Source organism: Erinaceus europaeus, chromosome 13, assembly GCF_950295315.1.
Source record: "Erinaceus europaeus chromosome 13, mEriEur2.1, whole genome shotgun sequence".
NCBI classification, from domain to species: domain Eukaryota; kingdom Metazoa; phylum Chordata; class Mammalia; order Eulipotyphla; family Erinaceidae; genus Erinaceus; species Erinaceus europaeus.
In genome coordinates, this window is record NC_080174.1 from 62,719,109 (window position 1) to 62,854,635 (window position 135,527).

At 49.5% G+C, this 135,527-nt stretch overlaps 1 protein-coding gene and 1 long non-coding RNA gene across 9 annotated transcripts; one reads left to right on the forward strand and one right to left on the reverse strand.

Moving 5' to 3' along the window:
- Nucleotides 1-18,168: 18,168 nt before the first annotated feature.
- On the reverse strand, nucleotides 18,169-121,474 carry PTPRF (protein tyrosine phosphatase receptor type F). Of its 8 annotated transcripts, XM_060206051.1 has the most exons (35): nucleotides 121,238-121,474; nucleotides 111,744-111,823; nucleotides 104,086-104,221; nucleotides 93,243-93,388; nucleotides 92,956-93,097; nucleotides 76,757-76,945; nucleotides 67,081-67,191; nucleotides 57,064-57,333; nucleotides 54,111-54,692; nucleotides 53,770-53,906; nucleotides 53,179-53,323; nucleotides 48,145-48,450; nucleotides 47,396-47,589; nucleotides 44,257-44,283; nucleotides 42,841-42,958; nucleotides 42,180-42,758; nucleotides 41,457-41,554; nucleotides 41,054-41,307; nucleotides 40,882-40,975; nucleotides 40,135-40,359; nucleotides 39,435-39,589; nucleotides 36,180-36,295; nucleotides 29,419-29,451; nucleotides 28,528-28,625; nucleotides 23,858-23,981; nucleotides 23,311-23,486; nucleotides 22,546-22,665; nucleotides 22,119-22,273; nucleotides 21,749-22,034; nucleotides 21,478-21,656; nucleotides 21,158-21,284; nucleotides 20,820-20,945; nucleotides 20,403-20,557; nucleotides 20,186-20,321; nucleotides 18,169-19,835 (listed from the first exon to the last, which is right to left on the reverse strand). In XM_060206051.1, exons 3-35 carry the CDS (start codon nucleotides 104,174-104,176, stop codon nucleotides 19,767-19,769), a joined length of 5,763 nt encoding a protein of 1,920 aa, XP_060062034.1. In that variant the 5' UTR covers nucleotides 104,177-104,221; nucleotides 111,744-111,823; nucleotides 121,238-121,474; the 3' UTR covers nucleotides 18,169-19,766. The 8 variants fall into 8 exon arrangements, with proteins under 8 accessions (XP_060062034.1, XP_060062035.1, XP_060062036.1 ...); XM_060206052.1 differs by lacking the exon at nucleotides 44,257-44,283; XM_060206053.1 differs by lacking the exon at nucleotides 29,419-29,451 and having other exon boundaries at nucleotides 121,238-121,473.
- On the forward strand, nucleotides 67,664-71,197 carry LOC132542875 (uncharacterized). The gene is made up of 3 exons (XR_009553845.1): nucleotides 67,664-67,969; nucleotides 69,166-69,277; nucleotides 71,063-71,197. It is a non-coding gene; the product is annotated as an uncharacterized LOC132542875 (long non-coding RNA).
- Nucleotides 121,475-135,527: the final 14,053 nt, after the last annotated feature.

Sequence of the window (135,527 nt, forward strand, 5' to 3'; positions counted from 1 at the left end):
GATGAGTTTGATCCCCAGCACTGCATATTCTAGTAATGTTCTAACTCTAGCTCATTTTTTTTTTATTTCTTTATTGGGGAATTAGTGTTTTACATTCAACAGTAAATACAATGGTTTGTACATGCATAACATTTCCCAGTTTTCCATATAATAATACAACCCCCACTAGGTCCTCTGTCATCCTTCTTGGATCTGTATTCTCCCCACCCACCCACCCCACAGTCTTTTACTTTGGTGCGATACGCCAATTCCAGTTCAGGTTCTACTTGTGTTTTCTTTTCTGATCTTGTTTTTCAACTTCAGCCTGAGAGTGAGATCATCCCATATTCATCCTTCTGTTTCTGACTTATTTCACTTAACATGAATTTTTCAAGGTCCGCCCAAGATCGGCTGAAAACGGTGAAGTCACCATTTTTCATAGCTGAGTAGTATTCCATTGTATATATATACCAGAACTTGCTCAGCCTCTCACCTGATGTTGGACACCTGGGTTGCTTCCAGGTTTTGGCTATTACAAATTGTGCTGCCGAGAACATATGTGTACACAGATCTTTTTGGATGGATGTGTTGGGTTCCTTAGGATATATCTCCAGGAGAGGAATTGCAGGATCATAAGGTAGGTCCATTTCTAGCCTTCTGAGAGTTCTCCAGACTGTTCTCCACAGAGGTATGCTGGATTCCCACCAGCAGTGTACGAGGGTCCCTTTGACCCCACAACCTTTCCAGCATTTGCTGCTGTTACCTTATCTGATGTATGACATTCTCACAGGAGTGAAGTGATATCTCATTGTTGTCTTTATTTGCATTTCTCTGACAATCAGAGACTTGGAAATTTTTTTCATGTGTTTCTTGGCCTTTTGGATCTCTTCTGTGGTGAATATTCTGTCCATGTCCTCCCCCCATTTTTGGATGGGGTTGTTTTCTTATTGTGGAGATTTGTAAGTTCTTTATATATTTTGGTTATTAGCTTCTTATCTGATGTATGGCATGTAAAGATCTTCTCCCATTCTGTGAGGGGTCTCTTGGCTTGGGTAGTTGTTTCTTTTTCTGTGCAGAAGTTTTTTAATGTTATGTAGTCCCATAGGTTTATATTTGCCTTAGTCTTCTTTATAATTGGATTCGTTTCATTGAAGATGTCTTTAAAATTTATGCAGAAAAGAGTTTTGCCAATATTTTCCTCTAAGTATCTGCTAGTTTGTGGTCTAACATCCAAGTCCTTGATCCACTTGGATACTCTTGTATTTGGTGGTTCAGTTTCATTCTTCTGCATGTTTCAACCCATTTTTCCCAACACCATTAGTTGAAGAGACTCTGCTTTCCCCATTTAATAGTCTGGGCACCTTGGTCAAAGATTAGACGTCCATATGTGTGGGGGTTTACTTCTGGGCTCTCAATTCTATTCCACTGTTCAGTATGTCTACTTATGTTCCAGTACCAAGCAGTTTTGATGACAATGCCCTATAATACAATTTGAGATCAGGGAGTGTGATGCCTACGGTTCTGTTCTTTTTTCTCAAGGTTGTTTTGGCAATTCTAGGTCTTTTCTGGTTCCAGATAAACATTTGTAGCATTTGTTCTACTCTCCTAAAAAATGTGGTTGGGATCTTGATGGGGATAGCATTAAATTTGTATATGGCTCTGGGTAGTATATTCATTTTGATGATGTTAATTCTTCAAACCCATGAACATGGAATATCCACTTTTTTTTTTTTTGTCTTTTTCAATTTCCTTTAGTAGTGACTCATAATTTTCAATATACAATTCTTTCACTTCTTTGGTTAGGTTTATTTCTAGATATTTGATTGTTTTTGTTGCTATAGTAAAAGGAATTAATTTCTGGATTTCAATTTCTTCTTAGTGTTTGCATAGAGGAATGCCACTGACTTTTGAATGTTAATTTTGTAGCCCAACACCTTACTGTATTGCCTGATATCCAAAAGCTTCTTGCTAGATTCCTTAGGCTTTTCTATGTATACTATGATGTCATCTGCAAATAGGGAGAGTCTGACTTCTTCTCTTCCAATCTGTATGCCTTTAATTCCTTGCTCCTGCCTGATTGCTATGACAAGAACTTCCAACACTATGCTGAACAGTAATGGTGATAGTGGGTAGCCCTGTCTAGTACCTGATCTGAGGGGAAATGCTTCCAGTTTTCCACCATTGAGTATGATGTTGGCTGTAGGTTTGCTATATACAGACTCCACTATCTTCAGGAATTTTCCATCTATTCCCAGTTTTTGTAGTGTTTTGATCATAAAGGGATGTTGTATTTTGTCAAAGTCTTTCTCTGCATCTATTGATATGACCATGTGGTTTTTGGTTTTGCTTTTGTTGATGTGGTGGATCATGTTGATTCATTTACGTATATAAAACCAACCTTGCACGCCTAGGATAAACCCCACTTGGTCATGATGAACAATCTTTTTAATAGACTGCTATATCCTGTTGGCTAGAGTTTTGTTCAATATTTTCGCATCTATGTTCATCAGAGATATTGGTCTGTAGTTTTCTTTTTTGGTTGTGTCCCTGTCTGCTTTTGGTATCAGAGTAATGCAGGCTTCATAGAAGCTGACAGGGAGTATTCCAGTGTCTTCAACCTTCTGGAAGACTTTTATTTATTTATTTTTAAATATTTATTTTATTTATTTATTCCCTTTTGTTGCCCTTGTTGTTCTATTGTTGTAGTTATTACTGTTGTTGTCGTTGTTGGATAGGACAGAGAGAAATGGAGAGAGGAGGGGAAAACAGAGAGGAGGAGAGAAAGATAGACACCTGCAGACCTGCTTCACCGCCTGTGAAGTGACTCCCCTGCAGGTGAGGAGCCGGGGTTCAAACCAGGATCCTTATGCCGGTCCTTGTGCTTTGCGCCACCTGCGCTTAACCCGCTGCGCTACAACCCAACTCCCTCTGGAAGACTTTTAAAAGTAGAGGTATTAGTTCTTCTTTGAAGGTTTTGTAGAATTCATTTATAGAACCATCCGGTCCAGGACTTTTATTTTTGGGGAGATTTTTGATAACTGTTTCAATTTCACTAGCTGTGACGGGCCTGTTCATGTTTTCTACTTCCTCTTTACTTAGTTTTGGAAGTTGGCAGGTATCTAGGAAATCGAACATTTCTTCCAGGTTCTCTTGCTTGGCATATAGTTGTTCATAGAAGCCTCACATGATATGCTGAATTTCTGTGGTGTCTGTTGTGATATCTCCTTTCATTTGCTATCCAATTTATTTGGGTCTTTCCCCCTTTTTGTTTTGTGAGTCTGTCTAAAGGTTTGTGGATTTTGTTCACTCTTTTGAAGAATCAACATTTACTTTCGTTGATCTTTTGTATGGTTTTCTTATTTTCAATGTTATTGATTTCTGCCTTAACTTTAGTGATTTCTGTTCTTCTGGTTGCTTTAGGGTTCCTTTGTTCTTCTTCTTCTAGGTCTTTAAGATATATAATCAGGCTGTTTGTGCTTTTTCTTGTTTCCTAATGTGTGCTTATATAGCTATGAACTTCCCTTTCAGTACTGCCTTAGCTGTGTCCCAAATATTTTCAGCTTGTGTCTTCATTTTCACTGACGTCTCGAAACATTTCGATTTCTTCCTTTATTTCTTATTTGACCCAGAAGTTGTTAAGAAGTGTACTGTTAAGATCCCACATTTCGGGACTATTACTAATCTTTTGTTGATTGTTAAGTTTTAGTTTCATTCCACTGTGGTCTGAGAAAATTCTTGGGATGATTTCAGTGCTCTTGAATTGGCTGATGCTGTCTTTGTGGCCTAACATATGGTCTATCCTTGAGAATGACCCATGTGGATTTGAGTAAAATGTGTATTCCAGTTTCTTGGGATGAATGACTCTGAAAATGTCCAATAGTTCTAGTTTATCTATCTCTTCATTTAGCTCCCTTATGTCTTTATTGATTTTCTGCCTGGATGATCTGTCAAGTTGAGACAGTGGGGTGTTGAGGTCCCCTACTATGATTGTGTTGCTGTTAATATATTATTGTAGCTCTTTCAGTATAGACATTTGATGTATTTAGCTGGCTTCTCATTGGGTGCATAGATGTTAATAATTGTTAAGTCCTCTTGATTGACTGATTCTCTGAGCATTAAGTAGTGTCCATTCCTATCTTTTTTTAATCTTATCTATTTTAAAGTCTATCGTGTCAGATATGAGAATAGCTGTTCCTGCCCTTTTTTGTGGGCCATTGGCTTGTATGACAGTTTTCCATCCTTTCACTTTGAGTCTGTGTTTGTCTTGTTGAGTTAGGTGGATTTCCTGTAGATAGCATATTGTTGGGTTATATTTTCTGATCCATCTTCCTACTCTGTGTCTTTTTATAGGTGAATTCAGGCCATTGACATTTATTGATATCAAAGATTGAAGATATTTTAACGCCATTCTTGTAGAGGTTTAGAGTGTTCTGATATATGTCCTATTTATGGTGGTCTGATTGTTTATAAAAGACCTTTCAGAACTTCTTTCAGGGCAGGCTTGGTGATAGTTGATTCCTTCAACTGTTGCTTGTCTGAGAAGGTTTTGATGCCTCCATCTAGTCTGAATGACAGTCTAGCAGGATACAGCAGTCTTGGCTGAAAGCCTTTCTCATTGAGCACTCGATAGCTATCTTGCCATTCTCTTCTGGCCTGTAGTGTTTGTGTGGAGAAGTCTGCTGCTAATCTTATGAGTTTTCCTCTGTAGGTGACTCTTTGTTTTTCTCTTGCAGCCTTCAGGATCCTTTCTTTATCCTTATTCCTTTCCATTCTAAGTATGATGTGTCTTGGTGTCTTTAAGTCTGGGTTAATTCTGTATGGGACCCTCTGGGCTTCTTGAATCTTTATGTCTTTGATGTTGTCTAGACTAGAGAAGTTTTCAGCTACTATGGCCTGAATAATGCTTTCTTCCTCTCCCTCTCTTTCTTCCTCTGGTAAGCCAATAATGTGTATGTTGTTTCTTTTGAAGTCATCCCATAGGACTCTGTTGTTGTTTTCAGCATTTCTTAATCTCTTTTTGAGATCTCTTACTTCTTTTTTAGTTGTCTCTAATTTGTCCTCGATCTTGCTAATTCTGTCTTCAGCCTCATTGATTCTATTCTCTCTCCTCTCTACTGTTTTCTGGAGTTCATCTATTTTGTTTCCCTGTTCTGATACTGTTTTAGCTTGTTCAGCTAGTTGTGTTCTTAGCTGAGCTATTTCAGCTTTCAGCTCTCTAATAACATTGAGATAATTAGTGTTTTCTTCCAGAGTTGCATTTGTTGTTCCTGTATTTCTGATTACAATTCTTTCAAACTCTTTACTCACTCCTGTGATTATTTCCTTAGCTAGTGTTTGGATGTTGAACTCATTATTTTCTGCTTCACCCTTTGGGGTGCTTTTAGCTTGACTCTTGTCCTGGTTCATTTCTCCAATATTTCTTCTTGTTGATTTAACCATTTTATATATTATTAGTTCCCTCTCTCAGTACTTTTCAAATTACTGATCACTATTGCCTGGATTGACTTGTGTCTAAGTAAGTTAATTAAAGGGTTCACAGTGGTGGAAGTTGACAGTTGTTTCAATAGTATTTCAGTCCCTGTTTTTGAGATCAGTGGCTTAAAGGCCTCTTTTGTGCTTTTTCTTCCCTGTAGGCTATGGGAGCCTGAGGGATTTTTTAAAAAATTTTATTTATTTTCTCTTTTGTTGCCATTGTTGTCTTTTTATTGTTGTTGTAGTTATTATTGTTGTTGTTATTGATGTGGTTGTTATTGGATAGGACAGAGAGAAATGGAGAGAGGAGGGGAAGACAGAGGGGGGAGAGAAAGATAGACACCTGCAGACCTGCTTCACCGCCTGTGAAGCGACTTCCCTGCAGGTGGGGAGCCGGGGGCTGCAACCCGGATCCTTATGCCGGTCCTTGTGCTTTGCGCCACCTGCGCTTAACCCACTGCACTACCGCCCGACTCCCCGAGCCTGAGGGATTCTATACTATAGTAAGCTTCTTAGCTTAATCACTGACTCCTGACCAAGAGATAAAGCGGGGTGTGGCAGAGATAATCCAGTAGTTATGCAAAGAGACTTTCACAGACCCACTACTATGCCACTGAGGTATAGGTCTTCTCTTGAGTTTCCTGGTTAGATCTCTGTCCCCTGGTGTCCCTCCCTGCTGCGGCTCCAAATTCTGAGTGCAGTAGCAATGGAGACTCATAATTGTACTTGGTGGGTCTCTGGAGAGTGGTCTTCTCCCTTCAGCTGTCCCCTTGTTGGTGGAACAGACTGGAGGTGGTGTCTCTGATAAACTACCAGACTGTTACCAGCCACTTAATCTCTCCCTAGGCTCCTCTCTGTCCACCAGCCACCCGTGTTTGCACTCACCGGTGATTTGGTGGGTTCCTGAAGTCATTCTAGTCCTGTCTTGCTTTGGTCCCAGGTGGTCTCCTTTGGTATTGAAGGGACTAGACTGCAGTAACTCCATGATAGGCTCCAAAAACTTCAGAAATAGAATAGGCCTCAGTTTCTTGAAAAACAAGTCCCAGAATTAAGGGTGGTTACCGGAAGCTAGAGCAGTTACTAGAAACTAGAGCAATTACTGGAAACTATAGCAATTACTGGGAACTAGAGCACTTACTAGAAGCTAGAGCAGTTACTGGAAACTTAACCCAGGCCATGTGTATCACAAGGGTGACCACAAAGCCCAAGTGCCATGCTAAGCTTCCCCGTATAAGCCCTGTAGCACTGGGGGTCGAGGTTAGCATGAGGAGCAGCTGAGTCTGTGTCCGTGATGGTCCCAACCCTAGCCTGGCTAGCAATAAAGATTCCTTTGCATTTGCGTACCTAAAACTGTCTCTTGGTGATCTTTGCATGACCATCCTGGTTCAACATTTGGGAGCTTGCCTGGGATAAGTCCCCTAGGACTACCAAGACAGGGGGAAGGAGTCTTATCAGAATCTGTTTGTTTCTGTAAGTCCACTACTTCTTGTTGGAAAATACCTTGGTGGACATGCTGTATGATCTCTGACAGGGGCAGTGTGGAAGACGTTCCCTCTCCCCATCTGGATCCCTCCAGACGGTGGATACTGTTTGGAATACGGGATCGTGGAAACCTGAGGTACCCCTCAGGGCCTGTATTTACTGCGTTCTCTGGATGCATCTGTTGGTCGACCTCTGGTAGGATCTGTTATAGTGCACTTGTCTGTTCTCTTGTTTGTCTGTGTCTGTATGTCCCCATTTACTTTCATTTTGCAGAAATGGGCCAAACGGTGACCAACCCTTTGGACCTGGTTACCTCAGAGCGACGGGACCAGATTTGGTACCTGCCTGGGATCACTTAGTTGAGGTTTGTCTTTGTCTTTTGGTGTTGTCTCTTTGTAAGCATGTGGACACATCTTTCTTTATGTCCTGTGTTGGCCTCGGTTTGCCTTAGTTTGCAATGGGTACGGTCAGAACCAAAACTTAAACCTTTATGACCACCCATTGGAGCTGAATTTCCTTGTTGTTTGTTACCTTAGTCTTCTTTGCTTAGGGTTTGGTATCTGTTACTCCCCCCCAAGTCAACAGGCTCCTGGTCATTTTAGGTTTCCTCTTTGGAGTACCTGCTTCCTAGTATACCTGTTTGTTAAAAAGGCCTTCTAAAATTATATAAAGATATGACAATTCTAGTCATTGGGTTATCAATTTTAGTGAACTCCTAATTTGGTTTTGTGTACGTCTTGCTGGCCACAAATGAACGACTGCAGCTGTGACACCCCTTCAATCGTCAGTTTCTCCTGGAGGGTCTCAAAGGGGCAACAAAATGCCCCACAAATCCTAAGGTGAGCAAGGTTGCGCAGGGGCCCGCAGAGAGCCCCTCAGCTTTACTAGAATGCCTCATGGAGGCTTGCTGAGGCTTGCTGTAGATACATCCCAATTAACTGGGAAGCCTCAGAAAATAGAATGGCACTGAATTTGGCCTTTTGTTGCTCAAATTCACCCCAGATATTAAAAGAAACTTGGGGCAGTTCCCAGAGGAAACGAAAAGACAGAAAGATTAGGCTAAGGGTAGGGAAAGATCAGTGATTTTACTGCAAAGAGAAAGGACACTGGAAGAAAGACTATTTTTATCAACAAGCCACTTAGACTACTTGTAGATGAACTTAAAGGCATAAGCCAGAGAATGTTGACCCAAAAACTTGAGCCATGGCACAGATCCATTGCCTATTTGTCAAATATTGGACCCAGTGGCTGCTGGATGGCCAAACATGCCTAAGGACAATAGCACCTGTAGCACAGCTGGTAAGCAAAGCAGACAAGCTATCACTGGGGCAAATCGAATGCCCACCTAATCCACTACCAAGTTCTGTTCCTAGACCAGCCATGAGTGAAGTTCACCAGAGTCACCACCAGCCTGAACCCTGCCACCCTGATGTCAGAGACAGATCCTGAGGCTTCCCCCCAAAAGCATGACTGCCAAGAGGTATGCCTTAACTATGGCAAGTGCAAGAGCCAAGCAGTGTTCTAGTAAAAACAAAATAAACAAAAACAAAGCTGAACTATATTAATGTATTTTATCACTGTGTGCATGTATATTCACTTTACCTATTTTTTGTAAAAAAAAACAAAACACTTTTAAATATTTATTTTCTCTTTTGTTGCCCTTGTTTTTTGTTGTTATTGATGTCGTCATTGATTGGACAGAGAGAAATGGGGAGAGGATTGGGGAAGACAGAGAGGAGAAAGATAGATACCTGCAGACCTGCTACACCGCTTGTGAAATGTTTGCATAACCACTATGCTATCTATCCTGCCCTTACCTATTTTTTAAAATAGCCTAAGGACATTTATTTATTATTGTATACAAACAGAAAGGAAGAGAGAGCAACTCCTACAGCCTTGCTTCACCACTTGTGAAACTTTCCCCCTGCAGGTAGGGACCAGGTACACCATGGCCTGGTGCCTCTTTATTCTATTCTTTTTTCTTTAAAAAAAACACACATGAGGAGTCAGGCGGTAGCACAGCGGGTTAAGTGCACATGGAGTGATGTACAAGGACCAGCGGACGGATCCCGGTTCGACCGGCTCCCCACCCACAGGGGAGTTGCTTCACAGGCGGTGAAGCAGGTCTGCAGGTGTCTGTCTTTCTCTCCCCGTCTTCCCCTCCTCTCTCCATTTCTCTCTGTCCTATCCAACAACAATGACATCAATAACAACAACAATAACTACAACAATAAAACAAGGGCAACAAAAGGGAAAACAAAAAGATATTTAAAATACACACATTTTTAACCTTTTTTTTTGCCTTCAGGTTTATTGCTTAGACTCAGTGACTGCACTTATGAATCCACTGTTCCTTGCGGCCATCTTTTTTCCATTGTTGTTTCTGTTATTGTTGGTTAGGAGAGAAATTGATCTCTCAATTTAGGGGAAGTCAGAGAGGGGGAGAGAAAGAAACCTGCAGACCTGCTCCACCCCTTGTTAAGTGACCCCCCTACAAGTGGGGAGCCAGAGGCTTGAACTGGGATCCCTTCGCTGATTCTTGCGCTTCACACCACATACACTTAACCTGGTATGCTATAGCCCAGCTCACCCACATTTTAACTTAAAAAAAAATTCCCACAGCTCCCATATTTTTTTTAATGAAAAAACTATATTGTTGGAGCCAGATAGTAGTGCACATGTTACAATGTGCAATTAATCAGTTCAAGCCCTCAGTTCTCACCTGCAGGGGGAAAGCTTCACAAATGGTGAAGCAGAGCTGCAGGTATCTCTCCCTCTCTCTCCCTACTGCCCCCTTCCCTCTCAATTTCTGGCTGTCTTTATCAAATAAATAAATAAAGGGGGCTAGGCGGTGGCGCACACATTACAGTGAGCAAGGACCCACGTTCAAGCCCCTGGTCCCCACCTGCAGAGGGAAAACTTCACAAGTGGTGAAGCAGGGCTGCAGGTGTCTCTCTGTTTCTCTTCCTCTCCCTCCCCTATCAATTTCTATCTCCATCCAATAATAATAAAAAAGATAATAAATTATTTTTTAAAAAAAGCTATATTGTCTTTGGGAGACGGGAAGGTAGGGACACAGAATTTTGGTGGCGGGTGTGAAATTATATATTGTAATATTAAAACATTGTAACTCAATCACAAATAAAAAAAGAATAAAAAAGGAAAAAGAAAAAGCTGGAAGAGGGTACAGCATAGTGATTATACAAAAAGACTATCATGCTTGAGGCTCTACTTCCCAAGTTACAAAAAAAAAAAAAGCACCCAACTCCACAACTTTTTGGGTGTATACTCTTCTTTCTTCTTTTTAGTGTTTATTTATTTATGATAAGGAAGAGGGAGAAGGATAGAAAGAGAACCAGAGCATCACTCTGACACATGTGATGCCAGAGATGTAACCCTGGACTTTTTTTTTAAATTTCACATTTTTTATTATCTTTATTTATTGGGTAGAGACAGCAAGAAATGGAGAGGGACTAGGAAGATAGAGAGGGAGAGACAGACACCTGCAGCATTGCCTTACCACTTTCCTTCTGCAGATAGGGACTGGGGATTTGAACCCAGGTCCTTTCACATTGTAACATGTGCATTCAACTAGGCAAGCCACCACCCAGCCCTGAACTCAGTACTTAATGGTTGAGAGTTCAATGCTTTATCCACTGTGCCAACCTCCTGGGCCTCAGGGTATATTTTCACTTACATACATACATACACATATTTTCTCCATGCATTTGTTTCTAGCTTTAGGAAGTGTGGGAAGAGCTGTGGAATCAGGCAGACTTGGGATGATAACCACATTCCAGTTAAGAGTGTTCCATACCCTTAGTTTAGCTTTCCTCAATTTTGTAAAATGGTAACATAGAGATTAGCAAAGAGCCTTTCACACTTGAGCCACCAAAGGTTGCAGGTTTAATTCCTAGCACTACCATAAACCAGAGCTGAGTAGTGCTCTGATAAAACAAACAAACCCAAAAAGCATTCTTTTTTGTTTTGTTTTTTACTATAGCACTGCTCGGCTCTGGCTTATGGGGATTGAACCTGGGACTTTGGAGCCTCAGGCATGAAAGCCTCTTTGCATAACCATTATGCTATCAACCCCTCACCCCTCCTGAAAGCATTAAATTTTTTTTTTATTATTTTCCTTTTTGTTGACCTTGTTTTTCATGGTTATTCTCATTATTATTGATGTCATCGTTGTTAGGTAGGACAGAGAGAAATGGAGAGAGGAGGGGAAGACAGAGAGGGGGAGAGAAAGATAAACATCTGCAGACCTGCTTCACTGCTTGTGAAGCGACTCCCCTGCAGGTGGGGAGCCGGGGGCTCAAACTGGAATCCTTACGCTGGTCCTTGGACTTTGCGCCATGTGCGCTTATCCCGTTGTGCTACCGCCCGACCCCTCCTTTTTTTTTTTATCTTTATTTATTTATTGGATAGAGACAGCCAGAAATTGAGAGGGAAGAGAGGATTAGGAAGAGAGACAGAGACACCTGCAGCAGTGCTTCACCACTCATGAAGCTTTCCCCCTATAGGTGGGGACCAAGGACTTGAACCTGGGTCCTTGCACATTGTAACGTGCACTCAACCAGGTACACCACCATCTAGCCCCTCATGAAAGCATTCTTTCTGCATGTTCTTCAAGTCAAAAACCAGGGGTACTCTCATTGGGTCGACAGCAAGCTCTTGGTTCAGCCTATAAGACATGATTCATGCCTGGCCACGTGATTTCAGTCAAAGCCTACCCAGGGGCAGGGGAGATAGTATAATGCTAATGTAAACAGACTCTCATGCCTGAGGCTTCCAAGTCCTAGGTTTAATCCCCTACACCACCATAAGCAAGAGCTGAGTAGTGCTCTTTAAGGAAAAAACAGAACAACAAAAAAATCACCACCAGTAGCCTTGCAGATGTCCCAATTTCCACTTTTTCTTCTTGCTCAGTGTCACCCATGACCTCAAGCTCATTCTTCCCATGGCCTTTGCTCCAGTTGCTGCCTTTGCCTTGTTCACTTTGAAGATATTTAGGCAAAATCCCTCATCAGCTTTAAGTCTTTCCTTAAACCCTATACTTTTAACCAGGAGTCTCCAAATGCTTGACTCTGATATTCTAATTTCTCCCTTCACCATTGTTTTCTAACAAACTTTATACATTCATTATTATTTTACCAAAACACTGCTCAGCTCTGGCTGATGATGTTGCAGGGGATTGAGTCTCAGGCTTGAGTCTGTTTGCATAACCATTATGTTGTTTTCCCCACCCTGCATTTACTGTTTTCTGTTGGTATGTTTCATATTGGTTTGCTCCCCTTCCCCCCGACATCTGAGAGAATTGGTTTGGCCCTTGCTAGTTTCACGCCCCCCTTTCTCCCCGCCCCCTATGCTAAGGACCCGCAAAGTCCCAGAAGCAGTGGCGGAGGGAGAACAATGGGGAAGCACATGGTGTGGTGATGCCCCCGAACTTTAACAACAGTTTTCCATATGCATCATGTTTCATCCCACTAGAGTATAAGCATCCCAGGGCAGGAGTCTGTACAGTTCACTCATATAACTAGCATACAGAAATGCTCATTAAGTATTTGCTAAATATAGATACCTATTTTTCTCAGTAGAATGGGCATAGCAGGGACTGAGGGAGGTAGCAAAAGATTTTTTAAAATATTTATTTTCCCTTTTGTTGCCCTTGTTTTTTATTGTTGTTGTACTTATTGTTATTATTGATGTCATCATTGTTGGATAGGACAGAGAGAAATGGAGAGAGGATGGGAAGAGAGGGGGGAGAGAAAGACATCTGCAGACCTGCTTCACCACCTGTGAAGTGACTCCCCTGCAGGTGGGGAGCCGGGGGCTGGAACCAGGATCCTTACACCGGTCCTTGTGCTTTGCACCACCTGCACTTAACCTGCTGTGCAACCACCCGACTCCCAGCAAGATATCCTATGCCTTAGTCTTGGCAGAGTCTCTTGTCTGTACACAGTAATAAGCACCCTCGCTGGAGATGGGGAGACAGCATAGTGGCTATACAGAAGACTTTCAGACCTAATGGTCCGAGAGGTGGCACAGTGAATAAAGTATTGGACTCTCAAGCATGAGGTTTGTCCCCAGCAGCACATGTACCAGAATGATGGTCTAGTTCTTTCTGCTTTTTTTTCTTTAAGATAGTTAAAGAGACCACAGCACTGAAACCTCCTTTAATGAAGTGGGGGATGGGCTTGAACCTGGGTTGTGCACATGGCAGACACTATCCAAGTGAGCTATTATGCCAGCCCACTTTCTTCTCTCAATAATAAAGTCTTTAAAAAAAAGTGGGGGGGCCGGGGGGCCAGGTGGTGGGAAAGCTTCACAAGTGAAGCAGTGCTGCAGGTGTCTGTCAGTCTCCCTCTCTCCACTCAATTTCTCTGTCCTATCCAAAAACTAAAAAGAAAAATAGGGTGGTGGCACACTTGGTTGAGCGCACATGTAACAATGCACAAGGACCCAGGTTCAAGCCCCAGGTCCCCACCTGCAGAGGGAAAGCTTTGTGAGTGGTGAAGCAGTGTTGCAGGTGCCGGGTCTTTCTCCTGCCCTATCTCACCCTCCCCTCTCAATTTCTGGCTGTCTCAACCCAGTAAAGATAATATAACCCTGGAGGCAAAAATAAAACACACACACACACACACAAACACAGGGTGGTGGCAGGTGTCGTAGATAGCATAATAGTTATGCAACAGACTCTTATGCCAGAGACTCCAAAGTTCTATGTTTAATTCCCTACACAACCGTAAGCCAGAGCTGATTGGTGCTCTAGTTTAAAAAAAAAAAAAGAAAGAAAAAAACATTGCTTGTGAAGCTTCCCCCCTGCAGGTGTGGACTAGGGGCTTGAACCTGGATCCTTGTGTACTGTAATTTGTGCTAGCAGGTGGACCACCACCAGGAGGCAATAATAAAGATCATGGGCCAGTGAAATAACTCACATGGATAGTGTGCTTAGTGTCATACTTTGCTATATGTATGACTCAGGTTCAAGCCCAGCCCTGCATTGTATTGAAGGAAATTTAGGTGTTGTGGTATCCTAGAAGCAATTATTCACATTTATTATTAACTTATTTATAAGAAAGAACCAGAGCATCATTCTGGTACACTTGCTACCCTCATGCTTCAGAGTTTAATGCTTTATTCATTGTGCCACCTCCCAGACTGCAGCAGTGTTTCTTTCACCCTACCTATCTTAAAAAGAAAAAAAAAAAAAGCAGCAGTAGCAGCAACACCCAGGCTGCTGTACTGAGTGTACTGACTAGACAGAGCTGGGGTGGGTGGGTGGACAGGTAGACATGTAAATGGAATGGTAGAAGTTCAGGAGGGATAGGCTGGGTTCAAAGAGAAGGAGTGTGTGGCCCGGGAGGTGGACATTGGATAAAGCACTGCCTTTTTAATTTATTTTTAATATTTATTCCTTTTTGTTGCCCTTGTTTTATTGTTGTAGTTATTATTGTTGTTATTGCTGTCATCGTTGTTGGGTAGGACAGAGAGAAATGGAGAGAGGAGGGGAAGACAGAGAGGGGGAGAGAAAGATATATATACACCTGCAGACCTGCTTCATCTCTTGTGAAGCAACCTCCCTGCAGGTGGGGAGCCGGGGGCTCAAACTGGGATCCTTACTCCAGTCTTTGCACTTTGCACCACCTGTGCTTAACCCACTGTGCTACTGCCCGACTCCCTATTTATTTTACTTTTGTCTCTAGGGTTATCACTGGGGCTCGGTGCCTGCACTACGAATCCACTTCTCCTGGAGGCTATTTTTACCTCATTATTTTTGTTGCCCTTTTCATTATTGTTGCCATTGATGATGTTGTCATTGGATAGGACAGAGAAATCGAGAGAGGAGGGGAAGACAGAGAGGGGAAGAGAAAGACAGACACTTGCAGACCTGTTTGTGAAGTGACCCCCTGCAGGTGGGGAGCCAGAGGCTCTAAATGGGATCCCTATGCCTATCCTTGCACTTCTTGCCATGCTGCGCTACCAACCAACCCCCACCCCCTTTTTAAGATTTTATTTATTTAGTCATGAGAAAGATAGAAAGAGCCAGACATCACTTTGGAACATGTACAGCTGGGGATTGAACTTGGGATTTCATGCTTCATGCTTTATACACTTTGCCTCCTCCTGGACCACTGGACTTTTTTTTTTGCCTCCAGGGTTATTGCTGGGGCTCAGTGCCAGCACTATGAATACACTACTCCTGGTGGCCTTCCCCCCATTTTATTGGATAGGACAGAGAGAAACTGAGAGGGGAGGGAGAGAGGTAGAGCAGGAGAAAGACACCTGCAGATCTGCTTCGTTGCTTATGAAGCATCTTCTCTGCAGGTGGGGAGCTGGGGGCTCGAACCTGGATCTTTGCACAAGTTCTTGTGCTTAGTACTATGTGCACTTAACCAGGTGGCGCCCCTGCCCAAGAACTGGACTCTCAAGCATGAGACTCTGAGCTCAATCCCTGGCAGCAGGTGATATCTGGTTCTTCTATTTTTCTCATTTAATAAATAAAATCTTAAAACCCACACACACACAGAGCAAGAGTAGCAGTGGAAATACAGAAAAATCAAACATGTGCACCATATAGATAGGGTCTGATGGCCAATTGAAAGATGGGGATAAGGTGCTATGCACTTCATGTGGCACTGCAGGAGTGGGTTTGGAGGTGGGGAGTGAAGTATGGTCTAGTGGAGGGGCTGACAGGTTGAGCCAGGAGTGGAGCAGACATAACTAGGCATGGATTTTCCTGTCCTATGGCCTCAGACCCCCCCCCTTTTTTTTTTTTGATTAGAAGGTTCGGTAGAGAACCAGAGCATCACTCTGGCACATATGTTGTGATGGACCAAACTCATGACCCTGTTTGAGGGTCTAACACTGTGCCATTTCCCAGGCTGTGGTCTCAGAAAACTCAACCCATGAGCCTCAGCCACATTTTCTGTTGAGTAGAGACAAGTGGGTAGGAAGGGGCTGCTCAGCTGGACTGTCCTGATGAGTGACCGTACCAAGAGAACAGAGAAATCTGCTCAGTGTTCTTTCCTCTAGTGACAAGCTGATACCACTCATTTGAAAATGTTTAATTGTTCATTCTTTTAATTTGCAAATCATTATTTATTTAAATTTAACAGTGGCTAGAGAGTCAGATGTGGAAGCACAAGGTCTCAAGCTTGGTCACTGACATAACATGTGCCACACTGATATGGTTCTTTCTCTCATGTCAGTAAGTAAATAAACTGTTCATAATCAAAGTTAATATGCTGATGGTATTACTTTTTTATTTTTGTTTGTTTGTTTGTTTAGCTTCACCATTCCATACTGACTTACTCTGACAGAGACAGAAAGAGACCACAGCATTGAAGCTTCCTTCAGTGTGGTGGGGGTTGGGGTGGAACATGGGTTATGCCCAAGACAAAGCAGAACACCATTCAAGTGAGCTGTCTTGCCAGTCTTGGTGGTGTCATTTTCCTGAACAAATAACAAGTCAGATATCAAACAAAATGATGGTGAAATCAAGAAGAGCCCTGCTCCCAACACTGGAGTGTGGTGAAGGCTGTGAATCAGTGGCACAGAGGCACCGCACCTACTGGGACAGTCCTTTCACAACCAACTCAAACTTCCGCCCATCTTTTCCTTCCTGCTTTGACATGCTGTTTCTCTCAGACTTCCACACATTTCCATGCTCGTGTTCCATGCTACCAGGTCTTTGCTATGTAAGTTGCACTCCCTTTCTGAATAGCCTTTCCAGAGTTAGCCATGACTTACTGTATGAACCACCTAGAATTCAGCTGTGTCACCTCCTCCAGAAGCCTTTCCCTGACTGTACCTTAGATTCACATGCCTCCTCAGTGTGGCCACATAACATTTTTTTTTTTTTTAGACACCAGAGCACTGCTCAGCCTTGGCTCATGGTGGTGCTGGAGATTGAACCTGGAACCTTGGATCTTCATACATGGAAAGAATGGTTTTGCATAACCATTGTGCTACCTCTCTAATCCTCAACAAATGACCAAGTAATTACCAGCCTGGCAACCACTGATCTAATGTATCTTTGGTTCTGTGTCCACAGAAGCTTCCTGACTTGACAACTCGATAGATTGTCTGATCATCATATGAGAGTGGGGGGGGGGGGCTTAGTGAGTGGAGGTTGCTGTGTGTCTAGGGACCAGATGGCCACCTATCTCTGGGTCCTGTGTCCATCCTGCAAGAATCACAAGAGTTCTCACTAACTAGATCCCATCCTGTTACAGAGGTTCATGGTCACAATGCCACTCCTCTCCACAGGGAAAGAGGCGGTGGCAGAGGTAACAGGAGAAGTGGAATGTGGCTGCTAAAGGGGGGAGCCCCAGCCACTCTCAAAGGATGATTCAGAACAACTTCAGGGTGAGGACAGGCAAGGAGCCAGGGTGCCCCCAACTTAGCTGAGCCCCATGCAGAGAATTTTTTTCATTTTTTGAAAAATTATCTTTATTTATTGGACAGAGATGGGCAGGGGTAGATAGCATAATGGTTATGCAAAGAGACTCTCACACCCACGTTCAATCCCCTGCACCACCATAAACTGGTGATCAGTGCTCTGGTTAAAAAAAGTGAGGGCCAGGTGGTGGCTCACCTGGTTAAGCACGCACAATACGGTGCTTAAGGATCTGGGTTCAAGCCTGTGGTCCCCACTTGCAGGGGGAAGTTTCTTAAGTGGTGAAGCAGTGCTGCAGGTGTCTTTCTGTCTCTCTTCTTGTCTATCTCCTCTCCCCTTCTCAATTTCTGTCTCTGTGCAATAATACATAAAGATCAAAAATTTAAAAAAAAGTGACAGAAAGTGAGAGGGAAGGGTAAGCTAGAAAGAGAAACCTGCACAGGTGGGGGTAGATAGCATAATGGCTATGCAAACAGATTCCTATGCCTGAGGCTCTGAAGTTCCAGTTCAATCCCCTGCACCACCATAAGAGACACCTGCAGTATTGCTTCATCACCCACAAAGCTTTCCTCCTGCAGGTGGGGACTATGGGCTTGAACACAGGTCCTTACACATTGTACACATTGTAACATGTGCACTCAACCAGGTGTACCACCACCCAGTGCCCTAGAGAGCTCTTTACATTCACTGGTAGCTCCTCCTTTCTGCAGCCATGCCAGGAGCCTGTCTTGTCAGAAATACTCAGGCCAGTCTTACCATCTCCTTAGGAGAGGAACTCTCCAGAGCCTATCTCTAGATGCTGACTTAACAGAGCTGAGACAGAGGCCTGGTTTTTGTAAGAAATCTGATTATTCAAATTTATTTCCATCAAGAATTTATGCAATGATGCTGTAGTTCTCTTAACAAATAGAAAACAGACTGTGTACAATAGTGAACTCTACAGCACTAGCATCCACAAGGTAAAAATGAATGTTTCATCCAACATTACCAACCCTGGATTGTTGATCTTGACTGAGCCTAGCTAGATCTGGGGACACTTGCTTTACGCCCCCTCAGCTAAAACAGCTATGCACCCTTCCCCGCCCTCACTTAACTACCTAGATAGTGCTGCCCAGAGGAAGAGGCCCTCTCCCTGCCCCTCAGCAAGCCGAGATAATAAGGATTATAGTACCATTGAAAGAAGTCCAGTAGTCTTGCCACATTGGTTCAAGAGGGCATCTTGAAGGAGTGGAAAAAGAGTGCTTTCCAGGGGCTTTAACAACATCTGCAAACTGGGGAGAGGAATTATCTGGCTCCTGTGCTGAGGACAGACATGTGCTACCAGGCCCACTGGCCTGGACCTAAAGGGCAGGCTGTGCCCCTGCTTGGCCCTGAGGTGTGCAGGGCGTGGCACACACCCTGACCTGTGCCAGTGATCTTGGCCATGTGGCCAGACCCATTGCCTACTAACACCACACCAAGCTGCAGTGCTGGGGGCAGGGAAGAGGCTCTGTGGGTCTAGAGCCAGCTTGAGAGCTCCCTGGGGAACCCCAGGCACTCAGAGTCACCACCCCTCTCAGAATTGGAAGCAGAGGCTGGGGGATGACTTGACTTGTCTCTCTTTTTTTTGTCTTTGCTTCTTTTTTTTTTTTTTCTTTTTTCTTTTAACCTTTGCAAACACGATGGTGATGAGGAATGCCTTGCTAGGCTTCCCAGACACGTCTGTGGGATGAGTGTTTCCTATCTCCTCCCCGCCCACCACTGTCTGTGGGGCCTAAAAAAAGGCTCTTAGAGACAACAAAACAAAACTTGGAAAAAAAAAATCGAGTTTCCCTGCATTTGGCTGAAACAGGAGCTTGTCTGAAGGGCTGGGAATGCAGCCGGATCAGAGATTCCTCTGCCTGGGGCCAGGCCCTAACTCCACACTTGCAGGAGGAAGGCATGTTCTGTCCTTCAGCAGTAAAAGTCATACAAAAAGAGGATCCAAAGTGAACTCAAAAAAGAAAACAAAATAAACCCCTCCAGGGAACCCCCCCACCCAGGCCCATTCTGCAGTTAGATTTGCAAAAGGAAAGATCAGAGAGAAGAGGTTAGAACCCCTCAATCTACCCCACCTAATGTATAAAAAAGGAGATGTTGCCCCATTCCCACCCTATGAGAAGATGCATGAGAAAACGGCAGCGGGACAGACAGCCATGTGGGCTGGGATGGGCCTGTGAACAGAGACAGGTCCTGGGGCCTACTGGCCAGCCCACCCCATCACCCAGGGGTGTTCTGGGTTCTCCGTTTGGCGTGGTGATGTTCCTGAAACGGTGTGATCCCAGTGGGCTGTGCTTTGCCAGCGACAGCATCCGTGCAGGAGGGCTGGACGATGGTCGGTATGGCTCAGAGGAGCTGAGTCCCCTCCGGAGGCCCTGGGTGGGGGCATCGGAGGAGAGAGGGGCGGTAGTTACGTTGCATAGTGGTCGAAGCTGCCGAGGTACTCCAGGGCTGCACGGTAGCACAGCTGGTATTGGTCCTGACAGGATAGGGGTCTGGTCAGCGTGGGTAATGCCACTGGATATTCCTCCCCTCCCCTCCCCTCCCCATACCAGGTGTGAGGCTGATAGCTAAAAGCATGTGGTGGACCTGTACCATTGCCAGAGACTGTCCACACACACCGAAAGAGCTCCTGGAGGCTCTTATCTCTCCCTTCCCTGTTGCCCTTGATCTCCCTGCCCTCTCTCCCGCAGCAAGCTACTGGACTGTGCACTCCATGAGAACTGCTATGTCCAGCACCAGCCAGAACAGCCAAACACACAACCAGTGGCCAGTGCAGGGATGCTGAATGAGGACCTGGTGCTTACATGGAACCACTAGCTTGCATACCTCTGTCTGCACCATGGCAGGGCGCTGTGTGCGCAGGGTCTTTACAGTCTGGAACATGTCCACGACGCCCTCATAGCGCATCCGCTCCAGGACGATGCTCAGTGTGATGAACACGCCAGTGCGGCCCACACCAGCACTGCTCAGGGACAGTGTTGGGTCAGGAGTCTGGTTCACCCAGTCCACCAGCCCCGTGTCCCCCATCAGCCCCTAATCTTACCTGCAATGCACTGTGATGGGTCCATCTTGCCCAAACTGCTCCTTGGTCTTGTGCACTTGCCCGATGAAATCGATGAACCCCTCGCCCGTCTTGGGGACACCCTGCTCTGGCCAGTCTGTGAACTGGAACTGTCGAATTGTCCTCGACTGCCCATCCTGGGAGAAGCAAACAGGGGTGGGTGGATGACAAAATTTGGGCTTAGTCATCAGCTTGTGGCCCTCCCCAGGCCAGGTGATACAGTAACAATGGCAAGCACTTATACAGTTGTTGGACCTAAGGACACCTTGAGAGATGTGTTTGTAGCCCCCACCCCTTTCACCCCCAAATTCTTGCCCCATGAGCAGGCAGTCATGTCCTGTGTGCTCAGGTGATGTCACAGACATATTTCCAGACACACAGTCTGCTGTCCACACTCACCCGGGCGTCCGTGACTTTGAATTCACGCAGGATATACTGGGGCATGTTGTACTCAGCCATTGGGTCAACAACAAAGTACTGGTAGCGAGCAGAGCGTTCTGCTGGCCAGTACTGGTGGCACTTCTCCTGTGGACAAAGGACCCAGCCCAAACTGTGAGGTGGGGAGGAAGAGGGGAAGAGAAGCCCCTGATGTCAAGAGGATTCTGGGGCAGGATGCGTCAGCTAGTGCCAATGGGGGTCTGAGGTCACACTGAAGGGAGGTTGGGAGTGAAAGGAGGAATGGAGGGGTGGCTGGTGTGCTCCCAGAAGGGTCCTGGGGTGGGGTCTGGTGGGCTTACCCTGCCCATCTCCCGAAGTCTGGTCAGCATGACGATGATGGTGGAGTTGTGCTCCCAGAGCATGCGCCAGAAGTCCTCCGTGCTCTCTGCCAGAGGCCCCTGTGTGGCTATGTAGGCCTTCTGTTGTCTGCGATGGACATAAGACTGGACATGCCGGAGGTGCCGCTGACCCCCAAATCTTCCCTATATCCCTCAGGGTCTCTCTCTCTCAGGCCACCCCTCCTCCAGGAAGCCCACTTGGGCCTTCTGGCCTGGCCCTACTTAGGTGTGCCTAAGCAAGCAGGCGCAGGTCTAGGTTCCCATAGGTGTGGTGGGCTGACCTGTAGCCATCCAGGAAGCTGGCATTGATGTAGTCGGAACCTTCCACGCCTCGGATGGGCTGCAGACACACACGGGTCAACTCATAGGGCATGATGTTCACCAGGCGATTCTTGAACTTGTTACAGGGCAGGTTGGCACTGATGAAACGGGAGGTGTGTGCCTTGGAGCTGGCCAGCAACTGGTGAGACGGAGGGACCAGTGAGGATAGTGTGTGTTCATGTGGGGTTATTCCCTAGGACCTAGTCAAGCAGGCTCTGCCCTGAGCCTCACCTTGAACTCGAGCTCCATGGCGGTCACACTCTCCCCGGGAGGCACTTGGCCCAGCTTCTGGATGTGGGCGTAGAGGTTGCGGGCGGGCACCTCCGTGTGTCCACATGTGGCAGCTTCCAGCAGCGCCTCGTGGATGAACACGTACTGGTCCTCCGTCTGCACCATGTAGTTGCGCTGTGACCGCATGCACGTCACATGGCCGTAGATGTCCACTGTCTTCTCGTGCTTCATCCGCTCCAGCATGGCATCAATGACGATAAAGCATCCCGTGCGGCCCACACCCGCGCTGCAGGATGCAGGTTCAGCCAGGGGCAAAGGCCCACCCACCTCCTCCCACCCTACACCTGTGGGTGGTACCACACTTCCTCACCTGCAGTGCACCACCATGGGCCCTGCATCAAGTGGGTTGCAGGCCTTGACTCGCCGCAAGAAGGCCAGGATGGGGGTCGGGTACTCGGGAACTCCGTGGTCTGGCCAAGCCATGAACTGGAACTGACGCAGCTCCCGCTTCTCACTAGAGCCACTCTGAAGGGCAGTGGGGACAGATGGTGGAACCTGGAGCTGGCTTGCTACTGACCAGCCACTGAAGCCAGGCCCATAGCCAACATGACTCAGAAGTCAGGTGGGGCGGCCAGGGGGAGCTTCCTGTTCATCACACCTGAACCACTGGCTGTCAGAGGAGGCTCAAATGCCCCATGCCACTGTCCCCCACCACTTGCCTGACCCCAGGGTACTTAACTCAGGCCACCTTCTTTAGAGGGCCCAGGGGCAGCACAAGCACTAGGGCTGAGCCATACCTTGTGGAGCGCAAAGGTTCGCACAGTATATGTAGCCAGCTCCACCGTGTCCAGCAGGGTCACCTGAATGAGGCCATAGGTCTCCGTGCCACGGGGTGGCCAGTACTGATCACACTTCACCTGCAGAAGGACAAGGAAGGTGGGATGCATGAGGGTGTTTGATCAAGTCTACTGGTCTGCAGAGGCCCCAGCCCCAGCTTTCAGATCCCCCGTGTCCTCTCCCATGGACTGTTTCAGGTTTCTCTGATCTGTTCCTCCTGGCTAGAGGAATCAGGGCTGTAATTGAAAATTATTTATTCATGACTGGATTTCACCAGGCACATTTTCTGCCAAATTTACCCATTTACGTTTATGCGCCGTTTTCAAGCTCTGTAAATTTTACGTTCCAGTCAATGCTTTGCAGTGCAAAAGCAGAGAGCAGCAGCTCTTTCCACTAATTAACTTAGGAGATGTGTTAATGCCCCAGGAACGCTCCAGCATCTGGGGAACATGTGAACATCCCAGGAAAACATTAACATTCCTGGAAAATGACAGCATCTGGTACAACATATTACCATCCCAGGAACCTACTCATATCTGGGGAGCAAGCTACACCCTGGGAACATGTGGCAGTTGGGGAACACAATTACATACCAGGAAAACAACAGCACTTGGTGAAGCCCTTGAGGAACTTTGTTCCCACAGGGACAAAGAGAGACACCTTGAGTCATCTGGTGGCTGAGCAGCTCCCAGCCCCACCACCTGGCAGGGCCTCCAGAGTCTTACCCGAGACTTCTCCTCCAGCCGTGTCATCATGACCACAGTAGCTGTGCGCTGCTCCCACACCATCCGCCAGAAGTCGCCCATGGTCTCAGGCAGTGGGCCCTGTGTGGCAATGTAGGCGTTTTGCTTCCGGTAGCCATCGATGTAGTTGGCATTGATGTAGTCACTCCCTGGGACACCTATTAGTAAGAGCGGGCATGGGAAAGCTTTGTCTTTTGTTGCTGGGACTTGGCTTCAAGTTGACTTTATATTTATTGGGTTTTTTTTCCTTCAGAGGAAGAGGGGGACCACACCAGAATACTGAACTTTCTCCCAGTACAGTGGGGGATGGGCTTAAACCTGGGCCGCGTGCATGGCAAAGCAGACTCACTATCCAGGTGAGTTATCTTGTAGGCCCATGGGAAAGTTCTATCCCAGAGTCCACAGGCCAGCCTGTCATATACCCTGTTGCACTCCTGCGACTCTAGGCTCTTAGATGAAATGTCACTCCAGCCTCCGTCAGCAAGAAGGAGAGAAAAGGGATGGGAGGGGGCTCCCACCCTTGACTCACCATCGATGGAGGTGAGGATGACTCGAGAGTGGTCATAGGCGATGACGTTTGCGTAGCGGTTCTTGGGCTTGTTCACCTCCAGGTTTGAATTTTCCCATGTGAATTGCTGTCCAGGATCAATGGACTGCAGAGAAGAGAGAGGCTGGTGAAGTGGTGTAAAGGCTATGGTCAACCTACTGCCCCACTACACTTGGCCTTCCAGGTGGTGCTCACATCCACAGCCACAGCCATTCCCTTTAGTCCATGATGTCCTGCTAGCTGCTGTCAGTGAGCCTCTGCTCCCCTAGTCATGGAACTCAGAGGCTGCCTCATCACTTGTCATCAAGAACATGGACCAGACTCCAAGACCCTGTGGTTCCAGATAAAGTGGGTACAAGGAAACATGCCCTCAAACCTTGTACCCAAGCATTGAGAGGAACATAGAACAAAATGGAGTTGATTAGTCAGCTCTCAACATTGAAGGCTCTGGGCACCTGATGCATCTCTTTTTCCAGCTCTCCTCCCACCTCTCTGGGTGTTTCTCTGTCTCCACCTGTCCTTCCTGCAGGCAGAATGCAGTGCTCTTCTAAAGGACCTTCCCAGGTCCTCTTCACTGGGCAACCTTTACTTCTCTTTTGCTACCAGGATCTTAGATGTGCCTACTGGGGATGCTCAAGACTGCAGCCCAGATTCTCCCTGGCTGATCAGAATAGCCAGCAACCTCATGGATCCTTTAGATACTTCCCTCTGAAATCTTTTTTATTTTATTTTATTTATTTATTCCCTTTTGTTGCCCTTGTTGTTTTATTGTTGTAGTTATTATTGTTGTTGTCGTCGTTGTTGGATAGGACAGAGAGAAATGGAGAGAGGAGGGGAAGACAGAGAGGAGGAGAGAAAGATAGACACCTGCAGACCTGCTTCACCGCCTGTGAAGCGACTCCCCTGCAGGTGGGGAGCCGGGGTTCAAACCGGGATCCTTATGACGGTCCTTGTGCTTTGCGCCACCTGCGCTTAACCCGCTGTGCTACAGCCCGACTCCTGCCCTCTGAAATCTTATCAAATCCCTCTGGTCCTCTTATCCATCCCATCAGTCACCACCTGGCTACCCCAATTCATACTCAGCATCTTCCTGCCTCTCCACTTTTGCCCTGTTCAGTCCACTGTCCTCCAGCCAGACAATCCTCATGAAATGAAGATCTGACCCTTTTTTTTTTTTTTTTTTTTTTTAATAAACCAGAGTACTGTTCAGCTCTGGTTTATGGTGGATGCTGGGGAATTGAACCTGAACATGGGACTTCAAAGCCTCAGAAAGTCTTTTGCATAGCCATTATTCTGCCTGCCCTGCCCGACTATTATTATTATTTTTTAAGATTTCTGGGAATTGGGTGGTAGTGCAGTGGGTTAAATGCACATGGTGCGAAGTGCAAGGGCAGGCATAAGGATACCAGTTCGAGCCCCCAGATCCCCACCTGCAGGGGAGTCACTTCACAGACGGTGAAGCAGGTCTGCAGGTATCTATCTTTCTCTCCCCGTCATCCCCATCTCTCTCTGTCCTACCTAACAATAATGACATCAATAACAACAATAAAAAAACAGGGCAACAAAAGGGAAAATATATATATGAACTTCTTCTTAAAAATTTTTAATATTTATTTTCCCTTTTGCTATCCTTGTTTTTTATTGTTGTAGTTATTGTTGTTACTGATGTCATTGTTGTTGGATAGGACAGAGAGAAATGGAGAGAGGAGGGGAATACAGAGAGGGGGAGAGAAAGACACCTGCAGACCTGCTTCACTGCCTGTGAAGTGACTCCCCTGCAGGAGGGAAGCCGGGGACTAGAACCGGGATCCTTACGCCTCCTTGTGCTTTGCACCACTTGCGCTTAGCCCACTGTGCTTCTGCCCGACTCCCGCCCCTGACTATTATTTACTGCTTAATTCATGATTCCTTGCTGCCTTCTCTAATAATTCTAAGAGCTGAGCCTGAGAATTTACAGTATGCTTGACAATGCTCTAAGCACTCTGCATGTACCCCCTCATCGAATCCTCCTATGAGACAGGTTCTATTATTATCCTCCTGTTACAGATGGATATGATCCAAAGTTCTGTGCATCACACAGCGTCCTCCACATTTTGGTGCCAGCTCATCATCTCCATAGGACAGCGGCACAGCTACCGTGAGACCCCCCAGCTCACCCAGCCTGCCATCTCTGCACACTGCCATCTCTAATACTGGGGGCACGCTCTCCTACTCAGTGTTGATTACCTGTCTGCACTTGACTGAGCATCCTGAGGGCTTTTTGTCTCTATATCCCCAGCATCTGGCACAGGATCTGGTACATGATTGCTCAACAAATGCATAATGACTGACTGACCACCAATTAAAAGTAACACTGATGGGTTTCTGGCTGAGGGAGAGGCCTTGGGTGGTGTGAGCAAGCCACCTGGAGGGTGGGCTTTTAAAGCAAGTGCAGACTAGAGAAATGGACAGAGCTGGAAAGGGAAAGCCAAGGCTGAAGGACAGGGAGGCAGTCCCACTGGAAGGAAGGGAGATATGGGGCCTGGAACTGGACAAATAAGGGCAAAAGGGCATGGAAGGTCTTCTGCCAGACACAAAGTGGAAGGCAGGAAGCCCAGTTCATGTCTTGTGTAAAGCAGGGTCCCACTGGGCATTCAGGTAGAAGCAGTCAGTCTGCTCTCCCATGAGCAGACAGGCTCATAAATTTACCTGCCAAGCTCAATTTCCTTTGTGGAAACCTGGCCCACTGCCATTGCAAGGGGAATGCATCCCGGTACCCCAGTCTACTGGACATCTGGCTAGGAAGGGGATTGAGTCAGCCCATCAATCATCTACCCATCATTGAATAAAGGTGAGTTCTGGGTCAGCCTTGTACTGGGAATTGGGGAAACAGTTAAGGGCTGAGACATAGCCACACCTCATCTCTGAGAGGAGGTGGAGCTTTTCATAATCACTTCTCCAACAAAGGCCCTCCCCAGCTGGGTGTCCTGGAAGCCCACAGACCCCAGGCCAAGGAACAATTCTGAATTCTAAATTCCAATAGGGAGGGGTCAAAGCAAGAGTGGAGTGAGTATTTACAGAGTCCTGAGCAGGAGGCCCCGTGCAGTTTGAGCTGCAAGTCTGAGCCCCTGTGTCCTCTTAGCCCCAACTCTATGATCTTTACTATTGAGAACACAGGTGTGAGCATGTGCATATTGAGGGCACAATCTGTCCAGCAAGTCTGGACCTGAATCTTGGCTCTACTACTCATCATCTGTGTTGGCCCAAGCAAGTCACTTTCTCTCCAAGATTGTTTCCTCATCTGTAAGATGGGGTAACAGTAGTACCCATAGGTATAGGAAGACTGCACCATTTTTAGTACACTAGAACTTTTTTAATACCTTAAAATTTTACATGATTTATTTCATGAATTCCAGAGAGGGGGGGTTATCAGAGCAGCACTCTGGCATATATGGTACCAGTGATTGAACGCAGGGCCTCATGCTTACACATTTTCATGCCTGAGGTCCTTTCATCCCAAAGGTCCTAGGTTTAATTCCCAGCACCACCAAAAGCCAGAGATAAATAGTGCTCTGGTAAAACAAACAAACAACAATAATAATAAAATGGCCTGGGAGGCTGCCCAGTGTATAAAGTGTTGGACTCCAAAGTATGAAGTCCTAGGCTTGATCCCTGACACTGCAGGTGGCAGTGATACTTTGGTTCCTCTCTGTCTCCCACAAACAAACAAACAATAAACAAATCTTAAAAACCAAATCTATATCTCATGTGAAATACACACACACACACACACACACACACACACACACACACACACACACACAATTTTTATTTATTAGAGAGATAGGAGAGAAAAAGAACCAGAGCATCACTCTGGTACAAATGCTGCTGGGAATTGAACTCAAGGACCTCATGCTTAAAAATCAAATAACAGTTCCTATTCCACAGGGCTGTGAGGAGGGCTGAATGAGATGATAAGTTATGAAGTGCCTGGTCCGGCACTGGCTTGTGCTGAGGTCCTGATAAATGCTAGCTTTTTTTTTTTCTTGTAAATATTTTTATTTATTATTGGATAGAGACAGAAATTGAGAAACGAAGGAGGACAGAGTGGGAGAGAGACAGACACCTGCAGGCCTACTTTACCACTCATCATGTTTGCCTCCTACAGGTGGGGCCCAGTGGCTTGAACCTGGGTCCTTCTTGTGCACTGTAATGTGAGAGCTTAAACAGGTGCACCATTAATGTAAACTATTCTTCCTGAACTGTGCCTCTTACCTGCAGTTGCTAGTATTTGGGTGTACGTCTGCCCTAGTCAGGTCCAGCCCGTGAGTTTTCTTCTCCATTTATTTATCTATTTATCTGATAGAGACAGAGAGAAATTGAGAGGAAAGGGGGAAATAGAGAGACAGAGAGACACCTGCAGCCATGCTTCACCACCTGTGAAACTTTCCCCCCTGCAGGTGGGGATCAGGGGTTTGAACCTGGATTCTTGTGTACTGTAATGCATGTGCTTAACCAGATGCGCTAGCGCCTGGCCCCTGCCCCTAAGTTTTCCACATATCCTGCTGACTTCTCTGCTTCTGTCATGGTGCAGCCTGTAGGCCTCTCCACCCTGCTGGATCCTGCGGATCCTGAGGCAGGGCAGCAGCTGGCAGGGGCTTGGCCTGTCTTACCTCATACTCCTGGGAGAACTTGAGGCCATCGTTGGCTTTGAGGCGCTCGATGTTGTCTGCTAGGTCAGTGATGGGGATGGGCGGGTGGTCGCGCATACCTGGGGAAGGTGGGGAACATGCAGGCCGTTAGTGTGAGCCTTGGATGGGGAAGGGGAGGCAGTCCCAATGCATGTATGTGCACATGTGAACATGTGTGACCCATGGAGCACTTGGCACTGGTGGCATGGAGACAGCGGCACATGCAGTGATGGCGATGGCGGAGCACACAGCTGTGAAGGGTGGGCGAGGACAACACGTACGCTGTGAGCATATGTGAGCGTGTGTGTGGGACAGGGCGCTGAGTGGGGGACACCAGGGTTCCCCTGGTATGTTCCTGAAGTTGGGTGAGAAGCATCCACCCTCCCAGGCTGGGGTGAGCTGGCAGGACTGGGCTAGGGGATTCCTCAACCTCCGGGCCCTGCCCATGGACAGCCCTGCTGCCCCTCACTGGCGCCAGTCCCCAAACGAGAACCAGTGACATCACTGCCCCAGCACCGAGCATGTGGATGGAGTGGTCACAAAGTCTGGGCATGGCAGAGTGAAGTGGAAGATCTTGGAGAGAGGCAGAAATGAGGAGGAGGGAGATAAGGAGACAGAGGAGGCACCCAGAAAGGTATCTGCCTGAGACAGGAGGCAGAGACAGCAGGGGACCAACGTGGGGTTGGGTGAAGTGGGGGTGGGGAACTGGAGAAAGAAGCTGGGGAGGAGCCTGGAGAAGGGAAAAGATGAGACAGAAGGGGAGAGAAAAGAAGACATGGGAAGGAAGAACTCAGGAAGGGAGGGAGGGGATGAATAGGGCGAGAAAAAGAAAGACACAGAAGCCCCCAGACATGGGAACTAGGAAAAACTAACTTGAGATATTCGGGCAACTGGGGGCACTGGAACCTGCAGAGAAAAAACAAAAGAGAGCAGGGCAAGAGAAGAAAGCCTGTTAACTTTTAATTGAGGGAGGGTGGTGACGTGATGAAGGGGCTGAACAGTTTTGGGAGGGAGTGGGAGAAGGGTACAGTGAGGGCCCTGGACCAGTTCAGGTCCCACCTGTGCCCCCAACTCCCCAGCCCAGAGCTGTATGCTCCTAACCCTGGAGCCTTTTGGGGGTGGTGGGGGTTGTTATATAAAAAAAAAAGATTTATTTACGTGGCCCAGGAGGTAGTACAGTAATAGAGCTTTGGATTTATAAGCATGAAGTTTTGAATTCAATCCCTGGCAGTCATGTTCTGCTTTTCACTCCTCCTCATGAAATGAATGAATCTTAAAAAAAATTATCTATGGGGAGTCAGGCGGTAGCGCAGTGGGTTAAGCGCCCATGGCGCAAAGTGCAAGGACCAGCGTAAGAATCCCGGTTTGAGCCCCTGGCTCCCCACTTGCAGGAGGTCACTTCACAAGTGGTGAAGCAGGTCTGCAGGTGTCTTTCTCTCCTCCTCTCTCCATTTCTCTCTGTCCTATCCAACAACAACAGCTATGACAACAATAACAACTACAACAAGCACAACAACAAGGGCAACAAAATGGGAAAAAATAGCCTCCAGGAGCAGTGGATTCGTAGTGCAGGCACTGAGCCCCAGCAATAACCGTGGAGGGGAAAAAAATTATTTATAAGGGTGGGGTACAGGATAATGGTAATGCAAAGAGACCCTCATTCCTGAGGCTCTAAAGTCCCAGGTTCAATCCCCCACACCGCCATAAACCAGAGCTGAGCAGTGCTCTGGTTAAAAAAAAAAAAAAAAAATCTATGAAAAAAAAAAAATCATCTATGGTGGGCTGGGAAGATAGCATAATGACTATGCAAAAGATTTTGAAGCCTAAGGCTCTGAGGTCCCTGGTTCAATCCCTAGCACCACAATAAGCCTGTGCAGTGCTGTGGTCTCTCTGTATATCTTTCTGTATCTCTTTAATTAAAAAATAAATAAAATATGAAAAAAAATCTATGGGGACAGGAGATGTTGCCATCAGTAGAGTGCACATGTTACAATGCACAAGGACCCAGGTTAAGTCCCTGGGTCCCCTCTAGGAGGGGGGAAGCAGAGCTGCAGGTGTCTTTCTCCTCAATCCTTCCTCCCCTCTCTATTTCTGTCTCTATAAAATCAATAAAGAGGGGCCAGGCAGTGGTGCACCTGGCTAAGCACACATAGTATACTATACGCAAGCCTGTGCGCTCCCCACCTGTAGAGGGATGGCTTCACAAGTTGTACAGCTTGTCTGCAGGTGTCTTTCTCTCTCTACCTCTCTATTTCCCCATCCCTCTCAATTTCTCCATCTGGTTTAAGGAAAAGAAAAAAAAAAAAAAAAAGGCTGCCAGAAGCAGTAGATTCATAGTACCAGTACTGAATTCCAGCAATAAGCCTGGAGATAAAAAAATATATCATAGTGGTCTGGGAGGTGGCCAGAAGCACATGTGCCAGAGTGATGTCTGGTTCTTTCTCTCTCCTCCTATCTTTCTCATAAATAAATAAATCTTTTAAAAAAATATATAATAATACTAAATAAATAATCACCTATTTATGACACACAGAGAGATTCAGAGTATCACTCTGACACATGTATTGCTGGGGATTGAACCTGGGACCTCATGCTAGAGAGTCTAACTCTTGGAGGCAGGCAGTGGCGCACTTGGTTAAGTACACATATGACAATGCACAAGGACTCAGGTTCAAGCCTCTGATCTCCACCTGCATGGGGAAAGCTTCATGAGTGGTGAAGCAGGGCTGCAGGTGTCTCTCTGTCTCTTTACTTCTCTCTTTCCCTCCCCCCTAAACTTTTCTCTGTCTCTATCCAATAATAAATAAATTAGTTAAAAAGAGAAGGGGGGGGGAGGGCTGCCTTTTATGACTGAAGTTTGTATCTAAACCAACTCTCAGTCTCGCTGGCATCCAAATCTAACCTTGGATATTTTGAGATTATGTGGTAGAAGAAAAGAGAGAAATGACGCATGGCTGGCAAGAATTGAAGGGTCAGTCTGCACGAGGACATGCAGATGACGATGTGTTCTTTCAGATTTTCTGTGGGTTGGCAAGATTTTCAGAATTAAAAACTGATGTATGAAGAAAAAAAAGTTTACCAAACTGGGAAAAAAAAAAAAAAAGGCAGAAGAAACTCTCTGGCAGAAAGAGAGCTGCCAACCCAGCAGCTCTCTTCAGTCACTCTCATCTTTGCTTAGCCTGGTACTTCAATGCTCTTTTTGCGCTATCTGACACCAGTAAAGACCTCCTGTTCTTTGTCCCTCCTTTGGCCCCTCAGCACAAGGCCTTGGTTTGTCCCCTGGACTCTCATCTCAGATGCTCAGCACCCTTCCTGTAGAGCCTGCCTAGAGGCTTGGATTTTCCTCATGACTTTGCTCCAGCCCTTCTCACCTTGGAGCAAAGAGGACTCCAACAACTGTTTCCTGACTACTAACTTTACCACCTCCTCTCTTCTCAGAGAGAAGACTCCTCTGTCTTACTCTGGAGCCCAGCCTTCCTGTCCCATTTCCACTTCTGCACCTCAAATATCCCCTGACCACAGTCCATAACTAATTTCTCTTTTGTCAAAATTTATGTCATTAGAGGGAAGCTGAGCATTACACTGACATGTGGTGCTGGGTTCTAAGCCTGGGGTCTTACGCATCAAAGTCCTGTATTATAGCCGCTAAGCCACCTCTTAGGCAATTACAATTTCAATTGTGGAAAAAAGAAAATTCCATACCTGATCTCTAACCCAGGAGAGGTTGTGAGCACACCCTGGCCTTGGGAAGGGTTTTCTCTAGTGCTTGTTCTACACTCACTGCTCTACCCTACCCACTGAACTGCTATGGCCCAGGGCTCAGGTGTACTTTCTTTCCTCCCTTCCTATTTTATTTATGTTTATTGGACAGAGGCAGAGAAATATTGAGAGGGAAGTAGGAGATAGGGAGGGAGAAAGAGCGACACCTGTAACACTGCTCCACCACTTGTGAAGCTTTCTACCTGCAGGTGGGGGCCAGGGGCTTGAACTTGGATCTCTGTGCATGGTAACATGTATGCTCTATCAAATGAGCCACTGCCTGGCCCCACACTATACATTTTTTTTCTTTTTTCTTCCTTTAATATTTTAAAATTTTATTTTAATGAGGGGGAGAATAAGATACACAGTGAAACCAGAGTACTGTTCAGCTCTGGTTTATGGTGGTGCTGGGGATTGAACCTGGGACCTCAAAGCCTCAGGCATAACCATTACTATTTCTGCAGCTCTACATTTTCTTTTTTTATTATCTTTTTATTTATTTATTTATTAGATAGAGACAGTCAGAAATCAAGAGGGAATGGGAAGACAGAGAGGGTGAGAGACAGAGAGACACCTGCAGCCCTGCTCTACCACTTGTGAAGCTTTCCTCCTGTAGGTGGGGGATGGGGGCTTGAACCTGGGTCCTTGTGCACTGTAACATATGCACTCAACCAGATGCGCCACCACCTGGCCCCCAGCTCTACATTTTCTAAAGTGTCTTCCCCCTGGGTCTTCTGCTACTCAACTCACCAAATCCCCACATGCAGTCTCCCTACTCCTCAGTTTCAGCACATCACCACATTTAGGCTGTGTCTCTAAAATGAAATCACTCATTGATTTACTTGTTCTCATAAAACAGGGTGAGAAAGAAAGATAGCATTACAGAGTTCAGCTCTGGCATATGGTGGTGCCAGTGATTGAATCTGGAAACCCCCAGGTCTCAAGCATGCAACTCAGACATGCTAGCACTGGCAAAAGTCTCCTCAGCTCTGGCTGTTCACTCATTTAAATTTTTTTTTTTTTAATTCTTTCTGTTGTTACCAAGGCTTCACAAACTCCAAGCCAACTTTTTCAGAGAGAGACAGAAAAAGAAAGACATCACAACACTGAAGTTCCCTCAAGTGTGGTGGGGGCTGGGCTCAAGCCTGGCTGGTAGGCATGGTAAAGTAAGTGCACTGTCTAGGCACACTTATTTTATTTTTTCATTTTTAAATTAAATTAATTCATTCACTGGATATAGACAAGAAATCAAGAGTGAAGCTTTCCCTCTGCACTGGGGACTGAGGGCTTGAACCCAGGTTCTTGCACATGATAACATGTGCACTCAATCAGGTGTGCCACTGCTTGGCTCTATTAGCTAGCAACCCCCCCGCCCCTTTTACCTTTTCACGGGAGAGAATCAGAGCATCACTCTGATACATGGGATGTTAGAGACTGAACTCAGGGCATCTTGCTTTAGAGTCCAAAGCTCCATCTATTGTGCCACCTCCCAGACTCCCTAGGTAAGCTATATTCTTGGCCTTCTTTCTTTTCTTTTTGGTGGCAAAGGGACCTTGCACATACATAGTTCCATGGCTCTTGGGCTGATATTTCCATTCTTTAAACATTTCAGATAATGAGAGAGAGAAACTTTGATATCATTCTACCATTTGTGTAGCTTCCCCTTGTCCATGGTAAGGTATGCATTATATTGACTGAGCCACCTTCTAATCCTAGCATCTCTCTCTCTTGACTGGTCCTCTGTTCCATGGTCCCCTTCTCCAATGTGTCTTCTACACTGTAGTCATGGTGATCATGGCAAAGCTCAGCTCTGACCATGCTGCTCACTATTGACAACCCATCATGCCTCCCTGGTCCCTGCAAGGTATAGTCTAAACCCCAGAACCTGGTGCTCAGGTTTTCTGGGACTGGGCCTCTGCCTAACCCTCCAGTCTCCTCTCAGGCTCTTTACAACTCTGACTCCAGTGCTGCAGAACAGACAACTCTCTTGGCAGCAACTGTGTCTGCTATTTCCACCCAAGGGAGCTCATCCACACCCACCCTTTGCTGACTAATGCCCAGAGGGCAAAGTATCACTTCTCAGGAGGTTGCTCTTCCTCCCAGGCTCCAGCATCCTAGAGCACTGGTGCATCACAGCCTTGACTATGCAAGAGTACAACAGTATACTATGCTGTCTGACTTGCTTGTGTGCAAACCACATCCCCATGATACATGCCCTGAGAACTCAATCACCGTGTATGAGGAAGCCCAGGCCACATAATGGGGTCTTGTGCAGTTGTCATGGCTGACTCTTAGCATTATCCACCAGACACCTAAATTCAGGGCTTGGCAAGCCTTTCCTATAAAATGTTAGTGTGCTTGTGATACAGGAAGTGGTGCAGTGGATAAAGCATTAGATCAGTCATGAGGTCCTGAGTTAAATACCTGGCAGCACATGTATCAGAGTGATGTCTGGTTCTTTCCCTCTCTCCTCCTATCATTTCTCATAAATAAATAAATAAATAAATAAATAAATAAATAAAGTCTTAATGTTAGAGTGCTGGGGAGACAGCATAGTGGTTATGTAATACAGTCCTATGCCTAAGGCTCTTAAGTTCCAGGTTCAATCCCTAGCACCACTGTAAGCCAGAGCTGCGCAGTACTTTGGTCTCTTTATCTATCTCTTAAATTAAAATAAATAAATAATTGAAAAATTCAGTTAGTATGTTCCTCTGTGTGGATCTATGGTCGCTATCGCATCTACTTCACCCTGCCTTTGGAGCATGAAAGTAGTCACAGCCAGTACATAAATGAATGGGCATGGCTGTGTTCCAATAAAACTTTATTCGCAAAACAGGTGGTGGGCCGTGTTTGGCTACAGGCCATAGTTTGCTCACCCATGGTTTAAATGAATCTAACTCCCAGCCTTCAAGTCTTCCGGCTGAGGGCCCAGACATTCTGGAAATAGAGACAAGCTGTTCCTGCTGTGCTCCTGTCTGAATTCCTAGCTCACAGAAGCTGTTAGAGATAATACATTGATTATTATTGTTTTAAGCCACTCAGTTTTGGGGTAATTTAATATCCAGTAATAAGGAACTTGCATACACACGACCCTCTGTGAGTTTGTGCTGGTTCCTGTATTCCTTCAGCTGACCGTGGGTTTGTTTGGTGGACATGTAGCAGGAACTCAGACTATGCACAACACGAGGGATGGCAAGGAACAGATGAAGCCACTGCCACAGAACTCAGATTGTCACTCCAGCCTAGACTGAAGGTGTCACAACTGAGGAAGCAAGGGCACCATGGCAGCTGAGGAGAGACCCCACACCTATGTGGGGGTTCACACTGGGAGGCTTAGCCCAGGGGAGAAGGTCTGAGACGAAGAGTGATGGGTCACAGGGGAGGAGTAACATTTTAAGTGCAAGGAACAGTCACAGAGCCACATAAGAGTGACTGGGGAAGGCTGGATAGACACCAAGTCCTTAGCTGGCCCCTGTGCTCACACTGTCCACATGGGGTCTGCTTCTAGAGAGGGTCAGATGCAGGCACTCCACACACACACACCACCATATGAATGTCCACTGGAGTCTTTCCCATTAACATGCCCTCTTCCCGTGTGGAGGGTTTAGAGTGCAGGCACAGACCTTTCTATCCTGGGTCTGGGCTGTGGAGGGTTTCGAGCCCATATCCGAAGCCTTGGTAAAAAACAAGGCAAAGGCCTAAGCAGCAGGACATATAGGACACCCTTCCTTCTAACCCTGGGGAGCCTCTCCAGTTGTCTGCAGCCACTTTGACAAGGTGCATGGGGAACAAGGAGATAGCATAAGGGAAGGTTGGAAACAGGAAACGGGCTGCTTGGGCTGGGCTTGGAGCAAGAAGACTACTCAGCACCCTACCTGGGGTCTGGTAGTTGAGCCTCCGCATCTCCACTGGGTCAGAGGAGTGGGCCAGCAAAGAGTCCTTCAGGCCAATCGACTGCTCATCCTTGGATGACGGGGAGTGGGTCCTTTTCCTGTAGATGCAGAAGACAGCTGGTGAGAACTCAAGGTCCGGGTAGAGGACAGAGACACATGGCAAGGTTGGCTGCCAGAGCCCTGTCCCTTTGGAGCTCATTCCAACCCACCCACCCATCCCTGGCCCATCTGGGTTGGGGGGGTTATATTTGAACGCAGGGGAGCCAGGATTAGAGTAGCTTCAATATGAGATAATACCGGGGGAAGAGATAGCAGGAGTGGGGAGTCAACAGAGGGCAGGTGCAGCAAGGGAGGAAGGGGAGGCAGAGGCTGTTGGCTCCTTCAGATCAAGAGCAGCAGGTCATCACCGGTCAGTGGCTGCTGTCCCCCAGGTCACCACAGCAGAGGCAGCAGGAACCACCAGGAATCAACATGCAAATGACACGAGACACACAAACAGCAGGGGGAGCAAGGCCCTAGCTGCCTGGTTCTCAGTGTCTCAGCGTAAATGTGCAGAACAGCAGGGCAGGGACAGGGAATGTGTGGTCCTAGCTGGACAGAGTCCTCCCTCAATGGTCTCAGCTCCCATGTCTACAAGGACAGGGTCAGAGACAGACTATAGGGTTCAGGAGTTGACAAGTCTCCAGGGTTTGATTTGGCTCAGTGGTGTATGTGTGCATGTGAAGGAAGAAGTGGTGTGAGTGTACACAAGTGTGTAGCAGCACACAATCTCCCCACTGTTCTGCTCTTTGCATGGAGGTAAGACTCTGTCTCTTGCAGCATTTATGTAATCCCAGAGGACCAGCAACCTGGTAGATGGCTCTGATGAGCTCAGGGTTAGTTCCTGTACGGAGAAGCATTGGAAGTCAGCACTGTGCCTAAGCCCTGGAGCAGGGGCACATCCTGAGCAGGATGCAAATCGAGCAAGTGGTAGAGCCTGCCCTGGAGCCTGCTGAGCTGACCAGATAGCCACAGGCCAGGAACGTTCCAGTCGAAGCATTACCCCTCCCTGCTGAGCCCCGATATGCAAAGGGAGAAGTGAAGGGGGGGTGTGTGAAGAGAGAAGGAAGGACTCCTACCTTTCTTGTTTACTAGATCCCAACAGACAGGCAAGGACAGAAGAAAGGAATGATCATATTTCTATGAAGCACACACTGTGGGGCCTATCTATGGCAGCCACGTGGCATTCAGAGAGGGCTTATCCCTCTGGACAAACACCAGAACTCAGATCAGTGTGTGAGGAAGCATGAGGGATACTCTTTGGGTTCCCCACCCTCAGGTCTACAGGCCTGGACCAGGAGAGCCTGTCCCTATTGTCTTGGGAGGTAGGAGCTAATCAGGAAGCACTGGGCCTGGGTCTAAAGTCAAGTGCAAGGAAGAGAGCAAAGGAACTTGTATGCAGGGACATGTTCAACATACAGACCACACACATTCACTGACAAACCTGTAAACTCAGCCTGGGGCCAGGTGCTGGCAACAGAGATCTGTCAATGTTCCCAGGTAAGCCTCTGAAGTAGATGGTGGGCAGGGAGGGGACATGGAGGGACAGTGAGAGCCTCACACGGGTACCAGAGTTTGGAAAGTCTTGGAGAATGAGCAGAGAGTTGCCAGGTGAGAGGGACAATTGTAGGTCAGAGGGGACACCATTAGAACCAGTCAGGGGACTTTACCAGTTCACTGTGACAATGTCAGGCTTTTTCTTGGGAACTGCTAAAAAGTGTGTGTGTATGCATATATATATGTATCTGAAATTATGTAATTATGTAAATCATTACTTTACCATATATATTCTTTTATTTTTAACATTAATGGCTATATAGAGATAAATTGAGAGGGGAAGGGAAGGCAGAGTGGGAAAAAGACAGAGAGACACCTGCAGCCCTGCTTCACTACTTGTGAAGCTTTTCCCCTGCTGGTGGGGACCAGGGACTTGAACCTGGTTCCTTGTGCATTGTGATGTGTGCACTTAACCAGGTATACCACCCAGCTCCTCATATATTCTTTCTTACCAGAACATTGTTCAGCTCTAGGTTATGGTGGTACTGGGGACTGAACTTGGGACACTGGTTATATTATGCTGTCTCCTCAGATTATAAACTTATTTATTTATGAGAAAGATAGGAGGATGAGAGAGAAAGAACCAGATTTCACTCTGGTACATGTGCTGCTGTGGATTGAACTCAGGACCTCATGCTTGAGAGTCCAGTGCTTTGTCCACTATGGCACCTTTTGGACCACTGCCACTAAAAAGTGTTTTTTTTTTTTTTTTTCTTTAACTAATTAATTTATTTATTTGAAAGATAGGAGGAGAAGGAGAAAGAACCAGGCATCATTTTGGTACATGTACTACCGGGAATTGAACTCGAGACCTCATGCTTAAGAGTCCAGTGCTTTAGCCACTCTGCCATCTCCCAGACCACAACACTAAAAAGTCTTAACCAAGGTTGACAATGTTAAATTTTACAAAAGTCTTTCAGGCAGGAAGGTGGATGGGGCAGAAAGGCGCCAGAAGTGTCTGCAAGCACTCAAGAGAAAGGACTGACACGTAGTATGTGCCAGGTTCCAATCATGCCTGCACATGCACTGTCTTGTGGGGAGCCCTCAGGAAGTGATACTGTGACATTTAGAATAGAAGCTGGGGAGACTGAGTAGAATGACAGGGAGAAGGGTAAAGAGGATGCTAATTTCCAGCTGGTTACTCAGTGGATGGGCTGTTCCTTTGTGATGGGACTATAGGTAAAGAAGGGTGCAGGGAAGACTTGAGTCACTGTGCCTGGAAGAGCTGTGATCACTGCAGGTGCTCAATAAATGTTCTGCAAACGTGTCTGTGGACAGGCAGCTGGGCTGGAGCTCTTTAGGTCTTGGCAGGGAGATCATTTAAGAATGAGGACGAAGTGTTGAAGGGAGGGGACCAGGAAAGCGTGGTGTCCTGAAGCACAGACAGATGTGCTCACACAACACAGAGACAGACATACCCGGGGATACATGCTGTTTGCAACACTCTGCCTCCCTACCCAGGTCAACACACACACACACACACACACACACACACACACACACGTTTCTCTTCCTGGCATCCCTGAGTCAAGGAACTTGGTGCAGGCCTGTGCTGCTGCCTGTACTGTGTGCACCTGACCCAGGGGTGAGGCCTAAGCAGAAGGGCAGGTGGCTAACCCGAAGCCAGAGTGCAACACTCACCTCTTGAACAGGAGGATGGCGATGACAATGAGGATGATGAGGATAACTGCCAGGACGGGGCCTGTCACCCATAGCATCTCAGGCTCTTCCTGCTGCTGGGCTGGTGTCACCTGGACCACAATCTCATTGGAGTAGGGACTGGAGGCATAACGTTTCTGTGGCCGGTGGAGGAACAGTATTAAGTTTTAATCTTTTTTTTTTTTTTAAAACCAGATTATTCATCAGTTCTGTCTTATGTTGGTATAAGGGATTATACCTGGGTCTTCTCAGGTATAATACTGCCCAGCCTCAGAGCCTCAGGCATGAGAGGTTTTTTTCTTTTTCTTTTCTTTTTTTTTTTTTTTTTTTGCATACCCATTATGCTGTTCTCCCCACCCAGAATTGAGTTTTAGTAAGAGACACCTGACTTCTGTCCATCAAACCTGGGGAAAGGGCTCTGAGGCTGGGCAGTATAAGGCTGACCTGATTCCCCAGATCCTAAGAAGTTGATCTGAGTCTCACTAGGCTCAGCTGATATGACACCCAAAGGTGGAGTGGGTCTGGTTTTCTGGATCCGATGGAATTGGGGTCCCTGATGCAGCAGGTATTGACCCTTCTGGGCCTGCTCCAAGCTTGTACTCTCATGATGCTTGAGTGGCCTAGTCCTGGGTCAGGTCAGGGGCCCCAGGGTGCTGAATGAGCCCAGGTGACTCAGGCAGACCTGGTCCACAGGTTCCTTCAGGGAAGCGAGCACGAAACACTGGTAGCTCAGGTCTGGAGACAGAGGCCGGTTGTAGAAGCCCCGGTAGTTCTGCTTGTCTCCCAAGGTGAAGGTCTCAGGGAGCTCGTCCATTTGTGCAGCCACATACGGCTTCAACTTCTCTGCCTCCCGCCGCCGCCGGCGTCGTCTCTTCTGCTCCCCGCCCTGCTCGATGGCCTCTAGCAACTGATGGAGCAAACACTGGAGTCAGGTACGGCCCTGGGCCATCAGTCCCCTGGCCTGACGTTCTCTGTAAGGGTTCTGAGTTCAGCCTGGTCCTCAAGCCAATGTGAATAAAGCTGGACACCAAATAAGGGAGTGCTAGTCTTCCTGCCAAGTCAGTAAGACAGGTCCCTTTGAGCAACCTGCCCTCCACTCACAAAGGACTGGTCCCACAGCACTAGAAGAGGACGTGGGATATCCTGAATGCCCTGGGGGCTCCATTTCAGCTCCTCTGAGATCGCCACTCTCTCAGGACTCTAAAAGCCCATAGACTCTGACTCTCTAACCCACTCAGCTTCTTCCCACCCCAGGGAACCTCAGCAGACCCCCCCAGGGGATTCTCTGTTAAGTCTTGCAAGCATTTCCTGAACATTCCCTGGAGGCCAGTCCAGGTCCCAGCCTCCAGAGAGGGGACAGGCTGCCAGCCAGAGCTGGAGAGTGTGATTAAAAACAGGGCCACAGCTAGACCATCCCCTCCCCGGATACCTCATCCAGCTCCAGCTCCTCGGGCGTGTTCCAGCGAGGTGCCAGCATGCTCCCACCCACTCGGTCGATGGGCACCACCACAATGTAGAACCACCTAGGTGGGCAGATCGAGTGTCAGGATGCCATAGCCTGTGCTCAGCCCACCCAACACCTCAGACCCGTAGTCACCCACCTTATGAGCGAGGGCTCCTGCACTCGGGGCATGGAGAGGGTGAAACGGCCATCCTCGATGTAGTCTGAGGCAGGGAGGGGCTTGTGTGGCAGGAGGTCGGGGGACGTGCGGATGGACACAAGGTGCTGCAGCCCCCCAGCGCTGCTGCCTCGGTTCATCAGCACGAATGAATACTCTGTGTTAGGCTGCAGGTCCGAGATCAGCTTCCGCATTGAGTGCCCGTCCACCTCCACACTCTGCCCATTGTATAGGATCTATGGGGGTGAGGGTAGGGCGACAGAGCTCTGGGTGAGACTCATTACTGCAGCTTTGGGCACTCATGTGCAGAACAGGCCTAGAGTGACGGTAGGTGGCAGCTGAATGTCTGAGGTGGGCTATGCTGGCCTGACCCTCCCTCACGCACCTTGAAAGGTACAGCTGACTTATAGGAGTCAGGGACTTCCCAGCTGAGCAGCACAGACGTCTTCATTGCAGCAGCCACACGGAAATTCTTGGCAAACACTGCACAACACAAAGAGGGGTGAGTTAGGGGCAGTCATTTAACTGGATTGGCAGGGTGGGAAAGGTTCACTTTAACCCACCCAGGTACAGGGGCTTTGGGGGAGGCTGCAGGACAAGACACCCCATTCCCTGCCTCAATGCCTTTACCATGAGCACTGTGTGGGGGCAGGTGCCCTGGGCCAGACTTTCTGGAAGTGCTTGGGTAAAGGCTGGAGTGAAACACACCAAGTGAGAGTGACCAGAGGTCAGTGGGAGCTGGCCAGGAGGAGCAGGTAGCCGCGCAACAAGAGCATGGTAGCCAGAGCATGTTCACCTGAGGTCAGTGGGTCATGGCCCCGGTAGGTTAGTGGTGAGTGCACAAGAAAAGTGACGCAGCTGAGAGATCAGTGGGTCAAGGTCGAGAGAGATTGGAGGTCACAGCAGAGGTCAGCAGATCGAAAACAGCAGAAGTTATTTAGAGGATATGACACCAAGAAGGTGGCGCCCATTCGCTAGAGGTTAGTCATCATGGTCACAAGAGATGGGGAGGTCACACACCAGAGGCTGGTGGGTCACAGATGCCAGAGGTCAGTGAGTCAAGAGAGAGTAGAGGTCCCTGGCAAAGCCATATGCCTGCAGCACACACCTTGCTCCATAGGCATGGTCCGGGATTGGATGCTGGGGCTGAGTGGGCCAGCGCCCTTGCCAGTGTGAGCACGAACTTTGATGTCATATGTGGTATCCGGCACAAGACCAGAGAGCGTGAGGTGGGTGTCAGCAGTGACGTTTTGAAGGTCTTGCTGGCTGTTAATGTCACGGTACACCACAGTGTAGTTGGTGATGCGGCCGTTTCTCTCCGCCAGCACTGGGGGATCCCAGGTCAGCTCCATGGTGGAGGTAGTCATCACTGTCACACACAGGTTTTGGGGAAAACCACTGGGTGTGTCCTCAGGGGTTGTGATCTCCTTCTCAAACTCCTCCCCGGGGCCTGCCCGGTTCTTGGCGGCCAGCCGGAAGATGTAGGTGGCCCCCTTGTGCAGGCCTGTGACGGTGAAATGCTGGTCGTCCTTGCCAAAGTCTATGGTGGTGGGCTGTGCTTCGTCAGTCCGGCGGTACTGCAGCCGGTAGCCCAGCAGCTCGCCGGGCAGCTCCTTAGGTGGGTGCCACTGCAGCAGGGCAGTGTTCATGGCCGTGGTGCTGACCATCATGGTAGGTCGGCCTGGGACTGAACAACCACTCGTGGGGCTCTGGAGTCAGCTGCCCTGCTTGTGCCCCCTCCCGCAGCTCTGCCCCTGTCCCTGACTCACCTGCCCCCGTTGTAGTAACAATCCTGGGCTTGCTCCGGGCACCGTCCCCTTTGGTGGTGTAGGCGGCCACGGTAACAGAGTAGGTAGTCTCTGGGGTCAGGCCACTGATGGTGGTTTCCTGGCAGGGGGAGGAGGGATCCATTCCCATCACAGGGAAACAAAGAGAGGCCCGACCATGCCAGCCAGCTAAGGGCCTCAGGCAGAGGGGAGACCTCAGCACACACAGAGCCCAAGGTCCTGGGAGAGGGGCTCTGCAAGGCTGGCAGGTGGGGTGTGTGCCAGGGGAACCCCACCCACGTCAGGAGCTGCCAGCCTGGGGCAGACAGCTCCCTTTCAGATGAGAACAAAGAGCCGCACTGTTCCTTTAGTCCATTGTACTGTGAATGACACCTCCGAGGTCTATGCACACACGCAGGGCAGAGAGCCTGGCACGCACGCAGCATCGCACATGGCTGTTGGCACGCCCATGCACGCAGTCTGCAGCTCCTCCTGCCTGAGCAGGTGGACAGCTGCCTGCAGATACGAATGCACACACATGCACACCCACAGAGCAAGATGAAAGGGTGGTGGGCAAGGTGCCACCTTGCAGGACCAGATCAGGACCCCATCTGACTCCCATCTAGATACTGGCTCTAACAACACCTTATGCCCTGTGATACCTCCTGAGAGCGGAGAGAAAAGACAGGGAACTCCTGCCACAGGAAAAAGATCTCCCTATTGACCCCCGTGATCCCTCACTCAGCCAAGTCAGTGTTCCCCTGCCTTGACAGGCCCTGCCCGTATACCCATCTCCAGCCAAGGCATTGTTTCTGGACATGCGCAAGAAACACCACAGGAGGCCAAGCCACACCACACAGAGGGAAGAGTGGGGAGTAGAGAGAGGACCCCAGTACAGTGGGGACAGAGCTGTCACCACCAACCCTGGTGCCCCTCTAGCTCTGAGCCTCGGGTGGGAGCCATGGCAGCCAACACCAGCCTCTCACAGGCCCCTCCTGCTCCAGCTGGAGGGTCTCCCAGGGCTGGGGCTCTAGAACCATCCATGTTGGGACCCGGCTCCCCAGACTCCCCTCCCAGCCTGGGCCTTGAAGCAGGTGATTTGTCACTCTAGGAATCAATAAGGCCTAACGATCAGGATCGGATTTAACTCCATCCCTGTCTGGCCAGAGCAGGGGCCAGGCCCTGGTCGATCATGAACATTGGACTCAAACTGCTGCTCGACAGGCGAGAGGGAAGGATTAGAGAAAGTGCCAATCGCTGCTCAGCTCGGTGCTAGAGCCTGAACACCAATTTTCTCGGGATGTGGTTGGTGCCCTGTGGATCCTGGCGGCTCAGGCTGGGAGGAATGGCGGGGAGAGGGAGTGTCCCACGAGCCCAGCCTGACCCAGGCTTTGCCCCGCTTGCACACCTGTTACTTACATAGTCCTCGGACTCCTCTGGTCGCCACTGAGAGCGGGGGGAGGGAGAGAAAGGGAGACAGGAGGTGAAGGACTCTGACCTAGAGGGGGCCTGGGCTGGGGCAGGTAGGTGGAAGGTGTGGGTCTCTGCAGAGCCCATGGGGACAGCACTCCAGGCCCATCTTCAATCATCCAGTCCCTGCCTCACCAGTCCAACTGTTGAGTGTAGGGTTGAAGGAGACAGGGAGAGCTGGAAGGCAGACTGAGCAGGGGAGAGGTCACCAGGATGCAGGGGATTAGAGAGTGTCTTGTGGAAGGAAGGTGTGGATGGGGCTAAACAGTTTAGCAGAGGAGAGGAAAGACATTGATAAAGTAGGTTTATGTCTTGGCTTGTTTGGGGGCAATCTCAGCCTATACCTGCCATGGTCTATTTTCCTCTCTCAAAAGTACCTCTGTTGTGACCACTGATTATACAGCTAGACTGTGGGGCTGGGGACAGATGGCTAGGAGGGCAGGCTGGCCAGTGAGTGAGATGATGAAGGTTTTGAAGGACAAGTTCAGAGCCTGGGCCAACTCCACAAGCATTTAGTACACTTTGCTGGAGGTGCCCAAGAATCAAAGGAGGAAGACATGCTTTTGGGTTGAAAATGTTGCTAAGCTTTGGATATCTTTTTTGGGGTGTGTTAGTTGAATGAATAAATTAGTAGTGGTAGTGGGGCTCCATTCTGTGGCCCTGCAGCTTGGAGGCATAGGGGCTGACTCTGTCTAGCACAGTATAGGGAAATGGTCTGTGAAATTTTCAGACTAGAAGCACTATTAAGATCCTCTGTCCCACCCCCCTTTTATGTGTTGGTCTGCCTACATCCAGGGTCCTAGTTCCCCTTGTTTGTGGGGAATGTCTTTGTAATCAAGATGGGACAAGCTGTAGAAGGTGGTCAGACACAGGTCTTTGCTGGCCACAGTCACTTTCAATGGGTGGCTGGGTCCACTTCTGCTTTTGGTCCCGTCTATGGGACCTGTCTAAGCCAGGCCAAGCACGGAGGTGCCGGGGTAGAGTGAGAGAGAAGAAAAAGGCAAAGGCAAAAGGGGGGGGGGGGTAAAATAACAAGAGAACACAAGGTGGAAGGAAGCAGAGGGAGAAGAGAATCAGACTGACAAAACAATCAGTGAAATTTAAAGAGAAATGAGAAAACAAAAGCCATGGAAAAGGGGGAAAGGATGTGGTGAGCTGGAGGTATATGTGAAAGGAGGTGGGTTTGGCCATGTACTTTGGGGAAGCATGTGCCTCATTCTCTCAGAGCTGACGGGGCCCTGGGCTGAGCAGATGGTGCTGTGGAAAGAGAGGCTTCGATGTCCTTGACAGGATGCTCAGGGGATATCTGGGCCCTGTGGCCTAACTGGGGACCAGGTCCCATCTGCTCTCTTACTGGCTTGGCCGGCCTGTCCTCTTCAGTTGGTTCCCCAGGAGTCTGTGTTATAATATCCCCCATCACAAGATGTCCAAGGCCAAGGGGACAATAATGTCCCTCACCTCATGGTCCTTACCTCTTCAAACTATCTGGGACCCGAAGGGGGCATCCAAAGTGGTCTCTCTGGAAACTCACTGGCTGCAGCTGTGTGGCTAGCACCCCAGGATGGGAGGGGCAGAAGGGAGCCCATTCCAGGCATGTTTCTGGGTGGGTGTGACAGCTGAGGCTCCAGGAAGAGCCTTTGACCTGCCCCAGGAATGCAGATGGGTGCACACTGCACCCCACCAGCCCCTGATTTTGTCAGAGCTGAACAGGCTGAGGGAAGGAAGAGGGACACCCTTTGGCCAGAAAAGAATCTTACTTCAATGGGCTGAGCCCAGCCAGAGGCATGAAGTGTGTGGGTGAATCCACTGCTAATCATAGCGTGAGCTCTCACCCAGTCAGGTAGGTGGGGAAAGCTGGGGTGGGTGGCAGGGGGTGTGTGCATGTGAGTTCCATTCCCTAAAGCTGGCTCAGTATTATCTTTCTGCATTCCCTCCACCCCACCTTCAACCAGGCCCTATTTGGATGGGGAGAGCTTTAGAGCAGACCTTACTTGGTGTTCTGACTCTTCTACAGTGTATTCTGAATGAGAACTGGCAATAACATTTACAACACGTTTTTCTCATATACTTGCTTTCTTCTTCTTTTAATATTTATTTATTTATTCCCTTTTGTTGCCCTTGTTGTTTTATTGTTGTAGTTATTACTGTTGTTATTGATGTCGTCGCTGTTGGATAGGACAGAGAGAAATGGAGGGGGGGAAGACAGAGAGGGGGAGAGAAAGATAGATACCTGCAGACCTGTTTCACCACCTGTGAAGCGACTCCCCTGCAGGTGGGGAGCCGGGGGCTCGAACTGGGATCCTTACTCTGGTCCTTGCGCTTTGCGCCACGTGTGCTTAACCCGCTGCGCTACTGCCTGACCCCCAATACACTTGCTTTCTTATCCAAGCTCAGTTATCTACTTCTTGGGAAATTCTGAACCAACTAAGTAACTTTCTAGTATCCTAGGTTCTTTACCTGAACAGCAAACTAATGATCAGAGCACCCCCAAGAACCTTTCTCTAAGTTTGGGGGGGCAGATTCCCAGCCCCTGAGAACAGAAGTTCTCAGAGAGGGAGATGTCAAGCAGGGTGGCAGGCCCAAACCTTGAGAACAAAAATTAGGGCCTGAACCACCCTTCTTGGGGGCCAGGTGCAGAGCAGCACCCCAGTTCGGTTATTAACAGAAATGTGCAGTGGCCACAAGCCACAAAGAGGGAGACTCTAGCCCAGGAGGGCTCTTTCTGCCTATGACTATGGGAGGACTGGCTGTCTAACCCAGTACTGTGGACTGAGAAGGCACATCCTAAAAGCCTAGGAGGAGATCTGGAGGGGGCTGAAGCTTGGGCAACGGTGACAATGGAGGTCTGGGTGAGAGGTGACTTCTGGGATGAGACTGCTTCCACAGCATAAGGAGCTGGCGGAGTCTGGGGTAACACAGAGCCTGGGCAAGAGGGGGATATTTCTGGCACCCAGCCTTCACCTCTTACTCTCTGTTTTCTACATCCTGGTGCAATAGCCCTACTAAGGGCAGATAGAAGAGGGAAGCAAACTCAGGAGAGGATGAATGTGCTGACCCCACCCCCTCCCACCCCAAATTGTCTGCATACCTGGGCCTCAGACAGCATAACATCCTGGATGATGGGTGGGCCTCGGGGCTCACCATTTTCTAGCCGCACATAGGTGACCTGGTAGCCTCGGATCTGGCCATGCTGCTTGCTGGGGACGGGCAGCTTCCAGGAGACGTGCACTGCAGTGGAGTTCAGGGGTTCTACCTCTACCTTCCGTGGTGGTCCACTGGGCACTGGGGACCGGCAAGAGAAGGAAGTCAGGTCTGATGGAAGCATCCTGGCTCAGGTGGGCACAACATACTCCAGGGCCTTGCCTTTGTATCCTGACTTCCCAGGAAAGGTCCTTTTGGACCTCAGACTGATCCTGGTGATGAATGGGGCAGGGGGAGGGGCAGGGAGGAGTCCTGCTGGCATAGGGAGGCAAGTGGAGTGGAATTCCAGGCCTTTGATCATTCCAAACTGAGTACAACCTGTCCCACTGGGTCCCCTTGACATGCTAATGTCAATCCAGAGTGGTCTTGTTGATTCTAAGAGTCTGCCTCTTGCACCAGCCTTCTCAGTCTAGGCTTTTCAAATCTTAGGTGGAGCTATTTTTCACACCTTAGGCTGGTAAGGAAAGTTACAGATGTTAGCAGGCAGGTGTCACTCCCACCATATCATACCTCAGCTATGTTTCCCAGTCTCTGTCATTAAGCTTGTACCAGAAAAAGTTTTTCTGGGGCCACGAGAGGCAAGGCCCCAAGGTATGAGGTGAGAGGTATCCCTTCCCAGCTTCCTTGGCTGCCTACCGTCTTCATCGGTGCGCACCAGCACCGGGTTGCTCTCAGGGCCGGGCCCCACGTCCGTGTGTGCCCGCACCCATACCCGGTACTCCGTCCACTTCTCCAGGCCCACCAGGTCCCAGCTGGAGTGCTCTCGGCTGATGCTGTCCACCACATGCCGCCCGCGGTCCTCGCCGTCCACCGCCTCGTAGGCCACCGAGTACTGGGTGATCACGCCGTTTTGGCTGTCAGCCGGCGGCGGGACCCAACTTACCCGGATGGTGGTGGAGCCCGTGCTCACACAGGTCACCTTCTGGGGAGGGGCGGAGGGGGCTGGGGAAGACAAATGGGGGGAAGCAGGCAGATGGAGGGTGGGGGTCACAGGCATGGCAACACATCACAGAGGATGGGAAACTCACCCAGGTAGGCTACTCCCTAAGTGCAGAATGGACACCCTGGGGCCCCTCCAGGCAGCTTGCTGCCAATGCTACCAGACAGCCTGGCTCCTTCTGGACCTCAGGTTCTTGTCACATACAAAAGATCCACATGCATGCACACACATACACACACTTGCACACAGTGTCTACCATATGCATATGGTGTCTTTCACACATATGGGGCTGTAACTCATCGCCTCACACACACATATGCTGTCTCACACAATGACACATGGCATCAGATATACACAAGCACGGGCCCCTGCCTTCCCGCTCACACACACAAGCACATGCAGAGGGTCCCTCCAGCTGCTGTGCCCACAGGTCTTCCCTGCGGCTGCTGTAGTGCAAAGCTATCTGAACAGGGAGCCAGAGGCTGGAGGCTTGTGGCCCCTGCAGTAGTTAGAAAACTGCCTGAAGGGGTAAGGAGGTGTTAACACTTGTTAAGACTTGGGTTCAAACCCCCAGTCCCCACCTGCAGGGGAGAAGTTTCAAGAGTCATGAAGCAGTGCTACAGGTGTCTCGTTTTCTCTCCTTATCCTCTCAATTTATTTTTATCTCTACCCAATAGAGAAAGAGAAAGAAAAGAAGAAAGGGAGGGAGGGGAGAGAGAGAGAGAGTGAGAAAGAGTGTAAGAAAGGAAGGTGGTTTGAGCCCCAGGCTCTCCAACTGAGGGGGGTCGCTTCAGGTCTTCAGGTGTTGTCTATCTTTCTCTCCCCCTCCTCTCTCAATTTCCCTCTGTCCTATCCAACAACAACAATGAGGAAAAAAAATAGCTGATAGGAGCAGTGGATTCGTAGTGCAGGCACCCAGCCCCAGGAAGGAATGGGGCAGGGAGGAAGAGAAAATGCCTAACAGGTGTTTTCATAGAGTGGGTTCCCAGGACAACAAGAAGCAGGTCAGTGCCCCACTTGATCCCCATGACATTTTGGGAACCCAGGACGTCTTTACCTTAAGTGCTGCCAATACCCCATGTACAAGTGATCAAGTGACTTCAGCATCCCCTTTCACCCACTGGCTAGAGTCCCTCACGGCAAGGCTTTTTCTTCCAGGGCACTGCTGTGGTCATATCCAGGATACTGCCATTCTCAGGAATGACCCTGTCTACCAAACCACAGCCACTGCACCCTGAGGGAACCTCTGTCTACTGACCTCCTATCTCCACAGTCCCTTATCATCAGTGTTGGCACCAAGGCCCATCATGCGCATTCTGTGCTCCAGCCTGGCCACACTAGCTCTGGGTGGTGGCATACCTGGTTAAGTGCACAAGGACCCAGGTTCAGTCCCCACCTGCAGGGAGAAAGCTTCACAAGTGGTGAAACAGTGCTGCCAGTTACCCCACTCCCAGCTCCCCTTCTCTCTCAACTTCTTTGTCCCTATCCAAATAAATAAAAATATTTAGGGGGAAAAAACCTAATTCCCTGCCTTTTCCAGGTGGCACTGGGACAAAATGGTATCTTCCTTACTTCTTCTTCTTTTTTTTTAAAGATAGAGACAGGTATAGACAGAAAGTGACAGAGACCACAGGACCACAGCACCAAAGCTTCCTTCAATGCAGTGGGTACTGGGCTCTAACCTTTGCACATGGCAAAGCAGCACACTACCCAAGTGAGATATTTCACCGGCCTGCAGGTTGGCATCCTGTGAGCACATTTCCTGTGGCCTCATCTGCATCTCATGCTGCTCTTTGCCAGGTTCACTATCCCACCTGGCACAGAGTAATTTAGACTACCGGCATGTTCCTCAAACCCTTATAGCCTACCATCTCTCTTTATATCTACACACAACCCTGTCTCCTACTCTGTAAACTACTCCCCAAACAGCTCCCTGTTTCCTAATACAGCCTACCTCCTCTTCCATCACCTGTGCCCTACCCTGTTCCTTACTTACTGAACCTCCAATGATTCACCCTTCCATTCCCTTTTTGAATTTTCATTTAAGTATTTAGACAGGGGGACACCAGCAGCATTGCTTCAGCACTCTTGAAGCTTTCCCCCTGCAGGTCGGGACTGGGGGCCTTAACCCAGGTCCTTGTGTATGGTTACGTTTGCTAAAGCCAGATGTGCCACCACCTGGTCCCCCTTTCCCCTATTCTTTACATCTATCTATGGACTCATCTCTAATAGCATAATATGTTCCAAGATTTCCCCATCTTAAAAGATAAGATCCTGGGGGTTGGGCAGTAGCATAGCAGGTTAAAAGCTCATGGTGCGGAGCGCAAGGACCGGTGTAAGGATCCCGGTTCCAGCCCCTGGATCCCCACCTGCAGGGGGGTCACTTCACGAGTAGTGAAGCAGGTCTGCAAGGTGTCTTCCTCTCCCCCTCTGTGTCTTCCCCTTCTCTCTCCATTTCTCTCTGTCCTATCCAACAGCAACAACAATAATAACCACAACAATGATAAAACAACAAGGGCAACAAAAGGGGAAAAAAAAAGTCTACAGGAGCAGTGGATTCATGGTACAGGTACCGAGCCCCAGCAATAACCCAGGAGGCAAAAAAAAAAATTTGTCCTGTGCCACATAACCCCCTCCTGGCTAAATATCCCATATCTGAACTATGTATTTTTCTTCCTTAGCTCCCACACTCACCTACAGAGCCCGGACTGGCTTCAGCCCTCATGTCACCTCTTGCTGGATCCACTCCACCATGTCACTAGTTCCCTTATATCTTTCTGTCTCTGACGACTCAGCAGCAGGACTAACTAACTGAATCTCTCTTCTAGTTTCCAAGGATACTCCCCTCTCCTGGACCACCTACATCTCTTTCTAGTTTTTTGTTTTTGCCCAATCCAGGGCTTCTCTGCTCTGGGATGACTTTTTCAGATATAGACACACAGAAGCAGGCAAGAAACCACAGCACTTAAGTTTTCTTCAATGTAGTGGGGTTGTACCTGAACCTGTGTCGAGTTCATGGAAAAATAGTACACTGCCCAACCTTTGCTCACTCAGTTTCTTTCACCTCCAGTCCATGTTTCCTATAGCCTGCCAAACATCACCGAAGCACCATATGGTATCTTGGCATGGGTGCCTGCAGTCAGGTGTGCTCTTTGTACCCGCTTTTGTCTGTTTTCTACCTTAGGGAATGGTACTGCTCTCCTCCCAGGTTTATACAGCAGATACACTTCCCCCTTCCTCAGTCCCCCACAACAAATCAATCACCCAGTTGCAGCTAGTCGGCAACCCAGCAGGTCCTCAACTCCAACACCACTGCTCCATCTCAGCTGCCATTTTTCACCTAGGATACTGCAAAGCTTCCTAGCTGGTGCCCAGCTGTCCCATATCCATTCTCACAGGGCAGGCAGTCAGCCCTCCCACTTGTCCCCAGGTCTGAGGCCCTGACTGCTGTGTTCTGGCATCTGTTCCAGCCACACTGGCCTGCTGCTGCCCCTAACCACGGCCAAAGTACCTTCTTAGCTCCAGGATTTCCACACCTAAGACCTCTGTGTCATCCTCCCAGAACCTCAGACCTGATGAGGTTCCTATCTCCCTCATCTCTACTGTTTGCCTCCTCTACAGCGCTCCACACAAATGTAATCAAACATTCATTTGGATAATTGCAAGTTTAACATCTGCCTGCCCAACTAGGTAGTAGGCTCCCCACAGGCATGGGCCACATTGGGGTCCAGCAAGAGACAGCAGATGCTTGTAAAATGATTACCAATGTCAGGGTACACATGGCCTCCTGAAATCACTGGCACATTTGTACACAACCCCATGCCACAGACCCTGCAGCATTTAAGGTCATGATGTCATCAGGGCCACAGTGCTGCAACCCAGCCAGCCATATACCCACAGTTCTGAATCACACAAAACCTCATACACTATGAGGGTTGACTGACTACACTGTTGGTGGTTCCAGGATGGTGATCAGGAGCTGTAGAGACCACAAAATGGGTCACAACACATGTGCATACACGGTCAAACACACACTTGTGGCACCAGAGTCTCCTACTTGTATTTACACACACACACACACACGCACACGCACACGCACACGCACACGCACACACACACACACACAAATAAGCTGTCACCCAAATGATCTTTTAGGTGGTTACATAGACAACTGGCCATATTTGATCATTTGGTTTCATCCTCACAGACAAGTTCCTATGTGCACTTGGCCCAGTGTGATCACATGTCTCACTAGTACTTCTAGTGTGGGTGGGGCATGAGACAGGGAACATGGAGGAATGGGGGAGATGAGACATGGAAATATAGGGAAGGAGGGCACCTATCAAAGCAGGTCTGGGACACGGTGAGCGTGGTGATTCCTCCACTGAGGAGGACCCAGTCAACTAGCGTGACCAGTGCAGACAGAGGTAGGGGAAGGAGATGAGTCATGACACAGAACTTACCTGCTGGGGGGGGAGGGTGCTGGGGAGGGGACAAGGCAGGAGCCAGGCAGGGAGAAGCAAAGGCTACCTGGACGCAGACTAGAGGGCACTTACCTGTCCCTCTCTTGGGGTCCAGGCCCAGAAGACAGAGTCCAGACCATAGTCCAATCCAGGGCCCAGGAAACCTCACCACCCACCTGACTGAGGGGAAGTGTGTGTGCATGTGTGCGTGTGTATGTCTATGTCCTAGCCCAACTGTGGCAGGCAGTGGCCTCGGGAGACACTTACTGGACTGTGCTGTTCGGGCTTCAATGGTGGGGGTGAAGACACCCACCCCCAAGTCGGAACGGGCGGCCAGCTGGAAGCGGTACAGCGTGTCAGGCTTCAGATCTTCTAGAGTGTAGGAGGAGGTAGGGTCGAAGGTCACCTTGTGCTGGAAGAGCAGGGAGCATTCACTGACTGCTCTGACCTCAAAGGTCACTCAGGCTATTCCCCATCATGAGCCACGGCTGATCCCTTGCACCCTGTGTGGCTCCAGGGCTGGCTCCATGCCACATGGCTATACAGGGGTTCCCAGTCTGGCAAATGACATGGTCACTTCCAGACACACATGCCACTGAATGCCTGGGTCACATGGCCCCAGAGAGAACTTCAGAGTTCTTCCAGTGCCATTAGAGTCACAGAACCAAGGAGACCCAAGGACAGACCTAGAGACTTTGTCCCTGGCCAGGCATGACAAAGACACATAGAGGCCACGTGAGCCACAAAATCCTACAGAGAACCCAAAAGTGTAGACTCCACAGTCTGCCCAGTGAGCCCATCCATCACAAACCCTTAGGGACCAGGAGGGTCTCCTGTCTGTCTCTGTCAAGGGCTCACCTGCTGGTCTTCATCCTCTGCCGCCCAATACACCAGTTCATACTTGACAATCCGTTCCTGCGGTGGCAGCAGCCACGAGAGCTGGATCCTGGTGTCTGATTCTGCCTCAGCTTGGAAGTCTGCTGGCTGGGCAGGCACTGCAAAGTCCCCCAACATCAGATGCTGTCAGGCCCGCCAACAGCCCTGACCCGCGCAGCCCATCCAGCATTCCAAGTGTCTGTGGATGATGGGACCATCACCTCATTTTCCCACAGCCTTTGAGCCCACGGCCAGAGGAGGTGCCTGCATAGCCCTGTCTCTCCACCCAATGGGCAACACAGCCCCGCCCAACCAGTACCTACCTCCTTGCTGTGTCTTGACCTGGATGGTGGGGCTGGGCGGGCCATCTCCCACAGCAGTGAAGGCCAGCACGCGTAGGCTGTAGGTGATGCCAGGCAGCAGACTGCCCACAGTGGTGAGGAGGCCCGCGTCTGTGTTGTGCTTGTGCCAGGCACTTAGGGGACGGCGGGAGTCAGGAGTGTAGTAGACGCGGTAGCCACGCACCAGACCATTGGGCTCCTCCGGTGGCTCCCACTGCACCAGCATGGTGCTGGCACTCAGCATGCGGGCCTGCACGCGGCGCGGCGGGCTGGAGGGTGCTTGCTCCCCCGTGCGGGCCCGCACCACATCACTGGGGGACCCTCTCCCAATGCTGTTCACCGCCAGCACTCGAAAGGTGTATTCGGAGAAGGGACTGAGGCCACCGATGCTGTAGCGGGTGGTGGCCACGCCATCCACCTCCTGGAAGGGGCCATCTGTGCCTGCTGCCCGGTACTGGATGCCATAGTAGGACATGGGCTCAGAGTTCCCAGAGTCCCAGGTCAGGGTGACACTGGTGGCAGTCGTCTCTGTCACCACAAGGTCAACTGGAGGCTTTGGTAGGGCTAGAGACACAGAGGGAGGCTCAGGGCCACTGAAAGTCATGGCTCTAGGAAGCCTCCCTTCCCTACAGTCATCCACCTACAGCCTGCCTTGCAGAGTGGCTTGGAAACCTGTGAGCTCTGAGGGACCCCAGTAGGTGGTAATCTAGCCTTTTACTACCCACAGGAACAGCCAATGCCTGCCACCATCAGTTCTGGGACACAGAAGATCCTTACATCAATCTACCAAGCAGACTAAGGATGTGACCCAGTCTCACACAGGGATCCTGTAAAGATCTGCCTCTGGAGCTCAGGGTCTCATCTGCTAGTGGCAATGTGTAATGAGCGGGAGAAGGGGAAGTGCAAGAGGAGGATGTCTCTGCAGTGATAGGAGCAGGGGAGATAGCATAATGGTTATACAAATGGCTTTCGTGCCTGAGGCTCTGAGGTGCCAGGTTCAACCTCAGGCACCACCATAAGCCAGAGCTGAGTAGTACTCTGGCAATAATAATAATAATAATAATATTTTAAAATTAAAAAAAGAAAAATAAGGAATGATGGAATCTCATATACCCAGTAACTTGGCTCAAACAGAAGGCATGTCCCAAATCCATTCAACAAATAATTATCTAGTGCTTACCAAGCACGAGGTACTTATGCTAGGGCTTAGGACATGATAGCATAGTCGATCCCTGCTCTCATAGGCAGTAGAATGAGAAAGAAGAATTAATGAGCTCACGAATGTGACTCTGGTACATGTGAGGAGAGCAGAGACAGAAAGGAAACAGGGACTCTGCTCAGATAATATGATCAGAGCTGAAGCCCAGAGAGTGAGGTGGGGCCAGCAGCATGGAGGGCTAGTGAGGAGTACCAGGCTGGGGAAGGGAGGGAGAGAAAGGTGCAGAGGAACTTTAACCTGAGAGCAGTAGAAAGTCACTGGAAGGTGCTCCACCCTTTCTAAAAAAGGAGAAAAATGACCACTTGAGGGTCAGAGAGGGAGGCAGCTTGGAGGTAGTGCTCATGCCTTGCACTACATATAATAAAGCAGTGCTCTAGCCTTCCTCTCTCATTAAAAATAAAAACCACTCAAGGTGCAGAATGGAAGGAGAAATCAAAGAGAGGGAGAGAAGAATCAGGGAGCCCAGGGGTCTGCTACATAAGCATGCCTGTCCCAGGGGTCGGAGGGAAGAAGTCACTTCCTTCGTTTCTCTCTCATCACATTCTCCTTGTCAGAGATGGTAACCTCAGAGTCTACTGCTAAGTAGTGGCTTAAGGGTGTGTGCGTGTGCAGGTAAATTGTGGGATCAATTCACCTGATTCATGTCACTATCCTGTCATTGACCTCTGTGTAGTTCTGGGCCTCCATTCCCTCACTTGTGACATGGGAATAATAAAAAAGACAGCATCTATCTCCTAGGGTACACGTATCCTGGTAATCTGTGCTCACTAACGTGATGGATATCCCCCAGGAACTCAGTACATCTTAGCTATAGTTACTAAGACTGAATCCTGGGGCTAGGATATAGTCCACCTACTAGACCACAACCTTGTGTATTAGGTTCTATATTCGAGCCCCACCACTATGTGGGGGCACTAGGAGAGCTACATGGATCGTGTAGTGTTGATGTGAAGTCTCTCCTTTCTCTCCCCTTCTTTCTCAAAGAAATAAAGAATGAAGGCTGGGTGGTAGCTCACCAGTAGGGCACACCCACTAGACTTTGTTCAACCCCTAGTCTCTGCTTGCAGAGAGGAACTTTCACAATTGGTGGAGCAGGGCTACATGTGTCTCTGCTTCTCACCACACCAACCCCATTTCTGTTCCTCACTTTTTCTCAGGGGGAAAAAAAAAGCCAATGAGAGGGGTGAATTCATGCACCAAGCCCCAGTGATAAACCTGGTGGGGGGAAAATGAAAGAAAATATTGGGCCCAGGCAGAAATGTTGCTCAGTGGTGGGTTCATGCACTTACAAAGGCCTTGGGCTACTTCCTCAAATGCTGCATTAAAAAAATGCTGTGACAGGGCCAGGTGGTGGTGCACCTGGTTAAGATCACATACTACAGTGCACAAGGACCCGGGTTCAAGGCCCTGGCCCCCATCTGCAGGGAGAAAGCTTCATGAATGGTGAAGCTGTGCTGCAGGTGTCTGTCTGTCTGTCTGTCTCTCTCTCTTTCTCCCTCCTTTCTCAATTTCTCTCAGTCTCTATCAAATAATACATAAATAAAATTTCAAAAATGCTGTGACTGAACAAACCCCACCCATCATCACTGAGAACTGGGAGGGCCCCAGATCAAGGGCACCTAGGAAAGAGCAATGATCCCTTGACCTCACCTGTCCCAGAGCAGCCACACCATGGTTGCCCTTTACAAGAGCACAGGGCAAGCCAGTGGCACTCACCTTTGACAGTGACCTGGGCTGTGGCCTCGATCATGCCCAATGAGGAGATGGCCACACAGGTATAGTTGGCGGAGCGGACCACGTTGCTGAGCTCCAGAACATTTCGGCCCACTGGCATCTCATCTTCCTTGGTGAGCTCTTCGGCCCCCATCATCCACTTCACATAGGGCATGGGTGCACCCACTGCCACGCATGTCAGGTTCACGCTGCCGCCTGGCATCACCTCCTGGTTGCTGGGAGGGATGGAGAAACGAGGAGCCACACGACGCACTGCGGGAGGAGGGAGAGAGGTACTCACAGGCCGGGCAGGACACACATGAGGATGGAAGGGCAGGGGCCCTTCATCCAGGAGGCCCTCTTGTCATAGCCAAACCCACCTCAGAGACAGGAGGGGAAGAGTCCCTGGGCCCTGGTCTGGCTCACCACCTCCACCCAACTCTCAGGCTAGAAGAAACCCCTAACCCCATACTCAGGGATTCTTTGGAGTGACAGCAATTCTACAACCAAGTCCCCATCTTATAGCTTAGAAACTGAGGCCCAGCCAAGTTCTATTGGCCCAGGACCAAGCAGAAACTCAGTGGGAGATCCAGGGCCCCATCCCAGATCACCCTTCAGTGTTGCCTCTACTTATCCTGACAGGCCCCCTCCCGCCCCCACCTCTGGGGGCTCCAGGGACGGATTCCAGGCTCCCTATGTGGAGGGTCCCCAGGGCATAGCTGGGGCAGGGCAGAGGGCCCATCCAGGAGCCATACGCCCACCTTCTCAGGAGTCAACTTCTCCAGGCCAGGACTGGAGGGAAGAGCCTGGCCACCTGCCTGAACCTCAGCCAAGCCCAAAGCACAGTCTGGGAACCCAAGAAGAGGGGCTGTGCCCCAGGTGGGGCTGGGCAAGGTGAGGGGGCCAGGATGGGCCAGGGACATGGTCCTCGGGCAGGATGGGCATGACGATGGCAGTAACATGATGAGGGCGCCGGACAGACGGCTTTCTGAGGCAGTGAACAAGGCTCTTGAGGTGGGAGTGTGGCTGTGCCTGGTCATGACTTCTGGTCATGGGCTCCCAGGGTCAGAAGCTGTTCTGAGCTTCTGGGTCCACGGTGCACCCTGGCAGCCCTTCCCCAGATTGGCAAGCTTGGCACATGTGTTTGGAACATGCGGGGAGGGGAAATTGGTGGCAAGACCTGGCAGTGGGTAGGCATGCTGGACATGCAGATGGGTCATGCAGCTGCTGGTCAGAGGCTGGGGTGCATCCTGAACAGCCCCCGCCCCACCCCAGACAGGATTGGAGAAGGCAGGCAGCAAGGGTAAGTGATCAGAGGGCACTATCATGAGAATATGTCACTGAGGACCCTTGACAGGGAACCTGGGCATGCAGAGAACCCATGAGGCCACAAGAGAAACACTTCTACAATAGTCCAGACTCTGCTGACTGCACAGTCACCCTGTCCAACCTCTGACCTCACTGCACAGGGGTCAAAGCTGCAGCCCAGAGAGCAGACATCTGGCAGATCATCAGATCCTGCCACATACTGCCTCAAGTGTCCTTACTCACTTCTTTCCCAACACAGGCAATGGCCATGGCTGAAGTCTGAGCTGCTACCGCTTTTCCCTGGGTTGCTGCAGTGGGTTCCTCCTACATCCTTGTTTTTGGGACTCTCAGATCTGACCATCTATGAACAGCTGGTACACTCATGCTACTGCCCTGTTCAAACTGCATGACTCCCGATGACTCCTCAGTCCAGACCATAGGAGCTAGCTTACTTCAGCCCCTACATCAACTCTGTCCTCAGCCCTCACCCAGAGGCCACCACATAGAAACCAAGCCGGCATCTCATCATAGGTTGCATCTCTGCATTGTGCCTTCTAGAATGAGCACTCCTATCTTCTTTAGGAGAATCACTTCTCCCCAGGCTCTTGGTACATGAGGCATGTGACCCATAGGAGAGAGCCTTTGTATGTTTGTAAATAAAAAAGTGACTCCTTCTGTAGTATAGCATCTAATGCTGGAGGGACAGGAGAACACCTTCCAAAAACACAAAACAATCTGCTGGAAGACCAGGTCAAAGCATAAGAGTGGAGCTCAGAGAGAAAGACAAACAACTGATCAAACTGCTCAAACACCTGGATCCAGTCCTGCCTGATACTATCTTCATTTTTTTGGTTAGGTAAGATAAGAGTTCTCTTGTTTTCCTAAAGGTGTTATCAGTGAGATCCATGTCATCTGTCCTAAGGTGGGAAGTCTCTTCTGAGTAATGAGACATGGTTTAGTGTGACAGGGGAAGTCTCGACAAAGAGTCACTTCAGAGCACTCCCCAGACGGCAGAGGGGTGAGATCGGGAGGCATGAGTAGAAGTGCTAGCCAGCTTGGTGGTACTGGCAATCCCTGGACTCTGGAGCTGGGCCTGGAGGGTGGGCAATGAGGAGGAGAGTACAGATCAGGTCCAGACCTGCCAGTTAAGGGAGGAGTTCAGCAGAGGCCTGGATGTGGCAGAGGCACAGAGGAGCAGCCTTCACTAACCAAGCCTTTCCTGCCAGCTACTGCCCCATCACTTCCTCTTTCACAGCCACCAAAAACAGATTTGGGGAAGGGAAATCACTTTTTAAAAATATTTATTTATTTATTCCCTTTTGTTGCCCTTGTTTTACTGTTGTAGTTATTATTATTGTTGTTGTTGATGTCGTCATTGTTGGATAGGACAGAGAGAAATGGAGAGAGGAGGGGAAGACAGAGGGAGAGAGAAAGATAGACACCTGCAGACCTACTTCACCACCTGTGAAGCGACTCCCCTGCAGGTGGGGAGCCGGGGGCTTGAACCGGGATCCTTGCGCTTGGCACCATGTGTACTTAACCCGCTGTGCTACCGCCCGACTCCCCTGGGAAATCACTTTTAACCAAGCGCTATGTGCTAAAGGTTTCCACACTGAAGATACTATCACCTCCCAATTATAGGCAAGGGAAGTGACTGAAGACTGATATTTCAAGTGACATGCCTGAGTTTATATACATATAAGGTGAGAATCTGTGTGATGAAAGGTACATGTCCCTTTGAGACCTGGATGACAGGACGGACACACACACACACACACACACACACACACACACACACACACACACCTGAGACTGCTGACTTCTGGGCTAGCCAAGGCTGGAAGGAGTTGTTCTCTGGGAAGACTAGTGGGACCTGGAGAGCCTATACCAGTGCAGAGATCAAGGCAGCAACTAAACTCTGATCAGCACTGAAATCTCAGGACCTCATCAGGTCCCTGGACTGCAGAACAAATAGCCCCAGGAAAGGAAGTAGGTCCTTGGCCAACAAACCTCAGGTCACATCCTTAGAGGGCTAGTAACCTGACTGGGAGTTGGGGAGATAGTTTAATGGTTATGCAAAAAGCCTCCCATACCTGAGGTTCTGAATTTCCAGGTTCAGTTCTCCACACCACCATAAGCCAGAGCTAAGCAGTGGCTCTGGTTAAAGAAAGAAAGAAAGAAAGAGAAGAGGGAGGGGGAAAAAGAAGCAACCATGACTGGACTTTATCTCTAACAATAGTCCTTGGAGGACGGGTTGTGGAAGTATTCTCTGTCAGGAAGACAGAGAACAATCTTCACCCCACCCTGACACCCACCCCCAGATGCAGATAGAAGGGAGAACACTGGGACAAGACTTAGGAGAGTTTGAGGTGACTCCTGGGGTCATTCCTATCCCCAGGCAAAGCTTTAAGTCCAGAAGCTCCTGGATGCCACCGACAAGGAGTCCTGATGTGTGGTTTCCTGAAGCTCAAACACATCTTCCTGGAACTGCCAAGTTACTCAGGGTGTGTCTTACTGAGAAGGGTGGGGGCTCTGACAGGCTAGAGACAACCTCCTGAGGAGTCAGTGAGGGTGAAGCCCTGCATGCTGGACCTACTCAGACAACAGCCCCCATCCCACCAGATGGTGTCTCCCTACAGCAGCCCCACCGCTACCCCTCCCGCTGCCAGAGACAGGGTCTCCAAAAGGGGCAGGGCGAGTCTATCGACAGAAGCAACAGCAGGGAAGGGAAAACCAGAGCTAGGAGAAATGCACTTAGGGCCTAATCTTGAGCTCCAACAATGCCAGTCTATTACGGTTCCCTGTGCATCCTTAGAGTTGACATTTTATAGACAATTTCCAAAACAGGGCCCTGCCATTTCTGGATTATATTTCAGCTGTAACTTTTAAGTCTAATTATTTGCGCTGACAACCCCTATAATAGGGCGGTGCGGCGCCCGGAGGCATCAGCATTCAGTGGAGTGACAGCCTAATCGCAGGGGGAGGCAGCCCCGCAATCTGCATCCACTCGCAGAAATGAAAATAACACAACATTAAGGAGGGGACAAAGGGGGCAGGATCCACTGTATCAAGATAAAATAACTCTTTAATAAATAACCTTGTGGCTGCGGCAGAGCAGTAATTAAATGCCGGCATGCTCGGCACACAGTTTTAAGTAAAGCTAGAAAAATGTAAGATGTAATTATCAGCACCAAACAAATTACCAGCCCAGCAAATCCCCCCCGGAATATTTAGGAACTCATTTCTGCCTTCCCGTTAAATATTTGTGTACGTGCTTATTTTTGGTGGGACTACAGAAGGGGAGCAGAAGGGAAGAGGAGCCAGAAGAGTGGGGGAAGGGGTGTAAAGGGAGGCGGCTGTGGGCTGGGCTATGTCTGCTGATGATGGCTTTCTGAACACCCAGAAGATCTGCCTGATCAGCAAAACAGTGTAACTGAAATGCCCCAGAGCTCAGGAGTGCATCTGGATGACCGCTCAGGGCTGATATCTGAGCCCAGAGGGTGGCTCTCCTCCCCAGTGGCTCCCCCTAACTCTCTCTCCTTTGTGGAGGAAACTCAAGTTACCCAATATGATGCAGAAGGGATGAGGTGATCCAAATTGGCTTCCTAATGCTCAGGCCAAAGGCCTATGGACAAGTGAGTCTCTGACCCCTCAGACCATGGGACACAAGAATGACCACAGGGCCCTGTTGCTGACCCAAAGACTGGGGGGAAGGGTCTGTGTCTGGGGGAAGGGGAAGCTGAAACTGGAGCCCCTTGTAGGGGCTGATGCATTATGCTTAAGGGGAGTCTAGAACACCCTTCCAGTCTGGCACTGGGCAGGGGCTTGTGGGGTTCCCTGTGGGAATCACTAAGTCACAGCTGGCCAGTCAAGGATGATTCCTTGGGTGTAAATGCATAGTACCCCAACACAAGACTTAGGAAATGTTAGCTGGTGGGGCAGGCAGATAAACCCCATTTGCAAACCGATGGGAGCAGGCAGAGGGGACTCTGAAGAGGAGGTCTGGGAAGGACAAGTTGGAAGATCATCCCTGAGTGGGGAGAATATAAGAGGCTTCCCCAGTAAGCCACCCACTCTGGGCCATGGACACCAACGCTACAAGGCAGACTGGGGCTACATGTCCTGCTGAGCCTTGGTGGGGTCATTAGGGAGAGGGCAGGTCCTTTTGTCCTATGCTGTGGGATCTTGAGGGGTGACATCAGTCAGCCTGTTCCTTTCACTTTTCTAGAGGTTCCAGCTGAGCTCAGGTGACACAGATTTTAGCTCAGTGTGTATGTGTGTGTGGTGGGGGGTGGAGGTGGTGGCAGGAAGCCCCATGTCTATGTATAAGGCACTACAGCACCCATAGGACCCCAACTATTCCTTGAGTTCCACTTGGAACAGACAACTGGCCTGGCCTGGGCACAAAGGTGGGGTGTGGTTTCATGCCATGCACCATGCGTGCCTGAACACCCAGCAGGGGAGCCCAGCTGAAGGAAGACATGCAGACAATGTGGTACATCAGAGACCCAAGCAGCAGAAACATGCAGGGCAGAGGGACCTGCCCATCCGCCCTTGGTCCTGCCCGCCTGCTAGCCCAAACATCAGAAAGCAGAGTCCAGCTGGCGATTGGCGGGCAGGCCTGGCTGGAGCAAGCTCAAGGGAGCTAACTAAGCCCACTGGTCCCTACTAATGGGAGTAGCCCACCGACAGGCGGACTGTAGATGGATAAGAAGTGAAAAGGACCAACCTTCTCGCTGATCTGAGAGATGAGAATTTGGGTTGATGGCAGAGTGCGATGAGGATGAGGAGGGAATAAAAAAAAGACAGAAACACAGAGAGAGTAAAACAGGCCAACCTTCATCTGCCCACACAGCACGGAAACGAGACAAGACAGTCTTGTGCCCTGTGCACACATACATGCACACAGGTGCTCTCGGACCACACCTCTCACAAAAGACTCAGGACTCATGGAGGACACGGTGGACAGGGCTGGGGCCCACCAAAGGGTGTTGGGGTGTTAAGGGCAGGACAGGGAGGGGTAGAAGAGAGGCACAGACAGGACCCCGTGCCTCGCACGCTCACTCCGTAGCTTAGACGAACCCAGAGAATTGGGCTCTGGGGTCCCGGCCCACCCAACCCACAAACCCGCCAATGCACACAGGCCACTAGAGCCCTGCCACCTTGATGCCCCATGCTGCACATCACACCACAGAGTGAGGAGCCTGTCTGGCTGCCTGTGGAGAGAGAGGTGTAAGGGCTGTCTCTTAGCTGTGGCTCAGTGGCCAGCTCCCTGCAGAGAAAGGGGAAGACGGGGCTGGCAGGCCATGTTCTGCAGAGGGTGTGGCCCCGCCCTGCCTGGCCTCTGGCTGCTGAAGGAGAGAGACACTGTGGATGGAAAGAGAGAGTGAGTCACTCAAAGAGGGAGGCTGGTCCATCCAGCATGCCTGGGCCTGCTAGACTGTGGGTGGAGCTGCAGGCAACTGTGAGCAAAGTCAGCCTAAGTGGATGACACCTCCCCCAATAGTGCTATCCCAATTGTCGGCAGCTCCTGGCTGCCCAGCACTTCCTATGTGTCTGGTGCTGTGCCTGGGGCTCTAGAAGCACCACCTTATTACACACACCTGCAGGGAGACAGTGGGGGCCCTGAGTCTGGTGGGGAGAGAAGGGATATGAGGGAAACCCTAAGGAAAACTCAAGGAAGAGATTCAGTCTTGGGCCCAGTGGACACAGAAAGGAAAAGAGCCAAAGGGACACGCATGCCAACAGAGGCCCTCTCTCCAGAGTGTGTTTTCTGCTGGGGGAGGAAGGTTTCCTAGGGTGACACTGGGTGAGGTCTGGAGGCCATTTAGGTTGTCATGATGGAGGTATTAGTGGCATCTGACAGGTCAGGGATACTCCTAACTGTCCTGTAGTGCATGGACAGCCTTGTACAAATAAGAATTGCTTGGCGTCAAATGTCAGACATGCAGGGTTTCAGTAGCCCAGGGGGCCCTCCCACCAACCTGTAGGGTCACAGGAACCTTCTCCGGAAGGAAGGCTCAAAGATGCTCTGCTGGGAGGCAGTGCACAGAGGCTAGCAGGCTAGCAGGTGTCTCTGTGGATGGCCGATCCACAAACAGTGCTCAGGATAGAGCTGGGGGTCAGCAGAGCAGAGTTTACCCAAGGAGTTAGGGACTTTCCCAAGACTGAGACTGGGGTAGAGTGGGGACACCAAAAGGCAAGGGTCCTAGGAGCAGAACTCTCTAAGTGGCTACACACTGTCAGTAGGGCAGGGCGTGAGGCTACTTTGGCAATTTGCTATTGGCAAAGCAGGGTAGGTACAGGTTTAGGTGGGGGCTGGGGCTGGTCCTGAGGACAGAGAGGATAGACACAAGGTCCACAGGAATGTGTGTATGACATAAAGTGAGAGAGAAAACACAAGGCAGGTTGGAACATTCTATTTTAGGGTCCCTGGCAAGTGGGGACAGAACTAACAAAAATCTCCTGTTCCCTGGTGAAAAAGATTGTGGGAATAGAACCAGGAAGGTCATTTAGATGAGGCAGGGGGCACAACACACCCACTAGCACACTAGACTACATGCCTGAGGCTCTGAGGTCCCAGGTTCAAGCCTTGGTACCACCAAACACAAGCTGAGCAATGCTCTGGTCTCTTTCCATCAGTCTCTCATAAAAAACAAACAGTAACAATGTGAAATCAACAACAAAAATAAATTGAAGAATTTTACAAATATTTGGAAATTTAAAAAAATTATTTTATTTATTTATTTATTATTGGATAGAGACAGAGAGAAATTGAGAAGGGAGGAGGAGACAGAGAGGGAAAGAGGCAGAGAAACACCTGCAGCCCTACTTCACCACTCCTGAAGCTTCCCCCCTGTAGATGGGAAAAGGGCTTGAACCCGGGTCTTTGAGCACTATAATGTGTGCGCTTACCAGATGAAATATGTGGAAATTAAAGTGCATTTTTTTCCCAAATTGTTACAGAGAAAAAAATAATTAAGAATAAATAAATAAACCTTTACTTTAGATGGGGGTGAGGATGGGCCACAGCAGGAGCCAGTCAGGGGCCCTCCTGAGCCTATGGTGTTTGGAAAATGGAGATACCATATACAGTGACGTTCCAAGGGGTTAGAGGTAAAAGCCTGCTTAAGACCCAATCTGTCAGCCACAGGAGCTGAGCTCAGCTCATCTCTAGTGAGATTCACTGCACTACCTCAGGAGAGAATCACAACAGTTATTAACAGTGACTTTGGAGACCACTGCCCATCCAGAGGAGCAGGTGGTGGCGCACCTAGCTAAGTGCACACATTACAGTGCACAAGGACCCAGGGTCAAGCCTCTGGTCCCCACCTGCAGGGTGAAAGTGTCGCAAATGGTGAAGCAAGGCTGCAGGCATCTCTCTGTCTCTCTCTTCTATCTTCCCTGCCCCTCTCAATTTCATTGTCTTTATCCAACAGTAAATAAAAACATTAAAAAAGAAAAGGGGGTGGGGTGGGTGGAGACACTCCAGCATAGAACTTCCTCTAATATGGTGGGGACCAGACTCAAACCTGGGTTGTACACAAGGACACACTCCCAGTTTCAAAGAAGTAGCATCCACTGTCTGAAGCACAACTTGTTCATCATCAAGTATGCTGGGCTGTCAGCATGAGGCCTCTCAAGGACTGGTGTCTTGACACAGAGCAGCCCCTCAGTAAGTGTATGGCTGATGGGTGAATTCTCTCTACCTTGTTTGAGAAACCAAATCTGAACATGTGGTCTGTAGAAGAGGACAGGCCACTATCAGAGCCTGGCCCCATGCTTTGCTCTGGGTGGACAGGCAGATGGCACCCCTTCGTGAAGCTGCACTAAGTACTTGGTGTGATGAATCATCGCTGCAAGGAAGCTGCATCCACTTTCCCTTACAAATCCCCAGAGAGGAGACAGTTTCCTTTTTAATGACACCCATCTGTGCATGAGAGCTAAGTGAGGAGTTGGTGAGAGGCAGAGGGACTCTCAGGACCCTCCAGGCACTGGGCCCCTCAGACTTGGCCTGATTTTATGAACAGGAGGTCAGCTTTGGTTGCCCTTGGGCTGTGGGCAAACAGTAGAAACTGAACACCCCAACACACTCTCCAAGCCCTTTCAGTTTCAGACCAGGACATGTGAAATGCACAATCCACTTATTACCAGCAAGGATCAGGCAGATGCTCATCTGTGGAGGCTAACAATCTGCTGACCCTCTCCACAGGGGTCCTGGCAGGTGACAGGACACAGCTGGCTCCTCCTCCAAGAAGGCTTATCTAGAAGGCTGATGTAGCTGGCCTAGGTGATTCCTGAGGCCTGATCCAGAGTGGTCCTGTAGCCCCCTCTGCATGGCTGGGCAGGGCCTAGTGGCATGTGTCAGGCAGATGGTGCGTGTACACAAAAACACGTGAGCCCAAACACACACGTACACCTGGACAAGTCTGCTAGAAAGCGCTAGACTCCTGTGGGGCTCAGGACCCACACGGCAGGACCTACAAGAGATACAAATGCTCCAAGAGTGGCAGCTTCCCAAAGGGCCTGCAGGGAAGAAAGGCAAAGAAGGCAGTATTGGATATGAGGAGCTTCCCCAATGGGAGCTGCCGCCGCCACCACAACCATGACTGCTGCAGAGAGACTGCAAAAGAGAGACTGGGTCCAAGCAGCTTGCCCGGTGGGGGCAGTGTGCCTCCAGAGAGACATGGCCGGGCATGGCTGAGTCCTTACCTCGCACATACAGGTTGGCAGGGGCTGAGTAGCGTGTGCCTGCAGAGTTGGTCGCCACACACTCGTACTTGCCTTGGTCTGATTCCTCACTGCTCTCAATCTGCAAGGCACCTGGCGGAGACAGAGATCGAGGTCAGGCCTGGGATGTGGGGATAAGATGGCTGTCGGTCAGGCAGTGCAAACATCAGGATGATGCCCCTATGCCAGCTCTGCTGCTGATGACTCTTGAGGAGCCCTAGCCAGAACTCATACTCCGGAGGAGAAAGGATCTCACCCGTTCCCACTGTCCAGCTGGGCCTCTCAGCTTTCCCAGGTTCTCTACCCACTGACCCCTCAACTCCATTGAGTCCACCATGGCCAGCACAGGAGCCTGTCTGCCAGTGATAATCCCACCAGTGCTCCTGGCCCTTGCATTCATCAGGCAGCATGGAGACAGGGCTGGGAGGAGCCTGCAGATGTGCCACAGGCCTAGGCTTCACAAGCACAGACCTGTTCCCATCCAAGGAGAGCCTGAGTGCTGCCACTCATCAGAACCTCACAGGAAGGAAGGGGGCTTGCTCAGAAGGCCAGGTGCCCATCAGCCTCCACTCATTTCACCCATCCTCCCCGCCCACCCCACCCCCACCCTGCTGACCCCACCCATTCCGGCTCCTCTCTCCAGCCTGGCCCAGCTAAAGTGCTTCGACCCACCACGGCTCCTGCATAATTCAGGAGGCTAATGGAGGCTGCAGATCCCACTCGGAGCATCGCGCTGAGGGGCTGCTCTGGCCGCAGACGGACAGACAGGAGCCAGGACTGAGGTGGGGGCACCTGAAAAGGACCCTCACGGAAGGTAGAGGAAATCTGGGCTTAGGACCAGTCTAGGCAGTTTCAGGTGGTGGAGCCCTAGGTAGGTGGGGATAGGGAGTGAGGGGGAGGGGAGGTGAAACCACTTAACTTGCCCTCCACCCCAACCCCCAATCTGGCAATAAACATTTAGAAAAACTGCTTATGAGAGCACACTGGGCAAGCTGTCTGTGACTGTAACACCCCGAGGCACAGGCAACACCCCCTTCCCTGGAACAAGCCGACAGACAATCACACCCACACAGGACGGTCCAACAGACAGTAAATAACCCCACAGCATACAGCCTGATGGGAAATCGCCTCCTGCACACAACAGCCAAAGTGACCCTAACAGCCCACTGACTGCATGGGACAGGAATAACAGGAAGTTTCAAGCCACATCTTATCTTGGGGGCCAGGTCACAAGGGAGGTTCGCACAGGGGTCTAAGATAGAGCCCCTGCACCACAGGACACACCCTTTCCACCACTCAGACCTGGGACGGGGGGCCATGAACACCTGGGAGTCTGGAGGCCTGAGATGGGAAAAGGAGAATGTCCAGGTCCCAAGGGCCAGAAGCTGGCTGCTCTGTAGTCCCGGTCTCAGCCATCCCCACTGGGCATCACGAAGTGTGAGGGCCCTGGACACATGCAGAATCTCATCTCTTGTGAGAACAGCCCTGACAGGTACCCAACAGGCCATGTTCATGGGATGGATGGACACTGTTACAGAAAATGCTCATTCAAACAGGTTGGAATCAGCCTTAGGGGTGAGGTGAGACCCAGTGGTGAGATGCCTGCTCAGGAAGGCACCAGGGGAGCCAACACAGACACTGAGCATATTTGCACACAGGAACTCCCTCCACCCAATCCAGAATCAACACCAAGACCCAAGGGTAGTCGGGGCGTGAAGATTCCATACAGACTGAGAGGAGTCTTGTCTTCAGGGAGTGAAGGACAGGATGTCCCACAGGGAAGTAAGCTCCTTGTAACCCCATTTCTACTCCAAGATCACCATGACTAAACTCTGAGCGTCTACAGGTGTCCAAGGACACTGACAGAGGTGGGGGAGAAGAGATGCAAATAAAACAGAAGTGTTAAACAAGGTGCCTGCTCTGTGCCAGACACTGCCCTGATCCTTGTTCTTGCCTTTGGTCCTCAGGACCCCAAGAGGTGGAGTCCTGATCCCAATCTAAAAAGCAGGAATCAGACTTCCAGGAGATGAATTTACGATATATATACATTACGCATTTTTTTTGAAGGTCACACAGGTGGAAAATCACACTTGAACCTGGCTCTTGGAGTCCAGGGCCTGGTATCTGAACTCTCCAGCTGCAGGGCTCTGTTGTATGAAAGCTGCTGGGGACCAAACAGGTGAGCTAGTTACATAGGACCTTGTTTATTTCTCTTTTGCCATCCTGGCTTCTACACTAAAGTTGTAACTGAATGTTCTCAGTGTGTGCTGGGATGAGGGGGTTATGGGATGATCTTCATTCTTCCTACAGAGTCAAAATGTTAAAGGGAAGTCAAGTTGTAATTGAGGATCTCAAGAGGAAAAGCAAAGTTTGGGCATGCTTTTCCTAGTCCATGCAAAGAATTTTGTCTGTCTGATGTCAGTCTTGGGGACAAAGCCTGGCTCCAACCAAGGAGCCCTTGGGTCCACTCTGTGAGGCTGGCCTAGGCAGGCATGGCTGGCTGTCCTCTAAGTGGGACTCATCTTAAGCACCTCCACAATCTAGACTGGCAATGGATGAGTCCACAAGAGGGAATGACTGAGAGTGAATGTCTGTAGTGGCTGGTGGTGTTGAAGGGGCTGGAGCTGGAGATGAGGCTGAACAAGTCAGGATGGGGATGGGGGAGGTGACGGACTGGACGGGATGGAGTGGTGGTGACAGCAGTGGTGTGGTGAGATGTACGGACAGCATTCTTACCTCTGATTGGTGAACCACCTGGCGAGGTAATTTGAATGCAAATAAGATCAGAGAGAAGCATTAGTACAAAAGGAAGGAAAGCCACACACAAACAAAAAGCCAAGTCAGAAAAATTAAAACACTGAGAAAGGGCCTTAGATACAGACAAACTGAGGCCTAACTGTGGGTGAAGTTGTGTCTCCCGGGTCACTGGCACAGCTCTGAGGAGGTGGGGTGGGGGCCGGCAGGTTTGAGGGTGCCAGAAATCTGGAGGTGAGTCAAGACTCCTACAAGACCCTGTTGGCTAAAGCCAATGAAGGGGAAAGGTGAAGGAAAGATAGCAACCCCACCCAAATTCCACAGGTAAGATTTCAAAACAGCACTTACCAAAACAAACTTAAGTGTTTAACAGATAGAAGAAAGGGCTAGAGGGAGGAGGCTTGCCACAGGTTTATCACCAAAGCAGGTCTCCTAACAAATAAGCCAGCTCTATGAAGCCCCTCCCCCCCAACACCACCCTGAAGAGCCCCCTCATCCCTGCTGAAAATCAAGTGACTATTAAGCTCACCCCATTCCCCAACCTGACTAGGGAGAGCCAGAGACAAGTGCCCACTTCTAGCCAGTTTAGTGCCTTGTAAGCCTAGAAATCAGCAGTGGGAGTGCCAAGATGCTCCCCTGCCAAATGCAGGCTTTCATAGGGCCTGAACAGGCGCCCTCCCCAACAGGTGCCTCCTCTGAGCTTGTGCTTGGGCCCTCTCTTTTACCACTGCCTCATTCAGAGGAGTGGCACCTGTGGGAGGGCCCAGCTCCTGTGCTGTGCTGCTCAGCCTGCTCCCTCAGTCCACCACCAGGGGAGGGAAGTGTGCCAAGGGACAAACACGGATCACCTGACAACACGTGCCTAGGAGGAACAATCCGTTGGTTCGTATGAGTGAGCAAACAGAGGTTGAGGAACTTGCTATAAGTCCAAGGTCACATACTTGGGGGTGAGGCGGCAGGAGCTGATCAGGTGTGTCTGGCTCGTGGTCTTCCTGTGAAATGAGGCTGCCTCCTCACATGCAGAGGCTGCAGAGAAGTCAGGGACAGCTCTTGGGGTGCAGGCTGTGTGTGAAGGGTGCAGAGATTGTCAGGGAACCACTGCAGTGATCTTCCCAGTGTGGTTGTGGAGCTCCTTTTCTGGGGCCCCACAAGGGCAAGAAACTATTTCTTTAACGCCAAGAAATCTCTGGCTGCTCTTTGACTCCCTCAGGAATGCACCTCAAGAGTTTTCCAGAGGCTCCATGATGTGTGATATCGCAATTGGTGGAAGGCAGAGGCAGCTACAAGGATCCAGCTGTCTTCTATTAAGCCCCAAATTAAAGAGATTTGTAAAAGCATAAAACAATGCTGTTCTCCTCGCTGAGTATCTTCCTTTTAGAAAATACAATCATTTTTCATTGAAAAGTGTTATTTACGTGAATGCGTAACTGGCTTCTTAATTATTTTAAAGTGGATTAATAAATATTTAAAGTGACTCCATTTTAATACCTACTATGGTAAGTACTGACAGTTATAACCCACTCCAATAAAAGCTCTTTGAGGCCCTTGGATATTTACAATCAGTGGTCCTGGTATCAGAGAGACAACAACCACTGACCTATCCTACAAGATGGGCCTGACCTGGGAGGAGGTGGCAGGACAGATGGAACCCTTAGCTTCTGGCCTCAGTTCTTCCAAAACCCAACCTGCTATGTGATGAGTCCCTTACATCTCTCAGTTATGATCCACTAAATTGAAAGAAAGAGGGATTCTTCCCTTTCACAGGATAAGATGGGACACTGAGCATCCCTGGGATTGTGCTCACGCCCAGAGAAATGCCAGTGTGCTCGGGTCACAGGGATAATCTTGGCTGTGTCCTGACAACATGCTGTCCAGGCCAGTCTGGCTGATGGAAGGTAGAGCCCAGTAGACAGGCTCCTCCAGCCAGAGCTGGGAGACAACTGGAAGAGAGGATGTGTGTGTTGGGGGTGGGGGGTGGGTGCAGGCCTACAGGCTGACTCCAGAGACTGCGAAGCCCTTCTCCCTGGGTCCCACAAACCAAGGCCAGTGAATCATCTCTGCTGCACTACTTTCCAAGGCCCTAGTCTTGGTTCAGGTGTCATGGGTGGGTGGTGGAAAGAGGCCAGCCTCTGGATGGTCACATGGGTAAAGGTTGTCTTCTACGGTGATGGTGGTGTGTGTGTTGGTTGCGTGATTGTGTTTCCACTCCCCTTGAGCTTGTCTCCATTCTTTTTGCATCCAGCCTGGGTCAAGTCTTAAATTCTCCAAGAGGCTCATGCCACTTGTGTGAGCACAGTTCACACTTGGGTGGTGCACAGTGACTGCTGCCCTTCCATGCAGCTCCTGTGCCTGAGCCACCTACACTGAGAAGCACTGGAGTCTAGCAGGCTCACCAAATCCTAGATTCACATATAACATATGCAGCCCAAGAGATTAAACACCCAACCTCTGTGATTTCATGGGGAAACCCCCAGCCCAGATCTTCATGTGTGACCCCAGGTACTCCCTTAACTCAGCTGTAAAGTGGGCAAGATAATCACAGCCTGTCCTACTTCACTGGGCTGCAGGAGAATTGCCTGCAACAAAAGGCAGGAAAGCACTTTGTAAATGGCCAGTGATGCGTAAACTGCGAAGGTCCCTGTAAACAGACGAGTGCTTGGGGGCCTGATTCCACTGCATGAAGAGATGACCCTGTAAAACATGCCAGGATCAGCTCCAGGATCCTTTGAAATGGTAGCAGGGTAGGGCAGCAGCTATAAGGGCCCAGGGTTAGGGATTAGGGTCAGGCAACATGAGGGAGAGAGTGCCTCTGTCACTGCAGAGATGGGATGCTGAGGATCTGCAGGTCTCAACTGGTCCCCTCCCTAGAGCAGGGTTCTAAGCACACAACCCTCAGGTCACGTTTCTACTAATAGGAAAGGTCAAACAAGGATGTCTTCCTTGGACTTGGGAGGCAGGAGGCGTGGAGTTTAGTTTATAGGAACTGAAGTCACAGCCATAAAAGCATTTATCAGCAAGGTTTCAGAGATAACCGTGTCTCACAGTTGGGCTTGTGCAGGTCACTCAGGACACACTGCAGATGGCAGTCAGCACCAGGCTGTCCCATCAGTGTCCCTTCAAGGAGCGCCCAGCTTAAGTTTGCAGAACTGGGTGGTGGCAATGGAAAGTGGGTTGAGTCCTGAAGGAGTAGACCAGGGGGAAGGGGTCAGAGTGCTTAAATAAGAGTCCTAGTCACAGGGCCCTTATGCTGGGCAGCAAATGGAAGATCAGACAGATACAGTCTCATTTAACCCTTACTGCAACTCCTTAAAGATGGCTGAAGCTCAAAAAAGGGCAAATAGCTTAGCAGAGGTCAGAGCCCATAAATGGTGTGGCCAAAAACCAGACAAGAAAAAGCTGAGGACACAAGCTGGGGAAGATGAAAAAGTGGTTTATGTGACATGGTTAAGAGCATGCACTTGGGGTCAGGAGACAGCCTGTCTGGTAAAGTGCACACTAAACCTGGGTTTGAGCCCCCAGAATAGCATGGGAGCACCACACATGGCACTAAGGAAAGCTCCATGAATGGGAGTGGTGCAGTGGTATCTTTTCTCTGTCTCTCTGAATCTTAAAAGGGGGCAGAGGATGGTCCATGGGCTGACAAGATAGTTCATCTGGGGGCTGGGGAGGGAGGCAGCATAATGGTTATGCAGAAGACTATTTTTTGGATGTAGACAAAGAGAAATTGAGAGGGATGGGAGAGATAGGGAGAGACATCTATAGCACTGCTTTCTCCCTACAGCTGGGGACTGGGGCTTGAGCCCACTCAAGTGCATACTATATAGTGTATGTTCTCAACCAGGTGGGCCACCATTCATTCCCACTGCAAGACACTAATGTTTGAGGTTCTGAGGTCCTAGGCTCAATCCCCAGCACCACAAGCCAGAGCTGAACAGTGCTCTGGTAAGTTACGTCTCTCTGCTTCTCTCTGTATCTCATTTAAGTGAAAGAAATAAGATTAAAAAAAAAAAGATAGCTCATTGGGGGCTGGGTGGTGGTACATCTGGTTAAGTGCTCACATTACAGTGTACAAGGACCCACGTTTGAGCCCCTGGCCCCCACCTGCAGGAGGAAAGCTTCACAAGTGGTGAAGCAAGGCTGCATGTGTCTCTCTCCTCTACCCCCCTCCCCTCTCAATTTCTGACTGTCTCTATCCAATAAAGATGATAATAAAAATAATTTTTTAAAAAAAAATTTTTAAAAGATAGCTTATAGGAGTCAGGCCATAGTGCAGTGGGTTAAGCACCGGTGGCGCAAAGCACAAGGACCAGCGCAAGGATCCCGGTTCGAGACCCCAGCTCCCCACCTGTGCAGGGGAGTCACTTCACAAGCGGTGAAGCAACTCTGCAGGTGTCTTTCTCTCCCCCTCTCTTGTCTTCCCCTCCTCTCTCCATTTCTCTCTGTCCTATCCAACAACAATGACATCAATAACAACTACAACAATAAAACAGCAAGGGCAACAAAAGGGAATAAATAAATAAATATTAAAAAAAAAAAGATAGCTCATCTGGATAGTGTGCCTACTTTATCAGGTGCACAGATCAGATTTGAGCCCAGGTCCCCATATCACTGGATCATGGCATCTCTCCCTGTCTCTGTCTGAAAAAGTTGGCCCAGAAGCTCCAGTAATGATGAAAAAAAAAATTAAAAAGCGCATGTACCTGACCACAGAAGTAGTGAGATAGATGCCACTGAGGTTGCTCAAAGCACACAGGATACAAGCAAAGAACTCTGCCAGTGCTGAAGTAGAGGCTCAAGAGGGAGGCCTGGAGGCAGGGAGGGCTGTGCCTGCTGAGCTGGGGCAAGCTGACATAGTAAGAGAAAAGGAAGGGGACCTGCTTGAGCAATACTGAGTGATCAAGAGTATCTGGTGGCTACTTTTTTATTTTTTATCACCACCAGAGTTATTGCAGGGGCTTAGTGCCAACACTACAAATCTGCTGCTCCCAGTGGCCTCTTCCTTTCTTTCTTTTGTATTTGACAAGACAGAAAGAAACAGAGAGTGAAGAGGGAGATACAGAGGGAGAAAGATAAGACACCTGCAGACCTACATCACCATTTGTGAAGCACCCCCTCTGTAGGTGGGGAGCAAGGGCTCAAACTCAGGTCCTTGTGCATGATAACGTGTGTGCTACTGCTTGGGCCCCTACAGTGGCTTATTAGAATAGGTCTCAGTGTGCTCTAGGTTTTAGGGGGACAACCACACACAGAGAGGGTAGCAGGAGAAGGGTATGGCTGTCTAGGAAGAAGGCTACAGTTCATCAAGGTTGGGGTGATACCCAGAAGGCAGGGAGACTTTTAGTTTCTGTCTCAGGCATGGAGTAGGTATAGGAGGCTGTCGACAAAGGTGAGCAGGTCTGGGGAAAGGTGCTATCCATGGGGCAAGGGAGGGAGCTCTGGGGAACCTAGGCTGGAGGAATGAGCAGGAAGAGGAGGCTGCAGGGAAGCCAGGGAGCTGGAGGACGAGTGACTAGTCAACGAGGGTGGGGTGTCAATTGCAGTTTGGAGAACCAGGAGGCAGAGTAGCATCCAGTGAAGTGATGGGAGCGAGCCAGCACACAGAACAGTGAATGGGCCACACAGGGCTTGGCACAAAGCACGTGCCATATAAATACTTGATGAGTGAACGCGCCAGGCAGTGAGCCTTCCCAGAACTGCCACCTTGGACAGGCAGTGCCGACCTGGGGTGGAGGCCAGGCCTGTGGGGAAGACCATCTGGCTGCTGGGGGAGCCTGCCTGGGGGGCTGTGGAGAATCGCAGAGGAGAACCACGGAGGCTGCCGGGCGGTGGCCACCAATGCTGCCGGACAGTTTCCTGCTTTGATTATGGCTGTTTTAATTAACTGCAGTACAGCTGCCTCCATCTTGTTGAGTTTTAATTAAATTAAATGAGCTAACACTTCGTAGGCTGTTTCAGGCAGCTGTGGTTGGGGCCAAAATCATGCCCCTGCTGGGCGGCTCATCTCTCTCTCCTCCCCTGGGCACCACACAGACATCCAATGAAGGGGGCTGGCACCCCGGGGAGTCACAGGGACACCACTGAAGCCTGCAGAGTCATGTCCTCCTTCCTGACATCACAACTGATGGGCAGCAGGGGTTCCAGGTGGTGTTGCCCACCGCACCTGAGCCCACCACCCCACAGCTAGCGAGCAGGAGGGCTTCTGGATCACAGTCTCCCCATCCACTCAGGTCAGACTGATTCTGAGCCTCTTCTCCTGCCTGCTCCATTCCCACAAAAATGGAATGGAGTCAATTATCTTGGCGGGAGTCTCTCAGGTAGATCGATCAACAGGGCGACACATCTCGCCTAGTCACAACAGCATCCTTATTCCTGGGGCTCCAAACTAAGTGGCCTGAGATATCTGGAGGAGACAGGTGGCTCTGGTGGCCGAGGTACAGCCCCCCAGCTCCCAGTTGTGGATGCCCAGCCTTTTGAAGCCCCCAATGAGTCAGGCCTTTGTTCCTGGCCAAGTCTTGCTCTTTGGAGAGGCAGCAGCCAGGGCCTCTCTGTAGCCAGGCTGCTGGGAGTCAAGGAGTGGAAGCCTTCCATAGAGCATATGGCAGAATCCAACACCATGCTGGGCATAGCACCCATGCTGCAAGGAGCAGGGTTGGACACTGATGATCCAGGAAGGTGAAAGATTCGCCGATGACTTAGCCTCTGCTGTCAAGCTCTCTTCTTGGACACAGTAGGCAAACAGTAAGGTCTGGTCCATCCACCAGATGCCCTCTGCTCAACCCTGGAGAATCAGCCCTAGGCTGAGGCCGCAGTGGCCCTGGGCCCAGGAAAAGCATGCTGTGTTGGCTTCTGGCCAGACGCCTGTCCTCAAGTCTGTGCGACCCCTCGACCCTTGCCCTCTGCTCACCTGAACGCAGCTGTTTGATGCGCCCGCTGCTTGTGGCAGGGTCCACAGGGAGAAAGTCCTTGAACCAGGAGATCTCAGGGTCTGGATTCCCACCTGCTGCACACAGCATGGTGGCTGTGCGCGCCTTTTCCACCACTTTCAGCTGAGGCCCCATGTCAATGGAGGGGAAGCCAGGGGGCAGCTGTTCTTCTGCAGAAAAGAGCAAATGCACACATTAGGGCTGGCACTGCCTGTCTGCTGAAGCCCTTGGTGGCAGTTTCCCCAGCCTCCCAGGCAGGCTGGGACCTCAACATTTTTCTCTCCCCAGCCCTCCTGTCTAAGATGCCTGACTTGAGGGGAGGAAGCAGACCCTGAGTCCCACTGTCCCGGCCTGACCCTTTGCAGAGATAAGAGGGGGCTGCAATGGAGCCCACCCTGCACAGTCAGGAGTTTCCAGGCTTGAAAAGCAATGCCTCAGACTAAACACGTCAGCACTTAGCGTTCTGGGTCCTGAGAAAGACGAAGATTGATTCTCTGCTGGCCACAGCAGAAAGCGCTGCATGAGGACTAGGCTGCAGGGGACCACGGCTCACACAGCTGCATCAGCAGCCACAGAGCAGCACCCCCCCTCCCCGTCCCCGGTCCCCGCTCCAGTCTGCACACACATTGTCCCTCTACTGTTGCTGGAGCCTTCCTCTTGTTGTTACGCAGGCTGTGGTTGACTCTGGATAACTCCTGCCCTATCAGCAACTCACCTTCGACCCCTTGCTCTGACCCTAAGCCAGTCTCTATTGCAGCCTTGATCCTAACCCTCCTTTCACTTGTTGCTGACAGTGGGACCCTGCCTGAGCACACAGGCACTAAGAAGATTTTAAAAAAAGATGTTATGACATCAATAACAACAATACTAACCACCACAATAAAACAACAAGGGCAACAAAAGGGAATAAATAAATAAATATTAAAAAAAAAAGATGCTTCACAAAACTTCTATATGGATGCCTAAGTTGATGAGAGGAGAGCAACTGTTCCCTGGCTGTCTTCTCCCAGCCTGCCAGTGGCTGGCAGCTATGGAGTCACTCTCACAGGAGCAACAGGAATAGACATCAGGAGAACACACCCCCTACTCCTGATGAACATCGACCTCTGTGTCATCCTTGTTGGGGCTGGAGCAGCAGGGAGCAAGGTGCCCACTTTCTACCCTTGGAATCACAGAGGACTAGAAACATAGGTTCTGGATTAATGCAGTCTAGGCGGTGGGATGGGGGAGGGAGTCAGGAGACAAACTCCTGTGTTCACTAATTAGCTCTGTGCGTGCAGTACTAATCTTGTTTGTGTCTATTTGCAGCTGTATACAGGGTTCAAATATCCACCATTACAAGGACTATATTGGATCATACATGTAGAATCAGAGACCAGTGACTATTATCTGAGGTTACTGCTAAAGAGCAAGGACTGTGCCAGCTGAGGCATAAGTACCAAAGCAGTGTGTGCAATGAATGGCACTTGGCAGCGTCTCTCCAACAATGTGGTGCTGTGCATGCCCAGGGAGAGAAACACTCCCATATAGACAAATTGAGAAATAAGTGGGAGACAAGAGGAAGAGAGAAAGAGACACCTGCAGCACTACTTCACTGTTTGAGGAGCTTCCCCCCTTCAGGTGGGGACCAGGGGCTTGAACCTGGGTCCTTTAACACCTGGTAAACTGCACTCAACCAGGTGCTGCACCACCTAGGCCCTAGGATGGGGTCCTTTATTAGTTTTCTGCCAAGGAAGTTGAACTCCACAACCTGGCAAGAGACCAGAATGTTCAGCCTGCAAGCCCGGCCCAAATGGGCATGTGGGAACATGAACTGACGCTGGGCTCCCGTGTCAGAATAAAGGCAAGAGGCATCCTCTGCAGGCAAGAAAAGTAAAGGCTGGTAGAACTAGTCCTCCTTAGAGACTTCCAGAGTCAGAGGAGGATGGGGGTGTAGGGGTGTGTGGAGGGTGGGAAGGCAGTAGGAGCCCAACAGGAGAGACATCCCTCTATTTGCTGCCAGATCCCAGGGAGACTCTGCCAAGGTCCCAAGTGCCAGAGGCATCCTAAGGGAACCACAGGCTGGTGAGGAGAAGAGGAGTGTCTCAGGCTAGGCAGGAGGAGGACTCCTAGCACAGTCTTGCCTGGCCTCGCCTCCCCTTGCCTCCCTAGGATCTCCTGGTAGCTGGCCACACCCCCCATCCTATAAATTCCAGACATGAACCCAGCCATTCCCTTAGTTGTAAATATGATCCCACAGCATCCTGAGATTTAGCTCTGGTTTTTAAAAGGAAAATGACAAGCAGTGATAACAAAAAAGGAGGATGGAAGTGAAGCATAAGTCAGGATGCATAAAGCAAGGAAACGACTTGCTGTGGCCCTGTGGCCAGTCACTTGTGTCATAGCCAGGCCCAGGACTCCCATCGGTCCTGGTAGCTGGGAGAAACTGCAAAAAGCATCCTAGCCAACTAGGAGACTTGTCTAGTTCTTTCCAGACTCCCATCTTACCTGCCCAGGCCTCCTGAATGATAAAGAATGGGGAAGAGCCACCAGAATCAGGGCCCAGGAGTCAGTTGGCCCCCATCTCTATCTAGCAAGTTACTGCAGGGAGAGGGGGAAGTGCAAACATCTGCAGCCCCATATCCTGGGAATCTACTCTGCATTCCTAACACGGGGAAGGTCTTGGGATTTATGCCAAATTAAGGACAATTAATTTTCCTCCCTCAATTATCACACCCTCAATGGCTCCAACCTTGGCTCGGATCATCCCTCAGGCACCGCTGCCAGAGCCTGGAACTGGCATGTGTGAGGAGCTATCCGTAAAACAGTGGGACCCAACAGCCAGCTCCTCATGCCAACGAGGCTTCCAGTACCCCTCTAGGAGGGAAGCGTGTCTCACAGGAGGACTCCAGCCCCTCAGGGGTAACCCACTGCTGTCCCTTCCTTCTGTGCTCACCCCAGCCCCCCCCCCCCATCACATTCAAACATAGCCAAGGATGACAGCCATTCAGGGATGCCCACTGTGTCTGGCTAGGCTGAGCCCCGGGCTTGCTGGTGTCAAGTGACCTTCCCACAGACTGGCACTGGTCTCCCTGTCAGTGGCCCTGCAAGCCCCGCAGCAGCTGAGTCCAATGTAGCTTGACCACTCGGGCCCAGGACAAATTCCTCAGACTGACAGCACAAGATCACTACTAACACATCAAAAACCAGGAGAATAGAGGCCCTGAAGTGAGGGATTAAAGTCACATTGGGAGAGCATGTACTATGTTCCAGGTATGGTGGTTAAAGTGCTTTACAAAACATAAACCTTCCCTGCAAGACACAGAGAGCAAAGGCGGGAGGGGTCCTTAAAGAGTGCTAGGAATCTACGCAAGGTCACGAGGCTTAATCAGGAGGGGCTTGGGGGGAGCCCAGGTGGAGAGATTCCACATGTGGCAGAACTGGGGACCCCAGCTGAATACATTCCACCAAGGTTCCCTCAGCCCCCTTCCAACATGCCTTCTGCTGGTTTTCTATGACCAGCCGTTTTACCTCAGATCTCCCTGCATGCAAGTCTCGGTGTTTTCATTTAATGCAAATGAATTCGACCATTCCCCTTATGTGGACACCTGCAAGCACACAACCAGGTGCCAACACCCCAATGTATCGGTCTCTCTGAGTTCCTTCAAAAACCTGTCCTGTGGGGCGGCTGGGCTGCAGAGCAGGAGGGGAGAAGGGCCCCTCCCCCCTTCAGGCCACCGGGTAACCATGGCAACGGTGGGGAGGCAGTCTGCCTGCCAGCAGAAGAGCTGCGCAAGCCCATGTCCATGCGGTGTGCATCCGTGGTCAGAGCTGCCAGCTTTCCCACCCCCATCTGGGTGGAGTGGCTGCGCCCCCTCCAGCATCCCAGTCTCCAACTCTAGGGAGCCCTCTGTCCCAGGCTTCCTTTTCATTCACTTGACATCTGGCCCTCTTGCACAATTCTGAGAGGTTTCTACACCTGCTGGGAGGCATCTGCAGTTATCTGTCACCATGGGGTGGGGGCCTCTCCATACTGATTTAAGGTTTCCCTGGATGGCAACAGAACCCATGGGGCTCAGGAGACTGCAGAGGTAGCAGGAGTTCAAGTCTCTCTGACTGATTCCACATGAGTGCATGTGTGCGTGCACATGTGCACGCGCGCACGCGCGCGCGCACACACACACACACACACACACACACACACTTGTGCAGACATGGAGGTATGCACATATTCCCAAGGGTCAGCCCTCACAAGCATCATGTCCCTATGATGGGGGCCCACTTGTGTACATTTGTACCTGAGTAGTTCCTGCAGTGCAGAGACCCTACCCCTTTGCTGCAGTTCCTACTGAAGCGAGGGAGGTACAAGTGTCTGTGCCTGACTATATCTCAGGGAGACGAGCCTGGTTGAGCTCCCATAACAAGAGAAGAACTAGACAGGTTCAACTCTGACAGCTATCTTGGTGGCTTCCTGGAGGAGGGAAATATTTGAACATGAGAGGCAGGGCAGAGTTCTGGGGGATGGGGAGGAAGGACAGAGTAAAGGCAGTGATTAAGTGGCAGTCAGCAGAAAAGTGAGTAGGTTTGGTGCTTAGGCATTATTTGGTGGAGCCCTGATGAATGAAGGGTTGGGAGGGAGATGGGTTTAGGCTTTCTGCAATGATGGGGGAGGGGGGATACTGAGGTCCCTACAAAGCACACACAGGTCTCTTTGTCCAGCCTAGCTTAGGATGCCTGAGGCGGAGTCTGGTCTAGAGGGAGGGGCTGCTCCGGGAAAGCTGACAGATGGAGACGCCTTGCAGGGTCACAGGGTGGGCAGCGCCGTCTGTCAGCATGACCTTCTCACCCGTGTTTATCCAGCTTCCTGGCGTCTCTGCGCACACACCAGCACATGCAGCCATGGGCTCCTTGGGGTGGTACTGGCTGCCAGCCTGACCCATCCCCTGTGTGTAATTGTGGGCTCTGCCACTGAACACAGGAGCCTAGAAACATGTAGGGCCAGGGAGCACAGAGTCAGACATGGAAAGGAACAGGTGCACAACCAGGAGAGAGAGAGAGAGAGTGTAGGCACCTGCAGTGACAAGCACCTGTGTAAACAGACTCAGAAGCAGTGCTCAAATACACACAGACATACACATACACAGAGACACATATGCAAGGACCTGTGGATGCATGCAGGGACAGAGACATGGGAAGCACACAAACATGTAGAAACATGAAGGAACTTCGTGGGTGGCAGGAATGCCAACTCCACAAGCCCGAGTACCCAAGGCCACCTAGGCTGTGCCCCAGGTAGCCCCATCCTTGGGCAGGGCAGAGGCCTCTCTCTCCTCTGTATCCCAGAGGGCCCCTCGCTCAGTCTTTTTGCAATAAGTGGGGCCCAGGAAGCCTTGAGTCCATCTCCCTTCACAGCTTGCAGTCTCAGATTTTTCAGCTTTTTTTTTTTTTTCCCTGAGAGAAAACTCCTACCTCTTCAAGCACTCAGATTTCATCAAACTTGGCATCTTAAAAGCCTGTTTTGTTTTTGAATCTGAGCTGTTTGGGGCCTGTCGGTAGGGAGAGCTGAAAGCAGCAGGGCCTCCCCCTCCCTGCCCCCCACCCAGGGATTCCCTGGAGCCTCACACTGCCCCACCCTACCTAGTTGGGGAGGCCTCCCTGCCACACATGCACATTCACATGAGCCTGGGGGGCCACCCCCTGGGTATATGCCCTACCCACATTCCAACTTCCTAGGCCTGGCCCCCCACCTTCTTCGGGGGCCCCCCACCTAAATCTTACTCCAGAAGATTCTTTGCATCCATCTATCCCACTCGGTCCAGGGCCATTCACTCCAGACTGCTGACAGCCTCCTACTCACTCTTCAGGTCCCTGGAGCCCAGTTGCCACCCCCACAGCTCCCTGCCAGCACACTGACCAAGGTCAGCCATGACTCCACGGAGCAAAAGCCAAAGGACACTTTTCAGCACTCATCCTGCCTGGAGTATGGCCATGTTCCCTCCTCTTCTCTGGACACCCACTGCCTCACACTCCCTAGTTTTCCTCCTAACCTCTCATGGACTTCACCAGATTCCCATGTAGGCCTCCCCTCCCAGCAGGAAAAATCAGCCTCTGAGTGCATGCTGTGGGCTGCTTCCTTCCTGCTCAGTTCTGGTTCCTAGACACTGGCCTGCCTTTGAATCTCTATCTCCTGATATCCCTTGTGAACAAGGTCTCCCTGGATGCCGATTTGTATCTGATACAAAAGATTTCCAACTGGACTTATCAATCTGCACCATAAATATGGTCTTCTTAGAAAACAGTACAGTTTTTAATCACCAAGTTGCAGATGCTACCATGACGCCAACCTGACTTCCCCGAGCATATAACCTCACCAACGTGTCCCAGAACCTCAACCCTCCAGAGCCCTACCTCACTAAGGAAAGATAGAAATAGGTTAGGGGTATAGACCCAACTACCAATGTCCATGTCCAGTGGAGAAGCAATTACAGAAGCCAAACCTTCCACTTTTTCCACCCCATAAAGAATTTTGGTCCCTATATCCAGAGGGATAAAGAAATAGGGAAGGCTTCCAATGAAGGGGATGGGACATGGAACTCTGGTGGTCACAACTGGGTGCAGTTGTACCCGTCATCTTACAATCTTGCTAATCATTATTAAATCACTAATAAGTAAAAAAGAAAGAAAGAAAGAAAGAAAGAAAGAAAGAAAGAAAGAAAGAAAGAAAAAACAGTGCAGTCATCAACCTGCTCCTGGAGGCAGTAATGTAGAGCCTCCAGTCCCCCATGTGGGACACTGTTTCTTGAGAAACTGTTTGGAGGTCATAGCAGGAGAATGCAGCTTCTGTATGCCATGGCCGAAGACTGGTCCACCTCTACTTGGGGAAGGTCGTCCTCTTGGATGAAGTGCCCAGCTTTGGAAGGGATGCACATGGAGCAGTGAGGGCAGAAGGGGAGGCCTACCTAGTCAGCCATATCAGCCAAATCAACTCTGACGATCAATGGGGTGACAGATGTGGCAGTCCTCACACCCGCCTCTTTATTTTATTTAGACAAGGGAGAGGGACAGGAGAGAAAGGGAGGGATAGAGGAGAGATACTACAGCACTGCTCCACTGCTTGTGAAGTCCCCTCCAGCACTAGCCCCCTATTCCCTGCAGGCACTCCTATGTGGTGGCTGGGTGTTGAACCAAGTCCTGATGCATGATTAATGAGTGTGCTCTACCAGGTCTGGCGCCTGGGCCACTCTTTCTAAAACTGTTTGTAACCCATTTTCTCTTCCTCTCCTGCCCACTGCCTGAATCTGGGCCACTACCCTCTCATCTGGGTGTCAAGGCTGCTCCTGGCCTCTCATTGGTTTCCCTCCATCCCATTCTGCACCTTCCCAACCACCACCACCCCCCAAACCCTCACTGCACAGACCTTTCTGGAACAAAAATTTGACCATATCATTCCCTTGGATAAAACTGTCTCTCCCTTGGCAACAAGAGGGAGGGGGCACCTCACCAAGGATGGAGAATGTGCACACACAGGGGCATTTAAAGCCTCCAACTTGGCTGGCTGTCCACGGAGATATTGATGCTCTGGTTCTGCAGCTGGGACAGGGGAGCAAGTAAGGGGGTGAGGCCTCTAGGGGTGGAGGGCTGGGTAGGGCAGGTGTCTGGACTTCATGGTTAAAAGAGGAGGCTATGGGTGGGAGTATAGCATAACGGTCATGCAGAGAGACTTTCGTGCCTGAGGCTCTCAAGTCCCAAGTTCAATCCCCCACACCACCATACCATCATAAGCCAGAGCTGAGCAGTGCTCTGGTTAAAAAAAAAAAAAAAAAGATTGTAAGTACTGCCCACCCCACAGGAAGACCCATTTTGGAGGGAGTTCACTCGGGCTCTTAGAGACAGGGCAGAACGAGGGGAAGAAAAACAAAAGGTGGGGGTGGGGAGCTTCAGGTACCTAGAAGTCCAGAGTCTTCAGGGGCCTGATGGCAGTGCCCATCTACCTAACAATATAGATTCCTGCTCTATCCTGGGGCTCAGAATGTTCCAGAAAATGCTTGCAGAGCCTCCTGCCTGCATGGTCCTGAATACCACTGTGGATCACAGTGCTTAGAGCAGAAACAAAGGTCACACTGCAGCTGCAGGGGAAGGGAAGTGGGCCTGGCTGCTCGGTGCTGGGGCCCTTTCTCCATCTGCTGTCACTGAAAATCAGGTGTACTAGCTGTCCTAGCACCTGCAAAGCTTGCCTGTTTCCCAGATATGCACAGAGGCAACAGCACAGGGACATATCCTGCCGCTTGGGAAGTTACCCTCTCTGCCTGCACTAACCCTTTACCCAAACCCCCCCCCCCAAAAAAAAAAAATTGTGCCAGGGGCAGGAAGGAGGGTGGAGCAGGGAGAAATGACTCCCTGGGAAAACACCTACCACCATGAAAACATGAGCTCCTTTAACACCTCTGCTCTAGGCCTACCCAGCCCAGGGTGCCTCAGGACACAGTCCTGGGTGGTTCACCAGCCTTCATAGCCCTGGAGCTGCTTCCAAAAGGATTGTAGGCGTCCTGGGGAAGAGTTACAAAACACCCTCTCATCAATCCACAGGTGCAAAGCCAGCGTGGGTCAAAGTCACTGCAGAACCTGGAGAGTCAGCACTGTCTCCTCTAGCCCAGTCACGACTCAACAGTTGCCCCAGACACCTCCCACCACCTACCAAGAGCTTGTCTTGAGCTTAGCAGGGCAAGGCAGTCGGGTTCCTGGGCATGTGTGGTATTGCTGGTCAGCATATACTGAGGCCAGGTGAGAGGAAGCCTGGGTTGGTGTGGGGAGAGAGGAGGGATAAGAGGAGCACCTGGGGAGCCGGGTGGTGGTACAGAGGGTTAAGTGCACATGCCTGAAAGTGCATGGACAGGCTTGAGGATCCCAGTTCGAGGCCCCAGCTCCCCACCTGCAGGGGGGTCGCTTCACAGCTGGTGAAGCCAAGTCTGCAGGTATTTATCTTTCTCTCCCCCTCTCTGTCTTCTCCTTTCTCGATTTCTCTCTGTCCCATTCAACAATGACAGCAATAACAATAATAATAACAATGACCATAAACAACAAGGGCAACAAAAGGGAAAAATAAATAAATAAATAAATAAATAAGAGGAGCACCCAAATTCTGGGCAGCATCGCTATCTGGTACTCCTTCTTGCAGACTCTGGGAACAGCTCAGCCAGATCTCTCTGCCCCATGGTGATCTTGTCTTAACTAGCCAAAGACTCTGAGCAAGTTCCATGGGATCTCAGAGACACAAGCCCAGACTTGGCATCTCTTGCCTCCCTGAATGCCTGTGAGCCTGGACATTCAGGTTGCTTGCTGCAACCTTGTACAACCTCCCTCAGTGTGTGTGTACACACACACACACACACACACACACATACACACACACTTTCTCTCTCTCTCTCTCTCTCTCTTTCTCTCCTTAATCTGTTTCTGCATGGTGCACACCACCTGCTGTAAATGTCACACTCACACTGCCTGTTACACACACACACACACATACACACACACACACTGCATGGGCACACCACCTGATGTATATACCACACCAACACCGCTTACTGCGCACACACACACTACATGGTGTGCACTACCTGCTGCACACACCACACCCACACAGCCTGCTGCACACACACTGCATGAAACAGACCAATCGTTCTACATCGTTCTACATATTACATACACACACTCTGCATGGTGCACATCACCTGCTGCACGCACCACACACACACAGCCTGCTGTAATCTGCTGCATACCACTGCTGTATACACAGCCCATAAAACACACACTTGCTGGACACATAGCACACAGAGTACTTGTTATCTGCTCTACTGGGATCACAAGGCACACATTCCAACCTGGACTTAGGATCTAGCAGCCAGGCTCCTCAGGACAAAGCCAGACACTGCTCATCTCTGTTCCTCAGCCTTCTTCCTCCCTCCAGAACCTACCTAGGTCACAGGGCCCTAATCACACCTCTGCTGATCAGGCCCCTCTGGGTTACTCGAATACCCATTCATTGGGGAAACTGACGATCCTTCCTAGCCGACTGAATCCACATGGATCCCAGTCACTTTCAAAGCCATTAACTGGCTACGGAAGAAGGGCAAACGCTAGAAGAAGATTGGGTGGCCTGGAACCTGCTAGCCTGGGTGACTTGGTGACCTCCAGACTAAGCTCATATACCCTCGCCTACCCCTACCTTCCAGAGGGAAAAGCCTGCCTGCAAGGCCTGCCTCCCCTCCCCCCACTCCTGCATGAGGGAAAATGTCAGATTCTCTGTCTCAGTGGCAGCAGGGCGGGTTGGAGGGGGAGTGATTCAGCCGCCGCCTCAAGAGTGTGGAGCGAGAAGAGCTTTTCCTGCCATTACGCTGCGAGGGAGAGGCTGGCGCGCTAATGGCTTCAATTACCACTCAGACAGGAACGCTGGGCGGCAGGGCCTTATGCGCCACACAGCCAGCCCAGGGCAGGCTCACCCTCAGCCTACCGGTGCTGGGCACCCCTACCTTATACCCAGCTTTCCCCAGGCAGTGAGGTGCTTGTGGGACAAGGCTGGGAGGGGCAGTCCAACCTGGGGAGCTGGGTGCAAAGGCCAGTTGTTTCCAGAGCTGGACCTGGTGCTTGTGAACCAAGGCAGGGCAGGGGGCATGGGACAGACATACAGGCTTGGGCCACCTCTCAGGTGCAATGACCCCTCACCTGAACCAGCTTGCCCAGGGAAGCCTCAGCTGCCACCTGCATAGCCTATATGTGATGAACATGTGAACATGCCCACGTGGGCATAGGAAGGTATGTGTGTGTGTGACAGTATTGAGAGAGAGAGAGAGAATGTGTGTGTGTGTGTGTGTGTGTGTGTGTGTCCCACCACATGGTGGTGTGCACCATATAGAAACAGAGTGAGTGTGTGTGTGTGTGTGTGTGTGTGTATGTGTGTGTGTAGCAGACTGTGTGTGTCAATTCTTATTCCCAGCCCCCGCGTGTGTGTGTGTGTGTGTGTGTGTGTGTGTAGCAGACTGTGTGTGTCAATTCTTATTCCCAGCCCCCACACCCCAACCAGTTTCATCTCTCCCTACCCTCCTGAGAGCCTGTGGTGGCCCTTCAGTTGTTGCTCTGGCTCTTCCTGGCTCAGACCCACAGCTCTCATCAGACTATGCTTTCACTGTTTCTACACATACATACACCCACCTCTCCTGGCCCCCACAGGAGGGTGGGACAGGGACAGTCACAAGCTGGATTGCTGGGCTCCAGGGATGCCCCCTCAACACCTTTGAGGCCTCTCACTACACTCCTTTCTGCCAGGCCCTGGTCAAGGTTACAGACCAGCAGTGGAAGTCAGCATTTTGTCTTCCAGGAGCAGAATTTCAAGAGCAGGGTGGGATAAGCCACTCTGGCTCAAAGCTCCACCCCTACCAGGCAGAGAGCAAAGGGTGGAGCAGACACGTCCTGAACCCTAGGTCCTCATCCAAGAAGGCCCTTCCAGATGAACAGACCCTTTGCACATTTTGAGTCCCCTCCCAAAGCCTGTAAAGGCCATTTTTACTCCTCAACTGCCACTACAGCAGTTTACTCTTGTAAGTCTGTCCAAGGCAATGGGGGAAAAGCTATCTTTCAATACTACCTGAGAGCTTGAGAAGATGTCCTATGGGGGCAGCAGTTCTGGCCCTTCAGTCACCTCCCAGATACCAGGTCAATGTTGGTGGCTCCCAGCTGGGGCAGATGCCAGCAGGAGTTAAGGGGAGTGCTGAAATGCCTGTCCCCAGGTCATGAGTGGGCAAACTGAGATCAGGAGTGGCTAGGTGGGGTTTGAAAGTGCTCCACATCTGGTGTTTCTAGCCAAGGGCCTGCACTCTAGGCTCCTGCCCCACAGCTAAGCACCCATGGTAGGGTGCATTTCCCTGAAGATGCCAGGCCAGCTTACACATGGGACCCTTAGGGTGCCCAACTGCAGCTGCCTTTCACACTGGAATCCTACATAGTACTTAAGTATATCATATTTAATCCTCCAAGCCAGTATTACATCCCTGTTTACAGACTAGAGCAAATGAGGCGGAGAGGCACAGTTACCTGTCCAAGGTCACAAGGGCAGAGTAAGTACCCCAGAGGCCCTGTGCTTAACCACTGTTCTCCATGCCCCTTCTATTAGAGTGCCTCTTCCCACCACCAACCAACCTCCTCCTAAGCAAGTTACTGAAAGGCCACATATATGAACATAAAACCACAGGGTAAAAATGGTCAATGCAAGAAGATTCTTCACTGTTGTTGTAATCAAAGAAATGCAAATTAAATTAAGATGCCATTTCTTGCCTATTAACTTGGCCAAGATATTTTTTAATGATAATTCTCACTGCTAGTGAGGATGCGCAGAAAAAAAGGCTCTCTTATGCTCTGCTTGGCAGGACTGTAAACTGACACAATCCTACAGAAATACTGAAAGGCTTAAAAATGCCCGTGTCCTCTGATCCAGCAATCCCACTTCCATAATCTAGAAAAAAATAATATTAATCAGGAAAGTAAGCATATCTTGCCTGCAAGGACATGCAGAGCACCTTATTTAGAAAAAGAAAAAATCTGGGAGCAACATATGTGTCCAATAATAAGGGAATAGTTAAATAAATTAGGATACTTCCAGGTGACATTTGTCCACAGCCATTAAAAATAATGACGCAGAAGAATAGTTAATGGTGGGGAAGACATTCATGGTATTTATTTATTATTATTATTTTGTCCAGAGTTATCAATGGGGCTAGGGCTTGGTGCCAGCACTACGAAACCACTGCTCTTGGCAGCCATTTTTCCATTTTATTGGACAGAGAGAAGCTGAGAGAGGAAGGGAGATAGAGAGGGAGAGAGAAAAGACACCTGAGAAAGAGAGACATCTGCAGACCTACTTCACCCCTTGTGAAGCTCCCTGACCCCGACCCCACAGGGAACCAGGGAACCAGGGAACCAGGGAACCGGGGGTTCAAACCTGGATCCTTAAGCAGATCCTTGCACTTTGTATTATGTGTGCTTAACTGTGTGGGCCACCATCTGGCCCTGGTATTTATTTATTTATTTATTTTGCCTCCAGGATTATCGATGGGGCTCAGTGCTGGCACTACAAATCCATTGCTCCTGGCAGCCACTTTTCATTTTTATTGGCTAGGACAAAGAGAAATTGAGAGGGGAAATGGAGATAGAAACGGGGAGTGAGAGAGAGACACCTACAGACCTGCTTCACCTCTTGTGAAGCAATCCCCCCTGCAAGTAGGGAGCCAAGTGCTCTAACCAGGATCCTTGTGCAGGTCCTTGTACTTTGTACTATGCATGCTTAACCCAGTGCACCACTGTCTGGCCTCCCCCCTCCCAATATTTATTTATTTATTTAAAATTTATTTAATCCCTTTTGTTGCCCTTGTTGTTTTTTTAATTGTTGTAGTTATTATTGTTGTCATTATTGGATAGGACAGAGAGAAATGGAGAGAGGAGGGGAAGGCAGAAGAGAGAAAGACACCTGCAGACCTGCTTCACCGCTTGTGAAACGACTCCCCTGCAGGTGAGGAGCAGGGGCCTCAAACCAGGATCCATACGCTGGTGCTTGCACTTTGCACCATGTGCGCTTAACCCGCTGCACTACCACCTGACTCCCCCCGATATTTATTTATTTATTTTTAATATTTATTTATTCATTCCCTTTTGTTGCTCTTGTGTTTTATTGTTGTAGTTATTACTGTTGTTATTGATGCCGTCATTGTTGGATAGGACAGAGAGAAATGGAGAGAGGAGGGGAAGACAGAGGGGGAGAGAAAGATAGACACCTGCTGACCTGCTTCACCGCTTGTGAAGCGACTCCCCTGCAGGTGGGGAGCCGGGGGCTAGAACTGGGATCCTTATGCTGGTCCTTGCGCTTTGAGCCACATGCGCTTAACCCGCTGCACTACCGCCCGACTCCTGATATTTATTTTTTTAAAGCAGTTTACAAATCAAAGCTTCCTTCAGTGTGTTGGAGGTTGTGCTCAAACAAGGACTGTGTACATAGCAAAGCAGCACATTATCCAAGTGAGCTATTTTGCTAACTCATTATTGTAGCTTTATTCATTTTTTTTATATTCCCTTTTGTTGCCCTTTTTTATTATTGTAGTTATTATTGTTGTTGTTATTGATGTCATTCATTGTTAGATAGGACAGGGAGAAATGGAGAGAGGAGGGGAAGACAGAGGGGGAGAGAAAGATAGATACCTGCAGACCTGCTTCACCACCTATGAAGCGACTCCCCTGCAGGTAGGGAGCCGGGGGCTTGAACCGGGATCCTTACGCCGATCCTTGCGCTTTGCGCCACCTGCACTTAACCCAGCTTTATTCATTTTTTGACAGAAACAGAGAAAGCAGATGGGGGGAGGGGGCAAGCAATCACAGCACCAAAGCTTCCTTCAGTGTAGTGGGGCCAGGCTCAAACCTGGGTCACACACATGACAAAATAGCACACTATCCAAGTGAGCTACTGAGCTGACCCCCATGACTGTGATTTTTAAATAACCAACAATCAATACAGGATTTTGAAAATCCACTCAGACACATTCAGACTGATGAATCAATCCACTGTGGCTGTGGCTAAACTACGTCACCCTATACTCATGGCTCCCCATGTCCCAGCCAGGTCCTGTGCGATCAGCCTTCTACCTTTACCAGGCTCATTTGAGTTATTCTTTCTCTTTTGTGTCTTCCAGATCTATGCGCCCTTCCAAAATACAAATGAAACTGAATTTCCTGAAAGCTCCCTGTTCAGTGCCTCTGAGTCATGCATATGCCGAGGTCCCCATCCCAACACCCATTTGTCCTCAGGAGTAGGGCTTAGACAACTGCTTCTCCTTCTTTGTTCACCCAGGGTTCCTAGACTTCCCTTCCCCCAGAGGACTTCTAGAGAATAAAGTCCCTGAGGGTGGGCCTGGGTCAGATGACCCTCTGGACTTCAAGACAGAATTAGAAAATGACAGGTGGGTGGTCCAGGAGGTGGTGCAGTGGTAAAGCTTTGGACTCTCAAGCATGACGTCCTGAGTTCGATCCCCGGCAACACATGTGCCAGAGTGATGTCTGGTTCTTTCTCTCTCCTCCTGTCTTTCTCTTAAATAAATAAAATCTTTAAAAAAAAGAAAGAGGGAGCCAGGCGGTAGCACAGTGGGTTAAGCACATGCGGCGCAAAGCGCAGGGACCTGCGTAAGGATCCCGGTTGGACCCCCGGCTCCCCACCTTCAGGGGAGTCGCTTCACAGGCGGTGAAGCAGGTCTGCAGGTGTCTGTCTTTCTCTCCCCCTTCTCTCTCCATTTCTCTCTGTCCTATCCAACAACAAAGACATCAATAACAACAATAACTACAACAACAATTTAAAAAAGGCCAACAAAAGGGAAAATAAATATTTAAAAAAGTATTTAAAAAATAAAAAAGAAAGAAAGAAAATGACAGGTAGGAGTTGGATGGTAGCGCAATGAGTTAAGCGCAGGTGGCACAAAGCACAAGGACCAGCATAAGGATCCTGTTTCGAGCCCCCTGCTCCCCATCTGCAGGGGAACTGCTTCATAAGCACTGAAGCAGGTCTGCAGGTGTCTATCTTTCTCTCCCCCTCTGTCTTCCCCTCCTCTCTCTATTTCTTTTTTTTTCTCTATTTCTCTCTGTCCTATCCAACAACGTCATCAATAACAAGAACAGTAATAGCTATAACAACAATAAAACAACAAGGACAACAAACGGGAATAAATATTTTAAAAAATTAATAAAAAAGAAAAAAAATGACAGATGATGAATAAAGGAGTTACCAAATAAAAGAAGAGACTAAAATTTATAGAGTTTTGGGCCACAGCCTAGGTCTTTGCTTATGAAAGTAACAGAGAACACAACTCTGAAGCTTGGTGCTGGCTCCATATGAAGATCAGATCCACTTAATGCAAGGCAGAGGAAATTGCAATCCCAACAGCTCAAACACAAAAGACCCCCAGACCCTAAAGACACCACACACACAGTCTATTTCAACACAAGCCATACAACTCCAAGCCAGTGACAACCACTGTCATAAGCCCCAGGATGGCCAGTCTTCCTTTCTGCCAAAGACACATCAGCCCACAGCACAGCAAGGGCTGGCTGGCTGTCCCCTCGTATCAGCCCACCTGTCTAATATGCCATGGGCACATACCTTCTCCTGGGCACATACCTTCAAGCACAGAAAGCTTGGCACTAGTGTTGATCTCTCCCAGACTGTTGGTGGCTGTGCACTCGTAGATGGCTTCATCTCGCTGGACCCGCAGAGGCTGGATCCGAAGCACAGACCCTGCCCCATCATCAAACTCAATTACCTGCCAGAGGATAGACATGTGGTCACAGTCTGCTCAGGGAGAGCTATCCTCCCACTGTAAAGGGTCGCCAGGGAGGGAGAGCAAAAGGAGTGAATGTAAGGCCAGATCCTGAGCCCACCCTGCCCCTGCCCTCCCCAGCACATACCTCAAAGCGCTGGGAGCTGACTTTCTTCCCCTTCTTCATCCATGTGATTCGAGGCTTGGGCTCTCCTGTGGCTTGGCATACGAAGGAGGCCACCCCTCCTGACAGTCCAGTCTGGTCCTCAGGGACCTTAATGAAGACAGGCTTGCCTAAAGAGAGAGAGAGAGAGAGATCAAGTCAACACAAGTATATAATCATTCAGACAAGAAGGTATACAGAAAGGGCAGGGGAGATAGCATAATGACTATGCAAAAAGAGTTTCATGTCTGAGGCTACCAAGTCCCAGGTTAATTCCCTTCTACCACCACCACTGTAAGACAGAGCTGAGCAATGCTCTGGTCTCTGGTCTTTCTGTATCTCTCTTGCTAATACAGATTATTTTTTTTTACAAAAAAAAAAAAAAACCTACATAAAAAATAACATAGCAACACCTAACACATAGCATTTAGTATGTCTAGGCAATACTCAAAGACCTATAAGTGTATGAATGGGCAGGAGCTACAATTATGAGCTCTGCTGGGGACCAGGCGGTGGCACATAGGGTTAAGTGCACATAGTACTAAATGTAAAGACCTGTGCAAGGATTTGCCTAACATAATACAGTTGACTGAGCAGTGGCAGAGCCAAGATTTGAACCTAGGCACTTCTGAATCTGGATGGAATTAGTGCTTTAACTATGAGTCCTCCACCCCCTGCCTCATAAACCTAAGCTCCAAGGCAAATGCCAAGCAGTCAAGAGCAAGGGGATGGGGTAGATAGCATAATGGTTATGCAAACAGATTCTCATGCCTCAGGCTTCAGAGTCCCAGGTTCAACCCCCTACACAACCATAAGCCAGGGTCAAGACGTGATCTGGTTAATAAATAAAAATAAATAATTTTAATATAAACTCAGTTAAAAAAAAAAAAGCACCAAGATTTTGTGGTCCAGGAGGTGGCACAGTAGATAAAGTGCTGCACTCTCAACCATGTGGTCCTGAGTTGGATCCATGGCAGCACATGTACCAGTGTGATGTCTGATGTTCTCTCTCTCTCCTCCTATCTTTCCAACTAATAAATAAATAAAATCTAAAAGAAAAAAAAAAGCATTCAAGAGCAGTACTAGCATCCCCACTGCTCTGTCTCGTGATAACACCTCCATGTAGCCAGAGGCTTGAACCAGAACTCTGACTCTTCCTCTCTCCTGGCCACCACATACCAGCAGTCCCCACCTCCTACTGGATGTCTTCCCAAATGAATGTTTTCCTGTAAACCCACTCCACCCCCATTGGCTGGATTATTGTCGTCTTCTGACAGCCTAGATGGATCCCCAAGGTGTCCCCAGGGGAGAAGAGGAGACTCGGGGATGGCAGAGGAGGCTCAGACAGCCTGCTGCCACACCCAGGTCATCTGGACACACACCAGGACCAACCTGGAGCACCTGCCTCCAGGAGGAATCCTATCACCCGGTGTCAAGAGACCAAAGAAACCCAACCCTCATTAAGAGGTTGCAATGCCTCGTTAATCCCGACAGTGGATCCATTTCCTATTAATCAGGCCAATGCACAGCTCTGGGAAGGCTAGCACCGTGAGAAATGACCTTTCAGACCACCTGTCGAAGCTGATGAGCCCAGGGCAGGCCCAGTCCCCAGCACAAAAACATGTACATGTAAAGATGACACAGCTCTCTCAACACCCACTCTGCACTGGGGAAGGGGGAGTGTTATCTCACTTGGTCCCTTAAAATGACTGTCCCCAGTGCACAGGCTCAGAGACATCGAGTCACTGGCCCAAGGTCACAGTGCCAGGAAGTGATACATCTGAGACTTGAATTCAAGGCTGTCTAATCCCCACAGAGGCACAAAACTTCTTATTGTTATTTTATTTTTTTATATTTTTTTTTGCCAGAGCACTGCTCAACTCTGGCTTATGGTGGTGGTGGTGGGGGGAGGGATTGAACCTGGGACTTTGGAGTCTCGGGCATAGCCATTATGCTATCTACCCCTGCCCACAAAACTGTTCAGGTGGTATTTGGGAGCAATGTCAGGGGCAAGGTCAGTGTGGCTGTGGAGGAGGCCAAAGTGAGGTCAAGGAGTGAGTGGGAGCTGAAAGAGTGGAGAGGAGAGGACAACCAACTATTGAGAAGAGGCTGGCTGTGACAGAGAAGATAAAGATGGCACTGGAGGGGATGATGAGAGGGAAGGTTTGTCTTCTAAGATGGGAAAGAGATGTTTAAATACTGACAGGGAGGAATCAGAAGAGGGGGAGAAGGTACTGATCCAGTGGAAAGAAAAGGGGCAGTAGATGGGGCAGAGTCCCTGAGAACAAGGTCCAGGGGGCACCAAGACAGATAACTACAGGTACAGAGAGTAGGGGAGGAGAGAGAAGCTTGTGAGGAGCCAAGGGAAAGTAACTTTCCCGAACACCCCTAGGGCCAATGAGTGTTAAATAAGTCACTCAGACTCCATTTGCTTTTCTCTCTCTTTTTTTTTTAATTTTATTGCTGTAGTTATTGTTGTTGATGTTGTCATTGTTGAATAGGACAGAGAGAAATGGAGAGAGGAGGGGAAGACACAGAGGGGGAGAGAAAGCTAAGACACCTGCAGACCCGCTACACCACTTGTAAAGCGACTACCCTGCAAGTGGGGAGACTCCATTTTCTTATCTGTAAAATGGTGCTAGCGGCAGCTAGAGAGGCAGTGTGGTGGGCAGAAGTTTAGGATGGCATGCATGAGGTCCTGAATTTGATTCCTGGCATCATAAATGCCAGGGTGATATTTTCTCCCCCCCCCATATATTAATAAATATTTTTCCCTGCCACTAGGGCTTCATAGTTCTAGACCAACTTTTTCAGATAGAAAGAGAAAGACAGAAAAGATAAGATGGAGAGAGAGGGAAAAGACAACATAGCATGGAAGCTTCCCCCGATGTGGTGGAGGCTGGGATTACACCTGAGTTGTGTGCATGGCAGACCAGACACCTTTCCAGGTGAGCTATCTTGCTGGCCCAATAAGTCTTAAAAATAATAATAATAGTGGTCTGGGAGGTGGCACAGTGGATAAAGCATCGGACTGTCAAGCATGAGGTCCTGAGTTCAATCCCCAGCAACACATGTACCAGAGTGATGTCTGGCTCTTTCTCCTATGTTTCTCATTAATAAGTAAATAAATAAGTGAAAAATAAAATAATAATAATAGTGCTACTGACCCAGAAACTGTGTAGAATAGAAGTGCTATTTAAGGTGAGCAATATTATATACATCTCCATTTTAGAAATGGAAGTAAAAAAAGATAAAATTCCAACTATAAATGTGATCAACCAATATTCATACTCTTTCTGGCTTATCTCACTTAACATGATCAAATAAAGTTCTATATTTTATCATTAATAAAAAGAAAGGAGGTGGGGGTGCATGGAGGAGATAGCATAATAGTTATACAAAACAGATTCTCATGCCTGAGGCTCCAAACTTCCAGGTTCAACTCCCCTGACCCCCCACCACTACCATGAACCAGAGTTGAGCAGTGCTCTAGTATTTCTCTATATGTCTCTATCTGCATCTCTCTTAAAAAATTAAAATAAATTTAAAAAAATGAAAAAATAATTCCAATAAAAAAAGGGGGGGTCAGACAGTAGTGCAGCAGGTTGAGCGAACGTGGTGCTAAGCGCAAGGACCAGTGTAAGGTTCCCTGTTTGAGCCTTGGCTCCCCACCTGCAGGGGAGTTGTTTCACAAGCGGTGAAGCAGGTCTGCAAGTGTCTCTCTCTTTCTCTCCCCCTCCTCTCTCCATTTCTCTCTGTCCTATCCAACAACGATGACATCAACAACAACAATAATAACTACAACAACAATAAAACAAGGGCAACAAAAGGGAAAATAAATAATACAAAAAAATTAAAAGAGAGAGAAGGGTGGGAGTAGATAGCATAATGGTTATGCAAGAGACTCTCATGCTTGAGGCTCCAAAGTTCCAGGTTCAATCCCTTGCACCACCATGAGCCAGAGCTGAGCAGTGCTCTGGTATTTCTAGGTCTCTATCTGCATCTCTCTCAAAAAATAAATTAAAAAAAAAAGAAAAAGAAAAAACGGGAGTCAGGCAGTAGCACAGCGGGTTAAGCGCATGTGGTGCAAAGTGCAAGGACGAGCGTTAAGGATCCCGGCTCCCCACCTGCAGGGGAGTCGCTTCACAGGCAGTGAAACAGGTCTGCAGGTGTCTATCTTTCTCTCCCCCCCTCCCCCGGCTTCCCCTCCTCTCCATTTCTTTCTGTCCAATCTAACAACAATGACAACAACAACAATAAAACAACAAAGGCAACAAAAGGGAATATTTTTTTTCTTCATTTTAAAAAAATGAAAAAAAAAACAATTCCAAGGGAGTCGGGCGGTAGTGCAATGGGTTAAGTGCAGGTGGCGCAAAGGCTCCCCACCTGCTTCACAAGCAGTGAAACAGGTCTGCAGGTGTCTATCTTTCTCTCCCCCCCCCATCTTCCCCTCCTCTATTTCTCTCTGTCCTATCCAATAATGACGACAACAATAATAACTACAACAATAAAACAACAAGGGCAACAAAAGGGAATAAATATTTTTTTTTTTAAATTCAAAGAGAGAAAATAGGCAGGAGTAGACAGTATAATGGTTATACAAAGAAAATCATGCCTGAGGCTCCAAAGTCCCAGGTACAATCCCCCCACACCACCATAAACCAGAGCTGAGCAGTGCTCTAGGGGAAAAAAAAGGAAGGAAGGAAAGAAGAGAGGTGAGGTGAGGTGAGGTGAGGTGAGGTGAGGTGAGGTGAGGTGAGGTGAGGTGAGGTGAGGAGAGGAGAGGAGAGGAGAGGAGAGGAGAGGAGAGGAGAGGAGAGGAGAGGAGAGGAGAGGAGAGGAGAGGAAAGCTTAGGTGGTTAAATGACAGACAGGTCATATAGTGAGGGTAAGGTGCAATCAGGATTTGATCCTGCATTCCAAATGCTCCTCTCATCCTACAGACCCTAAGAGTATCACTGAAGGAGGAAAACTCAAAACACTTATCTCCTGATGCCCTCAAGAGTATTGGGTTGGGGGGTGGGAAAGCAGTTAGCTCAGGGGAGTGGGGAGCAGCTAAAGCAGAACCCAGGCCTCCTCTGGTTTCCCTGTTGCCACCCCTGGCCCCACACACTCAGTTCCTGGCATGAAGCTCTCTGGTAACTTCCTCTGCTTGACACTGTTTGTTCTATGTGTATGTCTATATGTGATGTTATTACCTTTTTTCCACATTGGGGGGAACATCTGATTCATAACTGTCTCTCCACTAAGAACAATCCTGGGCAAACCAGATACCAGGCCTGCCTGGCTTCCTGCCCTACACAAATGGGGGGGGGGGGGGGGCGTTTTGCAAAGTAGCATGGTGACAGACAAGGCAAAGGTTCTGGAAGCCTCATTAGCCTCACTCTTTTCCCGGCTGTCAGAAGCAGGTTCTGGCCTTTCCCAGTCTGCAAAGGTAAGCAAGGCCTGTCCCTTATATACCTATCAGAGCAGACAGAATCTGTGCAGGGCTGACCCCACTATTTCCCTCCAACCCTTTAACATCCTTTAGATAAATGATGCCTACTACAGCCTCAGGGCCTTTGCATAAACTGTTCCTTCAATCCAGCAGTTCTTAGATAGCCTCTATATCCACTATCTCCCATTCACCTTTCTGATCTCAATCTAAACACCATTTTCTTTGTAAATCTTTCTGGGTCTTGCCACCATTCCTACTTCCACTCACTAGTTTCAGGTATTAAGCTCCTCTGCCTCTCACTATGTTACTCAGTTTGCTCTGTGTATGTGTGAAGTTATTAGCTTTTTCCACACTGGGGGGAGTATCCGATTCATAATTGTTTCCCCATCAAGAACAATAACCCTGGGCAGGGCAGAAACTGGGTCTGGTCCGCCTTGCTTTCTGGCCTGCTCCAGTGCCAGACCCAGGTCCTGACACGGGTAGAGGAATGCTGAGGATGAGACTTCCCACAAGCTGGAGAAGCCCCTTCCTTTGTCAGGGAGCCCCACATAGAAGCCCTCCTCCAGCTCCTGCCTCAACCTGCCTCTGCAACAGAAACCAGAGGATGGAACCAGCTGAACTTGAATGGCTGGAATGGCGGGCGGTACCCCAGAGGGTGGAGTGGGGCGGGGCCTCGGCACCAAACAAAGAATCAGAAGCCTGGGGAGGAGAGCCAGGTCTGGGTCACCTGTGAGAAGGTGAAAGTACTGAGCACTGCAAGGAGATTGAACTGTGCTGACAGCATGGGAGCACAAAGGAACAGAGGGCCCTCTCTAACCCCCACCCCTTAGAGGCTGGAGAGGAGCTAGTGTCCTACCCAGACCACCCATCTGACTCACGGGGGCAAGACTGGCAGTGTGGCTCCAGCCTGGTGCAGCCGGGGTGGGGGTGGGGCTGTGTGTTTTTCCTTCCCACTCTCCTCCTCTCAATCCAGCTTCATTCCCCACCTCTCTTCAACCCCCCACACCCACCCGAGGGCACCTCACATAGCGAGGGAGACAACTGCCCCTTCAACCCACCCCAGCGTTCAGACAGCAGCTAGGACCTTTTGTCTACTAACCAGACTCCCCCAGTCACAGACCCCATAACTCTGTGATGAAGTCTATCTTTCCACTCTTGCTCTTATTCCCCTCTCCAGACTTTCAAGAGAAAGAACGAGCGCCTGGCTACCAGGAGCCAAGCACTATGCTGGAACACAGCCAGGATCCCAGTGGACTCTCCCAGGCCTGCTCTGACAGGCCAGCCCCACAGGCACCTCCTTGTCTTTGTGGGTGCCCTGGCCCTCTCATGTGCCCCACCTCCCCCCAAGCCTGTGGGAGCCTGCTCTGATATGCTGCCCTTGGGTTTTCATCCCAGCCCTGATCACATGCCACAGTGGGGGGGCAGGTCTCACGCAGGTGGGCAAAGCCAGGAGATCAGACCAGGAGCATGGACCAGGACACTGTCACTGTCAGGCAGCTCAGGCCACTGAGCCTGTGCAAGACAGAACAGGTGGACTGGCCTAGGGTGGGGTACATCTCCTAAGTCCAATTCTGGAGACAGAGAACATGGGCTATCTTCAAGGCCACTCTATGAAGAGACTGCTATTGTGTGCCTTCCCTGGGGAGTGTGCACACACACATGTACACAAATAGCACACGAAGCAGAGCAGACAGGAACAGAGAGACAGGGGAGGAAGCATCCCAACTCCACTGGAGTGTTGCTATCATGATACCAGCTCCTGTGACCACTCTTGGCACAACCTTAGCAATATTCCCAGGTGAAGGCCTCAGAATGGGGGAGGTGGGGGCAGCAGTGGGGGGGGGGGTGCTACATACTGGGTGCCATGCACCTTGTCCATGTGACCTTAGCTAACCTTCCCAAGTAGGTATGATTAACCACATTGTGCAATAAGAAAACAGGCCTGGAGAGAAAGCAAGCCACCGGACGTTCCACAGAGGGCAGAGTCTAGTCAGGCAACCGGTTTTGCCTACCTGCCAACCTATTAGGATGAGGGGGAGGGCATTACAGAATAGCAGGTGCTACCCTGCTATGTTCCAGGCTGGGGCAGACAGTAATGTAAAAAACAAATCTCAGCTGCTCAGACCCTTCTTCCCTGTATCTTAGAGCAGCTCCATCTGCCCGTACCTCCCCGCAGCATCCTAGTACAAACTTGGGTGATTCCAAGTAACAGGACCACAACTAAGACCTCACACCTGGCCACCTGGTCCCTGCTTCTGCCCCATGCTGTATGGGGGCAAGTGGGGTTGATGCTCGCTGTAGTGCTTGTATGAGCTCCCACGGAGAAGCCCAGGCAAGCTTCTCCATCTTCCACACACGGCATCTTGTTATGCACCCTCTTGTCCCCTCATTAGAAAACACCCTCTCACCCTTCAGGCTCTTCTCTTTCAGGAAGTCTCCTAACCCCTCCCTGAGATTCTTAGGTCACTGCCTCTGAGCCAGTGCACCCCTTATTCACACTCTGTGACACACACACACACACACACACACACACACACACACACACACTGGTAGCAAATGTGCTGGATCAGCACAAATTTCTTCCTCAGCTCAGGACCACCTCTAGCCCTATAAGCCTCCCTCCCCCTAGAGAAGCCAGAAAGCCCCAGGGTTGGGGTTGGAAGGTGCTGCCAGACCAGCTCGCCATCCAATCTGATTCGGCATTGACTGGGCATTGATGCTGGGGCCTCTGTGCTAACTCTTGGCAGCTGCTTCTCTACCCCCTTCACTCAAAGGCCAGGGCCCCCATTCATTTGTCTCGTTAAGAGGCCTATAGAAACACATTTGTGCGCTCCACGCTCCGCTGCTCTGGTCGTCAATTCTCCGGGGCACCTGCCCTACCTTTTACAGCAGCTCTGTCCCATGCCTGCCTGCCTGCCTGCCCCTAACTTGAAGGCTCACCAATCCAGCCCAAGCCTGGCGATGGTGGGAGGACAGATGTGAAAATGTATGTAATACAAGGTATGTCTGGAAGGCACAGCTTGCCTCTTGGGGTCAGATAACCACAAACTCTGGTCCTAGGCTCTCTTACCAGGTTTCACTTCTCCAGGTGGCTCCTATCTTTAAGACCCTGGCCTCTGGGCTCCCACCTTAAGGGACCAGACTATGCAGACACTGGGACCCTGCTCTAAAAATTGCTCCTCTCAGCTCAGGCCAGCTCAGCACGCCTACTGGGAATCCAGGCCTAACTTCCCTTCACATTCACTCAGCTACCACACTCTAGGCCCTGAGATTAGACAACAATCTGACTCCCAGGACTCAAGTCTTCTGGGACAGACAGACCTGCAGCAGATGGTCACAATCATGCCATAGGGAAACCAGAGAGGAAAGCAGCACATGACCCAGGCTCCTGGAGCAAGCAAAGTTTCCAAGGGAGTCAGAAGTGAACACAGAGAAGAGGAAAACAGAAGGACCAGAGTCACTGAGAGATGTCAGCATGGCAGGGGCTGGGGGTGGGGAGGTGTTGGGGCCATGAAAGATGAGGCTGATAAAGGCTTCATACATACAGGGCCTGGAGAAAGACTGAGACCCACCTCACCACTCTGGCTTGATCCTGAAGGCACTGGGGGTGGGGGGCTTTCAACCAAGGGGGTAACACGATCAGGCTTTCATTTGGCAGGATAACTCTTAACTTGAGAAGAATGAATTCTGAGGAAAGAATCTGGAGGCAGGGAAGCTATCAGGAGGCAGTTGCATGTAAAAGTCCAATAAGAGCTGAGGCTGGCTTGGATGAAGGGAGGGAGAAGTGGATGCATTCCAAAGATATTTAGAAAGGAGAAACGACAGAACTTGGTGATGGATGAGACGTGGGGTTTGGGAGGAGGAGAAGGAGGAGGAGGAAGAGGCTGGGAGGAGGCCCAGGCTTCTGACCTGGGTGGCTGGGTGGGTGGTAAAGCCGTTCTCCAGGAAGAATACAGGAAGACAAGCAGGTTTGGGGGGTAAGAGCATTAAGGGGTGCAGGTTAGGACATGCTGGGTCTGAAGCAGGAAGGGGCAGGCAGTTATTCTCCTGGGTCATGCTGCCTCTGAAAGCCCAGTGGGGTGGTCCCTCCCACCAACCCCAAGCTCCTGCCTAAGGACCCTGAAAGTGGGCAGGAGAAAGGAACAAGGTGCACTTTAGTGTCCAAGGGCTGCTGACCACACCTGACTCTTGACAAGGCTTCATCTCCCTGCCAAAGTCAGTCACACCCAGTGACTTCTCCCCAAACTGTCCCTACAGGCTCAAGTGCTCTCTCCCAGCAACCCCAGCCAAACCTGGAGATCACCCACTCCAACCGCTCTAATTCCATCACCTCTAACTGTGCACCTTGGCAAGAATGTCCTCCCCTGCCCCTTTCCCCCCCAACCTCACCAGGGTCCAGCCTGGGAGGATGGAGGTCTGGGTGCTCCAGTCTACTGCCCCCTTCATGATCTGCTTCTGAATAATTAATGAGCCATTAAGAGAAAGGGCCTGGGTGGGGTGAGGAGAGATCCGTGCTCAGAGACTTAAAGAAGGGAGTAGGAGAAACCCTGTGCCCTGCTGACCCCTCAGGCTGACCGATAGGTTGGCCCTAGGCCACTTCTGGGCTCCAGACAGGCTGGGAATGGCCTCTCCCCCTGGGGACCTTGGCTCTGGCCTTGTCCCTCCTCCTCTGTGTACAGATTGGCTAGATTTGCACAGTGCTCCGCCTTCTGCCAGTAAGCAAGCAGTGGTAACCATAGTGACAGGGAGGGCTGCCGGCCAGTCTCCTAGTGGCAGGCAGGGGGAAGGGCGGCAGGAGAGGGACCAAAGTTCTGGAGTTGAATCTGGCCAGGACATAATCCCACCTCCCCCCAACACATACTGCGGGGCACTGGAGCCCCAGGGCTGCCTAGAAAATCCCTGGGGAAAGGGGATGGATGGGTTCAATGTCTCCAAACATGGATGCAGCTGGTCTGGCATCCCGTTCACAGGCCCAGACACAGTTCTGTACGCTGCCCCCATCCTGCCCCAATCTGCTCACACCGCTGTATGCAGAGATCAGCACTGATGGACACAGCCCATACTTAAGCATGCTGTCCTATGAATCTGACATGTCTCACCCTCCATCCCAACCCCACAAGAACACACTCAGTGGAACTCCACCTTGCAGGGCCTTAAGGAACACGCAGCCATCCCATAGGTGACTGAGGATGCACAGAACTGGGGTTCACCTTGGAGTAGGACACTCTGAACCAGGGCAGTCTTTCTAGGAAGTAGGTCTAGAAGAGTTCTCTTGTTATCCTGTCTCTCCTATGTAGCTAGTCCTGGTTCTCATCCAAGCAACAACACTTTGCTGAAGGCACACTGGCCTGCCAATCTAAGAGATCCAGAACCTGGAAGGGTCAGACTTACTGTCGCCATGAGCGCCTGCCACCAAACCAAGCATCAGGAACACAGGCACAAGGGGCACCATTGTCCTCCCTTGGGTTGGCCCAGGGGTCATCCAGGGCTCCAGCACCACAGCTACTCACAGCCCAGGAGATTCCACCTGTGAAGGAGAAGAGCAGAGCCTGTTAGCTGATAGCCACCATTACCCACTTAAGCCACTTCCAGACTCCCACTTACCACTCAGACACCTCTCTTCCTCCCTGGCCATCCAGAAGTTAGTTCTATGCAACCTCCCCTTAGACTGTGCATTGACCACCCCGACCATCTGATCCTCTCCAGGCTCCTCACTGAGTACCAGGAGTCTCACTACAGTATGTGTGTAAGAGAGTACAAAAGGCTTCCAAATCTTACTCTAAGCCTAAGCAGAGGGGCTGCTGAGACCAGAAGATATATAGAAGGTTCCATCTCCAATCCCTGAATGCCCAACTTTCTTCTATCAAGGGATAGGAGCAGGGAAACAGGGTTAGAGAGACACAGAGAAATACTAGTGGAAACCAAAGGCCATAGCAGGGAGAAGTTAACAGACCCACATAGGCCAGGGGTCAGACCCCAAAGCACAGGCTTGCTAGTGACAGAGTCCAGGTTGTCATAGACTGAAAGCCAAAGCCACAGCCCTCCTGGGCTCGCTAGAACATGCCCAAGACAAGCTAAGTTGGCTGGTCTGGCCACCCTAGTCCTACCCTATTCCAGTGGCTCCTGCCCACTCTACAGGGAAACCACAGGGAGAACCTAGGAATGAGGGTGGTAGATCTTAAGACTTAACTCTGCATGGTCTGGGAGGTAGCGTAGTGATAAAGCTTTGGACTCTCAAGCATGAAGTCCTGAGTTCAATCCCCAGCAGCACATGCACCAGAATGATGTCTGGTTCTTTCTCTCTCCTCCTATCTTTCTCATTAATAAATAAAAATCTCAAAAAAAAAAAAAAAAAAAAAAGACTCAACTCTGCATCTCCAATGTGCCTACCCCACAGCCTAGAGCAGATCATGGATAGGGAGGGGTGGGACTGATAGAAGCCTGAGCTTGGGAAGATCACATTTGGAACAATATCTCTGTTCACAGGGCTCCTCAGTGACTTCCCACTCTACCAGGAACCCATGTGAGGCCCTAGCATAGTCATACCACTTAGGCTATTACTGCCCAGTCTGAAAGCAAGCTCCTAAGGAAGCCTCTCCCTTGTAACCCACCCAGAGGGCTTTAGGAGATCTACGCCAGCCCACCACCTCCTGACATCAATGCTCTGAAATCATGACAAGGAACAGGGGATGAGTAATGTGAACTCACCTTGGGGTCCCTGAATGATACTCATGGCCTGGGAGGAGAGCTGAGATCAGATCCTGGTGCAAGCTAACCCATGATGGCAAGACAATGTGTAAGCTAGAATGTGTAAGCTAACAGGGCAGGTGACTGTGACAGGATAGGCCCCCCGGGGTCAGGTGATGCTGGCCACACCCAACCCTAGACAGTCCCCTCCCCCGAACTTGAACCCTAGTCTCCACCGGGACAGTCAAAGGTCTGAGATCAGAGTATGGTAGGGGTGCAAAGGTACAGTCAGGGCTATGAAGTGGAGCAGATGTTAAACACAAAGGGAGAAAAGGATGGAGAAGAATAGGAAGTCCCTTGTCCCAGGATCTTGCTGCAAGCCTGACACAGAAGCAGAGTAACCAAACCAAGAAAGTTAAAGGGGTGGAGGGAAGAGCCCCATCTATACCACACCTGGGTTCCACTCAAGGATCACAGGCCTTCAGCCCCGTGTGGCCACTGGGGATGGAAGTCACCTGTCACTACAGCCTAGTCAGGCTAGACCATCACTGTGCTCTGGTACATAGTGTAGTCAATAATAGAATCCTACTTCCTAGAAGACGTCAGTGGGAATTGCCTGGCGAGGCTGTCGTGGTGGTCTGGTCTTCTGACACAGCCCCATCCTACAGTCTCAAGTATAGTGATCATTTATTGCTTAGCAGTATGCTGAACCAAAGGACCAGGGCAGAAGGACCCATTCCTGGCACCACAGGGTACAACAACACAATTTCTAGAATTAAGTATTAGGTGCAGGCACTCTGCAGATAAAGGTTCCACCTCACCCTCTTCCAAACCCCAGTGAAGACACTTTTGATACATAACCTTCAGGCATACATCACAGAAGGGGCATAACTCTGAAGCAACAGAGTACAGGCACAACAGGGATTGACTGCACAGCACAATCATCATAGGATGTAACTCCCAAGTACAGTTATCAGAGACTTAATCCCCCATAGCTGCCCTGGTACTGTAATAATAGCAGTGTAAACTCCCAGGTGCAGACTTCATGGAGGTGTTGCTGTCTGGTCCAGACGTCAAATGAGAGTAAGAGAGGGTCTAGGCATCACTGGGGTGCCTGATAGGCATTATATGGGCAGAACTCCCCAATACATTATCAAAGAGGCGCATTTCACTGTTATAGATATCATGGGGCTATGAGTCCCTGGCACTGATATTACAGGGTAAGAGTGAGAGTGCCCAATACAGTCACCATGGGGGCATCCCTCCAGACAGACTTCATATGCTATGATCTTGGATGAGAATGGAGCTCAGAGAACCTGAGCCTCTGGTAATTATACCCACAGTGAGACAAAGATGAACTTGTGGAGGGACTTCAGGCTACCCAAATCTGGGATGCTCAGGACACATCGTTCAGATGTAGACAGTAGGAAAGGCAAAGGTATATGAATTGAAAAGAGGGGCCCAGGAGTTGGTACCACCAATTGAGTGCACATGTTACAATGTGCAAGGACCTGGGGTCAAGCCCTGGGGTCCCCACCTGCAGGGGAAAAGCTTTATGAGCAGTGAAGTAGGACTGCAGAAGTCTTTCTCTCTCTCTCTCCCCCTCCCTCCCTCTTGCTTTCTCTCTTATTTTCTCACTCTGTCAGACCAAGTTAAAAAATTTAAATATGGGAGTCGGGCTGTAGCGCAGCAGGTTAAGCGCAGCGCAAAGCACAAGGACCGGCATAAGGATCCCAGTTCGAACCCCGGCTCCCCACCTGCAGGGGAGTCGCTTCACAAATAGTGAAGCAGGTCTGCAGGTGTCTATCTTTCTCTCCTCCTCTCTGTCTTCCCCTCCTCTCTCCATTTCTCTCTGTCCTATCCAACAACGACAACAACAATAATAACTACAACAATAAAACAACAAGGGCAACAAAAGGGAATAAATAAAATATTTTAAAAAATTAAATATATAAAATTAATAAAGGGACCAGGTGGTGGCACACCTGGTTAAGTGTACACAATGCAGTGTGCAGGGTCTTAGGTTCAAAACCTTGGTCCCCACCTGCAGGGAGAAAGCTTCACAAATGGAAAAGAAGGGCTGCAGGTGGCTCTCTGTCTCTTTCCCTATTCCCCCTCTCTCAATTTCTCTCTGTCTCTATCTGATAATAAATATATATTTAAAAAATAAATTAATAAAATAAATAAAAATTTTAAAGAAAGAAACTGAAAAGAAAGGCACTAACTCTGCTGAATGTTTCTCCTACTAGTCCCCACAGGGACACAATGACCTGGAGCAAAGCGACAAAAGACACACAAACACAGATACTCAGCTACTACAACCACAAAACTGGCCCAGCCCTCTCCCTCATCTTTTGGAGGGAGCACTTCTGCTTCTAGTCTTAGCTGCTGGATACAGAGCCTGCCCCAGGGTTAGGTGATTCAGGCCACACCCAGTTCTAGACCCTTTCCCCTAAAGTCAGAGCACAGCAGCCTTGAAACTCCTCCTCTCCCCCCCACTCCCTTCTGACCTTGGTCTAAACCTTGGCCCTGCCCCAAGGCCAGAGTACTCAGGGGCAAGGAGGTGGGGGGCATGCTGGTCTTGGTCTTGGTGGCTCTTGGCCAAGGCTGCTGAAACCTTCAGAATACAACAGTTTGTTCTCTGTTGCACCAGCACGGCTGGGTGAGCCTGGGCTTTCAGCAACTAAGCTGAAATTGAGGCCCAGGCACACTAGAGTGCAGTCTCTGACTGACTCTTATTGTAGGCCATCAGTCCTGCCACAATGACACAACTAAGAAAAAAAAAAAAATTCCACATTGCACGGCACTGTGGAAGATAATTAGGTTTCTGGAAGTATTTCTGTGTTTTCCTATGCAAAAATGCATTGTGACTTTTCCAACAACAAATATTCGATGTTCAGAATTGTTTTACTATAACCTTTTTTCATGGCTAGATCAATATAAAGCTGCTAACTGCCTTTTCTTGAAAAGAAGTGTCCTTTAGTCTCAATTTTTGTCCTTGGTGTTAAGATGCTCTTCCTTGTATGGAATGATGGTGACAGCAAATAGCAGTTACTTAAAAAATAATAGTAATAACATCACTAACCTGGCAAAATTAAAAAACTGACAACTCCAAGTCTGGTCCCCAAGTACTTCTGGAAACTGCACTGGTTTGTGAAATCGAAGACGCTGGGAATCATTGCTCTGAAGAGGAAGGGGCAGGCAACACACCAAGCCACAGGATTTGAACACAAATGTCATGGAAAAGCGAGTCACACAGAGGCCATCTCATCTCCATGTGGCCCATCCTCATCACCCTTGCCAGCCTCAGTGGATGGAGGTAGGCCCTGGAGGGGGGCTAGAGATCCAGTGACCTCAGACACAACTGGGGTTCCCTAGCTGAGGAACAGCTGGGATCATCCCCCCAATCCTCATGATTATGCAAACACAGAGTGATTTGTTTCCTTTGGGCACGTGTTATTATTCACAAATATTAATTAGTGACCTCTTCTTGCAGCCTCCCTACCACTCTTCTCCAGGCCAGGATCCTGGCTCTCTCCCTCCCCCAAATGGACATCAGCAAAAGGTGGGGCCCCCAGAGAGCATCCAGACAAGAGAGCCCGAAGGCCAGAAGAACTGAGAGCAGTTCATCTTCCCTAGGCAGACAGCTAACCAAGCCCTTTTGTCATGTCCTGGACAGTTCACCGCGTGGCACTGCAGCAGCAGTGGCCGCACAGCGGAAACAGGCCTTGTTACACTTGGGAAGGGAAAACCAACATGTTTCCAACTCTCACCAAACCAACTACCGGATTATGACGGGAATAAATCAGTCTCAACCACGACCCCAGCCCCAAGGGAAGGAAGCGGCTGGCAGTCAGTCTGTGAGCACAGCAAGAACAGCCCTCCTACCAATAGTCCCGTGTGAGCCCCCAGTCCCCGCTCCTCAGACCTCTCAGCTCCTTGGTCTCCCCTGGCAGTAGAGGGGGAGATCAGAAAGAAGATCCCAAAGTATCCAGGCACAAGACATAGCAGAGGTTTCCCTCCAGGTAAAGACCAAAATCCAGCAAAGGCACCTGCCTGTGCTTCATCCCCCAGACCCTCACCCTGTAGTCACTTCCTGGGGGATCAGACACTTCCTGGGATTGATGCCACCAATGTGGCTGCCTCCAGGCCTCTGTCTGCACTTGCTGTTTTCCCTCTTGGGAAGAGGGCTCTGCTGTGCCCTGTAACCTAATCACCCCTCAGAACTCAGCTCAAGTGGCCTAGCACTGGATACCTTCCCTGGTAGACCCTCTCCCTTTTGCAGATTTATATAGCAGAGTGAGGGCAGCAAGAGTGGTTGCAAGCAGTAGCTCTCAGTCTAAGAGAATTTTGTCCCTGTGGGATATTAGACAATATCTGGAGACATTTTTGATTGTCAAAACAGGAGGTTAGAGGGGTGCTCCTAGCACCTAATGGGAAAAAACAAAGAATGCTCCTGGATATCCTTCTATAACAGGGTGCCCCCCAACAACACAGTATTATCGTGTCTAACAGGTCAATAGCACTTAGGATGAAAAACCCTGATGTTGACAGCAAGATCCTTCAGGGTTTGGCCCCAGAACCCAGTCTCACCCTATGAGGACCTGTAGCCCCGTGCTTGAGTCTGCAGCTTGGCTTAACTATTGTATTAACTGTGTCTGTGGCTCAGAAGCACAAAGAATTTCCCCCTTCTCCTCCAGCATAGTACACCCAGACCCTCCCCCTTCAGATAAGCCACCAGCAAGTGGCTTCCCCAGAAGACAGAGGATGCCACATATGGACACCTTTTCCAATGCTGCTGAGCTTCCAGACCCATATGAGGGTGGGTAGGTGAACGTAGTGTCTTCACATCTACCCTCCCCCACCTGACTTTTCTACCCCATTAACACAGCCCTTCCTACTACACCCTTCACACAAAACCAATGCCAGTCTCACTAAGCACAGGGCTGGTCCCTAGCAGACACCCAAACTGTGCTCAGCTCCTTCTTCTACCTACGACAGACCCATCTCTTCTAGTCTCCTTCACTCAGTGCAGAAGTCTCAGTGGGCCCTGAGTCAAGACACAGGGTGATGAACAAGATGGTCATGTCATCTGTCCTTTAGTAGCTGACCAGAACTCACCCTCCCCAATACTACTCTTCATCCATGTCCCCAACAGTGCCATCATCATGGACACCAAGCCAGTGAGTTCTCAAACTCTCCCTTCCCTTCACCCATCCCGTGGGTCTGAATCTGCCATACCTCTACCCCAACCACCATATACATCTCTGCCCTTCTCTTCAGAGGCCTCCCTATCTTTGGTCATTCTTATAGCCCATCCCTCACACAAACCCAAGCCCCCTTTTAGCTTACAAAATTGCAAATCTGATCATGGCCCTCAAAAGCCCTTTACTGCTATGTACTGAAATAAACACATGGATAATGTGTCATGAATGAGGAGGATGTGTGGAAGTTGCTTTCTCTGTTTCAGAATCTTTGACTACCCTTAGGAAAGAGTCATAGTCTTTAGAAAGTTTGGAAGAGGGAGTTGGGTGGTAGCACAGCGGGTTAAGCGCAAGTGGCGCAAAGTGCAAGGACTGGTGTAAGGATCCCGGTTCGAGCCCCCAGCTCCCCACCTACAGGGGAGTCGCTTCACAGGCGGCGAAGCAGGTCTGCAGGTGTCTCTCTTTCTCTCCCCCTCCTCGCTCCATTTCTCTCTGTTCTATCCAACAATGATGACATCAATAACAACAACAATAATAACTACAACAACAATGAAAAGCAACAAGGGCAACAAAAGGGAAAAATAAATAAATAAAATTTAAAAAAAAAGAAAGTTTAGAAGAGAGAAAAGGATAAGTGGACCTCAAAATCTAGAGGTGGGATGTGCCCTGGATCCTGTGGGTAGCTGGCTCTTTCTACCACAACCTATAACTGAAGGCAGCAACAGTCTTTTCTACAGGAACATATTAGAAGAGCAGACAGATCCTGGTATGAATTCCAAGACATTACCCGGAAGCCTATTTCACACCTACAGCACCTGATGAGCTAGCTGTATGTCATTCCCCACCTACCTCCATCATGCATTCTGGCCAGAAACTCAGGCCCCATCCTTGACACCACCCCTCCCTCATGCCCCACATTCAGTCCCTCAGCAGGTCCTAACTGCTCCCTAAATAGCACTCACATCCTTCCTTCTGCCTCCATCACCACCTTCCAAATCCAGGCCTCCATCATCTATCTGCCTCTCAACCATATGCTCCCTGGATATATGCATATTTTTCCCAGTGACAGTCCTTCCAGGGCCTCACATTCTAACTATACACCCTGGCCTGCAGGATACCCCTGCATTCCTGGCCTTCGGCACCTCAGGGCAGACTCACCAGGTGTTTGCGTGCTCACACCAGTCACTCCTGCTGGACCACCAGCTCTGAGGGCAGGGCACTGGGGCCTCCACTCCTTCCTGAAAAGAGAGGAAAGGAGGAAGAAACATCAAGAGTTTTGTCACGGCTAACTGATTTGTATGTATTAACATGGAAAGACAGTCACATTTTGCTGTTTATGCAGGAAAAAAAAAAAAAAAGCAGGTTACTAACAGTTCATGTAAGAGGATTTGCAAAAATCCTCAAAAATGTCTCCTCTCCTGGGAATGGGCCCTGACACCACATGGGACACTACAGCACTAGAACAGTGTTGTGGTCCCTCCCTTGCTCTTTTTCTCCATGTCTGTCTCTATTTAAAATCAAAAGATGAAAATATCATCCCAGAAGCAATGGCACAGCGTATGTGTGTAGCCCCACACCACAAAGCTTCACTCAATTCATTCTATGCTCCTGAGCACCTACTATGTATCAGACTTTCTTGCAAACACCTGGCCTGAACAACACAGACCAAGTCCATGGCCTCAGCAGACGCCCCCTCAGAGCCATGTCCACCTCTGCTACCCCAGCTGCCCAGAACTCTAGCTTTGCTCAGCCAACCAAAGGAAGGTGCTCTTCTGAGCTTCAAACATGCCCCATTTCTTCACCAGTCAGCTCTGTCTGGCCAAGCAGTTCCTGACAGGAATGCACTTCCCACATTCTTCTGGACAATGACCCTTTGGATCTCACAGCCAATGGTACTTTCTCAAGGAAGCCTTCCATGATGTCCTGCCTTCAGGTCTGGACCTTTCCTTGAAGTAGTGACTGCAATGTGATGACCTGGCTATTTACATGATTGCTAGGTGGCCAGCACAAGGATGGGGTGTGCCCAGCTCAGCAGAGCCAGCCAACACTCAGGGGGCTACACGCAAGTGCTCAGCCAGGACCTGGTGAATGAGTGGATGACTGCATGAATGAGTTTGGAGCACACAGCCTGGCCTGGAGGAACCCACCAGCATGCATGCAGCCTTCAAAGAAGCCTCAGAAGCAGTATTTATTTTTGACTTTCTGCTTCTCTGTAATTTTTTTTTAAATGAAGGCGTGCCCCTGGATGCCTCCTCCGCTGGCACACACACACAGCAACAGGGCCCGGCTCTTTCCTTCTAAAACCTTTCCCAAGCCCACACTGGCGTGGGCAGTGTCCTAAATGAGAACAGGGGCTGGACATGCCCACCTATCTCACCACCACCTCACCTCCACTGGGGCCCACCTCATGTCAGTGGGCAGCTCACAGCAGGTTTCATCTCAGCCTCAGGCAGCCTCCCTACCCCCTAATACCTGACCCATATCTCTGCCACTGTGGTTCCTCCCAAAACAGACACACAGAAACTGGGGTCAGGGAGTCTACCCAAAGAAAGAAGCATCCTCACTTGAGACTGACCAATGTAGGGGACGTCCTCACTAACAGGCTAACTGGACCTCCCTAGCCAGTGTCATTCTCACTGACCTGGAGCTCAGGTCACACCTTCTCTGGCCTCCACCAACTTCCAGGCCCTGCAGAACCAGCAACCCTGGGCCTCAGGGTGGCTGCAGGCTACCCTCCCCAATCCACTGAGTTTCTGCACAAGGTTCCCTGTGGCCACTGCTCCCAGCTCCAGGGCTGTCAGGCAGGTCTGACCTGACTAACCAGCTTCCGTGTCCCAGACTCAAAGGCCCGTTTGTCTGAGGACACCTGCTGCAGCCTCCCCAGTGCCAGATGTGAGACTGTTGGCATCGCTCAGGGACCCCAGGCCCTGGCTAAGTTTGGAGAAGGTCCCCCGAGTTAGCTGGCACTACCACAGTGCCCCAGGCCACAATGGGGGCACTGGGCCATGACCTGGGAACTGGACCTAAACTGAACAGCAGCCACCACTGGAAAGAAGCATGTGCCCATGGTATGGAGGCAGGTCTGATAACAGATAAAACAGGCACAGAACCCTGTCCTTGCAAAGCCTCTAAAGTGCACTGAACAACACCAGGGCAGGGTTCTAGAACAGCACCTAGAACCACTAGCCCAGCATTCCACTAGAACAAGAACAACCTCCAGGCAATCAGAGCCTCTAGAACTACTGTAGTCTCAACCTAAAAAAGGGCCCAGAGAAATCAGACTGCCTGATTTCTGTAGTGCCTTCAGGATCAAGCCAGAGTGGCAATGGAGATGGGTCTCAGTCTTTCTCCAGGCCTTGTGTGTATCAAGCCTTTACCAGCCTCATCTTTCATAGCCCCAACACCTCCCCACCCCCAGCCCCTGGCAGACCAACCAGGGAGCCACCCAGAAAGGGTTGGGACTAGGAATCATTGATCCTAGGAATCACTGATTTCTTGGAAGGCCTTAGAAGGGGTGACACTGGCAGCTGTAGTTCAGACTGGGCAAGAAGGCCTTGGCATGGGCAGGGGTAGACAGCATAATGGTTATGCAAAGAGACTCTCATGCCTGAGGCTCTAAGGTCCCAGGTTTAGTCCCCCGCACCACCATAAACCAGAGCTGAACAGTGCTCTGGTAAAAAGGAAAAATAAAGAAAATTTTGGGAGTTGGGCGGTAGCTCAGCGGGTTAAGTGCACATGGTGCAAAGTGCAAGGACTGGCGTTAAGGATCCTGGTTCGAGCCCCTGGCTCCCCTCCTGCAGGGGAGTCACTTTACAGGCAGAGAAACAGGTCTGCAGGTATCTATCTTTCTCTCCCCTTCTATCTTCCCCCCTCTCCATTTTTCTCTGTCCTAACAACGACAACATCAATAACAACAACAATAAAAAACAAGGGCAAAAAAAGGGAATAAATATTTTTTTAAAAAAAGGCCTTGGCACCAACCCAGAGTCGACCCCTAGCAGCTATCTCCGTCAAATTCCAGGCATGGAACCTGTCCTAGCCAAGAGCCAGTCAAAATCCAGAAGAGCACAGACACAGAGGCGGCTCGCTCCCCTATGGCCACCGCAGAAATAATCTTCTTCTTCTAGCGTTTGCCCTTCTTCCATAGCCAGTCAACAGTGTCAGGTTGAGCCTGATGTAAAGTTTCGAGACCTCCTAATATCCAGAAACAGTGACTCAACTGCTACTAAGGAGCCAGGACCCCTGATCTCAAGATTTGGAGGCGAGGGCCATGTGGAGATTGGGTGTAGCTGGGCCACAGGGGTAGAGGGTCAGGTGGAGTGGGGGAGTTGGGGAACTGAAGACACCCAAGCTGTCCTTTCTCAGAGCACCCTTCTACCTCCTCCCAACATGGGTGGGATCTCACTGTCAGAGCAACTCCTCCCATACCAGCTCCCCTAAAGGTCAAATACACCTGAACAACACATACAGTCCCACTGACGAGAATAAGGGCTATGGGCTAACTGCAGTACAAAACAGCTCCTGTGCGGCAAATGGCTCAGGCTGGCAGAGTGCAGGACTTGCCTATCTGAGACTCCCAGTCAAGGCATATGAGAGGGAGGGGCTCTGGCTTCTCTCTGTCACATGAAGTCTCTTACAAGAAACAAACAGAATAAATCTAAAAAAAAAAAAAAAAAAGATATACAAGTGGCCCAGGTGGTAGTGACACACTGAGTAAATCACTGGACTTTCAAACATGAGGTCCAGAGTTGAAGCTCTGATATCGAATGTGCCAGAGTGATGTTCTGCTCCTCTTTCATAACTAAATACTACTTAAACAAATAAACAAAAACCAGTAAACAAAGAAATTAAAAAACAGCTACTTTTAAATGAGTAGGTACCCCGATCGTAACGATGCAAGTCTCTTGGGGTCAGGAAATAGTTTGCTTTACTCTGTGTGAGGATGTGGGTTTGAGCCCCCAGTCATCACATGGGAACACACTGCAAAGGGGAAGCTTCACAAGTGGCAAAGCAGTGCTGTGGTCCCTCTGTCCCTTTCTGTCGCTCAACCTCTACCTAAATAAAAATGTTCGCTGGGAGCAATGGAACCGATTACTTATTTTTTTATATTTATTTTATTTATTTATTCCCTTTTGTTGCCCTTGTTGGATTACTTTTTTTTTTTTAGAGATAGAGAGACAGGAATCGAAAGAAGAGGGGGTCAGGCGGTAGCACACTGGGTTAAATACACATAGTATGAAGTGCAAGGACCAGAGCAAGGATCGTGGTTCAAGTCCCCGGCTCCATACCTGCAGGGGGGGTCGCTTCACAAGTGCTGAAGCAGGTCTGCAGGTGTCTATCTTTCTCTCCCCTCTCCTCTCAATTTCTCTGTCCTATCCAACAATAACAACAGCAACAACAGCAGCAACAACAGGGAAAAAGGGGGGCCTCCAGGAGCAGTGGATTCACAGTAGAACAGATACCAATCCCCAGCAATAATCCTGGAGGCAAAAAAAAAAAAAAAATCGAGAAGGGAGGGGGAGACAGAGAAATGGCGAGACACCTGCAGCACTGCTTCACCACTTGCAAAGCTTTCCCCCTGCAGGTGGGACAGGGACTCAAACCTGGGTTCTTGTGCATTGTAACATGTGTACTCAACCAGGTGTGCCACTACCCAGCCCGCCCGGTAATCTTTATTTATTTATTTATTTATTTATTTTCATGGAAGCTAGGCATTATGCACACGTGCAGTTTCACTGCTCTTCTCCGCTGCTTTCTTTCCTCATTCAGACAGATGGAGAGATGCCACAGCACTAGAACTTTCTCTAGTCCCACAGCAAGCATCTCCCATGTGGTTCTTAAAGCTGCTTCTATAAACCCCATGATTCTGATGGGCACAACCCCTGTTGATGATTATCTATATGTATATGTACATACATTTACACATTCACATGCTATTTTGTGGTACCAGGACTTGTGCATGTATGACTCTGCTGCTCTCAGGCTTTCTTTTCTAAAAAAGGAAAGGAGGGCTAAAGAGACAGAATAATGGTTATGCAAAAAAGGCTCAAGGTCCCAGGTTCAATCCCTAGTACCACTGTAAACCAGAGCTGGTAATTCCCTGGTCTTTCTATATCTCTCTCATTAAAAAAAAAAAAAAAAAAAGGGAGTCGGGTGGTAGCACAGCGGGTTAAGTGCAAGTGGTGCAAAGCGCAAGGACTGGTGTTAAGGATCCCGGTTCAAGCCCCCCGCTCCCCACCTGCAGGGGAGTCACTTCACAGGCAGTGAAGCAGGTCTGCAGGCGTCTATCTTTCTCTCCTCCTGTCTTCCCCTCCTCTCTCCATTTCTCTCTGTCCTATCCAACAACATCAATAACAACAACTATAACAATAAAACAAGGGCAACAAAAGGGAATAAATAAATAATTTTTAAAAAATAAAATAGAGTAAATAAAACATTAAAGAAAGAGAAACAGAAAAGAAAAAGTGAGAAGGACAGATAGACAGCACCACTCCAGTTCCTGGTGGTGTCCATGGTGCTTCCACAATGGTGCCAGGGCTTGAACCTGGGTCCTCACACATGGTATGGCACATGCTCTACCAAGGAATGATTATAATAACTACTCATGAAGATTGTGGGCCCTGTTGTAAGCAGTTTCCAATATTAACTTTAATCCTTGCAACAACCCCATGAGGCAAGGAATCTTATTGTACGCATTTGACCAACAAGGAAACTGATTCAGAGATATTAAGCAACTTGCTTAATATTACCCTGTTAATAAGCCAAGCCAAACTGCAGAAGCGACAAACCCAGGTCTGAAAGCTTGACCACTGAAGTTCTCTTCCCTCCATGAGAAGACTGCACACTCTCCCACAGAAGTCTCCACCCACTTTCCTTAGCTCACCTTTTCCCCCCAGACTCCAGATCCTCACACCCACCCCACTCCCTCAGTGTCCCCATCTCCACTGACCCTCCAAGGCACCAAAGACCTCAAAGGGAATCAGAGCACCACCATAAAAGTTCATCGCTGTCCCTCCCATCTGTCTCTCCTCCTAAAGCCGTTAGCTCAGCCAAGCTTGTAGGGTCTTGCTTAAAGGACCCACCCACAGACCTCCCAAGAAGCTAGACTCCACCCCCATTACCTCCCTCAAGCCTGCAACCAACAAGTTACCAGGGACTGACAAATGTGTCTTCTAAGATGACCCCAGAGCCACTACTCTATCCAAGCCACCATCACTTCACATCTGTCTGAACTGCATCTTTGTCCTAACTCTTCACAGAGCATCAAGCCTCCTTTCCCTATCCCCGAAACATAAATCTATCAGTTCAGTGCACACTCCACACTGCTCCCCACACCCATCCACGCCATACTTGAAACCTTTTCTGTATCCTCAAGAGTAATCCATCGTAGGCTATTCCAAGGCCCCCTGTGATCTGCTGTCTCTCTGAACACCCCACAAATCACAACACACTAAGTCAGTCTCATGCCATGTTTCTCTCCTGCCTGGACTGCTGTTTCTTCAAATGACAAACTCCTGCTCATCCCTCAAGACCCAATGTAGGTAGCCCCCTCTCCATCAGTTTGAGCTCTGAACCCTCCCCTGGCCTGTGTTTGAATGGAATCCCCTGATGGTCTGACCTCAACTTGAACTCACAGTTTGCTTTCAATGGCCTGGTGCTATAGTCAACCCCTGCAACTCCAATGGGGTGGGCTGCCCACCTCCAGCTGATGCTGCCACAGGAAACAAGACAGCCTGGCTGAGGGAGCCTAGCCCAGTGTCTGGCACACAGTCAGGGATCAATAAGGTTTAGAATTGCTCTGCATTCCCATGATGCAATCTGTCCCCCCAGAGACCACAAGCTTCTCAAGGGCAGAACCCTGGCTGTAGAGGTGGTCCAAACACACAGCAGCACTGGTCGAACTGTCAATGACCCTCACTGCTGGCAAGGATCACCAAGTTCCCCGGGGACTCACACAGCAGCCATGGGTCTAGCTGAGGCTGGAATAGCTGCCCCATTTTACAGGGGGGTGAAACTGAGACTCAGGGACAAAGGGCCTTCAAGGTCTTTACACAGTTAGAAGAAGAACAGTCTAAGTGTTTGAATTCTCCCTCCCTTACATGAGGACCCTCAATACTGAACTTCCAAGATTACAACTGATAGGAAAGAGTGTGCAGGGAGTACAAAGTGCCAGGCCTTTGTTGTGTACTGATAAACTTTTCAAAAAACTATCAGCCAGTCTACTCTGACTGCAGCCACTCTTACTCCAGCACCCAAACCCAGCCTTGGATACCACACCCACTCAAACAGGCAGAGCAAGGCTGGACAGAGGGGAGGACTAGAGCTGATGGGGTAGAGGAGACAGGAAGAAAGGGGTTGTATTAAAGCAATTTCTGTTAAAGGAAAGAAGGACAAGAAAAAGCAGTGTGAAGAGCACAAAACTACAGAAACTACTCACACAATCAAGGAGGAACTGAGCAAAGAAAACAGCAAGAAAGCCTGTGGGTGAGAACAATGCACAAGAACATGAGGGTACCCATACCCCTGTTCAAGATGTGCTTGTGGGCGGCACTGACAATACACATAAGCACACATGGTGCATGATTGTGCAAACAGCAGCTTTCTGTGCTCTAGTCAGTCACAGGCCCAAGTGTGCAAGTGTAAGGGCAAGAAGGCTGGTGGATGGAAGGGAGCTGAATGTGGGAATGAAAGTGGGGATGTTATGTTTGTGTGTGGCCTGTGCCTGGGGCTGAGGAAGTGGGGGGCTGTGCTTGGGGAATTACACCTGTTCCTTTGGGAAGCCCTGGGCTCATTCATCTAATCAGAGAAAAACAAGAATTTTCTTGCTCCCTAAAACAAGAGGTAATAAGAAGCCAAGCACAGAATTTCTCGAGATTTCCTGTCAGAAGCCTCCTCTGAATCCCACCAGATTCCTAATACTGCCAAAAGGATCCCATAGCAGATCTCCTTTCTCAGAGGAATTCCTCATCAGCGAGTATTTCCCTGGAACCCCAGGTCCTCTTCCAGGATTCACTCAAAATACTTCCTCAGGTTCTCCAGCCAAATCCAGCACCAGGTTACTCTGGATCCCTGCCCCTGTCTGTTCAGTGACCAAAGCGAAGCCTTCATCACCAACACTCAGGCTAACAGCCACCCAGGCCCTGCCCGTCCCCCCCACCCCCCCAGCGCAGGGGAATCCAGAGAATCCCTCAGGCTGCGTCCCCCAGCTCAGACATGTAGTGCTCCCCACCGCCCAACCTGCACAGACTCAGGGGCCCTGCAAAGGGATGGGGGGGATGTTTTTGAAATGGAAAGGCTGGCCCCTCCCCCACTCTGAGGTGGAAGAACCAGAGGGGCAGCATTCCAGAGAAATGGGGAGGGGAGCCTAGAGGTTGGGGGGGAGGGGCAGAGACTCTGGGCAGTGGGAGACAGAGCCACTAAGAGAACAGTGAGACACGACAGAGAGAACTGGAGAGGGAGACACGGAAATGGGAGAGGGGCACAGAAAGCCCTGGGGGGAGATAAGAGACACCGGAGGAGAGACTCAAGAAAAAAGCAGAGACCCGGGGAGAAAGAACACAAGAGAACCAGAGAGGGAATAAACGCAGAGACCCGGGAAGGAACAGAGACCCGGAAAAAGAACACAAAAACCCAGGGAGAAGGTACACAGAGACCCTTGGAGAGCACAGAGACCTGGATAGGAAGAAGAGAGACCCCCGGGGAGGGAGACACGGACAGCCGGAGAGACCCTGGGAGGCGAGGCTGGGAGGCAGTGACAACAGGAGTCAGAGAGACAAGAGACACTGAAGGGCACAGAGACGGAGCCGGGGAAGAGTCTGAGGCAAAAATGTGGGCACAGGGATTAGGACCCGGGCACACCCGAACGGGACGGGACTGGGCGGGATGCAGGGTGGCGACTGAGTGAACTTTCCGGAGCGGGTCCGAGTGGACACGTCCTCATGGGACAGGCCACTCGAGCGCCCTGGGGTCTCGGCGCCGGGGTGGGGGTGGGCTCCGCTCGCCTCGGCCACGGCCCGGTCGGCGAGGGAGGCCGGGGTGGGGGTATGAGTGCGGGATCCAGGGGCCCCAAACTCGCGCCCGGCGCACCCCGGGGCCGCACGTGCGCCGGGGCCGCGGGAGAGACTGGGGCGCATCGGCTGCGGATCCCCCGCCGGCGGGGAGGGGGCGCCGGTGCGGCGGGGGCGGGGGCGCGGCCTGGACCCGCCCGGGGCTGAGGGGGGCCGGGGGCCACCCCCGGAGCGCGTCCGCGCAGTAGGTGGGGGAAGGCGAGGCGGGACCGAGAAGCAGGAGCACAAAATGCAAAAGGAAACTTTGTACGGGGGGTGGGGGGCGAACTGCAGCTCAGGTGCTGCAGGAAAGAAGGGGCGGCGTGTGGGGGGGGGGGGCGGACGTCTGCCGCGGGGAAAGCGCGGGGAGGAGCCGCCGGGCTCGGGCTGGGGGCGCTCAGCCGAGCCTGCGGGCGCGGCAGGTGGGGGCGCGGCCCGGCCTAAGTGGCACCCCCAGCCCCCCGGGACCGCCCCCGGCTCGGCTCTGTAGATGAGGGAGAGAGCGGCGGAGCGTAACGGGGCGGGGGGTGGGGGTGGGGGGAGGTGGGGGGGCCAGGAAAGAGACGCTGCGGAAGGGGCCGGTGCGGGGGCCCGGGGGTCACTCACCGCCTCTCCAGGGGCCGTGGGTCCGCATGTCCCCCCTCCCCCAAGCGGCTGGGGCCGCTGCTCCTTCTCCTTTTCTGCCGCCGCCGCCACCGGGTCCCACTCCCGCCACCGCCGCCCGAACTGGAGCCCGAGCCCAAGCCGGAGCCGGAGCCAGAGCCGGAGCCAGAGCCGCCGCCTCTGCCTCTGCCGCCGCCGCCGCCGCCACCGCTCCCGCGCCAGCTCCAGCCGCGCGCCCCCGCCCGCGCCCGCGCCCCTGCCCCTGCCGTGCGCGTGCCCGCCGCCGCCCCTCCCCTCGTGCACTCTCGCTCGCTCTCTCCCTCTCTCCCTTTTTCTCTTTCTCTCTCTCCCTCTCTCCCTCTCCCTCTCCCTCTCCCTCTCCCTCTCCCTCTCTCTTTCTCTCTCTCTCTCCTCTCCTTCTCTCTCTTCTCTCTCTTCTCTCTCTTCCAGCCGCGGAGCCGCGTAGGCCCAGCGAGGCCACAACTCAACCGCCTGGAACCCCGAGATTGAACCAGAACCCCAACAATGAGCACGGGCACACTCAAACTCCCACACGAAATCCAGAGACCCTGTTGGTGACTCTAGTCAGTATGCCCCCAGGACCCCATTTCCTCCTTATATGCATCTGAACCTGATAATAAACCTAGACCCACCCTCACCTTCATCCTGAACTCTTTTGAGCCCAAATCTCTAAATCTACCCCAACATTGGCACAAGTAGTCATTTTAATCTGAACCCCTATATTGACCTGAAACACCAATTCTAACTTTAAAAAGCCTTTATATCTCTCTACCTAAGCTTAACAGGGATGCTAGTACAACCCTTGCTCTGGAATGGACCCCAGTGTCAATTGTGGACCCCAATCTTTGCATGAACCCTAAATTTCAATAGCTACCTTACTGTGGACCCCAATATTCTTCTAAACCCAAAGTCTTCCATGAACTTCCATAGTTTATTTCTTTTTTTTTTTTTTTTTTAATTTTTTCCTTTTGTTGCCCTTGTTTTATTGTTGTAGTTATTCTTATTGTCGTCGTCCGTCGGATAGTATAGAGAGAAATGGAGAGAGATGGGGAAGACAGAGGGGGAGAGAAAGATAGACACCTGCAGACCTGCTTCACCACTTGTGAAGTGACTCCCCCACAGGTGGGAAGGGGGGGAGCTCTGTCTTTGCACTTTGAGCTATCTGTGCTTAATCTGCTGCACTACTGCTGGACTCCCCAATCCCAGATCAAACCAACGCACAGTTCTGAAACAGGTTGAGTTGCCAGAAGAGGACCCTGCACAGTTATCTACAGTCTCACCCATTCTTGGGGCCATTTAGGGCGCTAACTGGACCCAGTTCTAATAATAAATAATGATATTGGAAGTCAAGCCAAACTAGACTAGCATTGCAGGCACTCTCCTTTATCCCTATACCTGACCTTCTCCCCTAACCTGATGTTAACCCACAAGCCCCAATATTTACACAGTTTTCAACTGTGAACCTCAATCATGTTATGAATTGGTCCCAAATTCAAGACTGTCCCCCAAATTTGATATAAAATTTGGTAATGCATTTCTGATTTCTCCTATTGATTCAGGTGCTGATACTGTAAATTTATGAGCTGAACCCACGATTTACCTAAAGATTTAACCCAAGTCCAATTTAATGGTTGTGCCCCAGCACCAAAGTCCCATGCTACAGATCCACCCTTACACTCTAGGTCACCACCACTTAAGAGCCTGCTAAAGTCACACCATTGCTTCTCTACTGCCTGACCCCACCCATTCATGACAGATGGGGTACCTACCTTTAGGAAAGCCCAAGTTCAGGTGAGGACCCCCTTTGGGGTCTCTGATTCTCTATGGGGTCTTAAATACCTTTATAAGTTTGAGGACCTGGTGAGAAGTAGCTTGTAGGGACTGCTGAGACATCTGGATTCAAGGACTACAGAAGAAATATGATGGGCGTAGATGAAAGTGGAGTGGGATGTGGGTTGAAGGCTCAAGTTCTGGTTATCACCTATTTCACTGCCTGCTTTTGCCCAGGGCTTGGCTTCAGAAGCAGTGTGTGTCCGCCCCCTGGTGTTTGAGAAAGGTATGAGACTGGCTCCAAGATTCTGGGCAAACAATTAGCTCTGATGACAAACAGATCAAAAAAGAATCTTTCCCGGTCAGTGGTTTTTTACTCACTGGTAATTTTGGTGTACTGTGATGAGGGTATTGCAAGTTTTATGCATCTTTAGGCATTTTTTGCCATTTTTTAATTTTAGAATTAAGGGAAAGGTTGTATTTTAGATTTTTCCCTCTCTCGAATTAAAGTATATATTCCAGCCAGTTATGCCTGCTCATTGCTCACTTGTATAAACAAACAGTTCTTCCCCTTGGCTTACATGACCTAGACTCGCCTCACTGACTACCATTCCTCAGTTTTCTTCACTGTCTCCTGTTCCTCCCAGACCTTATCCTAAAATGCCCCTTCTCTCTGGACTTTCTCGAACACCACCAACCTCATACTGATGGCTCCCACACCTCTAGCTTCAAAGGGGAAAAAGGAAAAACAAAAAACAAACACAAGAAGAAAATAAAAGGGGAGGGGAGATAGCATAATGGTTAGCAGACAGACTCTCATGCCTGAGGCTCTAAGTTCCCAGGTTCAATCCCCCACAATAAACCAGAGCTGAGCAGTGCTGTGGTGAAAAAGACTTGCTCAGGAGTTGGGTGGTAGCACAGCAGGTTAAGTGCAGGTGGCACAAAGCGCAAAGACGGACTAAGGATCCTGGTTCGAGCCCCTGGTTCCCCACCTGCAGGGGAGTCGCTTCACAAGTAGTGAAGCAGGTCTGCAGGTGTCTATCTTTCTCTCCCCCTCTCTGTCTTCCCTTCCTCTCTCCAGTTCTGTCTGTCCTATCCATCAATGATGACATCAATTACAACAATAATAAAAAAACAACAAAGCCAACAAAAGGGAAAATAAATAAATATTTAAAAAAACCAAAACGACTTGCTCTAGTGGACAGAACAAGAAGTTGCAAACTTGAGATACAGAATTGCATCCCCAGCATCTCATGTGCCAGGGTGTTGCTCTGTTTTTCTCTCATGTAAATACATACAGGAATAAATATTTAAAAAATAAAAGCCTTGGGGACAGGATAGTAGAACACCTGGTTAAGAGCATACATTACCATGCACAAGGACCCAGAGTTGGAGTCCCTGCTCGATCCCCACCTTTCATGAGTAGTGAAACAGTGCTGCAGGTGTTTCTCTTTCTCCTTCTCTAGCTTCTCTGTCTCTATCCAACAAAATCAAAATAAATAAAATGCATTAAAATAAAATTAAAAAAAACTTGCTCTACATTGGATGGGTTTCTATCACTTGGCCTGATCAGTTGCTGTTTAGATTCATCACTTCCTCTGGGAAGCCCTCCTCAATTCCTGGTTAGGCTGGGTGGGAGCTTATCTGCTGACACTCTAAGCACCTGCAGACACTCTAATCACTCACTGTTTCTGTATCTGTCCCCCAGTCCAGTGGTCAGTGCTGGGCTTGACTTACAGTGGGTGCTCAGAACACATTCGGTAAAGGCATGAAAATGCAGGCTCATATGTGTTAAAAGAAGTTACCAGATGGGCAAAATTTTCTTGCCCAAGCTATGAGCTTGTGCACACCTGGAGCTTCCAGAAGCCTGGCAGGTGCTGGAGGGTAGGGCAAGGAGGGGGGTGCCTTGTTAGTGAACTGGATACTTGGAAGGTCAATGGGCTGGGCCCTTTATTCTGTTTATTTTTTATTCTGTGGAAGTCAACAGACCCACTTACTGTTATGCTAATCAGGTTCTTGTTTCAACCCCACCCTCCCACGGGGGTGGGGGTGGGGTCTCAGCACCTGGACCTGGGTCCTTTCTAGCCCACCTTTTGGTGCCACATGATTACTAGGACATGAAGGTGTTTGTCAGCAGCCTGCCAGATCTTGGTGCCTGGAACTGAACACAAGGTCACAAGTCATGTCAGCAGAGGCCCAACTCCAGGGCCACATGGAGAACCTCAGGTGGTCCAGCCTGGAGTGCAGCTCACTATAGAAGGATAGGAGCCAGGCCTCTATCCAGACTGCCAAAATCTCAGCCTGAGGTCCACATGGGGCTGCCCTGCTGCCCTGCTCCTGGGCCTGGCGGGGAGGGATGTCCTTGTACTCATCTGTGAAGGCCACAATACCACGTGGCAGGGCACTCACTGCCTGCCCTGTCCCAGCCCCGAGGGGGTGCAGGCCAAGGGGAGGGGAAGCCAGATGTCAGTTCCTGCTTGCTGTTCAGCCTTTGTCCACATCCTGGATGCACTGAGCACTCAGACTCATGACGTAAATGCATCCCTTAGTCATCTCTAAGTTGAACTCAATTAAATTAACTTCAATTCAAGTTGCTACCCATCTGATAGAAAGAATTCTCTATCTCCTCTCTCCTGGTCCAAGCCTCCAGGGGCTGGGCCAGTCATGGAGATGGAGTCCGTTGGGGATGGCTGTTGCAGACATGAACCACTAGTGCCTGGAGATCCCTGTGGCCTGGGGTTCCCATTCTTTGCCCCCCCTCTGCAGGGCCTTGATTGTCCAGCCTGGACACCCACCCCCACCCCCACCCCCAAGCCATCTACCCCAGGCTCTGCTGAGGGTACTGCTCGACAAGATCCACAAAGTGTCCTTTGTCTCTGGCATTTTTCACCACATATCTTCAGGGGTAGGAGGGGAGTATCCTGGTGGAATGGAAAAATGCCTGTGCTCTTGTCCCCTAATCCGTGTTGGAGAATAAACTCACTCAGATGCTGTGGTATTTCCCCTTTTTTAGCCTACTAGAGAGGACTTTTTTAAAAAAATTTTTTTTATTTATAAAAAGGAAACATCGACTAAACTATAGGATAAGAGGGGTACAACTCCACACAATTCCCACCACAGGATACAGAACTCTGTATCCTGTCCCCTCCCCTACCCCTAGAACTGCAAAAACAGACCTAGTCAGGAGCAGTGAGGGAGAAACCAGACCCAAACTTCAGACCACAAAGGCCTGGTTAAGGCCTTTCATTCCTTCCTGATGAGTCACTCTGAAGGCAGGGTGGGAGAAAGGAGTTAGTCTCAATGAAGTGGTCCCGCTCTAGTCTCAGACTCCCAGATTCCTTTATTACCCACCCCCACCTGCCAAATCCACAAACCTACTGTGTCTGTTCCTTCCTCTTCATCTCCCTTCTGCTTTCAGGAAAGATGCAGGATGTGATCCCCACCAATGCAGCGGGTCTTCCCCCAGGATCTGCTCCCAACCCCAAGGCATTCTCTCCACTGCTGTTCCTACCTGTCCACAGTCACCCTCCAGTCTCTCCCACACCCCCCCACCATCACTCCCAACAAACAAAAGCCAAAAGCCCATGCATGACCTCCCTCTCCAGAGTTCGAGATTGAGATCGAGAGTTCTTCTGCAGTCCTTCACACACACACACACACACACACACACACACACACACACACACACACACAGACACACACACACACACACACACACACACACACACACAGAGCTATTTATCCATGATGCCTCTACATCTCCTGCTCACACTCTGCCCACTACAACCTGGCTTTCGGGACCAACACTTCACTGAAATTGCTCTTGACATAATGGCTATTCACCTCCATTTTGCCGACAGATTGCTTCTCACTTCTCAGCTTAGCAGATTTCCTGGTGGTCTTTGCGTCTTCCTGTCACCTGCCCAAGTTAGTCCTATACCCAACCTTGAGCCCCTCTGTGCAATGGTTGTCACCTACAGACCTTTTCAACAACCCATTGGTATCATCACCACTATGGGGCTTTGTCCCCCACCCCTGTGGCACCTGCCCTGCTTGTGCCACCTAGTGGTGACTCTTGCCTCTTTGTGTTCTCCCAGTGGATCAGCTTTCTCCTCTTCTTTCCTCTTGCCCAACCCTGGTGCAGGAATATATATGTATTCATTACATATATAAGATTTATGTATTTATTGATGAAAGATGGTGCTAAGGATAAAACCTTGGACTCTCAAGCATGAGGTCCTGAGTTCAATTCCTGGCAGCATATCTGCTAGAGTGATGCCCTGGTTCCCTTTCCCTTTCTCTCTCTTAATGATCCCTCTCACTAATAAATAAGATCTTTTAGGGGCCAGGCAGTGGCACATCTAAAGTGCTCAAGGACCCAGATTTTGAGCCCCTGGTTCCCACTTGTAAGGAAGAAACTTCACAAGTGGTGAAGCAGGGCTGCAGGTGTCTCTCTGTCTCTTTCCCTCTGTATCTCCCTCTCCCCTCTCAATTTCTCTCTGTATCTATTCAATAGTAAATAAATACATTTAAAAAAAAAATAAGATCTTTTAAAAGTTGAGTGATCGTTTAAAAGGTGGTGGGTACATTTGGTTTGATGCTGTGCCAAGACCAAACCTAGTCTCACACCTGAAAGTCAGCATACTGGGCTGGGAAGACAGCATGGTGATTATGCAGAAGACTTTCATGCCTGAGGCTCTGATGTTCCAGGTTCAGTTCCCAGCACCACCACAAAGCAGAGCTGAGCAGTGCTCCAGTCTCTCTCTCTCCTCTTATTCTTTCTCTCATTCTCTCTCATAATAAATAAATAAGCATTTAAAAGACCAAGCAAGGGGCCAGGTTGAGCACCTGGTTGAGCGCACATGTTACTGTGCACAAGGACCCAGGTTCAAGTCCCTAGTCCCCACCTGCAGGGGGAAAGCTTCACAAGTGGTGAAGCAGGACTGCAGGTGTCTCTCTGTCTCCCTCTCCCCCGCCTTCCTCTCAATTTCTGGCTATCTCTATCCAAAAAATAAAGATTAAAAATAAAAATAAAAGACCAAGCAAGCAAAAAAGAAAGTGAGTACACTACCCCCGAGCCACCTCCCAGCTCCTAAATGTGTTTGGACCCTGACCTCCAAAACTAGATGGGCATTTCATTACCAGATCCTGAAGACACTAGCATCTTTTTTTTTTTTTTTTTTTTTTTTACTATTTCTTAAAAAAATTTATTTCATTTACTTATTTTTATTAATGTTAAAGATAGGAGGAGATAGAGAAAGAACCAGACATCACTCTGGTACATGTGCTACCAGGGATTGAACTCAGGACCTCCTGCTTGAGAGTCCAGTGCTTTATCCACCGGACCACGACACTAGTGTCTTTGACTTCCTTGGCATCATACTATCCTAGGCTTTCTCTAACTCTCTTGCTCCTCAGTCTTCTCTGCAGGATCACCCTCATCGAATGGGCCATGGTCGGTGCGCCGCTATGTTCCATCGCTGGGGAGCCAGAGACGACCCGAACTGCCCCTGCGGCTACAGACAGACCATGACCCACATAGTCAACGACTGCCACCTCTCCAGATTCAAAGGAGGTCTCGAAACTTTACATCAGGCTCAACCTGACGCTGTTGACTGGCTACGGGAAGAAGGGCAAACGCTAGAAGAAGAACCCTCTGAGCTCATGTTCTTGCAGGCCTGCCCTTCGGCCTTTCCTTGGCTCACTCTGGACTCTCTCCTGGGTGATCTCATCCATGCCTACAGCTTTAATTACCCTCCATCTGCCAGTGATTCACACCTTTGTGTCTCCAGCCTGGTCTGAGCTTTTTTTTTTTTAATATTTATTTATTCTCTTTTGTTGCCCTTATTGTTTTATTGCCGTAGCTATTATTATTATTGATGTTGTTGTTGGATAGGACAGAGAGAAATGGAGAGAGGAGGGTAAGACAGAGAGGGGGAGAGAAAGATAGACACCTGCAGACCTGTTTCACCATTTGTGAAGCAACTCCCCTGTAGGTGGGAAGCCGGGGGCTTGAACCTGGATACTTACACCTATCCTTGAGCTTTGCGCCATGTGTGCTTAACCCGCTGCGCTACCGCCCAACTCCCTGGTCTGAGCTTCTGACCAACAAGAGTCAGTCTCTGCTGTCTAGTCTAGTCACCATCTCCACCTTGATGACAGCTCAAGGGCATTTTGACCCTAACCCATTCAAGACCCAAGCTCAAGATCTTCACTCTGACTACTTTTTGGTATTTTTTGGAATGTTCCCATTGTCCACATAATAGGCAAGTCAGAATTCTATGTGCTATCACCAAATATTAATTTTACCCTTTTTTTAAAAAAAATTATTTTGAGAGTTGGGCAGTAGCGCAGCAGGTTAAGCGCACTTGGCACAAAGCGCAAGGACCGGTGGAAGAATCCCAGTTTGAGCTCCTGGCTCCCCACCTGAGGGGAGTCACTTCACAAGCGACAATAACAATAATAACTACAACAACAATAAAAAACAACAAGGGCAACAAAAGGGAAAATAAATAAATATTAAAAACAATTTTTTTTAAAAAGTGCACACACTATCATGTGAACTCAGGTTCAAGCCCCTAGTCCCCACTTGCAGGAGAAACCTTCATGAGTGGTGAAACAGTGCTGTAGGTGCCCCCTCCTCCTTTCCTTTAAATTTCTCTGTCTTATCAGATAAAAAAATATATATTTTTTAAGATTTTAATTTATTTGTGAGAAAGATAGGAGGAGAGAGAGAGAAAGAACCAGACATCACTCTGGTATATGTGCTGCTAGGGATCGAACTCAGGACTTCATGCTTGAGAGTCTAATGCTTTATCCACTGTGCCACCTCCCGGACCACATAAAGAAAAAAAAAACATATATATATATATATTTATTTATTTATTTATTCCCTTTTGTTGCTCTTGTTGTTTTATTGTTGTAGTTATTGTTGTTGTTGATGTCGTTGTTAGATAGGACAGAGAGAAATGGAGAGAGGAGTGGAAGACAGAGAGAGGGAGAGAAAGATCGACACCTGCAGACCTGCTTCACCGCCTGTGAAGCGACACCCTTGCAGGTGGGGAGCCGGGGGCTTGAACCAGGATCCTTAAGCCGGTCCTTGTGTTTTGTGCCACCTGCACTTAACCTGCTGTGCTACCGCCCAACTCCCGATAATGTGTGCACTTAACCAGGTGCACCATCACCTGCCCCTTAATTTTATCTTCTTTACAATAAGATTATATTTATTTTAAACACAAGATAAAGAGGGATATATATATGTGTGTGTATATATATATATATATATATATAGAGAGAGAGAGAGAGAGAGAACCAGAACATCACTCTAGCACATGGGATACCAGGGACTGAACTCAAGACTTAATGCTTACAAGTCCTGTGCCCTACTCATTGTGCTACCTCCCAAGCCCTAATGTTATTTCTTTTTTAAAAACAAAAATTATTTATTTATTCCCTTTTGTTGCCCTTGTTTTATTGTTGTTGTTGGATAAGGACAAAGAGAAATGGAGAGAGGAGGGGAAGACAGAGAGGGGTGAGAAAGACACCTCAGACCTGCTTCACCGCTTGTGAAATGGCTCCCCTGCAGACGAGGAGCGGGGACTGGAACTGGGATCCTTACAGGAGTCCTTGCGACTTGCTAACCCGCGGTGCTACCACCTAACTCCCACCTAATGTTACTTCTAATGCTAGTCTCTCATCCACCCTCTTCATCACTTTAAAAAAAAATTGGGGGGGGGGGAGTCGGGCAGTAGCACCGCGGGTTAAGCACACGTGCCGCAAAGCACAAGAACCGGCTTAAGGATCCCGGTTAGAGCCCCCAGCTCCCCACCTGCAGGGGAGTCGCTTTAAAGGCGATGAAGCAGGTCTGCAGGTTTCTTTCTCTCCCCCTCTCTCTGTCTTCCCCTCCTCTCTCCATTTCTTTTTGTCCTAACACCGACGACATCAATAACTACAACAATAATAAGTACAACAACAATAAAAAAAAAACAACGGCAACAAAAGGGAAAATAAATAAATAAGAAAAAAAATAATAATTAAAAAATTTATTTATTTTCCCGTTTGTTGTCCTTGTTGTTTTATTGTTGTAGTTATTATTGTTTTTGTTACTGATGTCGTCGTAGGACAGAAAGAAATGGAGAGAGGAGAGGAAGACAGAGAAGGGGAGAGAAAGACACCTGCAGACCTGCTTCACCGCCTGTGAAGCCATTTCCCTGCAGGTGGGGAGCCGGGGTCTCAAACCGGGATCCTTATGCTGGTCCTTGCGCTTTGCGCCACGTGTGCTTAACCTGCTGTGCTACCGCCCTGACTCCCCCTAAAAAATTTTTTTATTATCTTTATTTATTGGACAGAGATAGTCAGAGATCGAGAGGGGTAGGGGAGATAGAAAGGGAAAGAGACAGAGAGATACCTGCTGACCTGCTTCACCACTCGTGAAGCTCTCCCCCTGCAGGTGACCAGGGGTCAAACCTTGGGGTTTCTGGGCCCTGGTGGTAGCGCAGCGGATTAAGCTACATGGCGCAGAACTCAAGGACCTGCCTAAAAATCCTGCTTGGAGCCACCAGCTCTCCACTTGCGGGGGTGGGGGGGTCGCTTCACAGGCGGTGAAGCAGTTCTGCAGGTGTCTGTCTTTCTCTCCCCCTCTGTTTTCCCCTCCTCTCGATTTCTCTCTGTACTATCCAGCAACAACAGCAGCAATGGCAACAATAAAAATAACAAGGCTAACAAAATGGGGAAAATGGCCTCCAGGAGGACTGGATTCGTAGTGCAGGCACTGAGCCCCAGCAATAACCCTGGAGACAAAAAACAAAACAAAACAAAACCAACAAACAAACAAAAAACACCAAGATATATTAAATACATCTGCTCTCAAGCCCCTAACCACTAGTTCCTCCACCTCTCAGCCTCATCCAGCTTGGTTCCCTCAGCCCCCAGCTTGGTTCCTTTCCCTCAACTGCACCAGCTTCGTTTCAGTTGTGCCTCACTGCTCTCATTACCCATACACCAGTCACCAGGCCTTTACATAGTCTTTCTTCTCCTTCTCCTTTTCCTCCTTCTCTTTCTTTTCCGTCTTCTCCTTTGTCTTCTTTTTTATTATTTTATTTATTTATTTTATTTTATTTTTACCAGAGCACTGCTCAACTCTGGTTTATGGTGGCGCAGGGGACTGAACCTGGGATTTTGGAGACACAGGCATGAGAGTTTCTTTGCATAACTGTTATGCTTTCTACCCCAGCCTGCCTTTACATATTCTTTCCCAAAGACTTTTCTAATTCCCCGCTCATTTTTCAACTCTGGTTTATGGCAGTGCCCAGATTGAATCTGGGACCTCAGAGCCTTAGACACAAAAGTCTTCTGCAGAACCACTGTGCTATCTCCTCAGTCACTTGTTGGATTTTTCTTTTCATTTTTCTTTCTTTCTTTCTTTTTTTGCCTCCAGGGTTATCACTGGGGCTTGGTGCCTGCACTATAAATCCACTGCTCCTGGGGCCTATTTTTTTCCCTTTTGTTGCTCTTGTTGTTTATTGTTGTTGTTATTGCTGTCATTGTTGTTGAATAGGACAGAGGGAAATTGAGAGAGGAGGGGAAGACAGAGTGGGGAGAGAAAGATAGACACCTGCAGACCTGCCTCACCGTTTGTGAAGCGATCACACCCCCCACACACACACCTGCAGGTGTGTGGGGGGGGCTTGAACCAGGATCCTTGTGCCAGTCCTTGCGCTTTACACCATGTGTGCTTAACCGGCTGCTCTACCATCCACCCCACCCCCCCTCTTTTTTTTTTTTTTTTTTTTTAAACAGAGCACTGTTCAGCTCTGGCTTATGGTGGTGCAGAGGATTCAACCTGAGACTTAGGCATGAGAGTTGCTTTGAATAACCATTATGCTATCTACCCCCACCTCATGTTGGATATTTTTTTTTACAGACCTTTGTTTCTTCTACATAGAATTATGTGTACATCTCTCTCTGGGGTCCTAGATCTATGTAGGAGGTGATGGTGATGGGGATTTTTAGCAGTTAGGTCAATGGGATTGAAAAGTGTCGAGTAGGGGGTGGGGCGGTAGCGCAGTGGGTTAAGCGCAGGTGGCGCAAAGCGCAAGCTCCTGCGTAAGGATCCCAGTTCGAACTCCCGGCTCCTCACCTGCAGGGGAGTCGCTTCACAGGCGGTGAGGCAGGTCTGCAGGTTTCTATCTTTCTCTGTCTTCCCCTCCTCTCTCCATTTCTCTCTCTGTCCTATCAACGACATCAATAACAACAATAATAATAACCACAACAACGATAAAAAAACAACCAGGGTAACAAAAAGGAAAAAAATGGCCTCCAGGAGCAGTGGATTCGTCGTGCATGCACCGAGCCCCAGCAATAACCCTGGAGGCAAAAAAAAAAAAAAAAAGAAAGAAAGAAAGAAAAGGAAAAAAAAAAGAAAGAAAAGCGTGGTGTGGTGTGGGTTGATTCAGGGCTCAGATAGGTGTATATCATAGTCACTCTAGGTTTTAGGGACTCCTCACATGCTTCTAATACCACCCGGCTTCACAGGATGGACCATCTGTCAGGAGGAGAGCTGGGTGGGCATGCCTGCTACATGGAAACAGTCAGATATGTCTATATTCCTAGCACTGAGTTGTCTAGTCTCAGACAATTATTCCTCTTCCCTCAGCCTCGGTTTCTTCTTCTGTGAAAAGGGAGCACTGCTTACTTAGCAGCATTATGAGGATGTGAAACTGTGTTTGTGAAGAGTTTCACATCACAGATTCTTGAAAATAGAAGCTCTTTCATGATTATTCAAATTAGCATAATCAAACCTCTAATAGTGCCCATTTGGAGAACCATTTAAAAGCTAATCCTGCTGGGCCTCATATCCTGATAATCTTCAACTGTTTTCTGAGCAAAGGCCCCTTTCTTCACTGTCAACCTGCCTCTCTTCAAACTCCACTGATTAAACTTCCTGCCAACTCTCCTCTGACCTCCCTTTACAGCCCCTTCTGAGCCCGTTCCTCCAACTTCCATCTAACCCAGGACACAGCAGCTGTCTTGAGGGGAGCTGCCCTTCTTTAAAGTTGGGGGGTGGGGCAGGGTCTCTCTCTTCTTTTTTTATTATTATTGTTGTTGTTAATGATGTCATTGTTGTTGGATAGGACAGAGAGAAATGGAGAGGGGAAGACAGAGAGGAGGAAAGAAAGACCTGCTTCACCATCTGTGAAGTGACCATTTCACAATATATATAAGTATTAAATGATTATGTTGTTCACCTGAAACTAATAATGTTATATATCAATTATATTTCATTTAAGAGTGCATCAGTGCTTTAGCAAATAACGGAAAAAATCTCCAGAAGACTTTTTCTTTCTTTTTTTAAAAGACTTTATTAGTTAATGAGAAAGATAGGAGGAGAGAAAGAACCAGACATCACTCTGGTACATGTGCTACCAGGGATTGAACTCAGGACCTCATGCTTGAGAGTCCAGTGCTTAATCCATTGCACTACCTCCAGGACCACTCCAGAAGATTTTTTCTAAGAACAGGGACATGGTCCTGGAAGTGGTGCAGTGGATGAAGTACTGGACTGTCAAGCATGAGGCTCTGAGTTCAGTATCTGGCAATACATGTACCAGAGTGATTTCTGGTTTTCTCTCTCTTCCTGTCAGTCTCATTAATAAATAAACAAAATATACATTTAAAAAATTTTCTTTATTGGGGGATTAATATTTTACAGTTGACAATAAATACAATAGTTTGTACCTGAATAACATTTGTCAGTTTTCCACATAACAATACAACCCCTACTAGGTCCTCTGTCATCCTTTTTGGACCTGTACTCCCCCCCCACCCCGACCCACCCCAGAGTCTTTTACTTGGTGCAATACACCAATTCCAGTTCAGGTTCTACTTGTGTTTTCTCTTCCGATCTTGTTTTTCAGCTTCTGCCTGAGTAAATAAACAAAATATTAAAAGAAAAGGAAGAAGAAAAAGAAGGAGGGGAGTCTGGCTGTAGCACAGTCGGTTAAGCGCAGGTGGCGCCACGCAAAGCACAAGGACCAGCGAAAGGATCCCGGTTCGAGCCCCGGCTCCCCACCTGCAGGGGAGTCACTTCATAGGCAGTGAAGAAGGTCTGCAGGTGTCTTTCTCTCCCCCTCTCTGTCTTCCCCCTCCTCTCTCAATTTCTCTCTATTCTATCCAAGAACAATGACAACAATAATAACTACAACAGTAAAACAAGGGTAATGAAAGGGAATAAATAAAATAAATATTTTTTTTAAAAAAGGAGGAGGAAGAGAAGAAGAAGAAAGGGGATGAGGAGAAGAAAGAAAAAGAAGAACAGGGGATGGGTAGTGATGCACCTGGTTGAGAGTACACTTTACTATAGCTAAGAACCCAGGCTGAAGCCCCTGGTTCCTACCAACAAGGAGGAAACTTCACGAGTGGTCTTCCCCCACCGGCTCTCTGTCCCTTTCTGTCTCCTCTTCTCTCAATTTCTCTGTATTATCAAATTTAAAAAATTACTATA

Excerpts from the sequence above, each read along its gene's own strand:
- PTPRF (XM_060206051.1), bottom strand. The coding sequence starts at position 104,176 with ATGACCCCTGGGCCAACCCAAGGGAGGACAATGGTGCCCCTTGTGCCT. Across the intron at positions 54,693-57,063 it reads AGCCCAGGTCACTGTCAAAG|CCCTACCAAAGCCTCCAGTT; the intron begins GTGAGTGCCACT and ends CTGTGTCTCTAG. Across the intron at positions 21,657-21,748 it reads CCATGGAGCTCGAGTTCAAG|TTGCTGGCCAGCTCCAAGGC; the intron begins GTGAGGCTCAGG and ends CCGTCTCACCAG.